We start from the raw sequence: 121896 nt of genomic DNA, 5'->3' as shown, positions 1-121896 counted from the left end.
ATCATCCCTGGCAAAGGTATTTTTGAACATACCTATTAAGACTATGATCCAAGTTCAGAGTGTTCTGGCTTTTTGGTTTTGCTTTGTTTTCAAAAAGGGTTGATGAAAACCATTTTCTTAAACTGACAGCAACAACCATAACACATGTACAGAAACAAGATAGCAGTCTCATACAGGAAATATTTCTGCTTTCATTTTTATTTTATGAATACATATACAAGAGATGCATAATTTTCCATTATCCAGGCTTAAAAGTAACAGGTTGGGGTCTGTCTTTTTCTTTTTTCCTTCCCAAAAATAGCTTAAAGAGGAAAATAAAAATAAGAATGAAGGAGGTGCAACATAGCCAAACCATACAGTTGAAAAGTTTGCTGAAATTACTGCTGAAACATGAACACGTGGAGGATGTGCCTCTGTGTGCGTGTATTGTCCTGTATGGTTAAAGCCTCACCCAAGGTATTTATGTATATGAATAAAAAAAATGCTTTGGCATAACCAGAGATTCCTCCATGCAGAGTTTATTGACATTTCTGAAATACTGAGAGAATTAAATCTGAGGATTATATCATATATAATTTTCTCTTCTTGGCAGCAATGTCTTTAAATGCAGTGGAGAAATGAAGAAGAGTCTGTTGACAAGAGACTTTACTTCCATTCTATTAGCAGAATGCAATCAGCTTCATAGAGAAGACATGGAGAGATAGATATATGTATATAATCTAAAAATGCTTATTTTTCATGAGAAAGGAAGATTTTCCAAGATAACATAAAATGAACCACTCTAAGACTAGCTTCCAGCAAAACATGTTGCTTTATTAGTTCTATTTTCTAGCTACAAGTCAAGCTGACATCTGTCAAGCTTTTAAATTTTTCATATGGCAGTCTATAAGAAACGTTTCATGCAACGTCTACAATGCTAAATACAGGGTAAATAACTGGGATTAAACAAGTGAGGAATACAGACTATCGTAAGGACCAATACAGCATATTATGTACATATAGCCATATTATATTCTCATGTCTTCACAGTAATGTGCAAATGTGACAAATATGGCTTTCGTTTTTTTCCCCCTAAAGAAAGTAAGACATAATTTTACAGAATAATGTTTTAAAACGCTTAGGAGGATTTCACTTTTTTGTGAAACCTGTTCAGTCTTCATTGCATCAGGGTTAAGGAGCCACCGCAGCTCGGGGGTGTACTTCAGGTGTATTTCCAGGAGGGGGCACAGATTCCTAAGGCACAATATTAACGTTAAACATTTTTAATTTAAAGTCATGCTATTTTAGTTTAGTTTTGTTTTTATTTTTTTTTTTGGTTATATGAAATAATAGGTTGCTACTAGTTATATAATAAGCAGTTGATTGTAAAAAATACAATGTTAAAGGCTACACTACATGCCTACCTGTAGCTCCAGAAATATTAGCTAATCTGAAAACACACTATACAGTGCCGCATATTAAACCTCGGTGGTTTTTTGGTAATATCCTTTTTCATACATGTAGCAGAGAGTTATAAGGCTTCTGCGGAATAATAACATTATAAATGAACAAATATTTTACACTCTTCCATAATGGTATTTACAGTTACTATAATTCATATTTCAACATTTGGTAAATAACATGTATCTTGTATGCATTCTTCTTGCCTATCTAAAGTGCTTACTTAAATGCGTGAGGAAAGAAAATGCATACCTGCTTTAGGTGCAACAAACCCTCAAAAAAAGTAGCTGAAATATCTGTTGTGGATTTGAAATGCATTCTCAGAAATTGAAATTATTGCTAAATTCAGTGCCCTTATCAGGCAATCATCTATATTATTTGTCATATATAAATATATGCATATATACTAGTATGTATGTACATGCATACACATTCATCTATCATGTAAAAGATAGATATCAATTTTTTGTCCATCAACCTTTTTTATTTTGTGCTATTCAACTCACTTGTGCTATGACAGAAGCTGGATAAAAATCAAAATCTTACCATGCTACTACTAACAACCCTATGATTCATTAGCACATAAGAAAGATAATATGCAAAAAAAAGCTGAGATGATGACGAATCAGGAGGCTTTTGAAATGCACTGAGAATAAGGCAATAGGCTGTACATTACAGCAGAGGAAAAGCTGAAGAAATTCTGGAATTCATAAACGTGTCTTACTGGAGTTGGGATTGCTCTCCCTACTCTGCTGCAGAGTTCTACTTTTTTTTCCAATATCACTCTCAGGAATTCAAGCTCTACAGTTTCTGCACCTACCAACACTTTTAATGGTAGCAAATTCAAAGCTTATTAAAAATGCCCTGATGCCACAACCTGGTAAAATAAGGCACTTCCAGGGCTGTATTCCAGCGGTGCCATGTCAAAAAGATCAGCACTGGGAAGAAGCTCTCAGATTTTGCTGAGTTTCCTAGTTTTGTCCCATGAAATGCGCCATCTTGGAGCGTACTCCCTCTTCTCTCTTTTGAGATGATTTTCTTTAAAAAAACTGTTTCATCAGTTGAAGCTGAGGAGCTACTTCTTTGTAAGCAAGAGGTAAATCTTCAGTTCCAGACATTCGGTAAGGTGGAAGGTCAGAGTGGTACCAGGCAACGTCTTCATTTTATTCGGTATCTCTCTACTTGAGCTGACACACCAGCCAAGTCAAAAAGTCTGTATTTCATGCTAAGCCCATATTGAAAGCTATGAATGGACATTGGTACTGGAAAGGTCATTCCTTATAATTTCATTTACTGCAAAGAGAGAAGACAAGAGAAAAGGAATCAATTAACATCCCACTGCTGCAGGTAGATCTCTTCAGTACATAGCCCTCCCGAACTCGCATTTGTTCCTTGACAGTTTCAGTACAGCTCTGAACAGTAAGTGTAACACCATGAGGTAGCTTGTACAGGCTGATCACAATGCAAAACCAACAGGATTAACCAAGGTTATTAACATGCTAAATACCATGTAAAACCAGCCACCACAAGAACAGCAGCATCCTGGATCCTTGACTGCATCAAACATACCTCACATTTCAAATCACTTACAGATAAAACATTTCATTTGCTCTAGAACTGGCTCAGAAATGTAAAACCAAGACAACAACAGAAGATCTTAGAATTATCTACTCCTTCCATAAAAAAAGCCATTTGGAAAGTATATTAGCCATGGTAGGTACTGGTGGCAGAAGGCTGCCAATCACCGAACCTGGCTATGTACAGCTGCAATGCCTATATAGAATACAACTTCACATGCTGATTTTTTCCACCGTGGGTTGATTTAGGAAAAAAAAAAACCAAACAAAAGAAGAGAGGAAACTGCTGCATGCTTGCCCATTCCCTGGAGCTGGTTACATGTTTAAATATATACCCTCCTTTCGTGGTGACCAACACACGTGGACATGCACGCTTCACTTCTATCCACACAAACAGACAAGAGGGATAAACAAAACTCTCGGCAAGAGTCAGAGGAAAGAATAAACAAGGTCTGCTATCTCAGCATCAGCCAGTCAGATTGCATCTCCACTGATAAAGTGTTTTTTTCCTTATTCACAAGTTCTTCTTTCAATCTTTTCCCCCTCCCCCGAAGATCATCAAGCAATACAGTTTCCCACACTCCAATTATGTCCATGTGATTTTTGGCAGATGGACAGGAAATGACTGAACCTGGCAAAGGTCATCGACAGTGGACTACACAACATCCCTTTTATTTCCACTCCACCTCCCTACAGCAACTGCCACCACCTGATTTACACAGAGATAGACAAAATGCCATCACTGCTTCTGAGTTTCCCTAACATTGCTGGGAGTGGGAAACACATGCCCACGTCATGGAAACACCATGGAAAAGCCTGCATTTTCCTTTCCTTGTGGGCTGCTGTTCACAGCAATCCAGATAACTTCATATGTTTACTGGAAAAGACCAAAGCCTGTCTAAAACCAACTTCCTGAACCAGTCAGTTGGGTTCTTTGGGTGTTGGGGTTTATGACTTGGTCAGTTTTTATGACTTGCTTTTTTGTTTTGTTTGTTGTTCTTGTTGTCATTTTGGTTTGGTTTTTTTTACGTGCAGACCTATTGCCCATATGTAATTAGTAATTGTAGCACATGAATCAGTCAATTTGTGTTACAGGTCCTGGTCATCAAAACCAGATATACCAATGGATATGCACACCATTCTTTGGAAAGGAAATATCAATTTCATCTGTAACTACCTATTTACAGAAGAAAACTAAGAGAAATGGAAATGAGCTGTGAAGACAAAGCAGTTCTTTTACTTGAGAGTTCCGAGGTGTTAATCTTCAATATTACCAAACAGCAAACACAAATTCAAACAGCAAGTCCTGCACTGTGGCAAAGACTACTCTGCATGCATCCAAACACAGCAAGAAGTGCCATCCTATTCACTTGTGTCAAGACTTTGTACAGCTTTTGGGACTGAGTCTTTGCCTTCAATGCAAACAGCAGAGTTCTGTGGGATGATTCTTCCATGATGCTTTTGTAAAGATAGTTTCTGTGATAAACTTCTCAAAGCAATATTGGGTATGCAGCAAAACCACATAGCAACCTTGGTGTTGAATGTGACAATGAAAAAAATCCTCATGTGGGCCAGGCAGTGTCATAGTTTTGCTAAATTACCCTCAAAGTTTCTGTTACAGTAAATAAAATCAAGATACTAGCAAGGCTATTGTCGCTCTTTGTATAGTTGGTTAGTGCTTAGAAACATTAAATAATGAATCTTTATGGTGCTTCTGTAAAATGTGAACATAAATATCACGGGTATCTCACAGATGGGGACAGGGAAGTGGAAACATGAAGGACCTCCCCATCTCAGGATTAGCACTAAGGCATCTTGAATCTCAGACTAATGCTACAACATGTGCTTGATTCTTTCAGTAAAACTTTCAAAAGCAAGAGCCTGCCCATGCTTTCCGCTATTAGAGCATCTGGTAAAGATATTTTGGAAGCAACTTGATGACATGAGAGTCTAAGAGCCACAGGTTCATCTCCAAAATCATCTTAGAAACTCACAGGCTGCCCTTTCCAATCACGCTAGGTACCCTCAGCTGATCCTCTGTCACTCAAGTGCTCTAGGACACATGACTTATCCTAGATATGACGTGACTTTTCCTTTCAGCTGAGAGCCCACCTGCCTTGGCTCAGGCCATGAGACCATGACACTCCTTCAGTCACACTCTCTCCAACTCTCAGCAGCCAAATCAGTCTGTCTCCAGCTGAAGTCACTTGTAATTTTGTTATCGGCTTATACCACTTTATTTCTTGTTTTTATTATATATAGAATATACATAATATATAAATATTATATATTATATATAATATTTATTATATTTTATTATATTTATTTATTTTAAAATATATTTCTATTTTTTTTATACACACACACACACACATATATATAACTTTCTCAACAAAGGTGGATTTCTGCTACCTTGATGAGTAAGTCTGGTGTCCTGTAACAACATTTGACAGCTGTTCAACAACAGTCACTAGACAATCTTTGCACGGACTTGGGAGACAACAGAACCTCAACCCAAGCATACCCATTGCCACTGGATCTCACAATCAAAAACACCAAGAGGACATTCAACGCCTCTCTCATCCACAGTGGTACATGGACAGCATGGCTCAGACATGGGCCTCTTTATTTCACTGTTGCTTGTTCCCTTTTAGCCATCGCAATGTTAAAAATGCAAAAAATTCCCAATAATGCAGTGGAAAAAACCTGCAGAGGGACAAGGGTGCACGCAAAAGGCCCAGGTGGGGCAATACGTGATCTGGCAGCGCAGCCGATCTTGCAGAGAGCACTAAACGCGAGAGCTGAAAGGGGAAGTGTGCTGAGAGCGGGCTTTCCCTCACTGCCCACCAAGGCACCTGACGCTGGAAGGAAAACCCTCTGGTGGGTGGGAACAGGGGAAAACCAGGAGGCAAGTGCACATGAAGTGGGCTGGGTGATGCTTGCTGGGCTCAGCTAGAAGGATGCTCCCTGCCACCTCCAACTGCATGGTTCAGCACTCCCATGAAGGATCTCTCAACATTTCTTATTTTTAATTTCTGGAAAATTTTCTTCTTTTAATACTCCAAAACATATTAGTATTTTTCTTGCATGTTAGGAAATGTTTTATTTTGCATCAAATGGAATGTCTTGGAATGTTTTGTTTGACCCCAAGCTGATTTTTTTTTCTTTTCTTTTCTTAGGAAAACATTAATATTCTCATTGTAGGTTGACCCAAGATTGTCCTTCCCAACAGCAACTCAAACATTCTGTTACTGAAGTATGGTTCTGCTAATGCATCATCTTTGTGATGCCCATCCACACTAGTGTCAAAACTACCGCAATGGCCAGTAGTCAGTTCTTTGGGAAAGAGCTTAGGAACCAGTACACCTCCGGTGATGCTTTCTCTGGTACACCTTTATTCTGCTGGGGGTCTTCGTGAGCCAGAGGAGGTCTGCATTCTTGTTTCTAGTGAACTTTGATGAACTTTCTTTCATGAAGTTTTCTAATAACCTTCTGAACTTGTTTTGGTCTTTAAGGTTTCCTATAGCAAAGGCTTCCACAGTTTATGGGTGGAAAAAGTGGACGGTGGAAAAAGTATGGTGTTTTTTTTGTTTTAAATTTGTTTCTTGTTAATTTATTTTATGTGTCACGTGAATGAGCTGACTGTTCCCTGTTCACTATCTCCTTCCCCTTGGTATCCTCAGGGCTCCACTTGGTCCTGTAGGACCACTGGAGAACTTCCCAGAGAAGCAAGATAAACTGTTTGTGCAGATAAAAATAACCAGCATTTTTCTCTTAGTTTTCACCTTTCTAACAAAATATTTATTATATACTTAAGGAGATTTGGCTGTTTGCTGTCTTGAATGCTCAAGTTCTGACTTCTAAACCTGTTACTATTACAAGAAGATTGTGTGTGTTCCACAGAACAGCATTATTCAATGCAAGCAGTATTTTGGCCTGGGTTTGAGTTTCATTCCTAAAGCAAATGCTGTTCTTTGACTCTGCTGCTGCTTGGATATGCATCCATTCATCTCTATAGTACCATTCCAGGAGTAGCTGGGTTTTGAATAAGCACAGCATTCTTCAAAGGAAGGTTGCAAAGCCTCTACACTCATTTTTAAAACAACATAACCTGAGTACTTGAAAAGACCCATTTTATAAACAGGACAGATGAGATCCAACTAATTACCTGGCTTGTTGTAGACCCTACATACAGCTTAGCAGCAGATCTGGAATAGCATGCAAGATGTTTAATCTTCAATGCCTAGAGTAGCACAACACTTCCCCTACAGCAATAGGTCGATCCCTATCAGATCAAACAGCTGAGTACTAAAATTTGCAGTGCCTTTGTCATCAGATTTTTTTTTTCACTGTTTTTCTGCTGGCTTTGGGGTGGGAGGCCACTGTCGCTTTCATAGCTAACACCTACAGTTCCCCACAATGCCTTCTCTCAACTGGTATTTTCCATTGTCATGTTCAGCTTTTCCACTGACAGAAAAGTCAAAAAATAATAATGCTGAGAAATGCAGGTAACACGTGACCTCTCTACCTGTCAAGGCTTCTGAAAGAGGAACCTTTCCTTTGCTAAACAGCAGATGCCACGGTAGCAGGATGTGGTGAGCTGTTACACCACATTTTAGTTTAATATGTAGTTTTTTTCTCCTTGTATTTAATTTTGCTTTGAAATGCCCTTGCGATGGAATCTTTTGCCTTACTAATTAGCAAAATCAGTGTCTTACTGATGCAACAGTTTGGGTTTCTGCACGGAACAGGACAACCAGATATATCTGAACAAATGTGGGTTCCATATATAGATGTGAACTTCATAGGAAATGGAATATTTTTAACATTTAGTGGCTGTACATGGATTCCATCAACTGGCAAAACTTTAAATTTCTGCAGATTTTGGCTTTTCTTGCATCCGACTACTAATATGGATAACAATGTGGCTTTATTATTTATATTTATTATTAATAAAATACCTGTTCTTCTAAGATAAAGTTCTGCTTTCCAGCTCAGAGACTGATCCCTCTCAGATCAAAGAAATTATAAGGTCAGTGGTGCAGAGAGTAGGGAGAGGGCACATGCATGGGGTTTCTCCAACTGGGGAGCTTTTGGGGGATACAAATAAGAGAGATTGGAAGACTTCATACTCCTAAAGATGAATGTTACCAAGAGTCTCAAAAAATGGAATGTGGATGAAAACCATGGTCAAACCCACAACTGTAAAGAACTGAGTCTACAGTTTTGTGGGGGAATGATATCAATTTGAAAACATCCCATCTCTGTTCACTTTGTAAGCAGTAACATTAAGTCTCCAGCTTCTGGCTGGGTTAAGCTGCTGTCTCCTCACACATCACATACCAAAGGCTGTGGAAGTCAAAGAGCATCCTTCCAATGACTTCAATCCACTTCAACAGGGGCCCAGAAAGGCTGAGCAGCAGAACTCTGGGCTGTATTTACTGCTGTGCCCCTTTACCACTGCACACTTCTCTTCCGCAAGAGAGCTTTGTGGGTCTCCACTCTGTAAGGGGTGTGATAGAGTTGAAGCAAAAGGGCACTGAGAGGTTATGCACTGAGCTGACACCACGTGATTCACACGTCCCCGTTCCCCTGTAAATAGCGATGGTTTCAGCTCAGTTCCTTCAGGATGGTTTTTTGTTTCCTTACCAATAGGAAGTGCCACATGGTATGTCCCAAGACATCAAGGCATTCAGGGTCACATCAAGTTTCTATCCACAGTTGACTAACCAACTTCATGTCCACCTGTGTCGGCTGGGGACCACTGCCTCTACCATGGAGCAGAACTGAAGACGGAGGTTGAGATGCCGTAACGCTCTCTTGACGAAAATGAACAAAAGCAACCTGCTCTGACTGGTTCACATGGCTTGGAAAATACAAGTAATACCAGCTGCACCTTTCAAGCTACATGTGTGGAAAGCCTGTGGTAAACTATGCTCAGATTTGGTCGTGTCCGGGCAATAACACTTCATCTTTCAGATAAGTGTAACTGCTCAAGCAGTGCAGTGCCATGCTTGGATACTCTGTTTGGACCATGTTTGACATTGGTCAGACTGCACACCTTCTGTGTCACAACCTCCAGAAGGTTTGTGGAAGCTTTGAGCAACCTCCAGAAAGAGTAGCAGTCCTGAAAGCAAAACTGCCTCGGTTTGGCTCATCATTTTTGCCTTCTGGCAGAATTCACTAGCTCAGGTCAAGACTTACATGGGTACAACTACAGTGATATCCAGGTCAGGGATCTTGCCACATAGCTCATTACACAGCGTGGATGTACCCACAAGTACTCTAAATTTCTGCTGTCACTATTCAACATATGAACAGAGACAGGGACACACAGCTCTGGAGCGAGCATATGAGTTTGATGCTGAATCCATGCTACCTATAGTAATGCTTTGTAGCATGATGTTCACTTTGCTGTGAACAAATTACTGCCCTGAGACTTTTTCACCAGCTATGATGGCATATCTTGCTCCATCAGGCTCTTGTATGCGCTTCATTTCAGATGAAATGCCATGTATTAGCCTCACTGAAGAGGAATTCAAAGTTGCAAGTGAATGCAGAGGAAGCAGAACAGTTGGAAAAAAATGTTTTTCTTATCTCCATGGTCAGATTTTATTTTAAGAGAAAAATTACTAAATATAGACACATATAGAGCAAGTTAAGAAATTAGGATCCTGGTATAAACTCCATCCCATGATTAAAATTCTACAGTTTTTATCAGAGTATCTACTTCCTCACTATTAATAGGCATCATTCCTTTCTGACATATAAAAACTGCAACAAACAACATAGAATTATGACTCAAATAACTGAAAAAAGTAGAGTTGTCTTTTTCAAAGCTAGTAAGTATTGTCCTATGAGTAAGATAAAACATCAGAAAATGGTGATACAAATTCCTGAGGTGCCAGACTGTAATGCAAAACTATAGACTGCATTAAAGCTTACTGAATTAAAAACCAAACAGAACAAGTCTCATGAAGCAATGGAAAATGTAACTTCACATGTTGCATAAAGAAGTCAGATCTTGTATTACCTCAGGTATCCTGGATGTGTTTAAACCTTAAACTTATTTTTGTCTGTTTAATCATAATAAGCCACCACCACAGGGCATGCTATTTTTGGAGACAGAGAATAGGACAGTGGAGCAAGTGAGTGACAACAACTAGCAGGTTTTAATAAAACATGATCCTCCCATAAGAACGTTGGCTTGGCGCGATGGATGGTATTGTTGTGCATGACAGCCATTAACATGGAGTCATTTTCCTACCTGCTTTACCCTCTGCCTTATTTAGCTCAATAACCCCAACTAACCCAAAATCTCCCACGGCGGCTGTGCTGAGGAGGACTAATGGGAAAGGTTCCTTGAAGTGTGATGACAGCACTGTGCAGCAGCTATTTAACTGGGGCTCTTGACTAGGTGCCCAGACTAAATGAGTCCCATCCTATCACTCCAAAACTCCTGGGTTTGGATTTTTTTTATCCTTCCCATATGTAGCCCTGGAAAAGTCCTGTGTCTCTTGCTCTGCAAAGACTTAGGGATGAATTCCCTGGCTGCTGGAAATTAATGCAGGAAATCAGCAGAGCCACAGTGATTCCCAACACACTGAGGTCTAAACTTTAGCTTATTTCTACCCTCAATCTGAGAGTGGCTGCACTGAACCTGATTTACACTTCTTACCAAAGAATCAGAGAGTCAAAAGGAATTTAAAGCAGCCCTCGCTGAAGCCAACCTTGCCTGGAGCGATGGGGATTTGGGCTGCGCAGAGGCTGCAGGATCTGCCCTGGTATGATGCAAGCCACGTTTGACACATGCATACACATACGTGTGAGGATAAGGCTGGGCAAAGGACAAATAAAACACATTTTAACCAAAAAGATGTGTTTACGTTCTTAAGAGCATCTGTAAGGGAAACAAAACAGACATATTTTATGTTTTACACAAAATTTCCACATGACAGACAAACTACACAAATGTTACCTAAGGCAGCCAAAACCTGAGGTCAGCACTGCTGGAAGCTTTGTGGGCACCAGCCAGGAAGGAGTAAGGAAGACCACGCATCGCTTTACCAGAGACACCAGAAATCTGCCTGTGCCATAAGCACTACAGTAATGCAAATTGATGCTGGTTAAGAGTTCTACTTTTCAGTCTAATGACCAACAGTGAAATAGTGCTTGTCAGACCCTGGTATTCAGAACTTATGAATTATGCCCTGAAGCATGATGAGACTGGATTCAAAACTGAAATAAATTTAAAGCAATTCTGCATTTGCCTATGTTTTAGCCTCCAGATGTCTCTGGCAGCATTTATTAAATCCTGAATATAACCAAAATGAAACTTCCTCTTTTTCCTTTTTACTCTCATATTCCTGATCCCATCCCTCAAGGTTTGCTGTACCTCACAACCAGTAGTCAGCTACAGGATGGACAACACTTGAGACATGAGGGCCTCAAAGCATCCTATGGTTAGAAGAGCAAGGTTAAAGCCCATATGATGACCCCAAGGGCTGGCAGCTCCCAATGTTTACAGGCAGTGAATGGGAGAGGGGAGTAAATCTGGACCATGTTGCAGAGCTCTGAGCCTGACACTGAAGGCTGCTATTTGGAGACTTCATACCCTGCCAAAGGAGCATCCCATGTGTACACATCCAGCCAAGCTCCAGTGATTTCTGTGGGCAGCTGACACCAACCTTTAGCATCTCACACAGCAATCTGTACCAGGCCAGGCCTTCCGCATAACACAGGAAGGGCTTTCTCCACATGCTGGAAAAATGACAGATTAGCTTTAGAAAAAAAATATTCTGGGGGTACAGGAGGGAAGAAAACAGAGCAAGAGAGGGTCCATAATCTCCATAGCATACTGATTTCAGAGTTTAAAAAAAAGCCAAATGAGACTGAATTTCTTTATCGATTATACAATTATTAATCTTTTTAGGAGCTTTCCCAACATTGCACATAATGAGCAATTCATCAAAGTATATTAGGTGCCACAGAAGTTGCATTTAATATAAAGGGGTCATTAAGTTTCTTGTAATTGCACATTACTGAAGCTTTCGTTAGTTCTAAATCAAATCAATAGGATGTGCACGTATGCTCTTTAATTGACTTTATGTAATAATAGTGTGGCCCCTAGTGATCATCTGGAATCCTCCAAAATGAGCCACCTTGCACTGCTGTTCATAAAAAAACAGCTCGTGTGCAGCTGGGCATATCAAATAAAGCAACGGAATAATGAATAGGGGAAAGACAAAAAGCACCTTGAGTCACACTGCAGTATTTGCTGAGTGCTCTTTTCTTTCCATGACAGAGAACAGCCAAGCGACTCAACTCTTCTTCTACTCAACCAGCTTCAAAGTCTGATGGACTTTAGCAGGAGTAACGTGGTCTCAACACTGGAAGTGTCATGGAAACAAGGTTAAAACAGGTTCTATCTGATCGGAGCGAGAAGGGTTTGGTTTTGGTTTAGTGTTTTTTTTTTTTAAATGGACCCTACTTGCCCTATTATCATCACCATCATCACCACCTCCTTCCTTTAAAAACCTTTTCATCAGCAAAGAGGGCACTGAAGCAGGAACAACACTAGGACATTGCTGCCTATACCATAGAATATGTGCCTATGAGCTGCTTCAGGAAGCGACCACTGTTGGGCCACATCCACACCTAGGATGTGGTGAAGGCTGAGCCTTGTTTGGTAACCTCTAATTCACAGGGTTTTTCCTCAGGCAGATAAAATGATGGTCATAAGATGACTCAGTGAGTGGCCGCATGCTGCTGGATGGAAGACAAAGGCTAGGTGGAGCTAATAAAATTTTTATGTGTTTGATAAGGGAAAAGAAATCCACCTATGAGCTTGCTGGGGACTAGGCTGGGAAAGGTCACACTAGCTGGAGGAAATCCTTAGGTGATGGAACACAGCTGCTAATCTTCAGCAGTGGGCACAGATGAAGGGCTGGCTCTGGGAATCTGAACTGGCAGCTGCAAACAGCCTGCAAAAAACCAGATGCAATAAAAAAAATCATGCAATAAATTTGCTTGTGGCATGATAACCTGGTCACCACCATAATGTGAGCTGCACGTAATGCCACAGGAGTTCATTTTAACCATGGCAGCATCTGTTGCTTGGAAGAACACTGCAGTTCAAAGAGGAATGCATGTCCTCTCTGCCACAGCTCCTTGGACAAGAGCACTGGCAGTGGTTAATGACATTCTTGCATTGGTTTTGCACCACACTAACTAGGTAAAGACCTTTTCATAACACAACTCTCATCCAGTTTGGCTGGGAAGGTTTGAACCAAAGGCTGATTTACTGGACTCACACTGGAGACATACCAATGCAACCTGGGCCATGGTGGGGAAACCACCAGGTGGGTGTTAGTAGGTGCTGTAACCAGTGCAGAGACGTGGATGTGAAAGCCACTGTGTCCAGACAGTTGCTGGACTCCAGTACTCCTCAGATACTAAAACTGCCTATAGCAAGCATCTCAAATTATAGCAGCTGGAAGAATACTCTTATTTGTACATGGTCCCAGTGCGACAGAGCTGCAAACACAGCAAAATGTCTCTTCCTCTTTTCCACTCTCCCACATGCTGTGTCTAGCTGCAGAACGGCTCAAGCTTAGGTTGGACTGACAGAACAATGTCAACAGTAAAACACCAGATACAGTTGCAAGAATTCCGTAAGAATCACAGCCAGGCTCTCGGGAAGACAAAACCTTCCTCCTTGCAGCTCAGTGCTTGACACAAGAACCCTGCTGAAGCTCAGCGCTCTTGACTAGAGATGAAATTTATTCCGCCTCAAGAATGAAGCCTGTAAACCTGCTGCCAGCACTAGAGAACAAGGAAAAAGGCACTTGAGAGCAGGCATGCAGCACTCATCTCTCAAACATACTTAAGGACCTGAAATTTTATTCAAAATGTTTGCATTACACTTCCCAAACAACCACTTGCAATGTGCAACAGGCTTCTTTTCTGCCTCTTTTGAGTACCTGGACTCCAAATCCCTTGCTTCTCAATAGCTGAGAAATGACAGGGTGCTTCCATGGCCCAGGCAGTGAATCTTGCAGCACATCCAAACTCTAGTACGAGTTGGCCTGGACTTTTGAGAGGTGCTCTGGGCAACAAAATGAGTGGAAGAACTTTAACAGTAATTCAAGAAGAGCTTTAAAAAATTTATTAATGCTACAATGAAGAAAACTGGCTGCTTATATGAGATTCAGCCAGGACAAGTCAGCCAATTCAGACCAGGAGGTGAATGCATGGAACCCAACACAAGGAGCTTTGGAAAATCCACACAACTACACATTGCTTGAAGGGGCAGGCAGCTCCCTGCTGCCCGGGGAGATCAGCCAGAACATGCAGACCCCAGGACCTAGCTGTGGGCATACAGATGTGCAATATCCTGCTCTATCTTCAGAAGCATCCTTGTGACAGGAGCAACCCAGCAAGGGTCAGCTCTTGCTGAAGATCCTGTCAGAGTCTTGCTGAAGACCCCGTAAACTCAATGCTTTTCAGGCTGAGGTTTTAGGGACATCAAAGACATTCCAATGATGGGATAAAAGAAAAAAACAAAGGTTTTGATGAAAGGCTGTGCAAGTTGATTGTTGTTTGCTCCACACAACAGTCCTTCTTGTGCAACCACACCTTCTGTAAAACATAGTTCCATGAAACAAATTATTATCTCCAGTAGCTTCCGTCTACACAAATTTCTGAAATACTTTCATTCCAAACTGTTTTGAGAGGAAACATTAAAAAGAATGGAAACCTGGCAATTAATCAGATGGAAACCTTTGTTTCCACTTTACAGAATAGGAAAAAAAGAAGAGAGAATTATAAAAAGAATACCCAACATTAATACTGAGTAGGGAAATGAAAGATAAGAAGAGGCCAGGAACTGGGAACACTGGTGCACTGCATGCATTTACCTGCATTTGGACGTGGTTCTAAAGGGTGGGTCAGATCTGTGTTCACCATTCTCATTCAAACCCACATAAACACCTAGCTAGGAGCTGGGTTTTGACAGATGAAAATTCTATTTTCTTTAAAAGTCACAAAACAAAAACCTTGAAAATTTTTTTTGAAGTATGGATGAAAGTCTCTCCTGGTCAAGACACAGAGCAAATATTTACAGGTGCTGGGGAGACACCATTTCCTCTCTTTAGGCTTCAACCCAGTGTCTGCTACATAATTTCATCCATTCAATGAATTTTTTTTTCCAGACATCTGCCAAGAGGAAATAACTTTGCTGTATTGGGAGTCTGGGAATCCTAGAAAACAATCTTAAATCCATAAAATAATTGAAGTGCAGTTTTACTGAGCTGTTCAGTTCGATTCTGATTTTTACTACAATGTCAACAAGAGTTTAATTTGTTTTAAAGTTTAGGTTCTTAAATCTGAGTGATATACGGTAGTTTACAGCTTGCTGGCAACAGCTACTGTGGAAAAAAAAATGAAAAGTGCATATAAAGGCAGTTCTAAGTTTGACATTGTGAAAGCAGGGAGCAGTGCCAAGAGCAGCAAACAGCATGGCTTTCCCAATCCTGGCTGGCTTTAGGGACTGCTTGCTATTGACATCAGTCGCTATGGGATACATTTCCCTGCTCTAACAAATCTCATCTGGAGCCTGTAATTAAAAAAGAAATGTCTCAAAGTGTAATTTCTTTCCCTAAAACATTTACAGATGTTAACTAGATTGCTAAGAGTGTGAGATGTCTGTGGGTGAACATCTTCCTCCTTATCTGCTGTGTCAAAGAGGAAGATTTCTTTACTAAAACCAATTCTAAAGGTAGTATCTTTGCTGTGTACATCTTTGTCTATGGGGATGGTAGTGTTTTTTTTCTAAACTGCTTGCCAAACTGAAAGGTTTGGAGGTGTTTTTATAATTTCTTATTTTTATCTTTTCTTTCAGAAGTCACCTCCAGAGTCAGTTTGATTTAAAAAGTACTCAAAGGGACTAAAAATGTCTTTCCTGAGCAGATTAAGAAGTATCCCATCTGAGTTGTAAAATTATAATAAAAATAATAGTCGTAGTAAAAAAAATAATAATAATAGTAGTAGTGATGTAAGTTTCCTGCTCCAGTGACTTTCCACCAGTGTCTTTGGCTGGCATCCTTTGTTAAGTGCTGCTAAAAGCATTTACAGGAGCCGCCGGACGACCAGGGAAGCTGATCTGCTTTAGGTGTGCACCAGACATGAGAGGGGAGAACGTGACAAAGGGATGGGTTTTTAGAAAAGCATGTCCCTTGGGAGACAAAAAGAAGTTTTCTTGGCTGTTGAGGGAAGGTGCTGGCCCCAGCTGTGCCTTGCCAGCAGCACGGAACACCGCTCCCAGCCAAGCACTCCCTGTCCACATGGCCATGTCGAGCAACTCCCCGGTACCCTGCAGGAGGTGATGGCTGAAACTCTCCTTCCTGACACACACAGCCCAGGGCCCTTCCCTCCGCCAACACCCTCTGTCTCCCTTTTCATTCTCTTTTTTTTCAACCAGCTTTGATTGGAGCCAGAGCCTGGAGTAAATCAGAGGAATTTCTAGATTTTTCTGAGTGCTATGAGCTCTTGCTGTTTTCCGGTACCTACTTCCTGCCATATCTAAAATAACAGCAGCTGCAGGGGCCTGATAGAGAAGAGCTCCAGGGGAGAAATTCTCACAAATGGGGTGGGAAAGAAAAAAAAAAAAAAAAAAAGACAGTTATTAGGGAGACGATAACACATAGAGCCAGCATCAGATTCATTGTTGGAGTTGATAGCACCACAGGCTGTGGATGTTGTTGTCAGAAGAAAACAAATCCTGTAAAATGACCATGAGAATGATAAGTCTCCATGTTTGCTGGGATAACAGAAGTAGCTTTACAGCACTTGTCCTATTGTATGGAGTATCGTGCCTCGATTAGCTAATGTCTCCGAGGGCCAGATAAGCAACGACGAATGTTCTGACCTAGAAGCTTTCATGCTTTCTCTTTGTCATGGCTATCTATGGAGGGCTGCAACAGAAATCTTTGCACACATAAAGAAGGCCTGCTCTTTTGGGAAAAACATCACAGAGAGTGGAAAATTGTTGAATTACCTTGTTTTCTGTGGAGAACGTATGGTGCAGTGTTGTCATTGTCTCATTACAGACCACACAAGTACAGCAAATCAAGACTTCCAAAATGGACATGGTGCATTCATGCAAAATATACTTATGTGCAAGAACACATTGAGATCTCTTTGAGACTCCTTGAAACTAACACAAATATTGCTTTAAATATCAGCACACCCCAACAACCAAAGTGAGGGTTCTTAAAATGCCACCAGTCAGTCACACTACTTGTACAGTACAGGCAGCATTTCAGATTATTGTATGTGCCATTAACCTTAACATAATAATGTAATAAAATCTTCCACAGTTACTTTGGGAACTATAAATTGTGTCTGCATCAACTTTTGGGCCCTGAAATTTCCACCCAATATTAGAGATTTTCAACATAGGACTTTCTAAAAGAGCATTAAGTGATTGTGAGATGAAGGTTATCATGATTGTGAGTTGGAGCTTGATCCGAAGAGCACAGAAGGCAACAGAAGAATTCCTACTCGCTTCAATGGGCTTTGCATCGAGTTCTTATGAAACACAGGCAGATATGTAAAAGTGGTCTACAAATGCACAATGTACTGGTCTGATGACTTGACAGAAAAAAATCAGTCACTGCATCGTAAACATCCTATTTTGCTCATTATTCCCAAAAGATCATTTGAAATGTTTTAATGTTGACATGCAAAAAAGGCAAATAGATCTGTTCTCTTATTTTGCCTGAATTTTGGAGCATGCAAGACTTCTCTGATGTCAGCAGACTTATTTCTTACTTCGATCACTCAAAGAGGACAAGCATGTTTCTGTGTTTACTTCGGTGTGTTGGTTTGAGTGCATATGCATGTGAGTGCAGTTTGATCCTAGAGCTCCATCCCCTTTCTAGGGAATAGTGGAAAACCATACACAGGGGTTTAGTAGCAGCATGTGGTTTTTCTTTTCTAGATTTTAAACCGTTAGGCCTAAACTGTTGGCCTAAAAATCCTCCCTTTGCTTCAGTACACAGCTTAGGTGCCAATTTTTAATTGTTAAAACAAGATCATGTTAAGCTACTTGGTTCTTCATATCCCCAAAAGAGGCTCCTTAAAACACGAACCATTTTTGGTTCATGTTCAGGTGATTACACAAATTGACCAAGTTTAGATAGACGAGACAATATTCTAGTCTAAACTCATAAAACCAAAACTAATTAAAACAATTTTTTCACCAAAAAAATCACCCTTGACAATACAAAGAGAGTGAATTTGTATTCCTGCAAAAGTAGAAGTAGTTAGAAAACATGAGGTATTGTCTAATCTCGTTTTAAGCACTGTTATGGCTGTGCTGACATATGCTCATGGAGTAGTACATTTATGGTAAACTGGTAAAGGAATTTGGGAGTAGGATTAATGAACTTTCCTTTCACACTAGACTAGATCAGATCTCAGAAGGAGATCAAACTGCCATAATTCCCAGCTTTTGTACAAGAAAGGCGAGCATAGTGAAGGTCAGAGACAGACTAAAGTGCAGCATGGCAATTATTTACTGACATGAGACTGGAAAGAATATCACATGGAGCACAACTTGGACTTCAGACATGTAGGAAAGAATGGTTCATTTTATGCCACTAATCATAGCCAGGGATTAAGATATTTTGGAAAAGCCCTATAATTTCTCATTCTGTAAACCAGGATTTCATTACTGGTAAATCAGGAAATTTATGAAGCCCATACAAATTAATTTCCTTTCCTGATTTCCATTGGCATGTGAGATACAGATGCATAATAGAAATAAAAGTCTGTAAAGGAAAAGATACATAGAAACGTCTATTAGCACTTAGAAGTGGGGTAATCTCAAGGAAGGGTGTAGCTAGAAGGATCATCACTGCAGCTAGTACATTCAATCTTAAATAAACTGGTTTTGGGTCTGAACAGGTAGAAATCAGTGCAGTTGCACTACATCTAGGTGGATCTATATTGACTTACTCTAGTTGTCTCTATCAAGAATAACCTCAAGGTCTCCCACCCTAAGATTTTAGTGTCACAAGTTATGGGGGTTTCCCCCTTCAGTGGTGCTTCCCCTTGATGAAAGTTTTTCATGTGAAATGTAAATCTCTCTTCAGACAACTTTCTGAACACTGCCATTTTTCCAAAAATAGGCACAAGGAGGTGGTGGCCATATCCCTCAGGGGACCATGCATGACAGAAAGCATGATACAGCCTCATCTGGCATCACAAGCATCTGCCAGCTCCTCCCTGAAACGAGGTCTTGACTAACATTAAAGAAATTGTGTTGGTCATTGCAGAAATCTGGATTTCATCATCAGAGAAACCATAAATGTAGCCCTGAAATATTAGGTATACATCTGGCTGATTTCTGGCTGGCTGACCAAACATTTTTAGGGTCACAACACCTAACATGAGACATAGAAAGTCTTCTATCTGACCACCTTCCTCACTAAAATAAAGACAGACAGCAAGTTTGCTTCAAATTTCAAAACCAGATTATTTTTTCCGAATATTCACCTAACAACCAAAGAAATTGTCCACCCATTTGTAGATTTCTTGGCAGGAAATCTGGCATCTCTACCAAAGTCTGCTCACTTTTTGTACTCTCCTCTGTGCTGAGTGTTGAATCCAAAATATTCCTTACAATAATAAAGTGTACCCCACAGTTTGCTCATGGTACTGTTATGCAAGGCCTTGGTTCTGACAAACTAGTTCATGGGAGCAGAAGGTGCTCTGGTTGAAGATGGTGATATTCCCTGTAACAGAATTCAGTGGAAGGGAATGAATTAGGGAGGAGTTTTCTCTTTTAGGATTTTTTTTTTCAAAAGTGATTTTGGTCTGGAAACACTTAAAATTTTTGATGAGACACCATTCAGTCCAGGTGCTTTTCCTAAGATAATATTAAATATAGCTTTGGAAACTTCAGCAGATGTTCCAATTTCTCCTAGTTCAAAATTTTTTTTCTACTACTCTGCCTTTATGTAAATAGCTGATTCTAATTGATTCTTTAATACAGTGATTCATAATCTGTTGTGAATCTTCTGTTAATTTACTTGCAAGTCTGTTAATATTTCCCCTGGTTCAACACATCCTGTTTTAGAACATCCATTAAAGTTGATGGGAAAAATTTTCATGGCATTTGGTTCATATCCTAAATGTAACATGAATGCCATCTTTTGAGAGTTGCAAAGTAAAGGGATTTCCTGTTTTATTCTTCAATTGTATAACCTTGAAAGTGAGCTTTTACAAAGCCTCCTCTGCCTTGTCAAGGTCTGATCACTTCTACTCCTTCTAGCACTACTTTTTCTGGGTAGTTTCCAACTGGGGAAAAGTCAATGGATAATACATTCTTATTTTTCTCATTTTTACTGAATGCCCTCTTACACTGTGAGTCTTAAAACTGATATGAAAATTTCTCAGGAAGTTCAGGTGATGGGACTGTATTTATTTAGAGAGCACTTCCCACCCCCTTAATTTCCACCATATTTCTGAGGGTTTTTTGGGCTCCCTAGAGGAGCTTTCTCCAGCTGGTGGTAGCACTGAAGCCCCTTCTTCGTCCCTTAGAGAACTCGTCAATACAACACAGAAATAAGTTATGGGGTTATTTGAGGCCCCAATGGAGCTGGGCCACCAAAACTTCCCATCTGCAGGCAATGCAGCCACCTCACTGCAGATCGATACAGACAGATGGGATCCTCTACACTCTCTCTTCATATCTACATAAATTTAATGATCACATTGCTCATTTCATAATCTCATCTAATTTTTCTCTATACTTAAATTATTTTGGGGGCAAAGGGAGGTATTCTTTAGGCACATTTTTCCATGGCAGTCAAATCCTGCGCTATTACTAATCATTTGTGTCATTTTACTTTTAGACAAACTCCTCTCTCTCACACACTCATCCTTTCCTCTCTTCTTCCAGAATTCATCTTTGCTCATCGTTTTTTTCTCTTTTTTTTCTTTTTTTATGGGGGTGCTATATTTAACCTTTCTCTCATTTCTCTTTTTCTCAAGCCTTCTCTCACTCTAATTATACCACCAGGTAGTTTCACAGCCATACTCGAAGTCTGAAACTTTAAAATGCTTGCTAACTGTGCCACAGCTTCATGAAAAAGCTTCTATTTTACTTTTTTAGTAAGTTTCCTAAATAGAATACATTTATATACACACATGCACTTGCCTGTACTTGTCACAAAGGGCCTCAAACCTTCAAATGTGCTGAATCCTCTACAGGGAGCAGCCCCATGCAGAACTCCTGTTTTGACTGAGGGTCCTGGAGTCCTGCAACACAGATCTGCCTCTGCCAGCAAACACAGACCAACTCAGCTGAGGGCTTCAGCTATCTCTGGACTTGTAAATTAGCGACTAAAATACTGCAAGAAGATGCTTTTGCATTAGCATGTCTTTCTGACAAACGTTTCCTTGACTTCAGCACTGCTGGTTCCTCTTTAAGACTTTAGTTTACTATTGAAATAGTGTGAAAGGTAAGTCTAAACCCTCTAAACTGAAAGGTGATGGGCACCTTTATCTCTACAACTCTGACTATGTGCTGAACAGGGCAGAAATCAGCTGTCTGGTAATAACGGAGGTTCACAGGTTCCTATCAAGTGGTGATCTGACACAGTTCATCCAGTGAGTCTGTGGTTTAAATAGACTACAGTGTGCTTGTCTGACCTGTAAAGGTCCAGCATGGGTTTCCAGAACCAGTGAGAGAGTTCCTGGGAAGTTCTCTGAAGCAGCCATTGCCACCATATTGGCCCGTTGATGCAAAAAGCAGTCTTCTCTCTGTGGTTGATGGCACTTTCTGCCCTAGGATCAGTTTTGCTTTTTTTTCTTTTGTAATGAGTTCTTCCCTCATTCTAACACACTCTCTATGTGGAAGAAAAAAAAACAAGAAAAAAATCCCTGAGAACTATTTCAAAGTAGAACTCAAGGTCTGGAGTAGAGCAGCTATCTCCATCTCTGGTGGCCCTTCCAGAGAGATCTTGTGCAGTGCCTGGCTGAGGTACAACTTGCCAGAACTTGGACCCATTATAACTCTCTGCAAAACCACAATTTGCATTGCATCAATTTTAGCAACATCAGGAAACTGTAGCCTTTGACTGCTGCGGCCCACGGGACACCTCTCTATTGTGTGGTGCCATGGTTAATAGTCAATGAGCCAGGGAATTTTCTCAGAAGAAAGAAAACAAACAAGAGTGTGTAACTGAAAAAAATCCAGACCAGTTTCTCTGCTAACCTCTTTTAATATGACGATTTCACGCACAGTCACTTTAGACTGAGAAGAACATTTGAACCTCCCAGTACTACTGACCCAGAGACGTTACTATAAGGAGAAGATGCCTGGAGAAGCTGTTAATGCCTTATGCAGATGCTCTGAGTTGAAAGCCCTTGAGTCAATAGCTGAGTACAAGTGCAGTGTGGAGCTTGGTGGAACACAGGGTCATCACAGGGAAAAAAAAGAAGCCAACTAATAGCAAAGAGATTATCTTTACCAGTTGCTTAAGTCTTCCAAATTAATAACTGGATAGCAAAAGCTGGGATGCCAGCACCAGTGACAACCACAGCTCAAAGATGTGCAGCAGCATGGAACCAGTTTTCAGAGCTGCAATGGGCATTTTAGTTAAGAAACTAACTGTGCACAACACAACATCCACAGGACGGGCTTCTCCACCTGACATCATGTTTCTAAAAGCTTTTACTCAGCACGCACCTGTAGATTTTCAGAAAAGTCAGTCATGAGTAGAAGAGACTTAGATCACTTTTGCCCATGACAACTACAAGGATGCAAAAGAATTAGAATACTAAATCTTACAGCTCATTTCATACATAGCTTATTTCATGCACACTATATATGCATATGGATTTGCTTATACAGGATAGAAATAAAGGTTAAAATAAATATTCTTCAGGTTTTTATTTTTGGAGGATTCTCTTGTGACCCAAAATAGCATTTTTTCTACTTCTTAAGTAATTTGCAGAAGATTTTGCTTATGAGGTGGCAATGAAACATATATTCCCTGAAGCATTAGAAAAAGAACTGACTGCTGTTCCCAGACTATCAAAATAGATTTGTAATATCTATAGCAATACCTATTTTGCAATCCCAACGATATCACAAGAGTTATGAAATGGAACAAATCTTCACCTCTAGCTCCCACAGAAATCTAACATCAAGAGCAATCTTCGAAGCACAGATATAAAACATCAAATCTTGTCTTCTGCACTCTCATATGGCTGCAGATGGGTCAAAATTAAGTAAAAAAATAATGTTTTAGTTGTGCAGAGGAAAGGCAAGTAAGGAATGTTCTTGTGCACACATGATGCTTGGATAACATGAGCTGTAACTACATAAGGACCAAAGAATTTAATCCCTTAATTACGGATTTTGATAGCCTATAGCATTGCTTTTTCAAGACTGTTCAAGTGCTCATATTGCAATTTACTTGTTCAGGAACAATGCAGCTTGGGAGTTTTGACACACTTGCAGCACTGTCTCACTTGCTTTCTGCTGTTTGCCGTGCAGTAGGCTTCATAGTGTGCAAAATGTAGAAGACCTACTGACAAAGTGAGGCCTGTAAAGTGGGCTGTAGAGTGCTGGTCCAGCTCCCCAGTTTGCTGACAAACCCAGCCAGCCTAGCCAATGAAGAATAGGACCATAGTTTTCCTACTGTATTTCTTACTCACCAATTGTTCCCAGGTATTTTCAATGCCCAGACTTAGCAGACTTCCTCAGTGACAGAGGAGGAGGGGAACATTTTGAGGGTCTGCTTTTTTTCATAAGATTCCTCCCTGCCTGGAGATAAGCCTATTGAGGAAAGCCTGTGCCCCCTTTGGTTGCAATCAGCATTAGCTCCTCAGAGAGGAGGAAAGACCTGGAGCCAGGTTATCAAGCAGCCTGCTCTCAGCAGCAATGGTCAAGACACTATCAGGCCCCTGACCAAGCCCCCAGATGTCCAGCAGACACAGATGAAACAGTGGTGCCGTGCAGAAATCTGCTAGGGAAAACTCCCTCTCTGCCTATCAGGGACCAGGTTTCCATGAATGCAGCTATTATGTGCACTTTAACTACCAGCCACACGTTTGGTCCCGTTCCCAATGAACCCAGAGGGAATGGTGTTGTTGACTTAAGTGGGAGCAGAGGCAGGCCCTCCACAGCTTGGGGATCCAGGAGCTTGCCAGTGCCTCACCAAGAGTGCCATCCGTGAAGTCAGGGAGTCTGCTCATGAGAGTGCTTCCTCTAACACGTATGTGTTTGCTGGCAGCTTGCTCTAGCCCAGCTCAGCCGAGATGCAGCGGGGGTCTGTGTGATATTGTGCTCCCTCAAGAAGAGGAGCCTGCTACCACAACTTCCCCAGCAGTGTTTTGCCAGAACGGGTTCAGGACACAGGAGCATGGAGGCCGACCAGGAGGCACAAGGCCACACCTGACCAGCTAACATTGCTCAGCTCAGCAAGCAGAAACAATTCAAACAAACAACATATTCCTAAAATACTTTGCATCGGGACAAAGCTTTCTCACGAAGCTTCTGCAAGCCATGTATTTTCCTTGGCACTGCTCCAGGCTTAAAAGCAGATGTAAATTTTGCCAAGGCTCAGATACAGCAACTTCTTCTCTCCCAACCACCAGAGAAAACTTACGGAAAATAACCAACAAAACCTTTACCATTTGAAATAGCAACTCCAACAGCCATTAATATGGAAATAGAAGAATGAATTGGGCATGGGAGTCAGTAGAGACTTTTTCCCCAGCAAACTGCACAGCCACCAGCAGGGTTGCTGTGCCAAGCAGTTCTTGGCTGTAAAGAGGGGGAGCAACACAGCTTCAGCCGAGCACTTAATGACTCCAAATGTTAACACGAAGGTGTGTGTGCAAATGCACAAAAAAGCAAATCTCTTTTTTCAGCACTAAAAATACTGCTTTCTGCAGCTTTCCTGTTGCTTGGCCAGCTTCCTGCTCCCTCTGCCAGTGCCTGCCATCACTGAATGGGGCTGGAACCACTAAGGACTTCTCCGAAGGCACCGGACACTTCCTTGAAAGTCTGAGACTCCCTGGAAATCTAAGTGCTGATGTTGAAAGAAAGTAAAGTTCCCTACTGTATTTCACAGCATATCGCAGCTAAGAGGTAGGCAGGTCTGCCCTAAGGGCAACTGCACACCTGGGGCTGGAGAAAACCAGGAGAAACACCTAGTCTGGTCATCTGCGCTTTTGGGGGCTTTCTTCTGGTGGGCCTCCTGGGAGACCCAATTCATCAAACCCACTAGAAACAGCAAAACACTATCCCCATGGGTGTGTGGTTTCGTGTAACAGGATACCCCTCCAACCCAGACACGCAAGTCCACTGAAGGTCTGACTTGAACGCATTACTTCAGCCCTCCCGTACTCATCGCCTACAACCCAAGCCCCAAATGTTAACGACTCAGCATGTTTTATCACAGTAGCATGTACACTTTCAATCATCATTAGAGACGAGGAGGGTCTAGGCTCAGGCACTACGCCAGGTTAAGCAAAACTTTCCATGGGGAAAGCTATTTGTTTTCTCCCAGAGCTGCGAGGCTTGGCCAAGAGGGAGGGAGGGAAAAGCTTGCCCAAGCCAGACCAAAGTGTAGACAGTGTTACTGGGCTTTGCAGACTACCTGTGTGTTGTTCTAATGACATTTGGACTACTGGAAATCACTGAGCGAACTCAGGAGTTTTCAAAGGCATAATTGTGGCAGAAGCAGACTAAACTTAGTGCCTCAAGAGCCAATCGCTTTAATCATGAAGCTGAGATGTATGAAAAAGGATACATTTCAGCAAAAGAATAATTCTGTCTGCTATGGTTCCTGTTCAAATAAACTATATCACCAAACCACGTGCATTTCCAGAATATAGAGGAGTAAAAAAAGAACATATGGTTTAGAGGCAAAAAACTTTCATATATACTGCATAGGAGATATATGGACTTGTCAGACATCTAACAGTTCAATGCTGTAAGCAATTCATGGGAATGACATTAGCAATAGCTCATATTACATCCAGGAGTTACAGCTTTTACTGCAAAAGTTATTTTTAAAAGAGCCATGTTTAAAATGAAATGGCTGGCAGGGCTGCAGCTTTCAGTAACACTTTACCTGTGGTTTTGCCACTTTTACATACTTATTGGGGGCTTAGTGCTCCCAATTTACCTTTTCAGAGTAAAATAAAAGTCGCAATGAGTGCATTCATTGGCACGGTGCTATAAAACTCACAGCTGTGCAAAGACAATCACAAGAACAAAAGCCTCCTTGTTTTAAAAAAGATGATTATGTGGTTCTGATACTTTTTCTTAGCCACATATCCAAACATCAGATACCTTTGTTTATGACCTGTGTATTTTCATCTTACTACACAAAGATTTATAGATCCAATCAAGTCAAGATCAGGATAGAGACCTTTATGAAAGCATTCATGTGGAGAGGAGGAGGTTGAATTAATATACAAAACTTCAGACAGGAGATCTGTCATTCAGATATTGTTATTTCACTTCTGGCTCCTACACAGGACTCAGGACGTTCTGGAGAACAATTTTTTCAACAGCATGTGGAACCTTGGCCCCATGGCCAGCAATGGGAGCGTGATGGTGATTTCAACAAAGCTGGGACTGCATCTCAAAAGTAGATATTACAACCCAGGAAAAGCTTGAAGAAGCTGAGATCTTCAGTTTCAGTACTCAAGCCCACCTTAAAGAATTCTCCAGGATGCTGCTTTGCTTTAATTTAAAAACTGCTTTTGTGAAGTTTTGTGCATTGATATAACAAATGGGATTACACATTTACAATACACCTTGAAATCTGCCGAGAATGTAAGTCATACATTTTTTCCTGTGCTTCCCCCTTGCTTTTTCAAAATAGTTTCATTTTCACCTGTAATCAAAACTACATTCTTTGATGTGTCTAACAGCAGGAAATAATTTCACAACTGAGTATCATTCTGTTGCAGGAAAAATATCCAATAGCTATTGGGAGTGCCAGTTAAAAACTGAAAAATGTTTCTTGGCATTAGCATGCTTAATTGACCTCTCTCCATCCTGGTGAAAGGAAAGATTTGGAGCTCAGTTCCGTGTTCCACTCAGGCTACACGAGGCACAGGAAAGGGAAATGGGTATAAGGAAGGTGATTTCAAGTCACCTTCAGCATCTCCTGTTGTAAGCCCGGCCAGTTCCCAGATTCCTGAACATCCGGAAAGCTGTGTGAACTTCCAGTCTACTGCCTCTGGTTGGGGGTTTCTTCTACCACTAAGAAAAGCAACTAAAATTTTGAAAATTTATCTGAGCTGCCCTAGTTAACAGAAAAGAAGGAGGACTAGCTCAAGAGCAGACTAGCACAGCTTTTGATCCAAGTACTAGCTACATGAGCGCATAGAGGAGCACATTCAAAAGTGAGATATGGATTAAGTAAATGTTCACATCTGGTTCAAGGGACCAGGAAGAATTCTCATCAGCTTGTAGCTTCCCCAAACTAGCCATCTCTTTGGGCAATGATAATCCACTTCATGCCCCAAAGGGGCTCTACAGCACAGCAGATACATCAATACCCAAATAAAAGGTTTTCTCTTAAAAGCAATTACAGCATGGACTTGTACTGAAGAAGTCCCTCAAGCCTGCCTGCCTAGTGATTTTCCATGAGCTTCACCACCCTAGCATCCCACACTACTCTCAGGTTAGCTCTGAAACAGAAACGTCACTTAACCTTCACTGTCTAAGGCAGAGGTGGCACATGCACACAGAGACATTGTCAGCCCTGGCATCATCTACCAGGGTGCCCCAGTGTCCTGCAGGTTTCTGCAAGAGCTCCTGGCACAGAGGACAGGAGACACTTTCTCTCCCACTGCAAAGGACCATGGGCTCTTGCAGAGGACCAAAACAGGCATAAATGTCACCATTTCAACCACTTTTAATCAGATTTTCCTGTGAAAGCAGCAAAGGCAGTCAGCCATAATCTTTGCTAGGAGGTTGAACTCAAAATTATTTGAAACGGGTGCTGCTATACAAGCCAGATACCTTTCAGTATCAAGAGCATAGCCATAATATATCAGGTATCACTTTATGGTGTGAGTTTTAAATATGTTCTATATGTGGAATCATATATTCACATACTGAAAGGGACAGCACATTTAATGAGTAGCCCAGGTGGCTACTGTGGATTTTGATTTAAAACAAATTGCCAAGACCAAAACTTATTTGTCAAAATGGAAGTCACTTCGTGGGCTCCCTTTATATCACTTCAGCTGCCCACCATTACCAAAGCAGAAAAATGTCATATAAAGGATATGTATCTATATAAATTCATTGACTCTTTTTTTCCATCTATACTTTGCAGTGTAGATGGTCTACATTTGGACATACTCCAAAACAAAAGGAATGAATATTTCTTTGAACCCATAAGCTGAAACCAAAAAAATTTCTGTTTATACCTGGTCCAAAAATGCTATGCATATATTAGATGCATAAATCAAACCTCCTTAAAGTGGTAAACAAGCAGCCAAAATTTTATGAAATATCACCTGGGAAAACCAGCTGGGTATTTTATTTGTCTGGCAGTCCCATAAGTATGTTAGATGTCTATACCTCACACTTCTTAAATACTTTTAGGTAAAACTGGATGTATAAATAGCTACAAGCACTCTACTAAAAAAAAAAAAAAAAAGAGGAACTCTCCTTATTCATGGATATGATATTCTGGATTCATGGATTTGATATTCTGGTTTTCAGAATACAGCCATAAGGTACTACAGATATCTCTCCTCCAACAAGAAAAACACTTAGAGGTGGATATGATACCAGTAATAAACAATGGTGATGGCTTAAAAGTTCCTATTTAAAAAAAAAAAAAATCAGGCACATGAAAGACTAGTTGCTCCCATTTGGCATGAGCCACTTGCCAAAACCCATTGTCCCTTATTCCATGGTTATAGCCAGAGGTCTGAATGAAACAGTGCCAGGCACAAAGTCATTGCATATGTGCATTGCCTTTTCCGTGCCCATCTCAGTGAGCAGCACCTCCTGGGATACCAGGAGCAATTACTGGTGGTTTCCAGGCAGTCACTGTAGTAGCCAAACTACCCTTTGAGACTGTGCCATGGAGCCCTTCCGTAACTGATAGGTGAGCATGAGAAGGGGATTTTTACCTGAGGCAGGATGAGCTGATTAGATAGTTGCTGGGGAGATAAGATCACATCAGACGTGTGGCTTCAGCTCACACTTACTCTGGCCTATGGGTGGGCTGCTGCCAGCGGGAGTGGTCCTGTGGCACCCCTCAACTCACAGCGCCAGAATTCCTGCCCCTCTTGAGGGCTGGACCCAGTGCTTGGACAAAGGGCATGTGGTTCCATGAGCTGACCCAAGAGAAAACTATGTGGGTTTTGCTATTTTGGGCAGGCTAATTTTTCATTAGCTCCATAATCAATTGATACGACTCAAAGGAAGCAGCAAGAACATGTGACTGAGAGTAAGACGGATTGAGGCTACCCTTTCCACTGGAGCCTGCAGTTACATCAGATTAAACGGAATGTGAAATCAATGTCTGCAGTGGTGGTGAAAAGGCTGCCTTCATGAAATGCACATAGCATAGACCCAAGTAGGCTTCCAGCCTGAGCCACAGTTTTGCGCTCCTGTGCTGTGCGTCTGAGGCATGACGGAGCTCTGAATGGTTTGAACAGGGGGGCTTGGCCACAACAAGTCCAACAAGACATGCTTCCTGCCTTTACCCCACATACTTTCTCTCTTAACTGCCCAGACACTGAGACAAATATAAAGATGATAGTAGTCCACTCCAGATTACTACAAGGGCTTCATTTTGTCAACACAAAACATGGAGCGGATGACCTTTCCTTTCAGGTAGTGTGATAAGGTTTAGATAGGAAAGGGCAGCTTACGTGGGTTACACTCCATCAGTGTGAACCCTAAGACAAACCTATATATCAGTTTAGCCATTTCTGATCAACCCCTTTAGAGGAAACTGGTGGTATATCATTTTTTGGAAGTTCGAAAGGTTGGGTTTTTTCCTATTATATTCTGTTACCAGGACTGTTATACCTATGAATTCTTTCTTAGCCTATAGTTCTTGTAGAACAATTTTGATAGCCTGCTGGATGCCAAAGGGAAGTACATATCTGGATCTGGTTAGCTGAAGAGATCTCCAAAGTCAACCTCAAGTTTCAGGGCAGATGTAAAAGGTGCCTTCTACAATTACTTCTGATCATCTGTTAAAGGATTGGTGCGCACGTGTGCCCAGAAGACGGGATAGAAGAGAGATGAGGTTAAAGGCTAAATTATTTATGCTTTGTCAGAGAGAATGAGCACTGCTGAAAAAAAACTAAAACCTCTCAGAACACATGGTAGCCAGTTCCTCTGTTCCTCCAGGAGAAACCTCAAGTAGACATGGCTAAGGAGCTTCATTCACCCTTCATCAGTGAGATGCAGTCCCATCTCTCTTGGAGAGACCAGCCAGAGGCAACTTTCATGGTTCTGTCAGAGGAGTGGTTGCTGGATTTTTGAGAGGTAAGGCAGGAAGACTGCCCATTTCTCATGCTTTTCTAGAAAGACAGCTATAAACTTGGTTTAGATTTTATCTGAATTCTCCTCCTTCCATATACAACTTCTGTTTTCTCTCAAAACCTAAATTTGGCCATGGTTTTTTGTTTTGGTTTGCGTACATTTCTCACTTAGTTTGTTGAAATTTTACTCCTTACAGCACAGACAAGTGGTAAAAATGTCTGCTATATGAAAAAAACCTTGTCACAAAGATGTGTTGTGCATAATTTTAGTGAACTAAATTCCTGATTAGGAAAAATTCCTTAGACCTGTCTATCACGTAACCAATAATAACTTCTGTTAAGAAAAATAATTCTTCTAGAGTTGAAAAGCAAAGGGCTGCTATTCAGGCTCCAAAATATTAACTTGCAATCCTAATTCAGTGAGTAGCATGCTGTTTAAAATAGAATGACAAAATGTCCTTTTTTAAAAAAAAAAGTGCAATGAATTGTCTTTAAATTCTCCCTCAAGGACAATCACATTCAGATGTTCCTTGGCACCAATTAGTTTCAATGCAGCCACTTAAGAGGCATCTCTTCTTCAAACAGAATGGTATGTTATATAAAGTTATGTGGCTACTGGAAGGGAACTCACACACTGCATTAAGGTGAAGGACCAGAATACTATTGGGATGCTTAGCAGCAAATGCTAAATCACAGTTCAGTGAGGTCACATAATAAAATTCCATATTATCCCTTCTATTACATTCAACTAATAAATCTTTGGAAACTAGAGTGTGACAAGTTTATCACAGTATTTTAACTTTTCGGTGGTGCATGGAGAATATATATACATACAGAATCTTACGAAAGAAAAAAAAATCATCAGCAAGGCCACAAGAAGAATGGCAAAAAACCAGTCTTAATGCCAGATGCAAACAGACTGAAAAGTTATGCTGATAGATGTGCCTCCATTTTCAATTTGAATCTTCTCAACTGAAGTAGAGCAGTTTATCATTTAGTTCCAGTGAACAGATTTGCACATCAGACATTTCACTGCATTATGAATGGGACGATGTTAAATATGTTTTCACTGCAGCTCCACAGGTCACTGGTGTGGGCATAAGCCAAGAACATACAGTTACGGTTATTACAACATAGCTGTCGGTCATGCAGCTAGCTCTATGCTAACTAACAGCATTTAATGCTTAGATAATGTGATTTCATTACCACAAATGGAATGAGAGGGCCCTTTCCTGTATAGAGACAATCCAAGCGAAAGTCTGCACCATTCCACCAGGCTGTTAATTGAACTTTTTTTCCACCAGGATTCAAAAGAAGGAGGGGGTTAAGGGAACTCACTGATAAGAGCAACATGGTGAATGCAAACCTATGCTGCAGAAGACTTACCATCATCCAGGTACATCTGGTCCAATTCCTCAGGTTCTCGCTTGATCGTTACAGGAATAGGGGCCAAATTATGATTACTTTCCTCATGCAACTCTGGCAATGACAGTGGTTGGGTTGTTGGAGACTCATTTCTGTGAACCTTCGGCAGTTGCTGCTGCTGTTGACCCATTATGGATGAGTGAGTTGGACTGCAGGACTGCAAATAGGTTGGCTCTTGGGTAACAGATGGAACTGGAGAAGAGGGACTGTTGGGATAGAGTGTTTGTTGATAACCAAGGGGACAGCTACTGCTCAGATGTTGACTCACCTGCGGCTGCAGCATGATGTGAGATGATTGCTCGGAGGAGCTTGGGTGCACAACTATAGACCTTGGCACTTCCTGTATGGTGGGGACACCTCCAGCGGGCTGTTGAAGTCCGAGGTGACTGTGGCCCGGGTTGGGGATGCACTTGTAAGGAGAGGATGAAAGGTCGTGCAGCTTGGGGCTTGCATTGGGAGAGGGTGACATCACGGCGTTTCTCTGCTGACAGGAGGCAAAGCCAGCCACGAGGCACGAACCAGGATCAGGGGGCATCATGATCTGCTGGCTGTAGTATGGTTTAGAGAGAGGGCTTAAGCCTTGGTTCATTGGTCCACAGGTTTGAGCAGGCTCATAGTCATCTGTGGGTTCTGTTTTTATAATTGGAACTGTTAAAAGAAAAAAGGTTTTAAATAAACATGAGTTGCGTATTGGTATGATCAAGTTGGCTTGTGGCTAGGATACCCTTTGCAAAACAAACAACGTCGTGAATAAGACTCTGTGTGTCTTTTGCCTAGTTCTCCCACCCTATAAAAAAAATGAATGAGTCATCAGCACAAGAAAGTCACAGCTGGTTCTAATATTGAAAAGGACTATTTTCTTTGGACTCTCCTCCAGCACTAATGTGCTATAAAAATCTATTTGCAAATAACTGAGCTTCAGTGGAAGCTTTGGACCCAAGGGCTCCATGGATTTGTAGTAATCAAGGCAAGAATTTTAACTTGGATATACTACTGCAGTTCCACAGCTACTGATGGCTCATTTGATAAATGTCTGCACACTCAGTAAACTGGAGTATAATAAGGTAGAGATGGGGCTTTCAGAGTTCAATGAAAGTAAAGTTGCAATGATACATGACAAACTGCTATGTACAAGAAGATTTCAATTATGGGGATATTTTTGAAAGATAAGATATGGTTTATTTAGTTTTTAATTTCTGCCAATGCCAACTCCTAAGAAATGTTAGTCAGTCTCTGTCTACCAAGAAAAACTGATTCCTGTTCTAGACATTTGCTTACTTGTTCCAAAAGATGCCCTACTGAGCTCTCAATTCTCTAAAAACTACGAGAATCTGGACAGAAATGACAGTCAATGAGCATCAACTCAGTCATGACAAGTGTAGAGCTGCTTTCTCAAATCAGAGAAGATCCTTCCTCAAATCACAGTGTCTTTTCAACACTGGCTTTCTCTCTCGAATCAAGGGGAGGTGCCTTTGAAGCTTCTGCTACAACAGATGCAGTGCAGAGGTAAAAGACACCCACTTTATCAGGAAAATTATAAATAATAGAGCCAGCCTAGTCTGTAGATGTATTTTTTCTAGACAGATGCAACTCTAATGCATACAATGCTTGAGTATGGATGCATTTATCTTCTTTCTAAAAAATGCCAGTGACACCAGAGGATATTTTTCAGAATATTCTAATAACCAAACCATTGTGGCACAAAGTTATTAATGAAACATCTTTGCACAACTCAGCTCAGAGACATATGTGTTGTGTGAGTGCCTCTGACAATATTTTGCTTGTGTTTTACAAAAACCCTTACACATTGTCCTGCCATTTACTATGTTCATGTATGAGTCTTTTTGAACCCCTAAATATGCACGTGTGCATGTGTACATATAAAACCTCTTTTAACACTCACAGATTTTGCTGGCGGTGAATGCACTTCACTACCCTTGTTTTACAGTTCCCTAGCCCCTTGTTAACTTTGTTCCTTTTATGTTCTTTTACATGTAGATGCTTGCAACACTTGTTTCAGGATTTCTAGCACCCCTAGTAAAAACAGGTCTATATATATAACAGATGCACAGGTGTTGCTCAAGACAAATGTGCTGGGGATAACAGACTGCCATTGGACTCCTCATAATCTTATTTTCACCACCTCATGGGCTGTACACTGGATAGCAGGGCTACTAATGCACTTGGTTGCAGAGAAGCAGATTCCAGGTTCAGTGACAGCTTTATAAAACCACTATCACACCCTTTACGAAAATGCAAGACCAAAGAAACACACCTAGATAAACACAGCAGCTCAGATATTGTAAGAAAATACCTTCAACAAGTTCCTGAGCTAGCAAATATTCTCACATGTTTTATATTAGGTTCACTGTGCTAGCACTAACCACAGCACAGCTGGAAATATGATGGTTGTTGAACACTGAATTTTCCTAATATATCACTGTTATAGAAACACCTGCGCTAAATAATTCCAAGCTCAACCACTGCTAATACAACTCCAATAAACCCTGGAGTTGTCTGACTTGTTATAACCCAGAGGAGGGTTATAGCCCTGGTGGCAGGCAGGCTGGAGACTTTACAGAAGGCAGGTTCCTGATCTCAGGCTGGTTTCTCATTGTAGCTCTTCTACAGCACACCTTTGCTACCTGATTTGCCAAGCACTTTTTGTCACTTAACTTTGAATTATTTTCTTTATAAAAGCAATGCCACGGGGTCCATTTGGAGGTCTGATTAGTGGCCATGAATATTGTGAATCTCTTTTTTTTGTGTTGCTACACTGAAATACATGGGTTGCAACCAACAGAGGATAACCATTAAGTCCTGCTCTGCACCAGGCAAAGGACTGATGGGTGGGCAGGACTCCATTCTAAAAACTCCCTTGGAGATGGTGACAGCAACCAGGGACACTCCTGGCTGCCTATAATTCAGAGTTCAGAGGGAAAATAGAGACCGTTGTTAATTACAGGGCCAGTCAGGGTAGGTCACAGTAGCTTGTTTGCTAACGGTAGGTTGGTAGCCAGAGAGGGAAGCAAGAAGGGATATGAGATTAAAGTGGCACCTCCATTTTATTTGACATCTGTTTACAGTGTTTTGCTCTGAACTGATACTCCTGAGCATCAGTTATTTCATGTAATGGGAAACAAATTGTCTTTAAATGGCAGATACTACCTGCACTTAGGCTCAGAGGTGCCTGAACTCGTTCAACTGAATTGTCTCCACTGCCTTTTTTAATATGTTTTTTTCAGCACAGTAAGAGAAGTCACTCCTTGCTCATTATCATATATATTGTTTGTAGGCTAATCTCATAACTAGAAAAGGTATCTCACTGGAAGACAGGAAAAGTATTCATTCTGAAATGGTGAAGGGATTTGTATCTGACTTTTCAGGGCTTTGCTATTTGCACAGCCATTAACCCTGGGCAGAGTGAATGTATGCATCTTACCAAACTGTGGATGGTAACCACTCACTATCCTTTAAAAAACCACAAATGTCTTCATGAGGTACCAGTTTGGAGAAGGAAGGTCTCTAGGATATTTTTTTTTCCATGAAGAACCCATTATAATGATGCAAATGATCTGGAATCAGAACTGCAAAGCTGAGCATGTCAGAAGAAATGTAAGACATTAACACTTCTCTTTTTGGGCAGACCTCAGCTTTAGTATTTTACATGAATTAACAATATCACTTGACTTGTGGAGGACAGATATACCATGAATTGCCACATTACACCTGTTAACAGCTTATTTACACTACTCTGTCCTGCTACCTGCTTCTCCCTAGCCTATGTAACTTCACCAAATGGAGTAACAAGGGCCAAAAATCTTTGCTAGTGTTTTTATTTCCAAACTCAACTCAAACTAGCTGTGGGTCTGATCTCCTGAACACTGAAAATACAATGAATGTGTCAAAAGTTGATGTAAACCACCTTATATGCTTTCTTTGAAAGGGCAACTATTTTCTTCTACTTTTCAAAGGACTGCAGAGAGCCAGAGCAAGAGCTGTGGGTATTTCAAGGTACACCTTCCAAAACCAGTGCATGAACAGCCTGCAACTGTGCTCAGTGGCTACCCACCCACCCTCATGGTGTCTGTGGTGTTACTCAAACAATTTAGAATACTCGTACGTAACACACCCTACCTACTGTCTCACTGACTTCCGGGGGACTGAGATGCTCAGCTGGGGTGAGCAACTGCAGCTGACATAAAATAGCTGAGGATACCAACCTTAGTGTCCACCTTCACCATTTTCTCCTAGGTAGGAACCTACTTGGTTCTTTCAGAAAATCACAGATATCTGGAGTTGGACAGGACCCTCAAGGATCAAGTCCAAATCTTGGACCTGCACAGGAGAACCCTGGGCAACCCATTGGACAAACTTCTGCACAAGGCAACACAGCAGACAGGGCTGTTCACTGGCCAGCTGGGGACCAGTGTTACCACTTACCTAGTGATTCATGCTTGATTAACTGCAAATCTTTACAAACCCAAGCTCAAAAAAGGGGTTTCAAGCCCTTTTATAGATCCTCGTGGAGGCACGGTAAGCTAGCTGCCATAATACACATCCATTTCCATCATCACTCACTTGCACAAATGAATATTTCACACAATGAGATACAGACGGTACCATTAATTTTCTCAGGATTGATATTTAACAGAGAATAGTATTAGGATGACTAACTTCTAGCTCAAATATTTCAAATCTTAAATGACACAGTAAAACCCCACCAGCTAAAAGAGACACTCCTAGTCACACAGCAGGCCTGGACTGGCCATTAAGTGCAAAGCCCTACAGCTGTTCAGAACCTGCAAGCACTTTTCAGCAGAAACCAGGCTATTTCTTAAATCCAGCAGAGCTATACCAAATAGCAACAAACATTCTGTCTCAAAACTGCTCCATGGTGCTGAGAAAGCACCCAGTCTTGCAGATTCTCAGCTGGCTAGAATGAAAAATTGTGACTGAATTTGCCATATGCTGAGATTTGCCCATAATAAACTTCAGCAATGAAGCCAGAATGTGTGAAATTGTATACACAAAAGATGATACTGTTTTTACATGCAGTCAAGCTCAGAAGTAATGTTATTCGTTTAGGAGACACTACTCTGCTAGGGATCTGGCTCTTGCCATAAAAAGGGAAAAAAGAAGGTAAGTTTGGTTTGTATGGTGAATTTTTAAATGGCTATTACTTCACAATGCATTAGGTCAGCTGACAGACGATTTTAAACAGTGCTTGATTTTGAATATTAAAATGTGACAGAGCTCACCGTTGTAAATTAGTCTGATAAGCAAATTAATTTCTGCTAATTGGTGTTCAATGGTTCGATGATGCCTTCTTAGATTCTGAACACATGTCATTATGTCATCTAATTTAATATGAAGTTCTGAGAACCACACATTGGCAGCAGCCCTGGCTATAAATCAAAGCTTCTTACTCAGAAAGACCACGGTTATGACATCATACTGAGGTACTGGTGGAAGACAATGGTCCTTCTGTGTGTGTCTGAATCTGGGAGAAATATTTCAGCCAGTTCTGCAAGCCCACATTAAATGAAAGGCCTTTCTAGCAGGTAAAAAGTTAATATATCAAACCTAGAAGAAAAATAATAAATCATGTACGTTCAGTAAAGGGAGTCAGAAAGTGCTCAAATATAAATTATATGTATTTTTTGACAATTCTAACGAGTCTGTTTGCTTTTACACTTTAGCAATCCAGATGGGTTTTTAAACTTTTTTGGAGGGCTGTTATTAAAATACGCAAACTGAGAAAATAAAATCATATAAATTAAACAGATGTTTATCCTGATTAACATTTAACTAACAAATTCCCATTTTCCATGTAGTATCATCAATGTAGATATTTATGGCACTATAATATATTTATTTTACCCTTAAGTTTGACTGAACCTATCCAACAAAATAGCTACCTTTCACGGTGTAGACTATGATGTAGTTCCCTGGCACCAGCACACAGATTTTGGTTAGAGTATGAAAATCAAAACACTACTTTTTTCATCATATGCACACACACATTTCTTCAACTTCTAGAGTAAATGTCTTGCAATTGGTAAGAATTAGGGATGAGGCTTTCAAAGAGAGTTCAGGAGTTAGGTGTCTAAATCTTCATTACTGAGCTGAACTCTGACAGGCTGTTTGTGCCTTTGAAATCCTCCTTTGTCAGTCAGTTTTGATGCTGGCAGCACACCTTCAGAAGACACTGCACAAGTCTCCCCAGCTCCTGCTGCTCCTTTGCTGCTGGTTGACCAAAGACATAGTTAGGGATGTGGACACATCTCCAGGTACAGCTCAGCCACTCTGGATTTGTGCAAAGACAAAATCCTGGCTACTGCAGCAGCACTGGCCGGATCCAGCACGCTTGAGTGAAGCAAGGACCTCTCCCCTTGTTCTTACTGTGGAGCAGTTAGGGAGAGGCAAGGGGCTGGCTGCCCTCAGAAAATATAATCCCCCCTTTGGTAGCATCCAAGCAGCAGCGGCTGAACAAAACTTTCTGAAATACCCCACCAATATATCTGCAGCAGTGACAGTCTCTGTGACAAGGGACAAGCATTCAGCCCCAGGGATACTGTGAGACAGTCACTACAGGGACCTGTGCAGATGCTATCTGCGCACTTCCATCTATTAAAGTAAAACATTTTTAAAGGTTAAGCTACTATCAAGCTTTAGCTGTTAATTAATAAATCCAGAACAGAGTGACTCAGAAACAAAGGGAGCCTCATGCTATCAAGAAGCTGTAGGCAGCACATGTCTGAATGCAGCTTTTATCTGCACAAGTATCTGAATTCACTCTGTCTTGCTAGTACACTGCTACTGCTGCTGCTCATTGGGAGGGCTAACTCTAACATATGCCTGCCTGCCCTTTTTGGGTTTGCGTGGATAGATTTTTATGGGATCAGATGCATATGTACAGTTTTATACAAGAATAGCTCCAGGAAGATGGAAGCCTTGCACATACATCTCAGCATATAATCTCGGACAGTGTCATTATCTGATTTGGAAATGCTTTCTAGCTAACTCATTTGCTAAATGCTTTTCAACAGCTGTTAAACTATTAGGTTATTCTACACATATTTATAAGACAGAAGATTATATATGGTAGCTTGGTGCATGCACTGCTAAACCAGGTTGGGAGGAGTGGAAAGTACGTGGAGGGCATTTGGGTTGCTAGTACAGAAGATGGGCATTGGCTTTCTTTCAAAAGAAAAAGGGGAAAATTCTTAAAAGGCACAATTTTCCATCACAACACTTTATTAAATCCTATGATGCTAAATATGAAAATCAAGTCCTGTGATATGCCCACTTGGGCTGCTCTACTGCTGTTCCCACAGTGCAGTGCAGCACCTGGCTCCACTACTGCCTTGAGCTGGAAGTTTAACTGTGCATAATACCCAGGCTTCACTGGCCAAGGCTTTCTATGTCATCTCTGTCAGATACATTAAAATTCACTGGGTTGAGGTCTTTTTCAATGATGCTGCACAACATTACACCACCAGTGCTGACTTTACCCCTGCTTCAAGAGGAGAAGAATAGGAAAGCAGGGTCTGTGGGAAGCGGTCCTGCAAGGACAGGGGCAGCCTGACAGTCCTCATCACTGGCAGTCCTGTGAGATGCTCTGCAAGGACAGGTTGTCAGGAGGGCATCCTTACAGCACCAGTCCTATCCACAGATCCATCCTCTCTGGAGAGGTGTTTGGACTTGGCTGACCTCGGACATCTCAGCTCCAACATGGTCTTTGTCTTCAGAGGAGGATGCAGTTTCTTCCCCAGTCTTCCTTGCCCATGCATTTCACTTCCAGCAGCCTCCACCATTCTTTCCCCTTTAGGATCAATTACTGGGCTAGATTAATTTTGATCAGCCACTTGAGGAGAACAAAAATAATCATCTCTTGTAATCCAGCCCATGTAATTCTAAACTCTGCTCTCTCACACGAGATTTACCTTTTGACTTTTAAGTTAATTGGAAGATCCCAAAGCCCCATACTTGCTAACATATGCATGTGAAATCACTGGGAAATAAGGGAGGCAGTACTTGAGATGCTCATGCAGAAGGGTTTGGTGACCAAAACTACAGGCTAGGTTTTGTTATCTGAAGGGAAATATTTGAAAAGAGAAGTACTGCCAAAAGACAACTTTATGCACTGGAAGTTAACTGTTATGAGTGATCATTGCTGCTGCTGTGGACCCTGATGGTCAGACACAGCCAGGGGCTTCTATACAGTGCTTGTCCACCCCTGCCTGTCTCAGGGACATCACACAGGTAATGCTGGCTTTCCAGGTGAAGATGGAGCACCGCACAGAGAGGTAGAGTTCTGCCCTTAGAGATCAAGACAGACTGCATCTCCAGTTTGGATGTGGCTGGCTAGGCTCTGGCTGACTGCTGAAAACGGATGTCACCTGGATGAAGTGTGGTACCGGCTGGGTATCCACTAGAGCACACGGGGGTGTAATGCTGGTGAGTGCCTGCTCTACTCTGCCACAGACCTTGAGTGGCTGCTGGATGGGAGTAGAAGGGCTGATGTACTTGGTGATCATGAATTTTATGACTGTCCTAAATGGAAACAGGACTGACAAAATCTTACCTGCTTTTAGTTACTCTATTAGATGTCAAAAGTAACAACCAACCACTGAGCAGCCAAAATGAAATAAACTGTGACAGTGCATAGTGTAAAAATGAGTAACCGTGATTCTTATTTTCATCTAAAATAAGTCCCCTGCGGTCAACATTTCTCCTCATCCCTTCTGTTGTCCTATGCTGTCCTGCACCAGCTTTGCAGCAGTCTGGCTGTTCCCTGGGCTGGATGGAAACACTTCCAGCAGGTGTGAGGCTCCAGGCCTGACTCGGCTGTGCTCAGTCCCCTTGTCGAGGTGTTGCCCTCCATGGCTCTGGCATGATCATGTTGCATAAACCACAGATTAGAATCTATTCACAATGCAGGCTCTGAATTTGGCCCTGCTTCCCCAACAGCCTCCAAATCATCATCTTTTTTCAGAAAGGACTAGGCTGATAATTTTGCCAACCTCAAGCAAGAAAATCCATCAAATACTGAAGAGGTGAGAGGTCTCAGGAGACAATCAGCACAAGCCGTGTGCTGTGTCCCATTAGAGTGACAACACTTTGCATCCTCATTTTGTTGTTTTCTGCCAAGGTGGCCAATGCCACCTTTTAATTTAGAGAGTGAGGTGTTGGTGCAAGAGCCGAGGTGACAAAGAGGCATGGTTGCTCAGTGCAGTCACCAGAAAAGTGCTGATTGCACCCATCTGTAGTGCAGAAAGGGGATAATTTTAGAGCAGAGGCAGGAAGTCAGGAGGATGCTGACAACAATGTGCAGTGGGCACTTCAGATGTACACCAATAGGTGGTCCTGCAAGGTAGTTGGACTTTTATGATCCTTATGGGTCCCTTCCAACTTGAGATATTCTATGATTCTATTCTACAATTCTAAGATCTTCAATTTCATACTACTGTGCTGTAAACCACAATACTGAGGCACATCTAGTCACCACAGACAGGCTCTCAGCACAACTGCCTACATGCAGCTTTCAAGGACCTGCATCCCCACCAAATCACTGTGGCCAGGTTTTCAGAGGAGCTCAACACCTTGAAGACTTTGTGCAGATGACTGCAGGGAGGCAAAAGAACTGCAGAAAAGCTGGCTCTGCAAGTGGAGGCTGTGCAGTTGAAAATCTGGCCCTATGGGTAGTGAAACGCATCTCAAAAGTTGCCCATAATATTAACACCATTTTAATAAATACCAGAAGCAATGAAATGATTTTTTAATAATGCTTTGACAATTAAGAAGCCTGACAGAGACAGAAACCAGAAATACTTTATCATCAACTGTTTGCAAAAGTGTACTTTTTCATTCCAGTAAAAGAAACACATCAACTTTCATTTTTCAATCTTATTGAATATTTTCTAGGCAAACTTGCCTGTCTTTGGTTAGTCTATTTTCCAAGAAAACTTTCTGGTATTCACCATTCTTGATATCAACATTCATTAGATATTAGAAAACACAGAGAGGACTCACTCCTATCCACAAAAAATAAGTTCTTCAACACATTTCCTCTATTTTGATGTACCTACTTAAAAGAAATCTGAACAGATTTCTAACCCTTATCATTCAGTGAGTTGTTTAAAGTCTTCTGAGCAGGAGAACGCCTTCAGCTTTCTTAAGCAGATGAAAACACAGGTTTTGGAACCACAGCATACGTCTGGTTGCTTGTGTACTTCTTCAGGCTCTCCAGGTTAGTTTATCCCTCAAATGCTACCGCTTACATCTAGTGATTTCAGAAGACTGTTCCTCCTATTTCAAATCCATATATGGGCCAATGGTTTAATAAATTCATAGAAGCAAAATGATATGCAGTCATAAACAGAAATTAAAACCAACCGTTTTTCTACAGGGTAGGGTTCACAAAGGCAGGGTTCACCAATGGTTTTCCAAACTGTTCTGCTGCACATAATGAAGCCGCAGAGCCCATCTGCACAAAGCTGCAGCAATGGAGGCACTTTAAAAGGTGAATATCCAAGGGTCTGCTCACTGTGCTCTGCTCAGACTCCTGACTGTAGCATCTGGTCCGGAGCCTTCCTCCCCAAATTCTGACGGGATGTGGCAATGCAAAACGTATCAGTACTTACCATATGAGCTGCAGGAATTCACCTGTGCCAGAATGGTATGGAAACTACTTATATTTCTGCACCAGGCATGTCTGGAGAGGAGTCTCAAGAGCCTACAGCCTGCAGGCTCCAGGACAAAACTGACATGCAGCTGCTCAGTGATGCGTAACGTTAAAGTAATACTAAAAAAATGACATTACAGTCATTTCTGCACAATATAGGCTAAGACAGGATTCAGGGATTGCTCAGATTTAGCAGAACAATAAATCAAAATTTCAATTAAAAGTGGATTATGAGTACTTAGGTTTACAGTCTATCCCAAGCCAAAGACTTAAGCGAGCTCGTTTTCAAGACCTTGGCTCCATTTGTGAAGCATCTACTTTCTATTTTGTTTTGTTATTTAAACTTTTCATTTACAGAGCAGTAAGATTTTCATTTTTGCAGCGTTTTTTTGTTTCTGAAGCAGGAACTCATCTTCACAAAGTAAGTCCCTGCTCTGCAAAACACTGTAGCTAACAGAGGAAAGGTACAATCCTGCCCTATCTCCGCAGCACGGGAGAAGCCTTATGCAGACGAAACCATAACACTCTGCTGGAGATGGCAGCTTGTGCTGACTGCACGTCACAGAGCTGTACTCCATGGAGACGCTATAGGACCATCCATAGGAGGTGGGATGAGTGAGGCCACGTGTCCCTGGATCCACTGGCTGTTTTCCCCTAGGGAATGAGGAGAAATAGGAGCTACAGAAAAAAAAACCCTACTGCTCTGTGGTCGGGGTGGGAGCTGCACAGCAAGCCCATGGCTCTCCCACTGGTCTGCATGTACCCACACCCACCCCAGGATCACAGCCAGCGGGCTCACACAATATTTATGCTTTAGTCCATATATGGTATTTTGCTTTGGCACAGTCCAGTTGAGCTGTAAAATACATCTAATGTGCATTATGAAGTTTTTAAAAGCTCCCTCATGCAGCAATACCTGCAAAACTACAGTAGGCACTGAAATAATAACATTTTGATTAGTCCTAAAGCAAGGAAGGAGAAGCAGCTTACAGTATACCATCTGATCTGTGTGAAACCACATCTTACACCTGATGATCACTGACATTTGCTTCTCAAAACTCTTCACCTTCTCTGTTTGTGGGATTTGTTTAATCAAGAGACAAACTGTTAACTGGGCCAAAATCACTTATCTCATTTACATTTTTTACACTGATCACCCAGTGGCTGTTGACTCAAGTATTTTTTTCCTTACGAGCTAAACTTTAGTTTTCTACAATGTCTTGAATCATTATGAGAACGTTGTGACTGAAAGCAATTAAGGCAGAACATCCTAAAATGACTCCTAGAAATACAGCAGCATAAATCACTGATTCAGTCACGGTTTCTAAATACATATTTGAGGTGATTGTATGTATCTTTGAAAGGCAAGGTGGAAAAAAACACCAGCTACATAAGGGCAAAACCTTAAAGCTCTAACACAGGCATTACAACACAGGCATAATAAAAACATACTATACTATTAATTCTGATGATTGCAGAAGCACATTCACTCTTACCACTGTTATGAGAGAGGTTGCAAAGAACATAACCTGTTTTTCAATTACCTATATGCACATATACATGTGTATTAAGAGAATGTGAGTGGAGAACCAAACAGGAATGGGAGGAAGGCATATTTACTACAAATACCTTTCCTTTATCCTACCCTGGCGCTACACTTTTTCTTTCAGGTTTCCCTACACTGAAATGAAAAGATTTCCCGTGAATTTAAATTGGTATAGCAGACTAAACAAGATTCCCAGTGATTTCAACAATTACCATAATTAAAGATGTCTTTGCAGAATAAAGCCTAGGCTGTTTCTCTGTTAGGTTAGCCTGTCACTAGCTATATATTCCCGTCTCTTCACATCAAATGAAACATCAAATGTTTCAAACAGAGAATGGGGGTAGCATAAATCAACTCTGCAGCAGCGAATGCTGCTCCCATGGTTTAGAATACAATGGTAAAAAATGGCCTGTGTAAAGGCTGGAGGGAAGATGCTGCTTAATAAACAGCAGTTAACATGAGGCATGAATCTGAAATATTTATGAGGGGAACTTGGGTGACAAGGCAATACCTGATTGCCTCTACAACTGATTTTTGTTGCTGAAAAGTGTTGTGGAAGAGAATAACAATTCATTTTCTTTCCAATTTAAGAGATGAACAGTCTTTAAATATACACAGACATCCCCACTGGGGATGAAGTTTGCATAAGTAGGCTGATTCACTGAAGCATAGCTACACAGCACATATGCAATAAGCAGTCAGTTGCCCATGTAACAAAAGCTTCCTGTACTTTTATTATAAATTAAAGTCATGATAAAAGTCCGAAGTGCATGCATGCTAACTGGGTGAAATTCCAAATGTGTACTTTAAGGGATTTCACCTGCAACAAGTTGGCAGGTCTCTTCAAGTCATGTGACATGACTCGAGTATTGCTTTGTGGGAATTTCCCTCAGAAGGACTATTTTGACTTGGAAAGCCTACAAAAAAGCATAACCTAATAATTTTTCTAATTCCTCTTCCTTCCAAAACAACAACAAAACAAGTACCTTTTTATTCCTGCCTTCCCCAAAAGAGCGTTCTCAGAAAAAGAGCCATTTCAAATAATAAAAAAAAAAAAAATCTAAATTTATTTGCTATTAAAATCTTCATTACAAGCCCGCTTGGAATTCAGCTATCATGAGTGACTTTACTGTCACTTCACAGCTATCAATATAAGCTCAAAAAAAAATACTGGCACATGTGTTTCCGAACATTTCCCATACATAACACATTTTGTATGGAGTGCTTTGATCTCCATCCATGTTGCCCATCTCAACTTTCATCCCCTGTGAGACAGCGAGGTGCAGGATGACTGCAAGGAGAATCCAGGCACCACTTCCAGCTCAGAGCCCAGAATGCTTACAATGCTGTGGTGCAAATTCAGAAGTGTTATTGAAATGCAGTGTATCTTCTGGGGCCAGAAATTCCGACTGAGGGGTGACAGCAACTTAGCAGAGAGCTCAGTGCCTTCACAATTTGTAACTACACATGTGTTTATGTTGTGGTTCTTCAGCTCCCAAAAGCATAAGCCCTTGTTCCAACAGGTCTCTGCCACCAACACAAATGGAAATAATCTGCAGAGGAGGTCACTTGTGCAGAGAGCAGAGAGAAAGGCACCTCTCATGGGTTGATTCTCACTCTCATTTTAGAACACCAGGTATACATCCAAATTATTCAGGTTACTAAAAAATTACCAGAACCATAAATCTTTCTAAGTAATCATCATTATCTCTCAGTTTTTACTAGCAGAGATAAGGAACATGTTTTGTTACCATTAGCAGGGAGATAGGTGAAAAGCTGGTACTGGCTTCTCTTTCTTTTTCCGTTGCAGACATAGAAGTTGACCTGAACAGGGCTGGTAATTCTCTGATTGCGGAAAGGTGGTATCTCAACCACCAGTGAATTCTGCAAAAAAAAACACATCAGAAAGTCAAGGCATGACTAAGGCAGTCAAGCTGTACCACAGTATTCAAATGTTAACCCTGAAAAGGAGGTGCTCGGGCTCGCAAGGAGGAACACCCTCTGCAGGGAAACTGGTAGGCTTTGTGGACAAAGACGGCCTCCCACCAACTCCTGTGTCTATTCCAAGGACTCTAGAAGTAGGGAAATTATTTTAGCGTGGTTCAGATCATTACAAAATCACTACCTTTCACTTCTTCCCTTTGGACAGCAAATATGATACTGCATATGGACAAGGCTCTATGCCTCCTGCCTCTGTCAAGAATCTGGGACCACAATCAAATTGTGGTCTCTAACTCAGCAGGAGAAAGCACAACAGCTCAGTTGGCAGGTCATCCCCAGTATATCTCAAGCTAATACAATTTCCTTTGAAAGCCATTAGGACAGGATTATTCAAATATTTCCATTTTCCACAGTGCAATATTTTTACATATAACAACTCAGGAAGTTTTAAGCATGTTAGTTTCTGTAGATGGGAGATCTTGCAAGAACATCTAGTGATACAGGAAGAAAGGCTGGAGAGCCCGTAGATGATCTTCCACTGTCAGAAACCAAATGCTCCAGGTATGGGGCTAAGGAAAGACTTAGCTGCTAGGGCGTCAACTTACACAAATGCACAGTGAAATCTATTATGACCATCAAAACCTCCCTTGGCACTTTTTGAAAGAATAAAATTGAATGCTCATCTTAGCATTTGGCCTGAATTCAGCTGAGATTTTTAAATTGTTTGCCTGCAGGTTTGCAAGTATTGCATATTGCTGGAGACACGAACTAGTGGATGTACTTCCCACTTAAGTCATGGCTGAGAGAGCCACACTTCTCTAGTGTGGGGTTGATCTCCTGTGAGGATACTCAGGTTTCTTCTGCTGAAGTTAGAGGAAAGCCAAGGAAAACGATCAGAAATTGCTTTGGGAGCAGAGGAAAGAACTGACCCAGCAAGACAGAAGATGAGCAGACAGGGTTGGCCCATCCTGGACAATGAAAAAATATTTTCCAAATGGTCTCTCCTACTTTCGGGATAGCTTCCAGAGAAGGTTTTTTACCCCATGCTCACGTTAAAGAAAGATTTCCAGGAGGGGAGGTCTAAGTACTTGTTCTGTTTCAGTGCCAAAGCCTTGGAAATCCCTCTTTAGTAACAGTGCTGGAGAAGGCAATACATATTTTTCATCTTGATGTTAAAATATTTAAGGCAGACTTACTGGCTTGCACATTTCTTTGTCGGTTTTGGCTTCCATTTCCCACACGTGGTGACCATCTAAAAGACAAAAGAAAAAGATATCTACTTCTGTCCTTTTTTCCTCTCCCAAGACAAGAAAGGAATGACTTCTGCAAAAAAAACTCTTTGAAGGGGCACAACATATATGAAAAACAGCTCTCAAAACTCATTGCCCAAGTGTTGCCCAACTAAGAGACCATCTGGGTAACCTGTGGCAGGAGTCTGCTCAGCTTTTCTGAAGGGGAGAATCACAATCCAGAGCATGTGATGCTGTGATGGGGAAAGCCGCTGTGAGTTTGTTCTGCCACTAGTATGGATAAAAAACAACAAAAAAGGTAGTATTAAGAAACTCCTCAGCCATGCAGTATTTGATTTTAATATACTCCTAGTCTGGCTTGTTATAATTCTGCTGCTTGGATCAAAAGGCAAGGCCATAGGCTGGGAAATACTGCTTTTTGCTTCATTGTAAAGTTGGTTAAGCTTAGCTACACTTAGCTTAGCACTTCTGGAGCTGCTTCTAGTGGTGTCTTGGGTCCTCCTAATTTGCTGTATTTCTGTTTTCAAGCAAACATAGATTTGAGCCACAGCTGTAACTTTTTCTGGGGAAGAAACTGGTTTTGTCTAGTCATTTTTTCTGCACATCACTGATACAGAAATAACTTGTCAGTAACAAGGTGAGCTCTTACTTCCTTGTGTCTTCAAACCTCAACAGCAAAGAAATTAGAAAAATAATACAGAACATAAGGTTTCCATTCTGCAGGCCTAGGAAAACACAAATGAAAGGCCATAAGCAGACTGCTGGCTAAGCTGGGCAGGAGAGACACAAGAGTCCCACCATTGTCAGATGCTACTGAAATACACAGGAAACTGAGACTTTATGTCATCTCTTTTGCACATTTGTTGTGGCATCGGGACATACAAATGCAAATATTAGTTATTTTGAACTTCATCACATAGACGGGGTCTGCCTTAGGAAAACAGCTCTTTGAAAGGTAAAAGTGTGAGTGTACTTTTTCTTCTCTGTTCACTTTCATGGCCAGGATGGAGGTGACGCATTTAGAACCGCCTGATTTATTACAAATGTCTGTAAATAATATTTTTGTGTACAGCTGTCCTACTGTGAAAGGAATGCTGCTGAGGGACTAGCCCTGGCAATTGTTTTAATGTCCAGCCCCCCCTTTTTTTTAACGTATGGAAAGAAGTGCAATGTGAAGGCTGCAGCACAAATACCACAGTGGATTTGGCAGGTCTTTCTGTAGGAAAACAATTAGCAGACCTACCCTCAGTTTCTTCCTATATTTTAACTTGTGACGCTGGAAAAGGAATCCCCTTAATTGGTACTGCCACGTTCGGCTGTGGGGAAAGAAGGAGCAGCCAGACTGTGCTCCAGTCTCCTTAACGAGTCCTTTGGAGAGTGCCAAAACTGAAGTAGACTTCTCGGGAGGACTGATGATCACTTCACAATTTATACAACAGATGCTTCCCCTAAGCTGTCAGTAGAAAAAACCTGACCGAAATTCAGCAAGCCAGGACACATCCCCTGTCTGGGAGCAGCCTCCTCTATTGCCAGCCCTCTCCTCATAGAGGCCCTGCAGCTCTCCCTCCCTACCCCTAATTAATTCAATCAGTTGTAAAAGCAACACAACTCCGACACTGTCACACATTTTGCAAAGTCTAGGAACTTCTGCTTTGTAAGGGGTTTGTTGGGTTGGTTTTTTTTAAATCTACAGACGTCCAGACTAGTAGTTAACATGTGTTCAATTTGCCTTTGTAAATGGATTACCAGAAGTTCAGGTTTTTTCACTATGGTTAATTTCTGCTTTGCAAGACGAATGATCTGTTTCAGGTTTCTGGTTTTTATTTCCTGCCGATACTTCAGTAAAATTCAAAATTATTCCATCTCCAATTCATCTTTCAATTACTTCATGCAGCACTGCCTTTATGCATTTTTTAAATTTTTATGATGACAAAAATGCTGTAATCTAAACTATTAGGAAAATAAAAATCCAGAACCATGGCTTGTCTTATGGAAGCTAATAAGAACAATACGGGCTTTGCTCCAAGAAATTCCCTTGAGAGTGTCCAGACCATCGCTGCTCAGCAATTGAGGGGAAAGGGAAGAGGAGGAAGAAGTAGGGAATAGACAACTAATTAACAGATAGCAGATAGTCACATTTCATTTAACAAAAACACTGGGAGGAAAAGTTGTTATGAAGCAAGAAACCAAAAAAAAAAAAAAACAAAGCCAACAATTCCTCATATTACGTCTGGTGAACCAAGAGGGAAATCTCAACGCCCACGGACTGGGATCAGCTCCAGGAGGGAAACCTTAGACCACTACGTCAACCTTTTACAGTAAACATGTTTTGCAGGTTTATACAGTTCAGCTGAAATTAAAAGAAAAAAAAAAGAATAATGGCTTCAGAATGGTTTTTGGGAGCCCTAAGCATCAAGACAATCTGCCTATGCCAGAGAAAATGGTTTTGCCCCAGCGCCCATCCACTGGAGAGCCTGGTGAGCAGGCGGGATGCCGCCTCCTGTCAGCGTGTGCTGGAGCAGTGAGGGCTGCTCGCCCACAAAAGTTTCCATTGTACGCCTGCCACATCTGCAGCAACGCGCCTGGTCTGGGCCCGAGGCAACTCCCTCCTGGCTGCCAGCCAACCCAAGTACACCAGAGCAATTTATACCTTTCCAAAATGCAAATAATTCAAATTACAGACATAACACAAAGCTGAAGCAGACACATTTCAGGCATTCCCGTTAAAGTTTACTCTCTGGAATTACCGTACCCAAATGGGCAGTTGTTCTACAGGGAGGGGGAGAGATGGAGTCAGGAGAGGAAGGAGAGGAGGAGGCATGGAGGAAAAGGGAGAAAACGGCTTTTCCAAAGGTCTTATTTCATTCCCTTTCATTTCACTATTTACTTTTACCAAGTAATAAGAAGTGTCTTCTCCAAACCAAATGCCTGGCTTTGTTTTGGCATTTTTAAGATTTATAAGTGCAATATTTTGAAGAGAAGGACAGTTCTTTATATAGCTAAAGAGTTGTGTTGAGGTATTATACTGGGTTTCTTTTATTATGTGAGGTTTTCTTTTACAAAATGGAAATAAAACCAAAACATCCGTGCACAGAACCGCGGGGCAGAAACCCTGCAGAGTCCCCGGCGGAGTGCCCTGCTCCCTCACTGCCAGCAGCAACAGCCATTGACCCGATAAAGCCAAGGCTTCACGTGTGAACTGTGCCACGGGCTAGATGAATGACCCTCAAACCCCTCCTCCCAAAGAGGCAGCGCAGGAGTGTGGCAGTGCTGGGGGAAGGAGAAATCCCCCATTCCACACAGGCTCTCTGCCTGCGCCCGGGCTGGACGCTGTGCTAACAGGTGGCCATCAGCACTGCCGCCAGCTGAAGACACCAGGTTTGTCAGGAAGCCTGACATTTAGACCGGTCGCTGTTATTTATAGCTATCCCAGCTCCGGGTGCACTCCACCACCATCCGCTTCTGGCTTTTTCTTTTTTTTTTTTGTTGCTTAGACACTCGGAGCACCTGGGATTGCTAATGACGAAAATGCCATGAACCTACCACGTTATGTGGAGTGGATTTTCAGCTTTGTAAAGCATAAACACCCTGTTTTAACATGGGGTGGCTGAACAGTGAATGGGCCTTTGTAGTCTGCTCTTATCAGCCGCTCACTCGGTGTTGAAGGAAACTGCGCACAAGTCCAGAAGTAAAAATACTCTAATTCATCAGGGAATTCCCTGCAGTATGAGTCACCGAACGGCTTCCCCACCACACCCAGCTACAAGATTTCCACATAAAAAAGCACCATAGAGGCTTGTTCTAACACAGAAGCAGCACTAAAAAGTAGTTGAGTAAATCTAGCAGCATCAGCTATTCACATATAGATCCTAGCAGACCATGACATACAGGTTTTCTTCATGGAAGAGCAACACAAAGAGCTTTCCAAAGACATTTTTGTAGCATCTTCCCCTCATCTCCGCCCATCTCGACAGATCCCCCTGGGTTTCTAGGACTGGATTTACCTTCGTACCCCAGGGAACTCCAAGAATAGCACCAGGAGTTTGCAAGCTCACAACAATCAAGCCACCAGTGTAACTTTCATTCCAAACCAATGGATTGCAGAAAGGGGAAAGAATATACAAGAGCAAAAAGACCCCCAAGCCTGGAAATGCAGGAGGGTATAACATCTGGCAACCACTTAAAACCTTACCTCTATGAAATGGGCATACTGGGAGCATGCACGTACTTTACTACAAGAGGTTAAAACAGTCTATACTCTTTAGTAAACACTCTATACTCTTTAGCAGACCTGTGTTCACTTGAGATATGAGAAGAATAGATATTATGTAGGATTTCACTGCCTGTACACAGGGTACATTTTATACTCTCCCAGCCTGCAATTCAACAGAGTTTGACTGTACTGGCTGCACTGTAAATCTGTATTTACATTCATATATTCCAAGTAAAATGGCGAAACAAGCCTTACTCTCCCAAAGGAACACACTACTTGATTAATGTGTTGAGAGATTACCCTGAATAATAACTCCTGTTACATCCCAGATTACTTTAACATGTCCAACACAGGCAGGGCACAGACGCAATGCAGCATCACTTTGAGGTGCTCTGCCTACTTTCCTATTTGGCCCTAACAATGCATATTTAAATCCCTGAGGATTGAAGGATTTACAAATTTTCAATTTGCACCCTAACTCCTCTTCCCTGGTAAGTACCCTCATGACACTGAGATGACTGATCTGTGAACACATTCAGAAGGAATGGATGGGTTTCCATGAAAAGAGGATGAAGACAGGCAAAGTCTCATCATTCAGACTCAAAAGCTGTCTGTTTCTGTGCGGAGGGGATTCCAGGGGAAGGGCAAGTTGAGCCAGATCTGCACCTGGGCTGGCAATGAGAGAGGCAAGGAGGTAGCTCTATTGCTTGGAGGACAGCACTCCCCATGCCAGTCCCGGGCATGACCCACTGGCATTGTCTCACCTGCTGGCACATATTTGCTGGTAAGGGTGTACTAGTGCCGGATTTTCCAGAGGCAGCAACATTTTCTCAGGCAGTCTTGCAGGTGTCTTGCTGTGAACAATGCTTCCCCAGCTGAACACCATGAAGGGAAGGGAATCCTACCAAGTGGGTGGGATTCTGTGCCTGTGCTGACACACTGGTGTATGTCTTAAAGACATTTACGAGGGTCAGACTAAGGGTGAACCAACACCAGTCAAGCAGTCTGACATGAGATGTACAGGGAAGATGGGCCAAGAGAGCAAGAAAACATGCAGAAATACAGAGGCAGCAGAGTATCTGCAATGTAAGTGGCCACTTACATCTCCAATGTAAATGACCATTCTCTTGATATCCTCAATGGTACTTTGCTCTCCTGAGATTTACATCTCTTAGAGCTCTGTGAGCAGCAAGATGCCTCCTGGTTCCAGGGCCACCTTCAGAGCAGCTCTGCCTCCTACTGCTGCTCCTGCTGGTGTCATGGCCTGCCTACCTACTGCCCAGCACCTCATCCCTGTTTGCCTCTCCAACGACATTGATCTCCCTACTTTGCTATTTTCACTACTTTTGCTATGAGACCACATGGCTAGTCAGATTTTTGCTTCTTTATTTCCCTCTCCCTTGCCAGGAAGCCCTGCAGCTGTTCTTCTGCCCTCCTCACAGCCTACTGTCCTGCTACAGAGACTTCCCCCACAGCTTCGCTCTCCATCCCTGGCATGTCTTCTGGCATGCATCCATCCATGTGCAGCAGGATTCAGGCATAACTGACCTATTTTCATTTCCACATCAAAGATGCTGCATTTGTTTGTGTCTTCTCATAAGCATTTTTGCAGCATATGTATTTTGTCCCTTCCTTCAGCTATACATTTTTGCAGTACTGAGCTGAATACTATGTAGACTTAGGTGTATCTGTCATTAACAGGATGCTCTCAAGGTACTTTTTGTCTCTTCTTTACCTTAAATTAACAATAAAAAAGTCATGCAGCGACCAGGTGATAGAAATCCAGCACAAACTGCACCTTACAGTACTTTGGCATCTGTGCCAGACATGTGCTTCCTCTCTGGTTGCTCATCCGGGCAAGCCAAAAGCTGAGGGACTCACTTTGCCTAAATGGTGAGGCTTTTCAGCTGCTTTTACCACAGTATGTCTAACAGACTTAATTACTCTGAGCTCAAGTGTTTGCAAATGAACTGTAATTTTAGTTCAGGTAATTAAAAGGAGGCACTGTGCTGACAACTGACTGATTGGTGTTCATTTTGAGCCAAAACCATTGGAATGATTTGCCAGATACTATTTTCAGCAGAATGGAAGCTGGTTATGCAATTTGTGTTCTCTGGCACCTCCCTCTATTCAAATTATCGTTGGTCCGAGGGTTTTATTTAACAACTTTAAGCAATTCCAGGTCTAAGACACACAAATTCCAAGTAAAACTGAAGCTTGACATCCCTGAAAAATCTCTCTAGAGCAGGCAGGTCAAACAAAGCACACCCAGCACAGCCACCCACCAGCAGTCATGACAGTACTTCACTCTGGTTTTGATTACATTCACGTCATCTCCTTGTCTTCACAATTTTACTTTCCTCTGTGAAGCTCTAGTAGGTTGAACCTGTGACTCTGCAGCTGAAACTGAGTAAAATATTCCTGGTCCATCTTCTTCGGTCTAATCTGTATCATATTTTCTCAGACTATTGGAGTAACAAACCTCACAGCCAGTTTAAATCAAGTTCCAAATTTTTCTTCCATGAATAATTCTTTTCCTCTACTTCTGTGCTGGATGCCAACACCGCCACCTGTACTATAGCTGCTTCTAGTTCTTTCTCATCTTAAGGTATAAGTTTGATCCAAATGCTTTCAACCTTCTTGATCACTTTTTGAGACTCTTCATTTTATTTTTATGACCACAACTTGTCATCTTCCAGAAATATCCCATTATGGCAACTCCTTGTGGCATTTTAGCAGAGTCTAAACAGCAGGCTTTTGAATAGCATTTTTATATTTTTCCATCTCATTGTCCCCCTCATGTCCCTTTTTTTGTCTCTCTAATCCAAGAACGTCAGGCTCAATCTTAGAAGTCCCTCCTCCTCCTCTCCTCTGATTTTCCATCTTGACATCAGCTTCCCAGGAACAAGGCATACTTTGAAAATGACTTATCTCTCTATTCCTCTCTTAAATGTAATTATATTTTCTTCCACATTGTTCTTGAAGGTGTAATCTTAGTTCCTTAATAGACCTAAAAGGAACTTGATCCTCTTCCCTCATCTCTCCCCGCTTTTCCTGTGATGTCCACCTGAGTAACGGCGGTTTTCAGTTTTACCTTTTGTTTTTCACTATCCTATTCTATTTTTAATTGGGAACAAACTATTTTCCCCAAGCGTAGCCTGTTTTGCCTATGACTGTAACTGATAAGCAATCGCCCTGTCTTTATCTTCACCCATGAGCTTTTTCATCTTATTTTCTTCCCCTGTCCTGTTGAGGAGGGAGAGTGAGAGAGCAGCTTGGTGGGCACCCGGCATCCAGCCAAGGTCAACTCACCATACTTCTTTCCTCCACTGGATGCACTGATCGCTTCATTAGACTCTCAGCTTTCTTGTAAGGGCTGTGTATTTGGACAGAGGGTCCTACTGGAACAGTAACAGTAAAAACTATTTGAAATCTTGTGCTAGTTGTAAAAGCTCAGAGACAAAGCTTTGATTGCATAGATACAGCTCTTTGAAGCCACTTCGTTTGGAAGACATGAAAGAATAAACTTGCAGCATTCAGCCACATTTTCTATGATAATAAAAAGTTTACAGGATTACTCAGACAAGTGACTTTTGAGACCACATGGTTATTCCCTATTTCTCTGTTGACCACAGTAAGTATCTGTGATTGATTGATCTCACTCTTCACTGTGAGAGCAACAGTCTGGATGAGGCTTGTTGCCGCTGACACCATCTCATGCGTATGGCTGCTGTCCCACTCTGTCTTCACCATTCCCTAGACTAAACAGCCAGGAAAAACTGAAGCGTGCTGACATTTCCCACGAGCTGCAATCATTACTCCTTTGCGCACGTGAAAGGGTTCCACCATCAAATGACTCCATCATCTGATGACACTATTCGCCCAAGGATATCTATCTCTGGGCAGTGGCCAGAAACCCCTTCAGCTATCAATATATCTCTAGGAACTAGGTTCAAGTGACCTTCATGTGAACTCCATGCTCCCAACTTGTATGCCTTTGAAGTTTCCAGTTTATCTAGTTTCCCGAATTTTTAACCTCAATGCGCATGAGTCAGCGTTGAATTGCTCACTGCCAACTACAATGCCTGTCCTGAACTTGGATAAACTGACAGATAATGACAAAATTATGTAGTATCTGTCCATCTGACTAGAGGGGGAAAGAGAGTTTTGCCACTTGCTTATTTATTATGTGAGCTACAGTATGATTACCCGTGTGAAACATGACCCCTTCTTGGCCAGTTGCCCCCCAAACTGTGACTGCTACTGGCAATGGAAAAAGCAATGGAAAGATCTCTGAGAATGTAAGATCTTTTACCAAATGGAGCTCTGCCAACACTCAGGTCACCCGTCTCTCCATCACATCACATCAACATCACATCACGTCAAAATAGACTCCAAAACCTAAGCTCCACAGTGTATCTAAGTCAAACCAAAAAGCCCACATGCTTTCCCAATGCATCTGTTCCATCCACAAGGCACTCAAATGCTTCGTCAACATATCATTTTCCACAACTTTTTATAAGTTCTCCTGAAGCTAAAAAAACTGCATTTAAGTTAGCTGCCATACCACAAGGTAAATTCTGCTCACACGACATACAGGAAACAGAACTGAATTTATCAGACTGATGTATATCTTTAAGCAGTAATTGATTGACTCTAATCTCTTCCAGAAAAAGGAAAATTGGAGAGGAACAAAAAACTGTGAAATGCTTGAGTGGACACCTAAATTCATACAGTTTCCTTTTTTTCCCATGTTGCATTTCCTTTGTGCAAACATTCAGCTGACCAAGCTTGACCACACATTTAACAGGAGGCAAATTGCAAGTTTTCCCATCTGAAATACTTAAAGAAAGATGATTTTCTTTGGCATATATACAAAAAAAAAATTTGCTGATTGCACCCAGTTATCTTTCATTTGCTCTAATATAACTATTACCATTACACATCAGCACCTTCATGTTCTAAGAGCAAAACCTGTTCCAGCAGGGAAGAGGAACAGTTTTGACAGAAAAATCCATTTAACAAAATAAAAACAGGAGCAAAAGGAACAGTTGGAAGCAATAACTAAATCTGAAAAGCAATTTAATTGCTTGATATTATTAAAAGAGAGAAAAATCCCTAGAGGAAATGCTGCTTATGTGCTGTTTATTTCTCTGTCTTTCAGGAACTTTGAGTGTCAAAGGCTTTGGGCACAATAGCTGAGGATATTATGCAATTAGATTACAGAGTGTGTAGGTGCTAGGATTACTGTCTATTTGAAGTTGCAGTAATTAACAACATGTTCAAAACCACTAAAGTCTGTAAGTCTGGAGTTACTCAGAGATACAGCATTACAAATTGTGAACTCTATAAATGTCCATCAAAGAGAGTGATGCATCCTCAGGGAGGGGCATTTGTTATAGGGAAGCTTTGACGCAGGCCTTTGACCAGGACAAAGTGGCCCTCAACATTTACAGCCCAGAATAAGAATTTCAAAGTCAGTATTATTCGAGAAACTAATCCCATAGAGAAGATGGATGTTACATTTCAGCCTTTTGGCTCCTTAAATCTCTTGTCTTGAGCTCTCATCACTAAGCACAAAAGCAAAGAAATAGGTTTGGAGTTCTAACTTAACTAGGGTTAACCCAATCGAATGATAATTAATAATAATACATCAAATGATTATTTCTTCCCATAGATCACAACTTGATAATAATGAAGATTCAGTCAGTTTAACCTGATCTCTTGGGTATGTCTAGACTTGGCCAAATCCATGAAGTCCAGAAATACTTGAGCTACTTCCAGTGTCAAAATTACTCTAGCTACAGGAACAAGAAGCAATTTTTGAGCAAGGAGTAATTTGCAGGGTAGATTAACTCTTTCAGATCTCAGTATGAAGCTCTTTCTAAATCCCAAAATACCTTGGGCTATTCTGTCTAACCCAAAACATCCTACAGCATGCTAAGAAGACATACCCATAACTTTCTTGTGCTTTGTTTCTTGGGATATTGGCTTTGTCTCTCATCACTGAGCTTTCACTCATCTGTTACAGGATACATTTTGTGAACAGAGGGAAGAAAACCAGGATTTTTCTACCACATTCAGTTTTATAGATCTCTAATCATAATCTGATATACTAAGAGCCAGCAGTCTGGTTGCTTCTGTTAGGTTTTTTTCTGTTTTGTGTTCAGTAATGCATATTACTTTTAAAAAAAACAGCTTTGAAAACAAATACAGTGTTTGTAGAATTCGTTACCAAAAAAAGGTAGCTGACAGATATAGTCATTAAAACACACTCTCCAAACACCTCTGCATTCTCTGATTTTTGTTGCCTGACAAATAAAAAGTTTTTAAATTATAAGGAACTAAGTCAGTCTTTTATTGTAATTCCAAATCACAATCCATGCAGATGTGTGTGTGCCTCTGCTAGACAAACACTCAAACACTTCCTCCTGTAGCTAACAAACACCAACTACATTTCATCTACTTTTGTAACTAAAAAATGCACACCTTGCCTACACAGTGAATCCCAGCCTACAGACATCAAGGGCCTTTGCCAGTAAGAAATTGCAGACTTTTTTATATTTTACAAAGTACTAATTCTTCTGGTGAAAAACAGATAGGTAATGGACATCCTAAACGCAGCATCCAACAACCATGACACCCCCCACCCCACCCCCCCCCATTTTTGAATCTCAGGAAGAGAAAAGCATGACTACAAAGAGAGACAGAAAGTGAAAGAATATAGGAAAAAGAATTATTAGTGTAATATTTAAGAGACAAAGTCATTGTGGGGTTCCCCAGTCTAAGGAAATTCTGCATTTAAGAGTGAAACCTCTAAAGTACATTTAGTATTCCCATTTTCACTACCACTAGATTTCTTGGATGATCCTTTTATACCATCATTGATCACTGGAAAATATGGTCTAATGTGCAAGCAACAGAGCATTGTTCAAAATCCTGTAAAATAAGGACTCACTTCAACACTTGAGAACTTTTTTTATGGTACTGTAAAAGGCTTGAGCAAAATTTAGTTCACTTCTGAACACTCTCATTATTTATCCAAAGGGGGGCCTTCTGCCTGAGCACTGGACCTCAACCATGAGGGCTTCTCCTTCCAGAGGAGGTCATCACAGTGTTTCTCCCTTGGTCCTTTCAGTGTGCCGTGCCTTCATCCCTTTCTCCTGTGTGAGACACAGACTGCAAAGTTTGTTTGGCTCTGTTTCATGTGCCTCTGGGCTGAACAGCAGCCAGTAATGGGTTAAGCTGAAAGCACCAAGCCACTGCCTCCCCAGCAGGATTGATTTGATCATTCTTCAGGGATTCCCTCTTGTATGAGTCACTGCTGAGACTGACTCCCCAGGAAAGGAGGCCAGGATAATGCCATTCCTCCAGAGACTACAACAGCTGAGGGCTAGCCCTGAAGACTGAAAGCTTGGGACTCATGTTTGGAAAAACACTCAGCAGACGTAGAGAAATTATTCAATTATTCAGATGGGCAGGGGGGAGGGGGGGGTAGAAAGGCAAACAAAAGTGTTCTCAAACTCTTTGACTTAACCAATTAAGTATGCAGACTAGCAGGAATTAGATGAGCTTCCAAAGACTGCCTCCTGGCTTGGGCACTCTGTCAGAGTGAGGACTGAAGACATGAGTTCATATAGTATAATATTTAAATTTTACACAAAAGATACGTTCTCTTTATAAGCACAAGGATTCCTGTGATCTATTACTTTGTAATAGCTGTGTTTGGCTGCTACCAACCAGGAACGTGATTAACATTCCAAATTCAAAAACAAAAGTGGTAAAAGCAGCAAAACTAATGAATGTCTCACAAAAGTTCATAACCAGCTCTCTAAGAGAAAGACAAACTATGTTGGTGTTCCTTCTCTTGACCTACTTTCACTGACGTGCAAGAGCTGAAAGGCAAAGAAACACCTCGTGCTGATTTACAAAAGTGAAGGCTGCTAATGCTTGTTCATTTGACATTAAATACAGTGACTCTGTTCAAAAATCCAGACGGAGCACTCTGCAACTAAAGCAATGATGCATTGCTCTCGTTTGCTTTCAATGCATTGAGTTGTGTCAGGCAGCGTAGCACACAATTCACCACAGAAGTCTTAAAAATTGCTCAGCCCAGATCAGTCAGCAACTTTGCTTTTTTGTGTGTCACTCCTAGTAACATGATTGCAGCTGCTGGAGACGCTACACACTCTCGACTTTAAAGGTTCAGCCCCTGGACTGTACCTCCATGAGGCTGTACTGCCCTGCAACTGCAACGAACCTACTGTGAGACTACTAAATCTAGGAAGGACCTTAAATTCTGTAACTTAAAGCTGCACACTGAATATCTTGCTTTTAGGGTACTTAATGCAAAGGGAGACAGTATTCAAATCTCCACTGTGGTACCTGCTGGTGGGCAAAGAGCATCACCATCACAATCCTTTGGGACGTGATACTTCAACATTTTCTAACTCAAAAAAGGAAGAGGAGATGAAATAAGTATGAAGGAAAGCACTCTCTAATGTGGTTTCCTTCCTGTAATGAGACAGATCAAGGACTCCACTCCTGACATGTCACACTAACCCAGCTCTGTGCAGCAAAGAGAAGTTTAAATATAAAGTAGACAGTCATTTTCTTCCCCCCCACGCTGATCCACGGAGAGAGCAAAATTCAGGTTTTTTAAATTGCAATACCACCTTTTTTCCTTTCTTTTTCAACTTTCTTAAGAAACAAAAAGGACATTCTACTGATGTCGCAGCCACAGCTCAAGTGTGTACAGTGCTTGGGGGGTCACAGGAATAGTGCCACTGTCTCTCCCCGAGGGGTCAAGGCATTGCCTCCACCCCATATGTGCACTTTGGGTGACTTAAACCTCACCAACCCAGGACTCCACTGGGAAACTTTAGGGAAGTCTTCTGCTCTTCTCCTGAGCTTGCTGAGCCCAAAGACCTGAAGTCTTGCCCTCTAGACCCTTCCCTGCTTGTCCTGCCATCCTGCCCCATGGCCTGACTGCCTGTGCTGCTGGTAGGGGCTGTGGGCAAGAAAAAAGCGTGGGAACCTTGTGGACATCAAGGGTTAAACAAGCACATTGTCAAAGCCAGTGCTGTCGGCCTAAGGAGTGCCCAAGACTGTTTAAAGTTCAGGGGGGGGTTCAGTCGGCAGCTGAGGAATCCGTAGCTTGTGCCAGCGCCAGGGAAACCCTTTCCAAAACAAGACTCAAAACTATCCTTAACAGTCTTGTTTCAGACTCACAGCTCTGCTCCCACCACCTATTCCCACAGGGGGCATACACACACACTATGCATTTTTACCCTGTGATCCACTGCTCCTGCAGGTACCCCATGGCTCCTGCAGACATATCCTACTCCTGCTCCTGCTCCAGCCCCAGCTCCCACTCCATGCTCTTTGCCCTGCTTCAGCTTGGCCTGGGATCCTTCTCCAGGAAAATCAGTCCCACTATGAATGCACTGCAGGAGCAGGTGGGCACTTGTATCCTTCCCCCAGTCCCCTGCAGGAGCAGGTGGGCACTTGTATCCTTCCCCCAGTCCTAGGACAGACTAGAAACATGTCCTTCAAATGAACATGTGTGGGCTCCAAGTCCTCCTCAGCCAGCACCTTCTAAGTGCCACCAGTTTCAACCACCACAGGAGGAGACACATGTGCACCCACACCAGCAGCAGCAGCATCGCTCTCTCTTCCACAAGTTACAGAAATGTTTAAGAAGATGCACAGTATTGCAGGCTTTATGGGGACTTGGCACCAGAGGCTTCCAATGCCTTTCACAGGCTCTACCTGCTACGGTCATGGTTTGCTACAAAAACAAATGGCAAATGTTGACTTTCAATGCTGCTATTGTCTACTTGTAACTACACTTGCCACAGTGTAAAACCTCAGCATTAGGCACGGCTGGGATTACTTCCACAGCTTTGCCCAGTGACATGGAGAACATATTATGTACAGAAAAAAATGCTATTACCATATTTATGCTTTCATCATTTGACATAGACTTTAAAAAGGGGCAAAAGACAGACCAGAGTCTAGATTGAAGACATACCTGGCGCTTTCTCCACAAAGATGACTTTAGAGTCTTGCAGAAAGTTATGACCAGTCAGTACCATTTTTTTCCCTCCAATAACAGGAAAGCTGTCAGTACTTTGCTTCTCCACCAGAGGCAGTTCTTGGGCAGATCTCTGAGCTGGAGAGTTATATAGAAGATTAAAAAAAAAAAAAAAAAGGTAACCACATACACAAAAAAGTAAATACTGCACTAGTAAGTAACTTAACGCTTGCCCTCATAAGATAAGCTGAGTTTGATACAGAAACAAAGAAAGGTCAGAAGGTTTACAGGAAACGTGTTTTGTTTTTAAGTGCCCTGACTGTAAACAATAGGGTTAAACAGCAGTACAGATTCAAAAGGCTCATAAAGAACAAATGTTTTAAAACTCAATTCGATCTGTACTATATTAAAAATTATACTTTTATTGAAATTCATTTATTTTAAACAATTTTCTTTTATGCTGTGTGTTTACAAGGCACACATGACAAGGTAACCATGCATGTTCAAAATTTGTTTCAGTCACTATACCGTTTCTGTCACTATACATTGTATTGTCAATTCTGCAAACTGTCCTGCAGCAGCAGCAGCCATGGACCTTGTGATCCAGCACTTTAGTGAACATATTTCCAAAAGAATCTGAGTGCCAAAGCACACAAGGTTCCATGCAAACAGAATCTGGTATTCTTGTGGCACATTTTATGCCCCCTCAAGTGGGACATGAAGAAAGCGCTGCTTCAAGGGATGATGCAATACTTTATCCAGATTATACGGTTTCTCCCTGAGTTACATGCACTAAGAAATGTATGAAGTTTTTAGCACCAGTTTATTCCACATTCTGCACTGGAAATAACACTATCACTTATTTTTTCTCCTGTTTTCCCCTTTTTTCAGCAGCCATGTGCCATGCTTTTGCTCATTACACAACACTCAAAGCTACAGTTCCCTGACACAAATCCAACCGGCTTCATGTTCAGTGGTTCCCTGAGCTTGGCACCTTTGCACAGACCAGTTCAGGATCAATTTAAATTGTGCCTTATCCTGCTATATAGCAACTGAAAAGCTCTCTAAACTTCAACAGCAGCAGGATGAAACCATGACTCCTCACATTTTTTGCTTTGCCCTCCAGCATGAATGGAGTTAGGGATGATTAGGTCTTCTTCTCCATCCCCTCTGCCAGAGCTCACCCCACACATACCCACCAGATGTTAAGTTTACCCCCTACTCTGTCAGCATCAGAAAGATTCCCTTTGTGGAATTCAACAGAACCTTAAAAATTGTTTTGGTCCATCCAGCCAACCAAATTAGCATTGGGAGTTAGACAGAAATTCAGCTTCCACCACTTATCCTGAAATGTTAAAGCTACACAAACAAACAGGTTTTGTTTTGTGTGGGGGTGGCTGATGAGGCTTACAGTGCAAGAATGATATAGGTGTCTTTGGAGGGTGTCTCAGTGTATCTGATAAAATGCAGTCTGTTCAATCAAAGAGACCCCAGTGCAGAAACCTGGTTTCTGGAGGTTTTCTGAAGCCCCAGGCAGCTTGTGCCAGTGTGTCAGTTCTAGTGTACTGGTAGCGCCCCATCAAAGGGGTTGGGGTTTTGTTTGCTGGTTTTTACTGTATGATGGGGAGACAGACAGTGAAAAGGGCAGGAGAGATGTTTTCCAGAACTTCTATAGCAGTTACCTTTAGGATAAGGAGTCACCAAAATAAAAGACCCTGTCACTCCCAGGTCTACTATTAGTTTAACTGCTCTCTATTTTTGCTTCAAGTGTGTGTTTTTCTACAGCAATCAATGCAAGACAAGGGTATTCTGTTCTCAATGTAAACCATGAACTTTTGGAAAGCAGTTTAAAGTTCACTGACTAGACAGATAATACAAAACCAATGCAGAGTATGTTGGTGGATAAAGACTTCCTATGGGGTGGAAGTGTTCAAAACTGTTCAAAACGCGTGTGGATGTGGCACTTGGGGACACGGTTTAGTGGTGGATGTGGCAGTACCGGGTTAACAGTCAGACTTGATAATCTTAGAGGTCTTTTTCAATCTTATTGATTAAATGATTTTATGATAACACCCAGCAAAAGGAGGATGTTTGTTGCTACTTACAGCACTCAATGGGGTTGGAGGCTACTTGCAAAGAGAGGGTCCTGCCATTGGCCTGTGGGATATGAACCCTGAAGACGAGCCGCACACGTGTGTTCTTCCGACCGATGTCCGTCTCTCCCTTGCGCAGCTCGATGTCAGAGTTTCGGAGCTTTAATATCCCAGCACAGTCGATGCTATCCAAAAGGAAACACAGAGAGATTCAATGAATTTCAAGCAGACTTCAGGAAGGCATGAGTGTGCAACATCTTCCCTCTCTCCTGTATGCTCTTCTTAAAAAACTGAGTCAGACACAGCCCAATGACCAGGCTGAACACAGCACTTTGTTTAGCCTAGTAGTTGCATTCACAAGCAGCTAAGTTGGGGCTACCTGCAGCAACAGGTAGTAGGTGCAATTTAGCACACAACTTTAGGATGTTACCTCAGTTCTCAGAGGAAAAAAATCTAACAGACTCTTCCTCCTCAGCACATCCTGTCAGGATGGGGCTTAAGGATTACCAAAAACCCAAAGAAACAGCAAAACTAGAAAAGTCAATGGAATGAGATGATGGTGCAGACAGTGTTACTAATGCAGAACGCAGGGTTACTTACAATTGCACTTGTTACAACTAATTTGGAGAAAAATCTGACATGATTTTTAATCTAGGGCAAAGTCCTGAAAATGCTTATTAATGAGCACAGCTGTCCCTGAGGTCAACTCCACTGTCAATGTGTTTGTATTTGAACGAGTTGGAAATACTCCCAAGCTGAGCACTGAGCTGAAGCTCTGCATGAAAAACACTAAACTCAGAGTCCTCCCTCCACATTAGGGAAAAACGTGCTTTTCATCAGATACAACTATTACTATTTCTGACCTCTCTCTCATTTTTTTTTTTAACTTTGGTTTCCTCCTGGATGAGCTTACAAGTAAGGATTTTTGTCAAAGAAAATTTCAACAGAAGAAGTTCCCAGAACAAAAGACATATAAACATATGCACTCAAAAACCCACTGCAAAAATACCTCTGCCTTGGCCACGACTACAAAGCCTACATGGCAATTTCTTCTGGGTACTGGTCTCTGGCATGCACTTTATTACACTGAATATGCATAGTTTAATTTTATTTTGCATTCAAAGAGTTTAATTCCCCCTCCAGACCTTTGAAGCTCTGTTCTGAAGCAAACTGCAAACAAGCACTATGGCAGCACAGTTTTGATCTGCATTTTTTCTGAAGTATGGATTTCAGAATTAAAAAAATGCCCTTGCTGATATGATCAAAGAAACTAATGAAAGTGTTAAAGCTCCTCAACAATGCATATTAGCAGGTGAAGCCATAAGAATTATGAAATATTTGTACCCATGTCAAAATTCTATGCAAAGATCCTTAAGCTATGGAAGAAACAGTGCATTTCTCAATATTGTCTCTCCTATAGCAACACTTGTAAAATAAATACAGTACTTAATGAGATTCAATTCAGAGCCAATAAAGCTCAGAGGAGAAAAAGCATTTAAATTCAGGTTTTTAAATCATGGATATTAAAATCTGAAGTCAGTAGGAACAGCTAAGTGTGCAAAAACTTAAATGTGCAGATGAGCTTCGGTGTTTCCCGAAATCAAGGCCTGAACACACAAACTATGTCTGAGAAAAGTCCTTGGCTGCAAATTTCAATTCATTGTTAGTGCTACACGAGGTTTTAGACTACTGACGTGTAAGGCTTACATATACCAAAGCATTGTTCGTGGTTCTTGAGAGAGCTCTACTACAATCTGGCACGCATGCCACAAAAATATTCAGCTTGGCTCCTGAACTGTGTAACTATCTTTATTTTAGGGTGAAAGATGATTGAAATGGCAATAATGTTCCTAGATGGCCAAAAATGTGATTCAAACTGGATAAATAAAGGGCCAAGTAAATATTGTTTGGGTACAAATTGGTGAAATTTCATTAACCTCACTGTAGCTGTGTCAGCTTACGATGACAGCAAATGGGGCCAATAATTTTGCAGGCTTGTCATGACTTTTAACACAATGCACTGAGAGAGGTCCTTGGGTTTTGAGTGATCACTCTAAGCCCAGCTGGCAATGCAGCTAAACATATTCTGGCTGTTCTATTTACGTGAGGCACTCCGAGGCATGTTGTACATGACTCTGCAAACCAGCTTCTAATAACCACTATGTGCAGAAGGACTTCAGGTGTCTGATACCATTTTCCACTTCATTAAGGCATAGAAAACTCTATGAATAACAAGGAGTGAAATTGTGATTTTCCTGTGGCATTTGGTTTGGTGGGGCTCAGGACTGCTTTTTGTCTACCTTCTACTTGTCTTTCTGCCTCCCTATAGATGCACACAAAAGTGCATACATCTCTATATAAATATGAATACATTTATACTTACACACACATTGAGAGTCGTACTTGCATGCAAGCACACAGAAATTCCTCCCAAGGCAGACACCTCAGATAAGGGTTAGGATCATATGAAGGAGGGGTGAGATAACTCAGACAAGGGCTAGGATGATTTGAAGGAGGGGGACAAAGAGGACAGGATTAAATAATATGGAGTGTCTCATGTATGTCACATACACAGAGGGATATTTCAACCTTTATATACAATCCTATAATGATATTTACCCATGTGTAATGGACTTACACAGCATTTAATTATCACTCCTACTAACTCAGAAATCCGCACCTGCTTTTTTGCATAGGACTAAACTTATCCCAGTTTAATGACTCCCATCAGTAAATTGCATCACCTTTGAGTAAAGGTTCTCAGAGGTAACTTTTCTTAGTTCTAGAAGACTTACTTCTAAACAAATGCTATAAAAATGCTGAGTTTTATTATGTGAGAAATGAGTGGTTTTATTTGTCTCAAAAAAACCAAGAAGATACTTGGAAATGCTCTCTAAGAGTTTCCTTTGACATCTAAAGATAAATTTTAATAGGCTCTGTTCCTTGTACTGGTGCGTATAGGAGTAAGAGGTGTCATATTTAGAAACTAAATGCAGGAGCTGAGGTAGGAGATATTTACAGCTTGGTAACTGAGATACTTAATTTAAATGGCAAATAAGTACATTGGCTGAAACTCTAGAATGAAAGCAATCAGTTGTCAGAAATATTTGTGAAGTTCATTTTGCTGTTAAGCCGATTAGGGGCAATTTGTCCCAGCTAAGTTGTGAAAACCTTCTATTACAGAGAGACTTAGGAAAAAAAAAAGATACAAAAGGAAAATCGTGTACAAAAAAAAAAAAGAAACAAAACCAAAAGAAAGTAAGTGAGGTGACCAAGACCAAGAGGAAACTGCTAGATGTCAGATATATTGCCTGACTCTTACATTGCTCTCATGTTGTTCTCTGGAAGAAGTGGAATTTCCAGGACTTTGGTGTTGGAAAGTATTGTTTCGTGGCTGGTGGTGGAAACGGTCTTCCCGGTGATTCGGTGAACCTGGTAAAAAGCATGGGGTCGCAGCAGGCGGTCGTCTGCAGTCCCAATGAACAGCTGTAGCGTGAGCGGCTCGCTTTCTAAGTAACCATGTAGCTGGCAAGAGAACAGAAAACGCCCACTGAGCACCATGCACATAAACTGCTAGGAATCAATTAAATTTTTATAAGCGAGAGAGCCTAATTCAAGGAGAGGACTTGTGACAGGTGCGATGTGTTAAGTTCCCCCCTTCCATTTTTCCTGCAATGTAATATTAGTACAATAAAAAGGTGCACGTAGAAAATGTCTCATTATCCTAAAGGACCAGAGGCAGTTTAGATGGGCTGTGCTTTTGAGCGCTCCTGCTACATGCACAGAAAACTTTGCATAAATTCTGCCGCAGTGTTCGACAAAAAACCACAATGATGATCCCTCCCAGTACTGAGAGAGGCAAAACTGATGGAGTTTGCAAGTGGAAAGGACACAGCTCATCCATCCCCATGCTTCCTGGGTCATCCCTCATGCAGCAGCAGGCTGCTGCTTGTGACTTGTCCCCTCATTAACCGATTTTTATGCTGGTAAATACCTCCCGGGACAGCATAGAGACAGATCATGTATACACAACCAGCAGCTCACCATGTGTGTCAAATTCTTGTTATAATCGCACAAAAATCTCATTGAAGCTATTGGGCCTGACCATATTACAGTGACTGCTCTGATGACAACGAGTTATTTCTGCCACAGGCTGGGGAGGGAACAGGAGCAGAGCCTGACCTCATCCCCACCATCTCCTGCAGAAGCTACTCTGGGTTCCCACTGCTGTGGAGTCCCCAGACAGTCCTGCTTAAAGCTGCCACCTCACACTGGAAAATGAGTCTCACAAAACAGTTATCTTGCAGTTGATACCTGTGAAGCCTTGTCCCAGGGGAAGAGAGGACACAGCAACTTTAGGAAAGAGAAGCATGGGCAAGGTGGGCTGTCCGAGGAGATGCCCCATCCCACAGCAAACCTGCTCACTTTGTTGTAGGTTTAGTTTCCCCACTGAATGGTTCAGGTGGGTTTGGGCACGAGTTATTCACCAACACTGCACCATCACTGAATCTGATAGATCAAAATTCATTATAATTTGGTGAGGAGCAACACTTTTGTTTTATGGTGCATGCAAGTTCGAAGCTAAATAAATCTAAAATCAAACAGTGAAACTCGTGTCAAATCCCATAGGTAACTTCTGTATTGTATTTTGCTGGCTTTCACTCTACTTAAATCTTAAAAAGTAATTTCTGGCTATCTCTCCAGTGTATTTTACCATTTGACATCAGGAGTGCTATCAAAAACAAAGATCTTGAGTCACTTTTACTCCTTGAGCACTGCAAAATTCTGGTGGGTGCTAACATAGGCACAAAGCCTCCCCTCCATTATCAAACATGCTGAATGGAAACAGGAATGCACAGTGGCAATGTTTCAGGTACCACGATGACCAACACATGAGCAAGGAAGGATGCTGTGCTTAGACACATCTTCCATCACTAATTGGGCATACTGCAGATTTTTCAATGCTCACTTTGGTCAGAAGAGCCAAGAGGAAGCATTTCAATTTGTGTGGCAATTTTTATACCCTTACCTAAAGCACATGGATGTGGAAGGATGTAGGGTCAGGAGGAGAACAAGGCTCATTTCCAGCACTACAGTATTTTATCAGCTCTGCATTCCTGAGACACAACATGAAGGCAGCTCAGAGACAGGGAGTTGTGATGTGATATGATATGATATGATATGATATATGAGGGGGTTCCATACCAGTATTGTCACATTGAAAACACACCAGTGGCAGTTTGAAAATCTGCAGTATTAGCAAAGTGACGAAGAGAGAAAAGCACATTGCCTGCACATTGCTTTCAGCAGGGTGCCATGGGCTGCAAGCCTCAGTCCAGCCCCACTTGGAACACCCGCTTCCTACAACCCTGGACACCAACATTAGCACTACACTGCAAAAAGAGGACTTTCTGACTTTATACCCCAGAGACAGACACGCAGCCTGAGCTGCCGGTAGGTGATCACAGGTGTGCTCCTGGTACAGCCAGTGGCCATGGGGAAGCCACTGTCCTACATATCACCACCCTGCCGCCTCGCATGGTAGCCCTGCCTGTTTAGTAATTCCATCAGTGTGCATAAGCTGGGCTGGCAGAGTGACCTGGATTTGTCCTGGGCTGATCTTACCCTGCCTCAGCATCTCCAGAGCCTTGGCAGCAAAGCTGAGGTAACGGAACAGACTCAAGGTATCATGGGGTATTTTTGGTCAAGAGCAGCATGCAATTTTTCAGGGGGAAAAGTAAGATAGTGTGACACGCCAGCCAAATAAATTTCTGTGCATTACTAGCGGTCACTTCTCCAACTCGTCATGGAGGGTGCTTTTTATGGGGAGTGTAAAATTAAAACAAACACATATTGAATTACAAGGCCACTTAAAACGTAAAAATAGACTAGCGAGTAACTCAAACCTCAGTTCAGCAAAAGCAAAGTTGCACACCAAGGTACCCCATATGTTTTACTGAATGCAGGCAAAGGGGACCAAAAACCTTGGTCTTGCATTGGGTTCTGCTATTTCAGGCTTTATCTTGAAATCTGAACTCAGCTGATGCCATATCTTGTAACCTATTGCTGAGTCTCAGCTTGTGCTTTTCCCACAGGTTTCCTACCAGGAGGCAATCAAACACCCACAGTCCTCAGCTTTGCACACCTGCCCTCCCCCGAGAAGTGTTCACATGCCGGAGAATAAATAATAAGATCTCAGATGCATGTTTTGCACTGTTTGTTAAGGTTTGTGATCTTCAAACTGAATTTATGTTTACTTTTTTCAAAGGTCCTGTCCTAGAGCCATTCTGTGCTTTGCTTAGGATCCATCACCCATAGTTACTTACTCTCTGACTTTGCAAGTGCCAGAAACATTCAGAAAGACTAATGTAATGACTATATGCTTGATTTTGCTGCCTTCAAAACAGGCAAAACTCACACTCATGTCACAAGTTTTATGTCGTCTTCTGTGGCAGGAGGCATCTGATCTCAAATTTGTATTTCCATTTGAGCTTTACCCATTGTATCATATTATTTACTTTTATATTATGTCACATAATGGTGTATGCCAACAAAAGCAATAAAAGAAAGCAATGCAAGGATTAACACTTAAAGGAGCACATACTGTGAACGACTTATTTTAGATTACGCACCCAGCACACGATTTCTGTGACAGACAACGTTGCACTTTGGGAATTTTCAGAACGTTGAAGATGTCTGGAGAATGGGCAAGATCCTGCTTACTCTCAGCTGGGCACATCGAGAATATTGTACAGTTCCCTCAAAACATCGAAGAGCAATATTATTGTCACGTCATTCAACAAAATGTCAAGAGGAGTGGTGCCAGTAGAGGCAGAGCTGCAGTACTCCAGGCTGTTAGATTTGCTAGCACATAGAGGGAATATCAAACAAGATTAGTGTAAAATGGGACGAGGGAAAAGGGTGACTGAGCATTTTTTCTACGTGAGGAAAGATCTCGCATGTTCACGTCCATGCATATTTTCCACACATGCTCTGGGATACTGTACTTGGTGGTATAGCGATTCAGTTTCCTGGCGCGCAACATGGGATGCGTGCGTCAGACACCCTATTTTTATCTTTTTCTCTGTGTAACACAGTCCAAAGCTCTTAATAACTCAGCGGCTGAGTATGGGTGACAAAGGTGCTCTCGGCTATGGCATTCGTAATAAAGGATGTGTCTTTCCTACCAAGCATGCTTTGCTTGGTAATACATAGATCCAAGTGGAAAGATCTGTACTTTCCCCTGCTACAGAAGTGTAAAAGGAATTACTTGCAAAATAGGATCAGGAGCACAATGTTTTTGAATGAGTTTCCCTTCTGAAATAAAGGCTGTGATACAGTAGACACCTGATTCGGTACAAAGGAAAGATGCAGGAAAAAACTTAAGTATGCAGATAAGAGCTCTGTGGTCAGTTTGTTTGGTTTTGAAACTAAAGTAGGTCATATTGTTTTGTTCTGACCAACCACTGATTTCTCTGTTCTTTTCCTTTTTGAGCAATACTCTTAAAAATATTTCAACTGGTCTTAAATGATATTTGCATTTTTATTGTCTGAAGCTGCTAAGATCAAAATCAGACTTAATTGTAGGCATATTATATACTCCTCTAATTCTATCAGAAGCGATGCAGTCACTGGTAATTAACACCAGAACAGGACCGATTGCAGTTAAGCTTATCGTCACCTTACATCATCTTACACAAGAGCGAGGGAAAGGCTGGGCGACTGTGCCACCGCATCAAGCTTTCCCTGGGATTCCTACACCTCTCTGTCATCGCTTTCCCAACGCCATCTCCCACCAACACGTCTTGATTCTCACCAGTAGATTGCTGCTCATCTCGGCACAGGGTGCCAAAGCAAACCCCAGCCTTTCCCTGAGGAGATGCATTACGCACCAAGCACTGGGGCTGGATGTTTCTGTGTGTTCAGTGCTACAGCACTGAACACCAGGCATCTTCCTCTGGTGGTCAGTAAAGTGTGAAGGAAACGGGGCTGTCACCCCTCACAGCCATCAGCTGACTACAAGGTACTACCCAATTCAGTCCTACAGCAATGACAACCTCACGTTTATCACAGACATGAGCACACCCAGCCTGCCTGGATTCCAAATGTGTCTGGTGCATATCTATTAAAGTTGGCAGTCGGAATTAGACAGACTTGAAAAACGATGAGCAGAAGGAGGTGAGGTGTTTCACCTCAACACAAGGACTAGGAAAAAAAAGCAAAACCTCCCCAAACCTTGCTATAGTTACCAAATTTTGAGGCATTTTTGCAAATGTCACATCCAATAACTCAAATGTTATTTTGGCTTCAGTGGTTATTCTACAGTCTGTGAGAAAAATTTCTATTATTTAAGCCATAGCATTTATTTTAAGAAACGCAGCTGAAATATTCTGCATGCTCCCTTCCAAGTGTTTTATGCTTTTGGCATGCCGAAGCATCTGTTGAAATGCTCAGAAAGCTACCTGTCATAACAAGGAGCCCTCTGTGCCCAGAGAGGCTCCTGGACGCCTCCGAAAGAATGGTCCTGTTCTCACAGGACACACCAGCCAGGTACACCATCTGCACCACCCATGACATCAGTCAGGAAAAAATGGAACTACACTATGTAATAGCCTTTAAGCGTACTTCCTGCAAAAACGCTAAAGTGGTGCATTCCTCCAGATATGGACTCTGCAAATATGTTAAATAATCATTAGGGAATAATTTAGGGCTTAGCCTTGCCCCAACTCATTAGGGCAGAGCTCCTGCTAATAACAAAGCCAGGGTATGACCAGGGACTTGGTATTCCCCCTCAAAACTAATCAGCAGCTTGTGCTTGAGACTCTTGAGGCTATGAGGGGTTTGCATCCTTAATGATAAAGATGTGTCAAAAACCCCCATAGGTAACTTCTGTATCAGCAATACCTCTAGAAATGTGTGTGCCTGTTCTTTGTATGTTTGGTATATAATAAAGACAACAAGTAAATACAACCATTTTTGCCTCTAAAAATATTAAGAACAATATCTACATTTTCTTACCTGACCATGTAACTGATGGCAATGCTGTTTGCAGCAGGTACTGCAGTGTTTATGCTCAGCAATGCCTTACACATCTGTCTGTTCCATTTGCACTTCCAGAACATGTTCAAGGAATACCTGAGTCAGTCTGGAGAGAATCATCAGTGAGACTAACTACCGAGTCTGGGGAAAGAGGGCTTCTTTCCCTTTTTTTCCCATCAGTGTGTTGAAATGTAATTCCAATGTTTTCTAAAAAAGCTCAAAAAGAATAAAATCTCTAAAATAGTGACATTTTTAATGTAATTGCTGCTTGTCTCTTAAAGCTAGAGCTTAGGGAGCTACACAACAGACAGCTTTATTGCTAACTTTCTCAAACAGCAGGTTTGGTTTTTTTTCTGTTACAGTAACTGCACATGATTAATGAGAAAATGAAACAAATGGTCATGTTTTAAAAGTGTATCTAATATATAGCCCCAATAAAAGACCATCAATGAGTGCTCAATATCCTGATTTTTTAAAATCAAATTGAAGATCAAGCTGTCTGAACTACAAAGAAAGTGTACAAACATTTTGGGTATTGATTTCAGCTGTGAGCATCAAGCATGCATAAAAATTGGGTCATCAATCTGATTTTCAAGAAAAAGAATTCAGTTATAGCTCCCAAGTAGAAGCACTCAAAGACGTAAGCCACTGCATCATGGGTTTAAAGAGCAAGAGGGAAAAGTTGATCTTGCAGGCAATGACTGTCATGTGAAGCGCAGGCAAAGAGGGTGAGGTCAGGAGACCCGGGCATCTATTCTCGTGTACACTGCAGATTCTGCCTGACCTTTGCCTGGGCAACCCCTGGACTGCCCTGCCACCATGCCCCTGGGCTGAAAATGCCCAGGGACCTGCTGTTGAAGGCTCAAGGCACCAGCAACCTATGCCTCTGGGGTTGCTGGTCAGGAAAAAAGTCAGGAAAAGACTGCCCTCCTCATTGCAAAATTCCCTCCATGTATTCCGATATATTTTCGACCTGAATTCCCCTGCTAGGGGAGGCCTGAGGGAAAAACACACCTCAGGTGTCTTGAGGCAGGGGGCTGCAGAGGGTATCCTCTCAATCTCCTCTCCAAAACCCAAGGGCTGAACACCAGGTGCCATGGGAGATGGTTTATGGAATCTGCTCAAACTCCCCTCAACTCCTCTGCTTAAGAAGGAAGCTGGGCAGTCCTCCTGCAGATCTAGGGGTGCTCCACATGCTGCAGGGCAGCGGCAGGGCACCAGCAGGCAGCTCCACGCTCTGCTACAGAGCAAGGTCGAGGCAGGGACTGGCAGCCTCCAGTGTGGAGATGGAGGACCCCATAGGGCAATGAGTAAGCAAACCTGGCAGTGGCAATTCAATCAGACAGGCAGCATCCACAGAGCACTGATGAACCACTGAAATGCATGTCTTGGTTTGGAGTGTTGCAGCATCCCTGTCTCTTTCCAGCTGTTTCTCTCCAACTTCAACCTCACACACTCCAGGAGTACATGTTTCAGTCAGTGCCATACCACCCATGTGCTCCTTGTGCTTTTTAGATCTCTGGCCCAGAAGCACGCAGGCTGCTGTGTACCGTAGGACTGAGAGAGGCAAATCATGCTGACCAGGGTGACCATGAACCTCCTCCCTTTGCCAGCAACCAGGCAAGCAATACGGGGTGATGGTTTTTGGATGAGGTGCAAAGCTCAGTTCTAGACTCCTTGTCAGTGTGTATTCAAAACGGAGGTGCTAAACTTAGGCAGCTTGGATGCTCCTGAGAGAGCACAAGCCAAAAAAAGAGGAACATCTTATTCAAAACAGCAGAACAGACAGACTTCAGAATAAAAAAAAAAAACAGTAAAACAAAACAAACCCCCAAATACCAACCAAACAGAAAAGAAAACACCTCCTTAGGAGCTGGGATGATTCTCTGGCTGTGATAGATTTTGTTGAACTTTATCTGACACAGTTAGGCAAAAAAAGTGAATAAATTACGCTCTGTGTGACTAAACAGGGTACTACTCCTTAGTCCTTCCCTTCCTTCAAATAAAACTGTGACAGGAATTCCTACAGTTTTTTGTGCTACTTTCAGGATTTATTTTTTCTTTCTAAAACTGATTTTCCTTGGATTCACTCAAACCCTGTTTTAAGAGCCAAATGTAGTCAGAGCTGGTCCACAAATAAAAATAAGATGGCTTGCTCCTGCAAGGCCAAGCCTGGGGCGAGGGTGAGGGCTGGATGGGAGAAAAGTGAATGGAAACAGCAGGAGTGTGTTTTATGTGGCACTTTCTAGTGCTGCCACTTGGACCTTAACTCAAGAGTGCAGCAAAAGAGCAGCTGTTCACATCATGATGAATAAAGATCTATATAAAACTTCCAGCTGCAAATACGCTAAGGAATTATTAATCTTAATGTAACAAAGACACTGTACACTCAGTCACTGGCTCACAAGTAATTTCAGTCTCTATCCAGGGAAAAACAGCCTTCGTGGCTGCTGGCTCTCAGCACAGCCATGAAATCTCCTTGTCTAAACAGCCATAAGACGCTGCTCCCTGTTTCTGGGAAGGATTTTCCTCCTCAAAAATATGCATACCTAGTAACCAGCCCAAGTCACACTCCTCCTAAAACTATTAGACTCACAAGAGGAATGCCCGTAAGAAAAGGAGTTACTAATAGAATGAATTTGTAGGTCCTGGGTACCTGATTGACCAGGACACCAGGAAATCATTAGTGCTTTCATGTATCTTCTACCACAAGACTGAAGAAATGTCCCTCCCCTAAACCTTGTTGCCTCATCACACTCCAAGGATTAAAATTCCGAGTCTCGGAATAGTGCCCTCCCTGAAACTACCCAACCCCTCACTTCACTTAGTTTCCGCTCAGACATTTGCCCTCAGCATCTGTAACAGCTTTCAGTTTGGACAGTCACATCCATGGCCGTGTATGAGTTAAAAAAAAGCACAAGAGCACTGTAAAAGGAATTTATTACATATGCTTAGGCAGATACCCCTGGCAAGCTTCTACTTGTGAACCCGCCTTTCGTCATGCCGCTGACGCATCACTCGCACCCAGCACGCTCCCGTTTGTGGGTGAGCACAGGCTGGCCTGGGATCCTCGGGCGTGTGTTGGGTGCCGTCAGCGCAAGTGGGATGGGCATGATGCCCTTCACCGGTGCCCATCCCAGCCATGGTGGAGTGCCACTGCCAACATCAGTGACTTCTCCAAGACTGAGACACACCCTCCCTCAATGCCACGTTTTAATTTGGTGGCTCATTAATGCTTCAGTAGCTGCATGACTTTGAATTCTCACCTTTGGAAATCTGAGGACAACGGGGTGCCCATCAGGGATTATCTGATTAAGGGTCAATGCTTCTGAGGTGCACATCAAGACGAATACTGGCTCACATGGGACAGGGGCAATACAGTTCCAGGCGAAAAGCCTTCAGGGTTCAGAGACACCAGTGAGACTAGAAATGGTTGCCTTTCCCCTAAATTTTAACTCCTATCCAAATGACATTTATTTAAACTGCTACTGAAGACAGAAAGCTGGGGCTATGTTTAAAGGCTTTATCTCTGTAAATATTTGGAGAGTTATAAATACTGAGCCATATTCATAATACGAATATTGCACTTACTGTTCTGTTGCCATGAAAATTACTATAAATACACTTCCAATTCTTAATTTCTCTGATCTGCCAAAAACTTGTTTAAAAAGACCAAAAAAAAAATCTTATGTGAGACATTTTGCTATTTAATTAGCCATCGGAGTCAAAGGTCACAGTACAGAGCAGGAATTGAAAACTCAGTGATGGAGGCAGACAAAGCACGTAGTGCACTAGCACGCTGTAAAGCTCTATGTCCCAAATGAGACTTATTATAATCAGACAGTCCATGAGTCAAGCCCTGACTGCTTTCTGTGTTTGGGGAAAGGAGATTGTCTGTGTGAAGGGAGATTGTCTGGAGCTTTGAAATAAACCTCCTCACTTCTTCTGTAAGTCACATGAATACCAATGGCTTCCAAATTTCACAGTACTTCTGTCCATTTTTGGTTGGGTTTCTTTTATGTAGGAATGAATTAAAAGAAGGAAACCATTTCAAGGTATTTTATAAAATGTCTTAGCGGATGAAGGAGCAGTGAGCTGGGCATAGACTGATTGGGTTCCCATCTTCAGCTCTGCCAGAGTTTTTGCTTTATGAGAGATACATCACTTGATTTGAGCATGTGGCAGTTTGAGCCAGAAAACAAATTCATAGCAACTTCTTACGTATTTTCAGACTGCTTTATATTTAATCAATTTGTGCTTCATCCTCCTTATAAAACAAAAGCCAGTAACCACAGTGCCATGTGGCTGGGTAACCCTTTCTTCATGAGGAAAATGCAGCAATTCCAGCCCTTGGTTTCCAATCCTTGCACAATTTACACTCGCATTCCTTGGGGAATACAGGAGATTAACACTCTTCGGAGTCAGAGAAGAGTGTTAGGGTTAGGGTTAGGGTTAGGGTTAGGGTTAGGGTTAGGGTTAGGGTTAGGGTTAGGGTTAGGGGTTAGGGTTAGGGTTAGGGTTAGGGTTAGGGTTAGGGTTAGGGTTAGGGTTAGGGTTAGGGTTAGGGGTTAGGGTTAGGGTTAGGGTTAGGGTTAGGGTTAGGGTTAGGGTTAGGGTTAGGGTTAGGGTTAGGGTTAGGGTTAGGGTTAGGGTTAGGGGTTAGGGTTAGGGTTAGGGTTAGGGGTTAGGGTTAGGGTTAGGGTTAGGGTTAGGGTTAGGGGTTAGGGTTAGGGTTAGGGTTAGGGTTAGGGTTAGGGTTAGGGTTAGGGGTTAGGGTTAGGGTTAGGGTTAGGGTTAGGGTTAGGGGTTAGGGTTAGGGTTAGGGTTAGGGTTAGGGTTAGGGTTAGGGTTAGGGTTAGGGTTAGGGTTAGGGTCTGCATGTGTATGTTCCTCAAGCCAGGTTCCGCTTCTGTTGTTTCATGTTGTGCATGTTGCTGTGACATGAACAAGATTTCCAAACATGCTATTTGTGACTCCTGTCTCAGAGCAGAAAGGGGCAGTGGCCTTTGTCAGGTGCCATTACACATTTCTGGTCCTACTCTCCTTCCCCAAGCCACCTTTGATCCACCTGATCCCACAGCTCCAATTATGCTGCAGTTTTATCTGAGAACATGCCTTCCATGGAAAGCATCTTAATGCAGCAATAAAAATAGGTCAGGTATATCTTGTAGCTCAGATTCAATGTTTTGACCTCCAGGACAGTCTGATTAAACTATGAAAAATCCAGAGAGACTGCAGATTCCACACCGTGAGTTGTTTGAGAGCAAGGGTGATGCTGTTAGTTGATGTCATTTTTTTTGACCAAAAAAAACCCCAAATGGATGGAACAGACCAGACTCTGACCAACAAGCATAACATGAACTGCTCTGCCACAAGGGCTACAATGAACTGAAAAGCCTGTGATCTCCAACAGCAAGTAAATAAAATAAGCATGAAAGACTCCTAGATAAACTTTCTCAACATACAGGGACTATTTTCAGTCAGTCATTCTAAATATTGTCACACTGAGTAACATTATTTACAACAGCTGTTGCACTAGAATTTCTGACTAGAATACTGAAAAGCTAATACCCCAACTCTGTTTAAAGCCAATAAGACAGCCAAATAAAATGTTGCAAATATTAACAGCAGAACTTGCCAATAAAAGCTTTATAGAGAAGTTTATCTGCTGCTGCAAATGGATGACACCTTGCTCCAGTCAGTGGATCAGGATGTCAGTGTATGACTGGGAATTGAGGCGGATGCTGAGGGTAACACTTTCTCCTTTGAAGGGAGGTATGATGAGGAGGTGATGGGGACCAGGACCTGTGTTTTTACACCCAAACCAAGACAGCGTCTCTATCAACCTGCTGACTTCAAACATGACGCTCTAGTACGGGTCAAGTTCCAAGCCAGAGATAGGAATGCCAAGCTCTTTAAAGATGCTGCTTGTCCCAATCATACTCAATCCTTATCTGGGTATGCACCCTAAGAAGTACATCTCAGTCTTGGTAAACTGGTAAGATCTTAAAGCCTGTTGAGCACAGTTGCAAATAATTATACAAAACATATTAAGTCAAAAGAAAAAGGGAAAAGCCAGATGATTCATGACACATAACTTTTAACACGTACAGGCTGGACAACAACAAGGTCTAGTCACCTTGGCTGTCGTCACAGCCAGTAAAATGAGACAGGCACTCTGAAGGTGTGACTTACCCAGGCTGCTTCAGATGTTCACATCAGAATAAAATTAATAGCTCTCTAAACTCTATACTGACAAGCCTCTTCCTGATTACAGAGAGAAACTAAGGCAATTAAATCAGGTGCAGACATCTAATAAACCCTAAAACATAGACTTGCCCCTGCCACCTGCCCAGACCACAGTTCAAACATGAGTGTCCCACAAACCCAGGGCAGTGCTGCAAGAGAGGCACACTGTGCTTCTCCCGAAGAGACACGGAGTAGAGCTCTTGTGAGAAGCCCCCTGCAGTGGCAGAGCCCACTGCAGACACAATGCTCTGCATTTCATGAGGTGTTTTGGTTTGGGCAGTCACCCAGAGATCATTGACTTGAATGGTGGTACTTTGCAGCTCTTTTCCCTCCCAGAAAGAAAGGTAAAGTCAGCTCCACTACAGCTTAAATTCTGTGCTTTGGCTTCTCCACCCTGACATTGGGGATGTGCTGTACTCTGGTCCTAGCGTCAGCCTCGACACTGGGTGGGCAGAACACGGACACAGCTGGGAGACAGAAACTTCACCAGCTCCCTCCACAGCTTCTCTCCCCGTGCCTTTGATGGGAACAATCACCTCTCCCTCTCTCAGAAGAAGGGAGGCACAAAGGAGCAGCTCATTTCCCTGCAAAGGCTGTAGCAGCGCCCTTAAGCCCAGCAGTGCTCCTGACCCCTGCTCTGGAGCACACAGGAAATTCTGGAGCAGCACCATGTGCAGTTTCAGTGGCCTTGCTGTTTCCACTGTTTCAAAATTGGACTGCACATTAAAATCATAATAAAAATACAACCTTGAGCCCTATTCTTCCTAATGACCATTTTTATATTAAATTCAAACATGTATTACATACCTCTTTTTACTACAAAAATGGAAAAGAGAATTTGCTAATAACTGAAGAAACTGAAGGCCAAATTTCATCATATTTTTCTCTATTTTTACTAAAACTGGAGGAAGAAGAATGCTTTTCTCACCAGGCCATTTTCCTACAAACATCTGCTATTACAGCTAGGCTTCTTGGTTAATGCTGCCCTGTGATTAAAGCGACTTCCCCTGTAAAATCTATCTGGGCTAAGAGTTTCAGGGGTTTAATTTATGCTTGCAAAAGAGCAGAGCCATAGCCCAGCGCCATCGCCACTGCACTGCCTTGTTCTTTGCAAAACCTCTCCAAGCTGCCTCCATCTCAACTAGGGCTCTTGCAGCCAACAGTGGGGCTATGTCAGTTCACATATTTTAAGGTTTTCCTCACAACCTGGAGGGATTAGGAAACGAGGCTTTGATGTATTCTGGACATGTGCTTGAGATTGCTTGTGTACCTAGATACTAGCACATGTGCTGGCAAGTTGTGGTCTAAATTTGTTTGTCCCTGGAAGCTTGTGTTTGCAGCTGGGTGGAGTTTGTGTCAAATTCTACAACTGTATGCCATTTTGTGGTCAATAATACTCTATAACCTACATTCAGTAGTAATATTCAAGTCTATATTAAAGAATATTCTATTATTGCAGAATAAGAGCTACAATACATAAGGCCCACATAATGAAAACATCTTTGCAAAAGAAGAGGTTGGAAACTAATTTGAAAGTCATTTACAAAATTATTGTAGGATTATTAATGATGATTGATTAATAAACACAATCTATAATTTTTTTTATATATATCACATTCCAAGCCATTGTACGAATTCCTTTAACTATGGAGAGAAATTTATATATTTTATGTAGCTTTTTTTTATCCTGATATGACAGGCACTATCTAAATAATGTTGTACATATAAACCAGACTGCTCCATGCTGCATTATGTTTCAACCAGATCAAATACTTTCCCATAATACAGGAGCTGTTACAAGATCTTAATACAGAGTTCTGAAAGAAGTGGCAAGATTTTGGGGGGGATTTGCCTTTTTTTCAACAGGTAATTTCTGTGGACTTCTCCAAGACAAAAAGCAAGCTGACCCATACCAGTCACACTTCTTCAGCACTTCTCAACTTTTAAGTCATGCTACTCCTGTTCAAGTCAATGAGAATTTTATGGCTAAATCCAACCCTGCATGCTTTGCCAATTTTCTCCGGTGTTTCTGTCCTAGATATGCAGGCACTTGGTACATATATACCAGCAAGACTGTATTAAAAGCTAAGCAGGTAGAAAACAATACAGCCCAGGGAAGTTTTGTTTTTGACTCTCCTCATAATCAAAGCTATGCACAAAGCACAATGAGGCACAGTAAATACAGACATTTCACACAGACAAGCACCAAAATCTTCCAAAACAAAGAAAATTAAATTATCTTTCAACTAAAAAACACACTGCAGTGAAAGACTAAATGAGCAATTCTAATTAAAACCATGCTATGAATCTCCTACTTTCCAACACACACACACAAAAAATCAGCTCATGTTTGTGCATTTACAGCCACCCTCCAAAACCAGTCAAGCAGCTTTCCAGCAAAACAATGATAGACACAGCATCTCAGAAGTACAAAACATATTGAAATTATTTCCATAGCAATCATAACAACAACACATCAGGCCAGGATATGCAGGGAAGGGGGGTGGCAGCAGGAGCTCAGCCCTTCACAGGCCCCAGAGCTGTGTGCTGCCCCAGGCACGCTGCCGGCAGCACCCACACAGCGTCCATCCCTTCGCCCCATGGCCGCATCCAGCATGCCACCCTGTGCATGGGAGCTCACTTTGGCAACAGTCCAGCTCATCCAAAATAGGCACCTGCATCCCTTCTCTGCCCCTCACAAAGAAGCGAAGCGTCATATCCCCGCATACACACGCAGGAGAGCCAAGGTGCTGGTAGTCCTGGCCGCCGGCAAGCACAGGCAACATTGTGCAAGCCCTGCTCGAGTTTCTTAATCCTGACACACCACAACCATCTCAGGCTCAGGTCTCTCTCTCCTTGCAGTGCTAAACGAAGCAGCCGCCTCAGGTGAAGATGCTAAGACAGGGATGAAAACTTGGGACTAACCCTCTGTGCCTGAGCTGCACTCAGGATTCATGCACAGCTCAGCTCTGAGCAGCTCTCCAGAAACGAAACGTGATCCCTCTCCCAACCTGCTCCCTTCTAGCTATTTATCTATTTGTGCAGTCACGATATGCTGCAGGCTTCCTGAAATCTAGCCACTGTGCTTTCATGGGTAGAGAGCTGAGGGGACAGAAACGTGAGTCTTATTAAGTACAGCAAATATGGGCATCCATGTCCTGTGCAGAACATGCACAATATGCTGATACTGCTGTTTTGATGTGGGCACAGGGACAGGAATCGGCTAAATATAGCAGACTTCAGTGAACAGTCTAAATTATAGACCTAAATGACATGAAGAAAGGTACAGTTTGCCCAAAGACAGAGGAAAGAAATGGGAAGATCTTGGACAGGGATGGAAAGCTTGGCTCCAGTATCATCATGCCTGACTTGCTATCAAGACATCCAGTAAAATCAAGACATCCAGTAAAAGCATCAGAGACACAGAGACTTCACGGCCATTAGATGTGGACAGGCACAAGGGTGGCAGAACAAAAGAAGATGCAGTCATCCTAAGGGATCCCGAAATCAAAGGGACCAAAGACAGAGGCAGAGGAAAAGGAGAGCCCAGTTAGTAGCATTCACCTGAAAACCATCGAAGGAAGTGGCAACATATGGGGAACCTGCAACACATACCCAATGCATCAGATTTTTAAAAGGGAAAACTTAGTAGATCTCCTGAAAAGCAGCACAGAGGTCTGCAAGAACAGAATGCAGCTACTGCAACTTGCTCCCCTTTATCATGCTATTTTCAGGCAGCTGGCAGCCCCACGTGCTCACACCTGACACCCAATCTCTTGTAACACCCGTGCAAGGCAGTGAAAGTGTTTTAATCCAGATTTTGTAGCCAAGTAACCTGAGTGACAACACACTTCACAATTAATTGCCAGTTAATCAACGTATTCTTACTTGGTAGAAAACTTAAGCACATATTCAACATTTAATCCCACTTTATGATTAAGTGCTCTGTTTCTCTGAAGATCGCTTTGCTCAATCTCTTACATTTTTTCTCCCTTGCATTACACAGAATGGGACCAGCAATATTTTTACATGAGTAGGATTGCAAGTGGCAAGGGAGCAGTTCTCTTTCCGGTGAGGACTACTGGTTTTCTCCGGGATTCACATTTGGTTCTAACACCATGTTATCAGTGCCCCAAAGAGCATAACTCATTGAGGAGGACTCCAGTGTCTCCAACTCCCCAAATGTACCCACGCTGTGACTGCAAATGTTTACTGCTTTGAACAGGGCTGCATTTGAAACCTATGCAGCAGACTTTTAAATCCCAATGTACATAACGTCTGCAGGCAAACCAAAAGCAGGAGTTCCTCCACTTTATTGGGTACTGAAACATTAAAAACAGGTGTTCAAAAACTGTATTACAAATCTGTCTGTAACCTATATTATTTTTACCACGTGCAAGTAAATTGATCACTAGCATGTTTAAACTGTTTCAGTGAAAATAGGCAACTCCTGCTAAATTATTTCTTGAACATGTGGAGGGAGGAGAAAGTTTATGTGATTTCACTGCACTAACAGTCTGCAACAAATTTTACTTATGTGTATGTACATAGCAGATGCTGTAATGGATCATCTCCCTTTCACGGCACGTATCAAAGAAGATCTTGAGCTATTCTTCACAAGGAAAGAAATTATAAACTCTGCTCATAATGAAAGCTGCAACATACTTCAAGAGAGCAACTGAGTAATTTGACATCTTATTTTCCACTGATTCAGCCTGTTAGCTGAAATAATGACTAATTAAAATGGAAAATCTATATTTTAACCACACATTCCAGATCACAAGGTATGTTACAGATGTAATTTTTTACCTGTCTTGAATATAAAAATTAGAAAATATAAAACCAGAAATTCCAATGGAGTTAGGTTGGTGTGAAAGGGATCTGAAATTTGAACTGGTCCCCAGTATGTCTTCATACAGAATGCAGGCAATATAATTTTCATGATATATGTTTTATGTAATTCAGAGTACCAAGAAAAAAACCCCCTTTGCCCTGAGATATTACTTTTAGAAATAGAGGACAGATGTCTAGTTGCTAAAGCAGACTTGTAAAAAATTAATCACCTGCCTCATGCAGGTTAGCAGTATTTGGCAGGTAGGTTAGCCCAGCTTATAATGAAGCATCTGGCTTCTGGTAAAGCTGCATTTTAATTTTAACTGTGTTTCATTTCAGCTTTTGGGCACATGTGCAGTAATCTGACAAGCCTGGAGAAGATTTGCTGGTTGGTAACTTTGGTGTAGGTCTTCTCAACTGCAACTAAAACTAAGTCAAGTGACAACTGTGGTTCACGCCCACACCACAGCCCCACATATCACCTGAAGCTCCCATTTTAAATCCAGTCGTCAACATCTTACCCACCCACATTTATTTTCTTAAAAACAGCTAAACTAAGAGTCAGCAAACCCCTAAGCATGTGCTTGAATTAAGCAGGCTAAGCTGTCTGACTTCAGGAGTGCCCCAATACTTCTTTGAACGTAATTTGGTTTGAGACTGGGTTTTCGGGTTGGTGGTCTTTTTGTTTGTTTTGGTCTGGTTTGTTTGTTTCTGTTTTGTTTGGTTTTTTTGTTGTTGGTTTGTTTGGGTTTTTTAACTGAGGTCTGGTAATTTGAGGCAAGCAAAAGATCAACCCATGTTGTATTTTTCCTTAGAAAAGTGGGTACCCATTTCTAGCACTACTGGTATCCTCTTTTGGCCAACCAGAAGCATCTGCAGTTTCTTCTCTGCCTTCTGATCCTGTGACTCTCATAATTTCTAGGTGTTCCCCCTGATGCATGCATTTTCAGTGTAGGGGTGCTTCTACCATGAATTTACTGGGAATCCCCATCAACACCACCCCTACAACCATCGATTGTCACCATCACTATGCATTTTTTAACATGAATAGCTCAGGCATTGGAAAAATGTTTCCAAAAGACAAAGATGCATTAAAGCACAAATTATACAATTGCCAGTTTTTGGGTTTTACACAATGACCACATTTTAAGCTTTCAAATGTGCCCAAACCCTCAAAAATGTCACTGGCTGATGTTTTTTTCTCTTCTTGTACCACTTAAGCTGAACTGTTTCTTTCTAATACTTTTTCTAAAAAGAAATATACAAGACAACAGATCATATTACAGGCTCCTGAGCTCTACAGATATTGACAGAGGAAAGGAACTGGGAATATTTAGCTCCGAAAGCACATTCATAGCAGACTCCCTAGCAGTATCACGAATGCCTTTTGCCAGGCTGCTGTGGCTTGTGCAGGTATTTTCCTAGTACACCACTGCAAAGAAATCACCTATTTCAGCTGCTGAGTATATTAATTTTTTTGTTTCCATCTTCATTGAACACCACCCAATGACAGATACTGATCAGGCCTATAGATACAAACTCTATTCAGGTATGTAGAAAAAACAAGGCAAGGGGAATTCTTATCTTGATTGGGACCTACCTGATCACTTGTGGGAAAGGGGAATGGCAACTTCTAGAAAGAAAATTCAGAAACAAACAGAGCAAGAGACACCACATCTACAACTTTTAGCAGGAGTAATGCAATATTAAGCACAGGGTAAAAAGGATGGAAGGGGCAAAAAAAAGAATCGCACTCAAACAGTCAAGGATGAGTCCTGATTCCTCCCTGGAGAGCAGCAATACGCATTTTGGAGGTATACTTCCAAAATAATGATGAACTGCCCTTTTAGACAAAGAAAAACTCTGCAGAATAAACTGTCCACAATGCAAGCAGTTCACCAAGTAAAAGGAGGCATCATGAGACCTTAGAAAAAGTAAACGAGGAATCAGAGAACACTACTAAAGACTGTTCTTTTTTGACCTTGCACAGACTTCCATCACGTTGTTTCTAGACACTCAGGGTGCGTATGCTGCTGGTAACCAAAACCAACCTGACAAAAGAAGCAGAAAGGATGGCTCTGTGAGCAGTGCTGGAGATAAAGATGACTTCTCTGCTTCCTCCCTAACCTAGAAGGTCTTTGCCTAATCAACCGCCAACAGAGGACAGCTAGAAGATACCCCACACAGCGAGAGCAATGCCACTGACTCCCTTGTCTCAAAGAACAAGGAAGAAAGTAAACCTGGAGAGGCCAAGGAAGAGGAAAGTCAAGAGCTGTTATATCATACCCTTTCACAATGGAATGGAGACAGCACCAGTGGAGGAATGCTTTCCATCTCCTCCTCCCTCAAGGCCATCACCGACTCCTGCTTTGCCTGCAGCCAGTGAGTCCAAACTGAAGGCAATCCTAGGGCTAAAGCCTTCAGGCTGGAAAGCCAGATTGAATATCTCAGCCTCCTAACAGCCGGGATATGTACTACAATGTCCATCATACTGAGCGTGGGTGAGGTATCATTTTTAACAGCAGAGAGCAGAGCTGATGGAAACTTCGTTTTTCATTTGGAAAGGGCTGTTGCACCAAACAGAAGAAGCCTGTTCCCAGGATGGCTCATAAATCAGAGCTGAAGTTGCATTTTCAGGGTCATGAAATCTTTTCTGCCTGACAGCAGCACACTTTCCAGGATGGCTCCCTTCTGGACTTACCCCTCCTCGGGGAGGCCATAAGCTAATGATACAGTTGTGCTTGTGGAGCTACACTGTGGGACCAACTTCACACAAAACACCAAAAAAGAGAAACTCCCCTCTTCTCAAAATATGCTCTCCTAACAAAAAAAAAAAAAAAAAAAAAAAAAAGTGATGAAAAGCTTTCAATGTGCGTTCTTCCATTTATTGGATTTATAGAAGCAATAGCAGCCTTAAAACATCTGCCAAATCATTGTAGTTTTCAGTTTTGATTATGTGTCTGCTAGTTTGAGGTTTAGCTTTAACTATACAGATGCAAGAAGTGAGAAAGTCATTCAGGTTAGATTTATTCTTAAGAAGTACCGGCTGTCTAAAACAAGGCTATAAGGTGTAGGCTCCCTGTCTAGTTTGTTGTGTGATTGCATGGCTTTGTGCTATTACTTGCAACCTGGCTAACAGGTGCTTGCCAATGTCTTTATAAGCCCACCATAAGAAAGGATTACATTTTCATCTGAACAAAAGAGTGATGCTGCCTCCTAAAAAGAAGTTAAGAACAGCACAGAGAGGAAGTCCACTGTGGCATGACAAGTTGAATCACTGCTTACTAACAAGAACATGCCCCCTACTCTGCTCGGATAGACTCGGAGAGGGAAGGGGAAAGCAGCAAACATGATTTTTTTCCACATCCACTCTTCTTGGTCAGGTGTCAGATGGTCATGAGCTGGACCCACGAGGGACTGTTTTTTCCTTCCCCTTGACTCACTCAGCAATGGTGGCAGCTCTGTTGCTTAAAACAAACTTGCAGCACTGGGAGACCCCTACCAAGAAAAGCATGTATGCACACAATGCACGTATATGAGAAGTCCCTTACAATATACTAAAAATGTAACCGTGGGGTCACTCTTACTCTGCAGCATCACAGCATTGCTGCAAAGGACTTGCCCATATCTATCTGGAAAAGCCTTCCTCTGGGCTTCCTTATACCTTCATCTTCTTCCTGTCATCAATGGTGAACACCTCTTTCCAGTCTTTAGCTCTTCAATTTCTCTCTTTTTCTCATCTTGTCTTCTGGTTATTGCGCAACCCTCTTACCTCATGCTGTTAAGCATTAGTGAAACCGGGTGCATGAGAAGTTCTGTATCAGACCGTGATACAGAACTCTGAAGTTACAGTGCTTTGATGGATGAGGCTTTCTATTCCCTGAGGGGTTTGCAAAAGGTATTCATTGCTCATACGTCTGAAAATGAAAGGACTGACGGATATCTGCAGTGGTCAGTACCTGGACCAGGACCTTGAGCTTGTTATCCAACAGCAAAAAAACCAACTGATCCATGAGAAGCAAACAATAACGTGCTCCATGTGTTACTGAGGTGCACAAACAGCTCAGGGGCATGTTAGTGCCTAATTATGGTGATGTGGAGATGTACAAAAAATACCGAGGCAACAATTGCTTTAGAGAGGAGTCTGACACTTGTTAGTCATAAGGGGATTAAAAAATCCCAACATACGCCTCAAGGCCTTTGAAAATCAGGCCCAAAGTGCCTACTTGAGATCTTGTCAAGAAATGACACAGATGACTCTTGCAAACAAATCTCCTGGCACAGACAACATTTTCACTATGTAAATCAGTAGACAAATTGTTGTGTTTTGCCTGTACAATGAGGGAGTTCAGACTATTCAGCTGTTAACAGGCTCAGATCAAATTTCGTATTGGAGCACAGGAGCCATACACAACCTTTACCACCTCACTGCAAAGTGATACAGTGAAAGGCAAGGCAGCATCCACTTTATCTTCAATGTTAACTTAATTTTCAAAGAGGAAAACAAATTCTGGATAGTATTGGTTACCTAGATAAAAAAGGACAACCCCTGCAACTCCTTTTCTTCCCTTCTTCTAACCAATTTATCTATGACAAGAGCAATCTTGAGGAGAATTCCTGGCATATTTTGCGTCAAAAAACTTAATAATAACCATGGCCTTTGAACGTGCTTACTAGGCTGCTCTGTGCATTTGAATATTTTCTTTCACCATTGAGTACAATCTCCTATGGGAGTACATCATACCCTTTAATTAAACATTCCTGAGTATTTGGATTTTATCTCACAGATACACCGCACCCTGCTTGTAAAAATTCCATCTCAGGCAGACAAAGTGCTTGACTTACTCCAAAGATGAGTTATTAATTAGAATATCTACAGACCATATATTTATAATCTGGTGCCATCCCTCCCCAGGGAGCCCAAAATTTATCTGCTGTATTACTTACCTGCAGCTGAAACAGAGCCATTACTGCCTGGAATGCAATACCCATCTGTGTAACTCCTTACCACCACTCTCAAAATGAAGAATGGGAGATAGGTCCAAACAGAGGACATTTTTAAGATGCTCTGGATGTAACCCCCTTGAATTAAGCTCACCTTGCTTAAAATATGGCTGTAGCCATCTAATGCTGTGGGTTTCCTAAGGCCCCTATTCGCTTCATCTTGCTTCATTCAAAAAAATCCTCCCATTACCCATGAACTCTTGTGAAGGGAGAGGTGCCAACAGGATGCATACTGGCAGGATTTCACTCCCCAAAGTGGTCCCAGGTTTAAGCCTCACCTGACACAGCCTGCAGCTTCACAATGTCTGATGCCAGCTAGGGCACCATCCTTGTTTTGACTCAGAGATGGGAGTACTCTTGTCTGAAATCACCAAAGGCAACGGCAACTCGCAAAATACTTCCCTGAGCCAAGGGACGAGAAAGTCAGTGCCAGCCATGAGCTCACCAGCACCGCTCCCCCAGCACCACTCGCTTGCCAATCTTCTGAGGCATTTTTAGCTCACTAGGTGCGCCGGCTCATCCCACTCTCCAAACGTTTAGCAATCGGGAACAGCGATAGCTTGGAGCTGCCATGGCAGCCAAACACCCAAACAGGCAAAGGTGAAATGTGAGAGAGGAATATTGCATTACGGGGCTCATGAGCCTTCACAGGCAACTTGAAGCTCTGCAAACCATATCATTCCTAAGTGCAGAAGGGAAGGTACAGCCATTCCACAGAAGGAAATCCACAAGAAATCCTGCTGGCACGAAATATGCCTGGGAGATGGCTCGCAAGAGCTTCCACTGAGCAAGTCCTATGAAGACAATGCAGAGATGATAAGGAGCAAGTGGGACCTTCCAGCACTGTGTTAGGACAAGACTCTGCTGCCCCAGGCAACCACCAGCACCCGCCAGGCTTGCCATGCTCAGGTTTGGGAGAGAAAGGTAAACTCTTACACCGGTGGCATTCCACACAGTGCCAGGTCTTCAGCTTTACATGTGGCCCTCTCCAGCTCCACAGAAAAGTCACCAGCCTGGACGAACCAGTAGAGCAAAGGAAAAAATTGGTCTCCAACCCTGAGCCTCATGTCACACCCACACCCACAAGAGACTCCTGCCCTCCTACACCACCACTCTCCTCATCCAGCACATTTCCCTCAGAGAACTTTGATCCTTAGAAATTCCATCTCCCACAAGAAGAGAAGAGATGGAGTAGCAGCAAGGAAGCTAATGGTGACTGGAAAAAAATAGATAAACACGCTCTGGCTGCAGAGAGAGCAATCTCCTGGCAGTTTCCCTTGGGAACCATACCATAAACAGTAGATTCTTTTTGGATTTACTTCTCCTCTGCCTTAGCATGCCCTAGAGATTTGTGGACGTATTAGTGTGAGAACATCTCCTGGTTTGGGAAGCAAGATGCCGGCAAGAGAGGGTTTGAAGAGAAAAAGAGAGAAAAGAGAAAGACCTCTTCCACATTCTCTTCTTGTTGAAGATAAAGGGAAAGAGCTTTATAACACACACAGCAGAATTAAAGCCAGTTTACCCAAAGTACCAACATAAGAAAGACTCTCCACATGGTAAAAAAAATATAACACAAAAGGGTAGTGCAAGAGGCCAGAGCAGTTTTATGAGAGGTTTCCCTGAGTTAACACAATGGAAAACACTAGAAATATTAGAGGGGAAAGCTTGATGCAAAATCTCTCACCTGAAGACACTCAGATTCTGTTTGAGCTTACCTCTGGGTTTGAACTTCAAAAACTTAGACTCCTTTCTGTATAACACAGGGGGATGAATCAAACCCAACCCAAACAGCCACTACATCTGGAAATATGTTGATTCAGAGATGCATTTTACAGGTTTTGTCAGTCACTAATTTATCAGAAGTTAGTCCCTAGATTTCCTCCTCCTACATTTATTTATACACACTTTTGTTTTTCGGGTACTTCTTTATTTATAAGTACTTACTATTTCTCTTCTAAAAATTATTTATAAGTACTTCCTCTCTTTTTGGAAGTACTTTTAATACATCAATCCATCTTTGGTCTAAATCAGAAGCTTTTATGTATTTCCTCAGATAACTGGCCATGACAGTAACATCAGCATGGAGCAGCTTTTTCTGGCCCCCTTTATGTTTCTGTTCTTTCTGGAGAAAAGGATGTCCAAGTTATAATAAAAAGACTGAAAAATACACTAATCCTTATTAAACCAGTAGAGTAAATTGACAGGGCTAGGACTGTCTGCTTCCTCCCCTCTCCCTTCATGCCCTTCCATAGCTTCCTCTCCTCTTTTCTGACACTTGTTTGTGCTTGGAAGCAGTATGCTCACTCCTGACAGACGGGGACAGGGAATGAGAGGGGAAATGTCTGGACACATTTAGTCCAATTAAATGCTGGCATCACATTCAGTCTTTCCAAAAAGCACATCAGAAACTTTAAACGCCAGGCTGGCCATTGCAAATTGATTGCCTTCCCATTTGCATTTCCTTGCATGAAGCCACAAACAGAGTAGGCATTAATTGTCATCACGCATGTCTGCCACTAGTCCCTCTTTAATATCGTTGACAAATGCTCTGCTAAAACCTTTCAACTTCCAGTAGACGACTTCCATAATCCTGTGTCACTGATGAGTTCTGGCAGAGCTAAAGAGTGAACTGTGTTTGCTGCTGACAACTCTCCTCACTTTCCTTTTCCAGCTGCCACAGCAGCACACACATTCTGCAGCGGCATTCTCTGACCAGTGTCATCTCAGCCTCCCATCCTTCCTTCTAATGATGTGTTTCCTAACAAGCTTTTACACCAAATAAGCAAACACGCACGAGCCCCGCACGTGTAGTCCGTACATCATCTTGAGCCGTCCGGGCTTTCAACAAGCCATTGCTCCTACGAGAAGGCTTGTGGCACAGACCCAAGCAGTGTGAGCACGGCGGCAGTGCCCTGGCACCCGTGGATCCTGTAATGTCTGGGCAGTGACAAAACCTGGGCTCCCCTGCACAGAGGGTCACAACCCTGACAGACAACACTGGAAGTTTAACTGCTGGGTGAGAAAGCAGCAGCTGAAGAGGGACAGGCACTCTGTCCCACACTCTCCCACTACTTTTTCTTTTTTTGTTTTAAACAACTAAATCTTGTTTTTCCCACTCATGAGCAAAGTCCTTTAAAAAATGAATGAGACTAGTCATATAAATGAATTAAAGGTCAGTTTAGAGTGTTATTAAATTAAATGCTTTATACACAGTAACCAAAGAGCTTGATACAATTCATAAGACTAGATTCAGACCTCAGATGCTTTCCAGAGCAGCTGGAAGGGGTTTAGGAACTGAACAGAACAAACTTTAAGCGCCTCCCTTTGCTCAGAACTCACTGCAACATCCAAACCAGTGACATACTTCTACACCACTGCTACAGCTCTGCACTCCAACATGTGTTCACAGTTCTGATTAGATCCAACTGCAAGTTAAGGACTAAATGTACCGAGGCACATCCCCAGCTGATCTCAGTATAAACTGTGTGTCTGGAATCTGACTGCACAGATAGGTTCGTGGTCACTGCTTGCCAGCTGAACACTCACTGAGTCCTACACAGACAGAGTAGCAATCCTCTTGCTCTGTATTCACATTGCTAAGAGCAAGTGGATGCTCTTGCCTTGTTTTTACCAAAGGCTTGGTCCACCCAGTTTAAAATACGCTCTAAGGCACACTCGTATGCAGTAATCTTTGAGGACAGGAAAAATCTCCCATCGTTTTTTGGTTTTAGAGAAGAAAGGGTGTTCACCACAGAGCACTGAGATAAACGACCTGTGCTGCTCATTACACAATTTGATACCTGTACAATAGGGTGGCCCCCTGCAGATGCCTTCACAGCCCCTCGACTGCCTTCCGTCTCGTAATGGGCGCGGTGGTGGGATTTCGGCTGCACTTCAATACGTAGTTCATAAGGTCCTGAGTGAGATGGTAGCTGCCAATCAAGGGCAGGGAGGGATGGGCTAAAATGGAAAGGAAAATGGATTAAAAATTAACATCAAGGGCACTAGCACAAACCACAAACATCCAACACTATTACTTTAGAGACCGTGTTTTGCAGTTCATCCTTCACCGTATTACATTTAAAATTTCATCAATAAAGATAATGCCATGACATAAGTAATTTAGAAGGTAATAATTATTTTATGAAGATTTATGGGTCAAGCATATCTGATGGTCCAGATGGTATCTGATTTGTAACCAAAATGGAAAAATTTAAGACACAGCTTACAAATATCTTATTATATTGACTCTTGAACCAAAAGAAGAAAGGTAGGCAGAAAAACACAGATGAATTTTAGGAAGAAGCTTTCTGCTGTGAAAGTGAATGCCAAACCAGCCTGTCATTTAACAAATCTAATGGATTTCAACAAATCTGTTCAGTTTACACAGGGCGGAAAGAAGAAAAAAAGCCATTTCCCTGCTTCCTTCCCAACACAAAACACATCCTAGAACCTCAAAGCAAAGCTGATCTCTTTGGGGTTAATGCACTGCAGGGGAGCAAGTTCTGAAGTCAGAACTTGCTTATGAAACCTGATGGTGATGTTCAAGTCTGAAGAAAATGCAGCTCACTCTTCTGGCTCTGTATTGACTCTGCAATTAACTAAAATACTAAGGACTCATTACCATCACAAAAGCAAGCAGGCCCAAGAGCATGTGATGGTGGGAAAGTGTCATTCTTAGAAATCCTCTTCCAGTATAAAACCACACTTGAAAACAGCCAGGAGACCCGTAAGAAATGCCAAGTTGATGCTTTGGGTTGAAAGAAAAGAAACAAAAAAGCACCGTAGAAACAGCAGGTCTGAGAAAAACTTATCAATGTCAAAATAGAAGCAGAAAGCTTCACAGTTAAATCACTAATTTCATGTCAACTCTGTGTTCTTTTCTTTGTTGAATTCTCTTCACTGGGTGTCCTTCAAAAGCTTTTACGAGCAGTTAAACGGCACAAGTGCAACATACTACCCTGCCCTCTTACATTATACTTTATTATTTCTCCCATCAGCACAGAGAAGGTGACCAGCAAGCAGAAAATCATGGTCCTCAACCCTCTGTAGGCTCCCTGCCACGCCAAGAGGACTTGTCCCACCACAGCACACAGATGAGGAAGCTGAAGGGCTTATTAGCTCTCCCCAGCCTGGGAGAAGGCTGGACACTGGGGATTTACTGGTCTCTCGCCTCACTGCTATAGCCGGGGTGCAAGGACAATCTGAGCTGCGTGAATCACAGCTGAAACAAGCTCCCTGAGAGGGAAAGGATGTACAAGAGCTTCCACACTGGATGTGTATACTACAAGCACATGTTCAGCTAGAGACTGAATACTCCATGTTACCATCCCGGTAACCACACTTCAGTGCACTTATGACTTCTCAGGCATTACAGCTCTCACATTCCACAGGGCACCCCTGTTGTCTCCCATGGTAGGACAGGGACTTTGACCACTAGCACCAGAATTTTTTCTGCTTTGCCTTTTAGGTTTTTTGGGGTACTTATCCAGCCCTGTATCACCAGCATATTTAAGCTGCACCCACTAGTGCACATGTGCCTATGCACTTATGAGACTTCAGGTGGTGCTAAGTTGCTCTATGTTATCTTTCCTCATCGCTTATAAATCTGAGCTATGTGACTTGCAGGCCTATGAACACACACTACACACATTACAGGGGTCAGCTGCAGCTGCCAAGTCCCAGCCCTGGGAGAGGACCACAACCATCTTGCTCCCTGGGCACCCCCTGCAACCCCAGGACAGTTTGCTGGCAAGTTGCAGGCTCCAAATTCCCACCTCTTCTGCTCTCCAGCCCTCAGGACATGCAGCCTAATAACAGAGGAAGAGAGAAGAAAGCAACCACATAGCTCCCAGCTATGCCTAAATGGGAGTTCATCCAAAAGAAAGACATTGCCTCTGTGCAGGCCTCCACCTGCCATGAACATCTGGATACAGCAGAAGCCAGCTGGTCACTCTCTCACAGTGGCAAGATCCTGCCAGGGACAAACCCTGAATTTGGCTACCACCCCTCCACACATGGGAACCCCAGCCTTGGCTACAGGCAGGATGCTATACCTTCTTAGTTCCCGTGCAAACCTTTCCCCCAAAATGGCCAAGACCCACCTTGAGGGTGACAGGAAGCTCTTCTGCTACTAGATACTCATATGAAGAGCAAAGGAATAGCAAAAAATTACAGACAATTGGCCATGATATGTAGCCACTACTCTTTGCCCAGCACTTTAGGTACACATACTTCAGTCTGAAAAAATTTCAAAAAAAATTCTGGATAAACCATATTTGACTAATGATAAATGACAAAGAGCAGAGTAAAACAGCTGTGTCTCTCCTGGTGATGATCAGCATACATTTTTAAACAGATTTTTCTGGTTTTAAGTAAATTCTCACTTGATGGATCTTCTTTCTTCTGAGGACACAACATCTATCAGATTACAAACTTTTAGCACTTAATTAAAAAGGACAACTTTGACCTGCAGCATGTAGCTCTCCAGTGAAGAGCGTTGGGTTTCTTTTAAGATACATGGAAGCAAGCATTAGTTTCATAATTAAATACAGCTCTTAAAAAAAAAAAAGAACAAAAGAAAAAATGCACAAAACCCCCCCTTTCAAATCAGCACCTGAAAACATCAGTATAATTAAGTTGTAAAATTCATGTTTTCAAGTAAAGCCTGAAAATAAAAATATGGTTTATTGTTAGCCTGAAACCTACCATCAAAATTCCAAAATGCTACCTGTCCGATTATAAATTGACAATTAATGGGAGTTTTCCTGATAAAGGAAGCAGAGTGATGCATTTACCAGTGTCACAGACTAGGGCTGTCAGAGCTATTTCCTATGTTAGGTTATCTTCATCATGCACTTAATTTCCTGCAGCTAAATGTGGTTAAAGGAAAAAGCCACCAAGCAAATGGTGCAGTGGTAAAATCAAATCTGTTTGCTGCAAATAAGCATTATCAATTTGAAAAGGTCCAAACTACATCATCTAGCTGGCATCACATGGGGGAGAGAAGAGCTCCTCCACAGGAGTCACGAAGAGGAATAAAAGGTCTTCACACAGCCTTCCTATCAAATATACATCAGTGTATTTCCCTCAGGTTGCATTTTCTACCAGCTGAAAATATGTCCCATTCCTTTCTATGCCCTAATAAATTTCACTCTAGTCCTCCTAAATGCTGTAATGAGGTATAGTTGCTTCAAGGTGGGTCACAAAACCTGGTGCTAGGCTGTAGAAAACTGGTTCAATATAACTCTGTGCTACATAAATCAGATTAAAAACCAGATGAATAGTGATTTATTTTGCATACACCAGATACACAATATGATTAAATCAAAAACAGATTATCCAGTCTGGCTGACTTCTGCCTTTAGCAGAAAGATTTATCAAGTTACCAAAAAAAAAAAAAAAGAAAAAAAGATACTAAGCAGCACACTGAATACAGACAGGGAGGAAACAAAGCCAAAAACTTACGCTAAACTTTGAAGAGGGGTTTAAGCTCCATTTTCACATGACTGCTATGCATTTGGGAATTAAATTACCATTACACTTTCTAAGCCACTAGATGCCCAAGGTTGCTTGAAATAGAGATTTGTAAACATTTTTGTCCCAAACTAAGCTGCTGTGCAGAGGAGGCATCAGAACAACTGCCAACCTCACACTGGGACTAATCCTGCTCCTCTCCCAAGTACCACAGCACGGAGCCATCTACCCCAGACAGCTGTCTGACAGTGGCATAAGCCTGAGACAGGAGGATGGTAAGTCTCTTTCAGCATTCAAACTAAAGCAAGTGACTTAGAAGGAATGTGGCTGAGACTGGGTGCCCTATGCTAAACTTATTTTTTCTGAGAAAGAGTTTTCCTTTAGAAACAAAAACACAAACTAGAGAAACCATAGGGCTGCTGAAAGTTTTACCAGGCTACTAGCTTGAATCTGTTCCAACTGTGCACCAAATGCAAATATGGTTAGCATTTATTATTCATTACCCGGGTCTCACATCGAAGTGCGCGCCTGTGAAAGATCCCTATGTGTGATTTTGAAAGAGTAAGAAAACAACAATGATGGCTACGTGTCCATCAACTTGACTGTGGTCAGAATAATACACCTGCTTTATATTTCACCTATGAATTAACGTGGGTAGATTTTGCTCTCTCCTTTTTTGCATTTCCTGTCTGACAATTGAGCAATCTGGCTGCGAGCTGTCAAAATAGATACTCGGTTGTATTTTGCTGGCATGTGGAGCAAGTAGCTCCTCCATGAAGTGCATGCGTCGCACTGGAATTCCTCAGGCTGAAGTCTGAAAACAGGAGTCATTGTTGTCATACTCCCAAACAATACTTCACACTACTGTCCTAAAAATTCACATTCAGAGACTGATTTGCATGGGAAGTTTTGCATTTGTTGTCCTAGAGAAAGAACAAGAAACTATTACTGTGGGAATGGAGATAACAAGTGGCTGGCATCGCATGTCTGCTCATTCTGAATTTAGAATCACAAGGTGCTAAAATGAGTTGGTGAAGGAGGGCCATTAATAAGATGCTCACATGGGCGTTTGAATGAACTGAAAAACAGTCAGGAGAAAGCGTGGGGAGGATTAAATCAATCAATCAAACAAAAATATATCAGTTTACTGAGACAGGCTTCCAAGTAGTCTTCAGCCTTATGGTACAGCAACAAAATGTAACTGAAGGCTGTTGCTACATGGTGGCAAACCAAACTTGTTGAAGCATCCAAATATCCCCATCCAGCAGGAATATAGCAGGAAAGAGAAAAACATTAGAGGCATTTCGGGCTCTTCCCTGCCCACTCCCAGCCCCTCAATTAACACTAACGAGTCCCAGGAGATGGTCACCACCACACAAGTCTCCACTTCACTGAGTCTTGCCCAGACAGCCCTGCCTTTGCTTTGTCTGAGGAACTTCCTCTCACTTGCCATAAACACGCAAGTTCGTGATAAATGCACAGGTCAGCAAATCCGGTGCTGCTACACTGGTGACTATCTCATCTTAAGATTGCTTTTTTCCACCTTCAGAAACTCCCAGCTTCTTGTGAAACTTCTCCCAAGTAAAGTTGTCCTCTATCTCATGATCTGGAACAAAACATTTACTAAAAAAAAAAAAATAAAAGGCAAAATCAAAAGTATCTGAAAGGTCCACAAACCAAAAGAAAGAACTAAAAGGTCTGCAACATTTTAAAATCATGGTTTGTAAGGAAACCATATGGTTTGGGTCTCAATTTTTGCTTGCTTCAGCTTAATACTGCCACAGTCCCAAAAGTGGAATGCAAAAAATACACAAAAAAATGAACAAGCCTATTGAGGCAGACAAAGTTAAATGTCCTTTTGCAACTTGCAGACAGGTATCCAGCCATACATTCTATAGGTGCAAACTTCCGTCTCCATATGTAAAATTACACGACCATGCGTCTGTGAGGACAAGAACATACATGTATATTTTTGAGGTTGAAAAAGAGACTGCAGCTAAAGAAAACACAACTTTTGACGGTTAAAAAAAATAAACTGCTCAAGAAAATACAGTAGAGAGCTTTTATAAGCCACCTGTCTATTCCTGGAAGCTCCTTTTGGTGTGGTAGACCTCATATGTGCCATACGCCCAACCAACAAACCCAACCATTTCTGTTCCTCTTCCCCCTGAAAAACACTACATTTAGTGCAAACTGAAGTGTTAAAGACCAACACACTTCTTGGATTAATCTGATGACACTTGAAATAACTACAGTGCATTACTTTTCAATGAGTAAGAAACTGCCTCCAGAAAATTTCAGGTTGTGTTTTGTCAAATACAACAGGTGATGAAGAGGTCATGTGAAATGTGTAAGATACTCAGAAACATGGCACTTTGGTGAGTGCCTAACTCTCTGTTGTGATATAGGGTGATTTAGGACCTGATAATGAGTGGGTAAAGAATAAACAAATAGGATTTTAGTTTGGAAATAGTCACTAACAGTGCCTCCCTAGCCATGGGCAGAAGTCCAGTCCTATACTCCATCTTGGGTTTGAAATTTTTGCCCATGAGAGATTCTGTATTACACAGTACTGAGGAGTGATGAAAAAATGGTGCAGAAGGAACATCACTGAGACAGTAAGGGCTGGAGAAACACAGAGCATCACCTGCTCATACAACAACTGCCTGGTAGAGTGCTTCATTTAAATCTATTTGCTACGTTAACTCTAAGAGACGGAAACTTCTTGCATTTGAGTGAGACAGCACAATGTATAAACACTGGAACAGAGAAAGGCCTTGGAGATAAAAGCTACAAAAAAATTTCAAAAAGACCATCTCTTGACTCTCTACATCATGATTTACCTCCAGGATTTTTTGAGGCAGATTGGTATATTCAGGTAACTCGTTTTAGTCTGGAAAAGGTACAATTCTCATCACTACCTCAGGGTTTGTTGCAAAGCCTTTTCTGAAATCTCTGCTTGGTCTCTAAGTATTGTCTACATCCCAGGATTTGGTGTGAGGCCCTGGGCTGCAACCAATGGACTGTGGGCAAATCCCCAGCAGCCCTGGTTTTACCTGTGCAGTTTCTGCCTTGGCTGCAAGGTCAGCCTCTACCCTCCCATCCTGTCTTGTGTTCCTGTGAACATGTGTGCCAAGTCCCATGCAGGTACGTTTATAGTTTTTGAGGGGGATGTGTGAGCCCAGATCTGAACCAAAGAGCCCACAGCCTGGGGACTGGGCTGAGCATCCAAGCTCACAGTCCTTGTAAGAAACTAAAGAAAGCACAAAACAAATAAAGGCTCTATTTCTGTTAAGGTACACATTATTATACTCTCATTATATGCTCTTACTATTGCCCTGCTCCAGGACCCGAAAAGCCTAAAACAGAGTGAACTTCGACTATGACAAATTAAAAACATCATCAATTTTAGAAACAATACCAAAAAGCAGTTTCCCTTTTAAACTGGTGCCCACCATAAAACCCTGGGAAAGGAGACAGCACCTGGGCCGATGGTCTGCCTGAGCCTGCTCCCTTCTGCCCCCAAAGAGATGGGAATGCACGAGAGGGAGGGAAAGGCGTCAGTGATTTTCCAAGGCATGCTGGCTTTTGATGAAAACTGTACCGCACATTCAGGAAGAGACAGAGGAGGTAATCAAACCTGGTTATCTCAAAATCATCATGACCGGGTAGATTTTGGAGCCCGAGTTGTTTGCTGGAATCCACCCCTTCAGCCCTCGTGTTTGAAACAGAACAGATGTGTAACATAACAGGAAAAAAATCCAGCTCTGTTGTGACAAATTCTTAACCAATTTTTTGGAAAGATTTAAAATAACAGTTTCTGTTGCGTAGGCTGTGATCCTGTTGACGTCCGTGCTCAGTTGCCCAGCACTTTCACATACATAAAATGAGAGGTATTCTTGGTGGAAGGAAGCACAGCCAGTGTATCTGATTGGTAAAATAACTTAAAATCACATTTCAACAGTAACTTCCAACTGCCCTAGAGCACAAGTTAATGAGATCACATGGAAACATATTGTGAACCAGGAAACATATTTTATACAAGACCAAAACAGTGGAAAAAAAACGTTAAATACACAACATAGTGGGGCTTCGTTTTGTACACTTCACCTTTCTTGTTTGTGTTAGCGCACAGGCACACCGGGTGCCTCCTGACGGCCTACGGCCGCTCACTGGAACGGAAAGATAAAAGCCTGTTTGGGAAAACCGTCCTATTCCTGCCCTTGAAGTCATCGGCAAAAAGCTGCTCCCAATGCAGCAGCCAACGGCCGGCCTCTCTGATGAACGTGGGCTACTTGGCACGGCAGTGGGAGAAAATAAAAGGGTTTTTTTAAGTAGGTGAGAAGGCTCTGAAGAATTTGCCTGGTGTTAAAAGTCTCCATCTCTGCTCTGAAAAGCAGTGAGTGCCTAACTCTGGGTGGCTCAACCAGAGCCAAAGGAGTTGCTGCATTTCCCAGCACTGAAGTGAGACGGGATCTTGAAAGGACCTTGGGAAATGCAGAAAGGAGGAAGAAGGAGAACGAAGAGGAAGGGGAATGTACTGTAACACAAAAGGCCACAGACTGTTCCACCTCAGTTTTGGGAGATGGCACATGGCAGAGAGGTGCTGGCTTGTGAAAAGTGAGACTGACAAGTTTGAGAGCCAGGGAATGCATTGCTAATTAAAATATTTCAGCTATGTGCTCACTGCTTTCATTTTGAGAAAGGCAGCTTTGTTGTCAAAAGCAAGAAGCCGGGTGTGCTTGGGGAGGAAGAGGAAAGGTGACCATCACCACCAGGGACTGGGAACAGCCTGCAAACCTTCGGAAAGCCTAACTATTTTCCGGCACCACGTGCTTCTGCATATACAGCCTTCAGAAGACTCCAAAATTAAGCCTGTAATTGAGACAGAAAGAGAATGCAAGAGATATAACTCAAATTTTGGCTATTCTGTGCTGCTCCCTACCCAGAGTCTTCTTGTGATAAATAAATGTGACTAGTGTATTGACTCCTACAAGCTGAACAAATTAGGTTTACTTCTTTAAATATAAAAATAGCAGTTAAGAGGGGGGAAAAGAGAATCACTGTCCAACATAGACAGGAAAAAATTGATAGACAGCCTTCAGACCAACTGCAATAATTTCAGATGAACTGAAATAAGTCACAAAAGAACCACATTCTTACTCTATTTGTATTCACTGTGTATAAAGCATACATGTGAAAGGTCCTATAACAGCCACCATAATGAGAACATCTCCTTGTCCTGCAAAATAAACATACTGAGACATGGTGAACTTTATTTAACTAAAGCCAGAGGTTTGACGGCACCAAATTGTCCTGCTGCCTGACAAGCTTCCAAATACCTCATTTCAGAACTGACCAGCCTGGGGCTCATCCCCTGAGAAGCTGATAACCATTTACAACCTATGCATGGCCAACTTCTTTTACCCTTCAGGGCTTTACTTGTGGTCACACCAAACCAACAACAGAGGCAGCATCACAAGATACGGTCAAGTGGAGTGAGTCGATGGGCAGATTTGGCAGGAAGCAGAGACAGGAAGGGGAAGGAGGAAAAAAAGGCATGCAATGAAGATATTACCAGGACTGTCCTCTAAGTCAGGGTTCCTTACCTCATGTAGGATGTCGGAGACAGAGACTTTGGTTTGGCCCACTGGTAGGGATGCTGTGGCACAGACAGGTACTGCTCACAGAAGTTTCCTTTCCTGATGTGCTGAAAGCTGGAGAAGTCTTCTGGTGACAAATCGGCAGTTGGCGATACGGTCCCATGATCCTCGCCAGCTGGTTCAGTTTTGAGAGTCATGGATGGGGTGTGATCAATGGCGGTCTTCCTCGACTTGATGGGAATCCCATCGTTCATATCTATGGTGCTGTCAGTGGTGAGGGCATTGATGGCAGCGACGATGGCGGAGCTGGTGTACTGGTTGGTGTTCCCCAGCCACGTCTCGTCTGTGACACTCACCCGGGGCGAGTTTTGTGGAGAAGGCGTGGGGGAGTGGTGTGGGGAGTAGGAGGTCTGCCGCCCGTTGAGGCTGTACTTCCTCTTGTTGCAGGGAGACGGAGGCCTGGAGTTGCGAGCCCCCAGCCAGTTCTCCTCTGTGATGCTCGTTCTGGGAGAGGTTGATGGAGAGTGCCTTGGAGAACTGAGCAAAGTACAGGCCACCATGCTGCGCTGGTAGCCCTCCTCTGTGTCGGTGGTCTTCGGAGAGACACATGGGGACTGCCACGGAGAGGTCTGAGGTGAAGTGTATGGATACGAGTAGTTGGACTCATAGGAAGACGCTTCAGAGTTGCAGCTTCTGGAAGACAAGCTACTCGCTGGACTCAGGCAGGATGGGTCTCTGTATGCCTCGATGTTCGGCAAGTTCAAAGTGGCAGTGGAAGGTGAGCGCTTGGGGTTTGGGATGGCCTCCTCAACCTCATCATGGAAAAACTGGTTGTTGTTATGATGCAGTCCCATGTATGAGGTGATTTCAATTCTAGGGCTCTCCAGCGCTGGAGCTCCATTAGGTCTCATGTTTGGCGGCAGGTAGTACTCAGAGGCCCCGCTGTCGATGTGTCCTCCATATCCAGAAGGATGGTTTGTCGATGGGACAACTGAAATGACGGGATTTGATGTCTGCAGGCCATGACATGGAGTTGACAATGAGGAATGTGCCACATTTAGAGGCAAGCCAGTATTTACATTTGAAGATGTATAATTATAGTGTTCTGGAAGAAAACAAACAAACAACAAAGAATGACATGAGGTGCTGCACAAATATACTCACTTAGCAACATACCCAGCTGAAATGGAGGGACATGGCACAACACACAAAAGCACAGCTCTCCTTAACAACCCAGCCCACAGGCATGCCACGCTGGGGGAGAGGCTGCAGACTAGCATCACTGAAAATGTCACTAACTGAACAGCACAGGACAAGATATTTCAGGAGGCAGATGTACACAGAGTTTGTCTTGAGGACGTGCTTCTTACGTGAACCTTCAAAGCAAAAAAACTTTACATAATGTCGCTTCAGCATTGAAAGACTGCAGCACTGCTCAAGAGATCTGTTTTTATGTAAGTGAGCCTAACTCCCTCCCTGAAAAGTTGGAATACAGAAAAAACACAGGACAAAAAACCAAAAGTGGAGGCAGACTAAAGCAAAGAACATGATCAACTGCGTTCCGTTTAAAAAAATCATACACAACCAAAATTTCCATTACAGCAAGTTTCCGACTGGTTCCAGTTAACTAGGATTTTGGAACAAGATGGATGTATTGACCTGCTGTGGTTTCTGGGACCACTTATCCTCCAGCCCAACTGGCAGAGGCCAGGTAAAGGAAAAATATGGATGTCTCACTACTCAACGACAGCTGAAATTCCATTGAAATTGCTGGTTATTGCGCACGCCACATCAAGTGCTGCCAGCAGCACTTTCTCTGGGCCAGCACTCTAACCATTTAACAGCTCTGGGTGTGTAAAAGCAACAGCAGAGTTGCACAGCCACTGTGGAAAACCTGGACAGTGACAGATCACACCACTGTCTTGTGCCAATGGGGTCCCTGACTCAGCACAGTGAAAAAACCTGCCTTTTGTGTGCCTCCATCCCTGTTGTGCTACAGGGACCAGCCTCTCAAAGCTGGTCTACAAGAGATCATCCCTGCCTAGCCTCACTGTCTGCCTGCTGAAGGGACTCCTTCAGTTCTGCTTCCCTCACCTCAGGGATGCATATGTGACTCTCTCTGCTACCCAGAGAGATACTGGTGGGCTGCACATGGGGAGATGGGCAGCCCTCAACCAAGGATAACATGACTTGGTGCTCTGAGCAGTGGTGGGATGAGGAATTAACCTTCCCATTCTTTCTTATACACAGGGGCTCTGTGTCATCAGCACATGTGAGCCAGGGGCCCTAATACCAGTACCTTTTGCTTTACTGGGAAAAGACAGCAAAGTCTTTCCGTCAGGGACAATGGTTGCTGACTTGGGTAATGCTGTTGTGCAGGCTCTTCTCAGCAGTCTGGAAATGCAACCAGCTCCAGCCCCAAGAAGTACATCAGTCTTCCCTGAGGTTTATTATGGCAGCAGCAACACTTTTCTGCAGGACAGAGGGAAATTCTACGTCCTCTGCTGGCCACAGCCAGTCCACATAGGGAATCTGTCCCTTTTCCTCCCAGGAGGCAATTTCCCTTAGAAGTCATCCTTCCCTACCTTCCCTAGGGAGATAAGGAAAAGCTGTGTTAATTACTGCAGCTGCTATTCCCGAGGCGACCTGCTCCCAGGAGTGCTACAAATGCAAAGGAGCCTCCAAGCTGGTAACCAGCATAGCCAGCTATTCTCTTTCTCTTGTTTATCAGCTCAGCCCTCTCTGGTGTCATCCTCCTGCGATCCCGCGCTCACCTTTCTTGCTGGCAACAACTCCAAGGCAAACGGTACTTAGGAAAAATTAATGTGCTGTGGCAGCTTCACAGCAACTCCACGATGTTCCAGCTGATGTATGTCATGGCAGGTAACAGTCAGGAACAATGAGCAACAACACCTTTTGAACTCGCTCTCTAGTCTGCCTTCAGAGATCGGCCATTTGCTAAGGAAGGGTCATTAAATTACACTGCAGTGTGCCACAAATAAAACTGGATTATTCAAAACATGCCGCAGCTTCATGCTCTATTCAAATAACCACACAGGCAGGAAATATAGAGAAAGAAGTAACATTTGACAAGACAATCCAACTGCAGTGATGCAGCGAGGTGCAGATCTGTCTGGGGGATCAGAATCTCCTCCTTCCAAAATGAGTCCCCTTTTGTTGTTGCCCTGCCACACCGCTCTGTCACCATACCTGCCATAACTTCCCTCTCATTCTTCATGGAAAAAAGCCTCTGAAGTGGTACAATAGTGGTAAGATCTTCCCTGTCTCAGAAATTATCTCAGAGAAAGCGTCGAGAGTAGTGCCTTCAAGGCAGCTTCAACCCCTTCACTGCCTCCTCCAGCTCCAGAGGAAGGTGATGGCTGTGGCACCACACTGCTGCCAGGACACTGGCTAGGCTCTTCTTCCATAAACCCTTCCACAGTCTCCTGGTCGGGCATGTAGATGGATAGCACTGGTGGCATGGCACCTCTTCCAGCTGGTCCCCACTACACAGTCAGACAGCCCAGGCAGGGGACCGAGGGCTCAGTAGGCTGCCCCAGCTCTGCACCCACTAGGTGGGCTTTGCCTCTGCTGACTGCAGAATCTGTGCCTTTGGATCTTGTATTAAAAATATATAGTTAAACAAACAAAATAACAGGAATAACTACTACCTGCGAGAAAAGCATTGTGGAACCCAGCAGTTCACTTAAAATCTAATGCATGACTAGTGTGAAGTTCAAAAACTGCAGTCTGCTGGAGATCTGTGGCCCAGGCTGAACAGGCAATATAAAAGTTCAAATGAGCCTTTGTAATCCAGCTTAAAAAAAATTAATTAAAAGACAAGCTCAAGTGCTACAAGCAACAAGTTCCCTAATTCACATGGCAAAGGAACAGCCACTTTTAGAACTATTATGCATATTTTGTTAAAGCCAGCTTTTAAAGGGCCAGAAAAAATAACATCATACAACTCACACAATAACATTCAAAACTGAAAGATGCAAGATCCAAAGCTTTCCAAACATATTTATGTATCTTAAAATTACAGGCAGCGTGTAAAAAGTATGTCCACCAAATATAAAAGCCCCAAACCCAGAACTAGGAACAGGACTGAGCCCTTTGTTTGTGAGCTAAAACCTACCAGCCACAACTTCTGAAAAAAGACATTATTCTCCAAAATTTCTGTATTTACAAAATTCATTAAATACATATCCCTATTCAGCACTTATACTACGCTGACATTTTCCTCACTGGGGTGAATTAGACAGGTAGAAATAAAATGCTGCACCACATGATACAACTGTGTAGAGTATTTTTACAGTCCTGGTGGAGACAAAAGGCTTAACATGGTGTCATTGTTACAACCGTGATCCATAGAGGCTGCCGGGACCAGTGCACTAACTACCAATACACTTCTAATAGTGTATTTTAATATCCCATTATAGAATAGACCAGTGGAGGTTTGCAACAGTTCTGCTCCAACAAATCCACACTTATGCTAGTTGTAACTAGGACAAGAAATTGGACCTCTGGATTTGTGAGCATGCCCCCACATATTACGTTTCACTTTGTAGCAGTATAATTTTTTTTTTTTCTCTCTAGCCAATTTCACAGCACAAAGGTTTTATTCCTTTCTGTCATTAACGGGCTGATCCCGCAAGGCACTGGACACCACTGGTTTTTATTTACATACCTTAAATAGGAATGCAGAACACCTGCAGCTCAAAGGGGCTTCAGAGAAGATGAGGGCTGTTTTACGTTTCTAAAGATGAAGCCCCATCTAAGTCTATGTTTAAACTCATGTTTTCAAAATTGCCTAATGGAGTTAGGTACTTTTCTCACTAGGACTTTGAAACTCAATTTGCCCCTCCACTTTAGACACTGAGGTGTCTAATTACTAGGACACTCATCTGATAAGCTTGGTGTGAAACTCTTAAAACTGCTTTTTTCTAAAAACTAGAAGCTCATAACAACGATTTGGACACTGATAACGCAGCAGAGAGCTGGGCAATTGGGGAGCGCTGGGAAGGCACAAACGTCTTCACCCACATCCTGGCAAACTGCAATAAGCAGGCAAGGATTTGGGAACCTGCTTCAATTTATAGGCAAAAAATAAAGCACAGACACAGCCCTCCTTTGAGGCAGCGCTAAGTCATCTACTTCGAAAAGAGCTTTTTACAGTGACCCGCTACCGCCAACACCACTGCAAGTCAGCCCCGTGCCAGGAAGAGGCAACTTTTCCTCTCTGCCAATTCCAGGCTTGTTCACCTCATTTCCACCTCAAGTATTGTTAGAAGTCATAAAAACAGACAGCCAGACCGAGACACCAGAGTTGGGAACAGTTGAGACCCGTGACACATTCGCGCCCGTTATTTTTATTTGCAGATGACCTTCAAGCTAAACCCTGAGACTAACTCAGGCTCGAGGGGGTATGGGGAAGGGGGCTAAAGTGCGTTTTGAACCGGCCCATCTCTGTAACGGGCAAGACCCAGAACCTCACGTCCTCAGCCTGGACGGTCCCGGGCTGCCTGCAGGCGGGGGCCAACGCGGGAGTCTGCAGAGCTCAAACAACACCAAAGAAGTTATGAAAACTCGGCTACCCGGGTCGTCTCCCCTTGCAGGCTCGTCCGGTTGCAGCAAGGACCCCGCGAGAAGACCGCCGACCGCCCGGGCAGGACCCGCTCCCGGCCGCCGCGGCCCCGCTCGCCGCTTCCCGGCGCAGCGGAGGCGACAAGCGCTGCCCCGGGCCGGGCCGACCTGTCCGGGCGGGACTGCCGGCTTCCCCGCCCCGCTCCCCGCGGTCGGGGGTACCCTTTCCCCTCCCGAAGCGGTCAGCGCAGGGAGGGCTCCCCGCAGCATCCCACCGCCAGCACGCCCGGAGGTACCCCGGCCGCCCCGCCGCGACCCACCTCCTCCCTCATCACTGTGCTTGAACTCGAAGAGGAAATCGAAGTCGAACTCCTGCTCGGTTTCCACGCCCGTCATGGCTCCCGCCGCGACCCCCGCCACGCTCCGGCACCCAGGCAGCGGCGACGGCGCAGCCCCACCCCGCCCCGTCGGGCTCGCCCCGTCGCGCCCGGACACCTGCTGCCGGCGGGCCGGGCTGTGCGGAGCCCCGGCACGGCGTGGGACGGCGGCCGCTGCTGAGCTCGGTAACGTGACCCCGGCCCCGACGGGCGGCCTGTCTCGCTGCCGCCGCCTCCGATCCGCCCTCCCGCCCGCTGTTGATGTTTCCGGGTCGATGCAAACAGCCGCGATGCCCGGCCCCCCTCCTACCCCCCCCCGGGGCTCTGCCCCTGCAGCACAGCCTGTGCACCGCGGGCAGCCCCCCCCGGCTCGAGGGGCCCGGCACCGGGGGGGGGGGGGTAGACTCCAGACCGCCGGCGGCTCTTCGGCTCCCCGGGGGCAGGATGGGGAGCCCGGGGTAGGCGGGCAGCGGGACTTCACCTGCTCCCGACCGGCGGTAACAGCGCGGGGCAGGAGCGGCTCCTTTTGCGCTCGGCGAGGGGGCAGTGGGGAGGGCTGCTCAGCCAACTCAAGGGAACACTGGCGTGTCCCCTCTTCACCGAGGACTGCTAAGGTTTCTTCCGTGGGTGCCCACCACGCCGCGTCTGCGAGCCAGGAGGCTCCGCTTTCATTTATTCATTATTTATTTCACTTAGTCGCAGCACCCACTAGTGCCAGTTGCTATAAAAAGCGCAGTAAAGCGGGACTCGGAACGCTGCCGGCCGCCTCTGTGCGCCAGGGAGGGAGGGAAAGGTCCCCGGGCAGCCGCCGCGCACCGGGGGAGCGCCTGCAAAGGTGACGGTGCGGGGCCCGCACGGCGCTGCCCCGGCCTGCCGCCCTTCCCGCTCGTACGGGATAGATATCAACTAGGCGAAAAGTAAACTAAGACTTTTTTTCTGTTTCTAAGTGCAATTCTGTCAGGTTACACCAGCCCGTCTGAAGGTCCCCGCCAGGCAAAGAAGGGCCCGCCCGATAAGCTCGGCTCGGCTCGGCTCCGCTCCTCAGTTCCCGGAGCTTCAGGCCGGGTTTCAAAAGGAACAGTTATTTAAAGCAGTTATGGAAATAGTATTCCCTTTTAAACTCAGGGAATACCATTTTCCAGGCTTACGACTGAAATCTCCGTTACAAAGTGCCAGGAAAACACAATTTTTTTCCATCTGAGCCCATTATGCTTTTTCCCCTCCTCGCCGGGATAGCCGCGCTGCAGGCTGGGTTCTCGCAGGAGCCCAGCTGGGCTTTGCCCCGGAGGGGACGGGTCTGCTTGGGGGTGGCGGTGAGGCAGCCTCCGTGGGGCTGCCCTCGGTGCTCGCAATCGCTCGCAGCCCCCGGCTGAGTCACCCGAGTGTGCTAAAGGCCTTGGCTGCAGCGGAACCCCTCCGCCTGTATCTGCCAGCTTGCCAGGACCGTGCTCGCCCCGGGATGCCGGAGCAGGCCGGGGGCGGCCCGCCCTAGCCGGGGACAGGGGCCTCTCCTCTCATCCCCTGCCCAGGGACTAAAGGCAGGAGAGCCGCCTCATCCTGGCCCCCAGGCTCCCGGTTTCCCTGGTGTCACCCCCTGCCGCCTGTCCGCGACGGATGTCCATCTCCTGGGGCGCCCCGGCAGGGACGCGAGGAGAAGCTCCCAAGCTGCTCTCGATCCTTTGCCTCTCCCACAAGTGGCACCTTCAAGGTGGGTGAATTGTCCCAGACTATTCACAGACAGCTTGATTTGTCGGTGCCATAAATATGAGTCCTGTCAATGAAATATTTCGATTGGCACCCTTCCCTTGGAGAAAGAGGAGAGATGTGCTATGGAAAAGCTAGAACCGAAGTGATACCACAAGTGGGGACAGAATTACAGCGGTGCTCCAGTTAATAGTCCAGTTTAAACCACTGCCATTAAACTGGGGAGAGCGAAATGAGCGATGGGGGGGGCAATGCAACCCAGCGAGGCCATTCCCGTGCTGCCAATGGCACTTGCGTGACCCACTCAACCCACCAGCTCAGCTGCTGCCCACTTAGCCTCTCCCTGGAGTGAACCGGAGCTGTTCCAACTCCACAATGCAAGTTCGACAAGGGACGCAGCAGGCAGGCTGCTCCAGATGCAGCCCCCCAGCCTGAAGGAGAATTTAATTTGTACACAGCATTAAACCCAGTATAACCACTGGCATTCTTAGAGTCAAAGGACTCCATACCTTGCTACCACTCAAAAAAAAAAAAAAAAAGACAGGGTCCTTCCACTAGGACTCTTTGCAAGTTTCTTCCCAGACTTAGCAAGAAATAAAGTATTTTCTTGGATTGTCATAGTTTGGCAATCAAGTGGCACCTTAATTTGCAAGCAGCAATCCTGACGTGCAGGGCTCCCCTACGTGTTTCCTGGATTGGCTCAATTGGCTGGACTCATTTTCTTAGTCTCTTGCAAACTACATCAACAGGGAAGAGAACTATCGACAAGGGTTGATGCATTTCAACACAGGCATCAGAAATGCCACAGAAATGGAGGAAGGGGGATTTTTTTTTCCTTTACAAGAGGCTGCAGAATGCTTTTTGTGTCTGCTGCCTCTGGGTGTAATTTTTACAAGTGGGTGTATGTATGCAGTGCCCTTGGAGCCCAGAGCACTGGAAGAGCCGTGCGTGCAGCAAGCGGATGTCCGAGCGTGCGAGAGGCACGCCAGCCACTGCTACTAAATACAGCGTAATTAACTTCCATCCCAAAAGGTGCTCCATACTTCACAAGCGGAGCCACAGTCACAGCCGCGCTTGTAGCTTTCGCACTGGCAGGATCCTCACAACTGAAACGAACCCTCGGGGTGAAAACTGCTGTGTTAATAAATAAATAAATAAATAAAATTAGTCCTGAGCGCCCTTCCAGCTTTCCGGACAAGCCTGGGGAATGCAGTCACGTTGTCACACGTTGCGGAATAAACACAGCGGACATGGACGGCCCCCCTGCTCCACATCCTCACAACTTTCTCTGCCCGGGACGCGCGGGCTCGCTGCACCAGCAGCAGAAGCGGCGGCACCACCGGATAGGGAAGAAACTTTGGAGCAGCCAGGAGAGAGGGGCAGGGGGGAGCACGGCAGAGGGCAGCCACCGGGCCCGCAACGGGGAGTCAGGAGCTGCCCCGCACCTGCCGCGGCGCGGAGGTGATGCCCGGTGGGGATGCCTGCGGGGTCCCGCTGCCGGGGGAGGCGGCGCGGCGAGGCCGAAAGGTGCCGTAGGGAAAGCGAGGTGCGAAACTTTAGCCAGTGGGCAAGAGCGGTGCTAGGTAACGATGCTCCAGGGGGAGAACAATGTCCCGACTGGCAGAGGAGAGGCTGAAGCCGCTCCCGGATACAGCCAGACACTGCCCCTGGCAGGGCCAAGTTCAGCTCCGAGGGGCAGAGCCTTTCCTGAGCCCCGCGCCCACCATTTTTCCCTCTAGAAACTTTGCCGCCGTCTTTTCAGGGCACTCGTCTTTGCAAGGGCAGCGAAAGAAGACGCGATAGAGAGCCGGGATAGCGGGGCAAGCGCTGTCCTGGAGCCAGGCCGGCGGCGGCAGGGCTCTCGCCTCCCGGCGGGGGCGTGGGGCATGCGGGGCAGCTGAGCCCCGCAGCCGGATACGGCGTGCCCGCCTGTCTCGATGTGCGGGAGCGCCGCTATGGCGCCTGGCACTGCCCGGGACCCGCAATTTGAGGAGACTCTTTCCTTTCTCCGGGAGCGTGGGATGGTTGCAAAGACTTCCTCTAAAACGAAGCCTGGGGCTGGGGAGGGAATCCCCAAGCCGCCCCGCAGCGTGTCCCCCTGGCCGGACCCCAGGCGCCCTCGCAGCCCCGCCGGGCCGTCAGCGGGAGCGGGCCCGAGCCCAGGGCCGCCGGGAGGTGGCCGGGAGCAGCGGCGGCGCCTTGCGAGAGGCGAAGGAGACACCTATTGGCAAGGGGCCGCCGCGGGGAAACACCGGGGGACACCGCCGCCCGCCCTCCGCCCCCCGCAGCACCGCCCGTTACCTTCCTCCGCCGCCTTCATGGTGCTGCCGAGTTGGCGGGCGCCGTCCTGCGGGGCCGCCGCCGGCCTCTGTCTCCCGCTGGATGGGTCCCGCGACGGCGGCGCGGCGGCGGCCGGCGGGGCAGCACTTGGCATCCACCCGGCGGGGCGGCGGAGCCCGGCACAGCGCCCTGGGCCTGTCGCCTGTCCCGCCTTGTCCCGCGCCCCCCGCCCGCCTTCACGACCCGGCGACCGGGGTCGCGCCGCCCCCGGCGTGGTGGCCGCGCCCGCGGAGGCACAGGAGCTCGCCGCCGCCGCCCCCCCGGGGCCGGGGCATGGAGGGGAGGGCGGGTGTGCGTGGGGACTTCGGAGGCACTGCCCGCGCTGCGCGGCGGGACGGGGCGGCGGACGCTGCCGCCCGCCGGGAGCAGCGGGCGGGGGACGGGGATAGTGAGTGTGCGGAGCGTGGAAGTCTCGCTCTGACGCAGGGCTGCGCGCCCGGCGCCGCCTTTTTAAAGCTGGAAAACACCCCCCCACCTCCCTTCCCCTCCCGGCCCCTCTCCCCGCCCCGGCCCCGTGATGTCAGCCGGGCTCCGGCCCCGCCGCCGGCGGGCGGCCAGCGGGAGGCGGGCACCGGCGGGCATCGACGGGCCCCGGCCGCCTGCCCGCCCCTCCGCGGGGCACAGCGCCCGCCCAGCCCCCGGCCCGCCCAGCCCTGGCCCCGCCGCCGGCGCCCGCGGGGTCCCCTCAGCCTGCGGGAGCCGGGTGCCCTCCTGCGGGGGAACGGGCGGCGCGCCGGGGTCGCGAAGTGAAGGTGGGGAGAGAAGGGAGACGAGAGACCGAAGGAGGCAGGCAGGGAAAGGGAAAAAAAAAAAAAAAAAAAAGCGAGGCAGCCTCGCATGCTGAAATCATTATGTAAAAAATCGCAGGCTTCCCCCGCTGTGGAAATTTGGAAAAGAGCATCAATTGGCAGGCGAGAGAAAGGAAAATCCCATTCTGCTAAATTACTAACAGACCCGGCGGACTCGGTTTCAGTCGGTTCAGATTTATTATTATTTTATTTGTTATTATTCTGTAAATATCTCAGCAACACAGTTGTGTCTCATCACTTCGTAGCAGGGGGAAGGAGAGATTTCCAGCCCACAGCGACTCCTCCTCCCACCTCCCATCTTCGGGATGCCCCGTCTGGGCCCCCGATGCGGCCGTGACACCCCGGCCCAGGCAGGAGTCTCCTGGGCGGGAGCGGAGAGAGGGGCCTCGCCGCCCCCGCTGCTGCCGCTTCCAGCCCCTCTCCCCTCGCCCCCCGTTCCCGCTTCGTCCTCCCTCTGCCCCCGCAACTTGCAGAAGGGGACCATACTTTCCTGTTGGAATTGGACGGCGGCGCGAGGGGAGTTGGGGTGCTTCTGAGCATATCTGGTGTGTGAAAAAGAAGGAAAAAAAAAAATCATAAATCTAGTGCCTGTGACCCATGTGTGGTTGGAAATAAACCCAATATAAACGAAATCCTGTCAGCTCCCGGGGAACAGGAGCCCGCGGCCGGTTATTCGGGGCGAGCTTTTCCACTAAACCGTGTTGGAAGACGATGCCCGCCTAAGAGGGCGCCCGGCGAGGCCCCCGCGAATCCCTCCGTCCCGTCGGGCGGGGGAAACACAAACCCAAAAGGGCGACGCTTTTCTTTCAAAGAAAACTGAATGGGAGAACAGAGGGGAAAAGCCCTCAGCCCCGCAGCAGCACCGTCTCAACCCTCCCACCTCCCCTCGGGCCCCCGGGCCGGGTGGCCCCGACGTGGCGCTCAGGGAGCGGGGGAGCGGAGCGGCCCCCGGGGCGCCGCCAGGGGGCGCTGGGGGCGGAGCGGCCGCAGCGCCACCGCCCGACGGGGCGGCCCCAGGGCGGCGCTCGGGGGTTCCGAATGCCGCCATCCCCTGTGCCCCGGTCCGTGTGTCCCGAGACTGTGTGTCCCGGTCCCCTGTGCCCCGGTCCGTGTGTCCCGAGACTGTGTGTCCCGATCCCCTGTGCCCCGGTCCGTGTGTCCCGATCCCCTGTGCCCCGGTCCGCGTGTCCCTATCCGAGCGCTCCGGCCCCGTGTGCCCCGATCCCGTGTGCCCGGGTCCGTGTGGGCCGATCCCGTGTGCCCCGGCCCCTTGTAGCCCGGTCCGTGTGTCCCTATCCGGGTGCCCCGATCCTGTGTGCCCCGGCCCTGCGCCCACCGGAGCTGCCCGGCGTGGGTGTGGGACGCAGAAGAGATCCCGGCACCTTCTCTGGAGGCCGGGGCGGGGGCGGGAGCCGCGCTGCTCTCGGCGGGACTCTCCTTTCCTGCCCTCTCCCCGCCCCCCCGCCCCGCTCCCCGCTCCCCCGCCCCGCTCCCCGCCGAAATGACGGAATCCCCCGTCTGTTTCCTCCTGTTTAATGCCGTTGCCCGGACCACCGTGGCTCCGCTCCAAGGTCCCGCCAGCCGGCGCGGGCAGCCGGCGGTGGCGGCGCAACGCGGGACCCGCTGCCGCCCCCCGGCCCCTGCCCCGGCCCCGCCGTCCCGCTCCCGGTCCCGGCCGCGGCCCCGCCGCCCTCGCCGCCTCCCGGGGCCGCCCCGCCTCCGCCTGCCGCTCCACTTCCCTCTGCCCTACGCCTCCCGCCCGCCTTTCCGAGTTTGTTTACAGCCGCTACTAGGAGAGACTGTTACACGGAGCTTATTTTGGGAGCGGGTGATGACTAACGAAGTTAAAAGAAGCTTAGTACAGAAAACAACCTTATTTTTAGACGGCTGTTGTTTCATTGTAGCAAACGCGCCCCCGCCGTTTCTAAAAGCCACGTACTCGATGCCAGGTCCCTTCTCCTGTGCTGCCGTCGAGACTTGCACACCGGCTGGCCCCTGCCCTGTTTGCTTCCCTTACCTGCGTCTCCTGCCCAAACCCTACCCGTAACTGCTACGGCCATTGCTGCCCTTCATTAATTTGGACTTTACGACAATGTTCTTTAAACAGAAGAAAAAACGAGAGAAATAAATAAATAAATAAATAAATAGATAGCTAGACAGACAGACAGATAGATAGATAAAAGTCTTGCGAGTGTTAGGAGCCACTTTACAGTGACCTCAAGCGCTGGGTTAGCAGGGACCAGTATCGGCATTCCCCTTGCTTTTCGAGGCAGGGCTAGTCTTCTTCTCCTCCCCGGGAAGATGAAAGAGATCTCCACGCTCAGCCTCATCCCAAGCAGCCCCCTGGGCCGCAGCATGACGGCACTGCCCAATACAGCCCGCATGTGGGAGAGGTTGGCAGTGGACAAGAGGGAGACGTGGCTGCTGCTGCTGCCGCCTCACTCCCCCTCACCCTTCTCCCCGTGTGGGAATCACTGCGTGGCAGTTCAGGCACCAAGAACAGACACGGGGCTCCCCCTGTCCCAGGCCAGTTCCTCGCTGACCAGTCCAGTCCTAATCCCTCGGGAGTAAATCACAGCAGAGCTGGTGAAACCTCAGCAGGCTCTGCTCCACTGGATACATAGGACTATGCAGATGTGCACCTCAGCAAGAAACCCTCCCTTGTCATCAGTGCTGTGCCAGGCCGTGTCTTGCCCCCCATCACTGCCATGAAGGCAGTCAGCCTTCTCCAGTTTATCATGGGAATGCTTCTGCTGGCCTGTCTTTTCTCACAGCCCATCTCCGCCAGGAGAGAGTTGTGTGGGCTCCCTGGGCAGCCCTTCTCCATCCGTGTGTCCCATAGCAAGAAGGAGGGCATGAGGTGGTGCTTCCCTTCCCCTCCACAGAAGATGTTGTGCTTCAAAACAAAGTGTTTTCTGCACTTAGCCAGTAATTAGGTTAATTGTCATGGAGAGTTCGGCTGCCCTGCTCTGCTGCCCTACTCTACGTTTCCTCCTTTGCTGAGACTGAGTGTGCAGTGGCTTGTGTGGCCCAGGTCAGGCTGAGAAACTTGTCTGTGTGGCTGCATGTCGAGGTGATATTTGTGGGAGGCAGTGCAGAGTGGTGGGGAAGCAGCTGGACTGGGGAGAGAGTTTGGTAAGAAGGGGAACATAGCAGGCCACAGAGCCTCTGCTTTAGGGCATATAGCGTTTTTGGGTTCCCACCTATCTTCCCCTGCCCTGACAGCAATCAGTTTGTACTGGAGAAATCACAAGAATAAAAAAAATCTGTATATTGTAGAAGGAAGGAGGGTAGGAGTAGGAAAGGAGCCTCCCCTCCTTCTTCCCACCCAGATATAGGGTGTGTAAGTAATACTGCCTCACCATCGCAGTACTTCCCACTGCCAGTGATTGCTGGGCTGTACCCCTCCAGAGCTGGAGCTGTCTGTGGACCCCAGAGCCCATGCTGGCATTCCCTGTGCAGCTTGGCCGTATGACACATGCTTCCTCTGAACCTCACACGCTGCTCCTTTGCTGCAGCAAGGAGCCAAATGATGCAGGCTTGGATGGGTACTATTTACCCCTTCTGCTCATCTTTGCAAGCAATAAATTTCCTCCCCGTCCTCAGCTCTTGCATTTAATGTTATCTGTTAAAAAAAAATACTGCAGAGTATTTATACAGGATGTTTTAATAACTGAAGAGTCTGATTCATGTTCACAAGATTAGTTTCATATTATGTGAAGTTTGTGTGTGTATATTCCCTTCTGCATTTCCCTTTTCTCTCCTTTTTGTTGGGGCTCAGCACTCTGGGATGGACAGTTTGCATGGATCTTCGTAAACAGTAGCTGCAGTATTTCTCAGGGAAGCTTTAATTTAATCCAAATGCCTTTGTTCTCGCCTCAACAGAGGATATAGGTTAGTAGCACAGCACAACAGGCTATGCCTGACCTGCACCCTGAGCTGCTTGTAAGACTTGGGGAAAATTGTTTCTTTGCACCGTGTTCTGTAAATGAAAACTTGCAGCTTTGTCTACACAAAAGTCTTTTGAAAACAGGGTGGTGGGAACCTCTCTCTGCAATGTTTACCAGTGTCAAACATTTTCTTACAGTAAACGCACAGAATCCCACAATCCAAGATGTGCATCAGAAAAAGCCACCCATTGCTCTGCATGGAAATTTTGTTCTGTTTTGGGCTTCTTGCCCTTATATCCTTACAGCCTTTTATATCTAACATTCTTAATAGTGGCCATCTTCTTAGGGTTTGCACACCCATCTTTTGGGTCTTGGCAGCTTCAAAAGCACCAGCATCTGTTCAGAATTTCATTCATTGTAACAAAAGATTTATAAGTCTCAAGCCTCCCTAACCAAGTCCTTAATTAAAGTCTTTCTAATCCCCTGCTTTGAAAATTGTAACAAGATTTGCTGGAAACTGAGACAACACATGGTCAGTGTTTATGGCTGGTAAGGCACCATTTTGAAAACACATCCACGAACCTTTCAAGCAAGGCAGGGAGCACACCTGAGTGGTGGCCAGCTGCTGCCTGAAGCCCCCCCAGAGTTAGAAGCTGATGCAAAAGCAGAGGCTGGGCTCATCCCCCAGACACAGCCTCTTTCACAGGCTGCCAGAAATCATTTCATCACTTTTAAGGTGCATTGCACTTAGCAGGACAAATGCCAGAGGAGTTTTGTGTGCTTGAATAATGCTGTAATTTACTTTGTAACTGGTATCATTACGACGTTGAGTGCTCTGTTGATTTACCTGGCTTTTGATTTAGTGGACTCTTTTTAAACGACAGTTTAGGAATGCAGCCAGCGACTGCAGGCAAAGGACCTTAAACCTTTTTGGAGCTACAGTCATCTGTTCAGACACTGACTTTTTAAAATCAAGACAGACGTCAGACAGCCACACCAGACCCATATACAGAAAGCTGTGACTGAATTGAACTGAGACATTAGTTCAGAGAAATAATTTCATAACGATACACGCTGCGTCAGTGCCATTTTGTTTTCTTTTGCGTTTGTCTCTTGTGCAAACCCAAACTGTGGGCAGGTACAGGGTGGAATGCTCGCTGCTGTCAGGGGTCGCTGTGCAGGATCTCCCCTCCACAGCTGGTCAGATTGAGGTGGGTACCAGCAGTGGGATGAATTCCGTCTCTGTTGTGTGACCCTAGGGTCCCACCACGGCAATTCAGGAACTCCCTTCACATGGCAAAACAACCATCAACAATGAAAATACTGATACTCTGCATTTTTCCCTGGACATTGCCAATGGAATGTGCAATACAGTGGGTGGTTAAAAAATAAGAGCATGCCTACCGCTCTATTTGTACTTGTACAGTATTGACAGACTTGCAAAGAAACAGTAACAAGGTTTTGTGCCAGACAATGTGTTTTAGCCCTGGAAATATCTGAAGTTTCAGAATTCTCCAAGTGCTGGTACAGAGGGTGGTAACAAGTTTTTTTACTCATTCAAAAGCACTTAATAAAATAAAGGCTGGTTGGGTACACAGGGACTCAAGTTGGCAGCAGAGCAGACCCTTCTTCTGGGGAAAGGAAACATCAGATTTATGATGTCTGTGGCAGAGGCTTGTGGTAGGTATCGGTTCCTGCACACTGTGGGGATGGCAGCTTCCACCTCATCCATCCTCCAAGGTGCAGGATCACACCTTCATTTTCAGGCAGTGCAAAGCAGTTTCTTCCAGATGTCTATGTTTCATCTAAAGGAGGGGGTTGCTGCAATAGGCTTTGTGGAAGTGGTGACCCAGAAGGATGTATGCAAGGCCTGGGCTGGCTGCACGTGCAGCAGTGCTGCTTCACCCAGTAGTCCAGGGGCCAGTGGCTGAGCCTGGGATGGTCAGGAGTCAGGAAAGGTTGTGCATGCTCCTCCACTGCAAAAGGGGCCCCTTTTTCTCTTGCCAATAAGCTCTTCATCCCCTGGAAAGTCTGCTTTTAGCAACAGGCCCCTGTAACTCCATCTCATTCTCTACCCTCTGCTGGTAGTTGGTCCCCAAGAACATTTCCCCACCCCTAGCCAGAGGAGACCTAGATTGAGCTGATTTACAGCAAAGGCAGCATGCGTTGTTGAGCTGTGGTCACAGCCCAGTGCCCTGAGGAGCCCAAACATGTCCTTAGCTTCCTTCACTTCCGTGCATATGGAAGCATCTCCTTTTAGATCCAAAGCTCCACGCCCCAACGCACAGAACAGGGCAAGCAGTGAAGTAAGTACCCTTTGTAGCCTTCCTCTTCTCTGTAGCTGGGGATTGGCCTGTTTCAACTTCAAGTTCAGTGCCAAGAGCACCTTCATTGCTACATGAAATGAGCGACCCAATATGAAGTCCTGGGCGCTCTGGCTGCAGCATGAGCCCTCTTTTCCAATATCTCAGCTGTGCTATTATTTACATGTCAGACTGCTGCTATCCCTATTGCTCCCCAGCACCAGCTGAGTCTTTGCCTTCATTAGTTTCCTCCTGCTCTAGTCTATTAAACTTGCATTTAAATATGCTATTGGTTCTCCCTAAATGAATAACCTTCCATTGTGTAATATTGAATTCCTTTGTATTACCCTGTTCCCCCAGTGCCTCCAAATCCTCCTGTAGTCTGGTGCGTTCCTAAAATTTATCAGCTTCCCCTCCTATCATGATGTCATCTGCATCTGGACACCTGGGATATCGCACCAACCTCAGGTTCATTTGTACAAAACTCTTCAACAGAACAAGTCCCGGCGCTGAGCCCCGGGACATCTGGCCTGTAAGCTCTCTTCTTGTGCATGGTGCTATTTATTGCACTTCTCTCTTCTCTAACCCAAGTTTATCCTTCTAATATTGATACTCCAGTACTTGTATACATTTTACTGATCTCATTTTCTGATGCAGAGTCAGTGACCTTGTTAAACTCCAGCAAATACGAAATCATTGCTTTAACTTTTCTGGGCTCACCTTCACAAACTTTATGAATAGGATTTGGACTACTCTAGCAGCAATTTTGACTATGGCCCCTTGTGCCAGATGCTTACAAACACCAGTCCCTGCAGCATGTTCTTGCAGCATGACAGGATGACCCAGGGGATGAGAGGTATTGAGGGAGAAAGGAAATATTTTCCAGGTGATGAAATGAGGTGCCAAGGTTTTATTCCCTCACTTGTGGCTATGCCCGATTGAGGAGTATCCTATACATTTGATGTAAAGTAGGTAATTATGAACTACAGCACAATGGCTTAAAGCAATATGCTCTCTTCTGCTATTACTTTCACCAAACATGGAGCTGCTCAGCCTTTCCAAAGACAGTGGTCTTGGACAGGGATGAAACTTTGAGCTTTTCAACCAAAAAAAATGAAATTATAGGAAACTGCTTGCTATTGGAGATGAAGGGTTATGATGGAGATGGTGATGCAGATGTCTCTAGGTGCCTGCAGGGCACTACTTCAGCAGCAATGGCCAGTGTTCAGTGGTACCAAGGTCATGGCTGAGCTGCACCAGCTGCGGAGTTGGGAGCACCTTGGTAGTGGGCTGACTTTGATCCTAACTCTGAGCCCAACTTTGTGCTATTTTGCCTGCTCCGGCTGTCCAGGGATGCCATGGACCTCAGCTAATGCTTGTTTCTCACAGAAATGCTGCATGGATGGGGGATTTCTGAGAAGCACTTTGATCAGCTTGGCAAAGCTTCTCTTTGCCAGATGAAAGGCTGGCAAGAGACTGGACTTTTAACATATACATTTTTCACATTTGGAATTGTATCTCCCTCATTCTTTCCACACCATATTTCATGCACAATGAGAGTTTTCTTTATAGGGGTGATTTGACTTGGGGAGGTGGGGTGGGCAGCAACCTGAAAGAGATTGCTGTACTCCTGTAGTTTGGTTAAGGATATGTTTGGTTCTTTGTGTAATAAAATCATGTACAAGCCCAATGCCTTTGTTGCATTAACTAATGGCAGCATTCCTGTTTTGTGACACCCCTGCATGCTGAAGTAGCTATCTTGAAGAACAAATGCTGAAAAATAAAATCTTCTTGAGTCAAGCTTCCTCATTAGCAGCCTGCCTGGCTAGACTCTACCTTATTATTTTTTTTTGCTGGTGCGTAGCTGTAAAGAGAAAACCAAGGAGAAAAATAGGCAATTAAAATGCATTAAATTGATTTCCAAATGAGTATGCAGGACCAGAAAGTCTCAGGAAGAACCCCATCTCTTCTTTTGCATCTGTTGCTGTATATGAGAGTACAAATTCACTAGCAACTAGAACAAGACACATTTGCAAGTATTGGTAAGGTCAATCTTCTATCTGGGATCCCTCAGTCAAGTCCCTGAAAACCAGATGTGCTGAGTCATTGCAGTTTCTTCGCATGCATTGCAGAGCAGGACCTTTCAAAGGCCGTAAAAAGTTTTTCAGGATGAACACCTCAGCACTCATAGTTCAAACACAAGACTCTCAGCTCTGCAAAGCTGGAGAATCCTTTTCCTCATTGCTAACAAAAATGCTGAAAAGCACCTCATGATTCCTCTGCTCTAAGCTGTGTTCCAGCACAACAGTGAAACCACACGCGTTATGAAACCTTCAAACACCAGGCGCTGGGTCTTCATCAACAGACTCTTCCACCTCAAGTTAATGCAGATAGATCAAATGCAAGCCTGGAACATTTATAGAAACCAAAGAAGATGATCCAAATTAATTTCTTCCTCTCCTTTGTTTCCAGGACTTTCTTCTCCCTACTCTCTTCCTCTCAAGAGTCCAATTAAATTTATTTTCAGGTTGCTTTTAAGCACAATAAGTAAATTATGAAATTAAAGAAGCCTCTTAGCTGTGGTGTATGAGAAGGAGGCTGCCCACAGAAGTGCATGTGGTGCAAGGGAAAACTGCACGGGCAGATCTGCGCAGACAGTAATGCCTTTGTTAAGCCATGGCAGAACAACCTCCTCGACTGATCAATGCAGACTGGATCTATCCACCAAGCTTATTCTGAGGAAGGCAGGTGTGAAAAGACAAACTGAAGAATAGGGCTGAAAACTGGTTCACGGAACACTTTGGAACTTCAGCTGAAGAACCCTTCACTAGAGGTGAGTCTTTGAGGTGAAAACTACTTGCATTTACTGCTGAAGGGCTGCTGCCTGCTTGCTGCCCAGCACTAATGCACT

At 43.9% G+C, this 121896-nt stretch overlaps 1 protein-coding gene across 4 annotated transcripts; it reads right to left on the bottom strand.

Moving 5' to 3' along the window:
- Positions 1-792: 792 nt before the first annotated feature.
- NFATC1 (nuclear factor of activated T cells 1) lies at positions 793-112078 on the bottom strand. 4 transcript variants are annotated; one of them, XM_032701594.1, is made up of 11 exons: positions 111945-112078; positions 101983-103081; positions 92698-92857; positions 67095-67297; positions 63785-63957; positions 61677-61817; positions 47377-47432; positions 45991-46123; positions 32272-32651; positions 31965-32160; positions 793-2733 (listed from the first exon to the last, which is right to left on the bottom strand). In XM_032701594.1, exons 1-11 carry the CDS (start codon positions 112075-112077, stop codon positions 2684-2686), a joined length of 2724 nt encoding a protein of 907 aa, XP_032557485.1. In that variant the 5' UTR covers position 112078; the 3' UTR covers positions 793-2683. The 4 variants fall into 4 exon arrangements, with proteins under 4 accessions (XP_032557485.1, XP_032557493.1, XP_032557501.1 ...); XM_032701602.1 differs by lacking the exon at positions 111945-112078 and adding an exon at positions 107883-107966; XM_032701610.1 differs by lacking the exon at positions 31965-32160.
- Positions 112079-121896: the final 9818 nt, after the last annotated feature.

The sequence above is a fragment of the Chiroxiphia lanceolata genome, chromosome 1, assembly GCF_009829145.1.
Source record: "Chiroxiphia lanceolata isolate bChiLan1 chromosome 1, bChiLan1.pri, whole genome shotgun sequence".
Classification (NCBI taxonomy): domain Eukaryota; kingdom Metazoa; phylum Chordata; class Aves; order Passeriformes; family Pipridae; genus Chiroxiphia; species Chiroxiphia lanceolata.
This window is presented reverse-complemented; position numbering and strand designations above follow the sequence as displayed.

Bases quoted from the DNA above. Each gene is read 5' to 3' on its own strand.
- NFATC1 (XM_032701594.1), bottom strand. From the start codon at position 112,077: ATGCCAAGTGCTGCCCCGCCGGCCGCCGCCGCGCCGCCGTCGCGGGAC. The intron at 47,433-61,676 runs GTATGTCTTCAA...TTTGTCTTTTAG, and splicing joins CTTTGTGGAGAAAGCGCCAG to ATGGTCACCACGTGTGGGAA. The intron at 46,124-47,376 runs GTAAGTCTGCCT...TTTTTTTTGCAG, and splicing joins ACAAAGAAATGTGCAAGCCA to AATTCACTGGTGGTTGAGAT.